The sequence below is a fragment of the Crotalus tigris genome, unplaced genomic scaffold (genome assembly GCF_016545835.1).
Source record: "Crotalus tigris isolate CLP2741 ecotype Arizona unplaced genomic scaffold, ASM1654583v1 scf7180000017881.257975618366:2651188, whole genome shotgun sequence".
Classification (NCBI taxonomy): Eukaryota; Metazoa; Chordata; class Lepidosauria; order Squamata; family Viperidae; genus Crotalus; species Crotalus tigris.
The window spans coordinates 1787256-1906732 of NW_024096698.1; the positions used below are offsets into that span (position 1 = coordinate 1787256).

Consider the following 119477-nt stretch of genomic DNA (forward strand, 5'->3'; position numbering starts at 1 on the left):
AATAAATGTAAATTAACAATAAAATAATAATTTCCTCCATTATGAGCTGCTCAGGGATTGTTAATGTTGAATTTTTTCCTGAAAAGTATTTAGTGGACTTGGAAGAAGCAAGATGGAAACAGCATCAATGCATTTGAAGTTTGGCATAACCAAAATGAAAATATCAGGGATTGCCAAAGACATAAACAAATGGATCATTGAACAAATCAACCCAGAATTCACACTCAAGGCACAAATGGTTAAGCTCAAATGATCTTACTTTGGACTCATTTTCTGAAAAAATTAGTTCTCTGGAGAAGGTTCTAGTGCTGTGGCTGGTGAATGGAATGAAAAGAGGATGACCATCGCCAAGAAAAATGGATAACCAGTTACAGTGGTGATGGATCCACCATTGAAAGATCTGAAAGGCCAGGTTAAGACCAGATTGTCATGGAGAAAAATCTACCTATGTGGTCAGTAAGAATTGATACTGACTTGATGGAACATAATCAAGTATGTCTTTAGTAAGATATACAAATGTTGGAAATATTGCCCTTTATATTGTAGGATATATTAGATTCTAAATCTAGATAAATTAAACAATATAAGGCCCATTTTGTTAAGGTCATCCTAACTGGGTAATCCTTTCTCCTTTAAGATATGATATTTTCTCAAGAGGACATATATAATGGTAATATATCAATAATACCTGAAAAACTATTTGCAAAGGAACATGATTTTCTAAGAAGTTGGAGGGAAGAAAATATGAACATCAGTGACAAGAGATGTTGGGTTCCTAGTGTTTTCACAACCATCCTACTCTCACCATCATTTATTTAAAAAATAATGTGTTCTAACATGTGTTCTGTATCCAAGGAGGATTGTAAGTACTTATATTGTCAATGCAATGAAGATTCTGCTTCACACACCTTGGGTTCAAAGAAGTGCTGATTGCAAATTCTGGAGCTGTAATCTAACACCACCTCAGGAAACTTAATTCTATTGGAACTTTATGTCTCAAATCTTAACCACATTTTTTCCAGCCCAACACTTTGCAACTTCTAATACCAAATAATATAACAAAATTAAACATGAGAATTTTCTACATTCAACACTTGTGCTGTAAATGATACTATAACAGCTGCTATTTAGCATTAACTCATTGTTAATTCTTATGGATTATATATAGATATTCTACAGGCTGAGTTGTCCCTTTAAGTTTTTGCTGGATGCTTCTTCACTTTTCATTCATCTTTCCCAGCATTATGGACTTCTCCAGGCAGCTGGGTCTACACATGTATCCAAAATATTATAGTTTGAGACTGTTCATTTGTGCTTCAAGTGACAACTCCAGATTGACTTGATTTATGATAAGTTTGTTTGTTATCTGGTATTCTCAGGATTCACCTCCATCTCTGAGGTTCAAGGCATCGGTATGCTTTCTATTCCACTTCTTTAAAGTCCAACTTTTACATTTGTGGAGTAACACAAAGAAAACTATTGACTGCACAATTCTAATCTTTGTACAATACATATAAACACATCACAGCATCTGAATATCTTCTCCAAGACCTTCACTGCCACCATATCAAGTATTAGTCTGCAGTGAATTTCTTGACTGCTTGTTCTTTTATTATTGATATGTGATCTTCAAAGGCAAAAGCAATCCATCATTTCAATGTCTTCATTGTCAATTCTAAGACTGGTTGCTGAGCCCATTGTGATTAATTTGATCATCCTTATATTTAACTGTAGCCCCAATTTTCACTGTACTCCATGATTTTCATTATTAGAGCTTGCAATTGATTTGCATTTTGACTATCACAATCCCGATAAAGATTATTGATGCTTTTTTCTCCAAATATAAAACTACACACATCTTCCATTCGAGCTTCTCTCAATATATATTCTGCATATAGATTGAATAAATAAGAGAATATACAGCCTTACTTCATTCTTTTGCCAATCGAGCACCAATCTACTTCACCCTTTTCTGCTCCTATGTACAGATTTTTTATGAGTACAATAAGATGTTCTGAGATTCCTACTTTACTAAGGATATTCCACAGCTTGACATGGTTAACACAATTGAAATCCTTCCCATAGTGAGTGAAGCATATATGAATGTCTTTGGCTTTCTCAATTACTCAGTGTACATCAAGAAAAATGTCTCTTGTTCCTCAGTTTTATTCAGCTTGAACATTCCCTTTTCCATGCAGAACTCTAATCTGTGTTAGATCATCTTTAATATTATTTCACAAGCATGCAAAATTAAGGATATTGTACAATACTCTGCACACTCTGTTAAGTCTTTTTTCTTTGGTATTGGTATGTACACTTGCTTCTTCCAGTTTGTTGGCCATTCTTCAGCTTTGCTGGCACAATTTAGTTAGCACCTTTACAGATTCCTACTGTACGGTATTTTGGTATATTCTTTTCATCTTTATTAATGTATTACCACTTCTAGTTTCTTCTCTTTTTTTGTTTGTTGTATTTTTTTTCTTCTGGTCTCTTTTCACATTGACCCTTAATAACATCTTTGATTCCATTCCATGTTGTTCTGGTTCTCTATCAATGAGGCACAGGACTTCCCAGAGATTCTTGAAGGTCCTCCTTGAAAAATGGTAAGATTATACTCACTCTCTTATCATGGAAACTGGTTGATTTCATTCTTCCACTTCATCTTGGTGTAGAACTTCATATTTGATCTATTCCATGCACAACCCCTGATTACATCTTCATTGTTATAACTGAGATCTTCCAGCTCTTTGTACCAATAATATAGGCAATTTGGTTTCTGTACGCTCCATCCAGTGATGTCCATATGCTATTGCATTGCCTACACATTATGTTAGCATCTTCCCACCTTTTCTTCCTTGTGGGAGAAACATTGTCTTGTTATATTTGTTCTGGATAAGCTTAAATGGAGACAAATGTTGCTACTCTGGTAATCTTCAAGCATTTTCCACCGTATTATCATTAGACAATCTCAACTCTGTGTTAGCATTTATAATTGTGGGAGAACAAAAGGTCAGAGTGAAGTGTTAGTGGCTCTGTTATTAATAATTTACATGGATAGTAATTATAATTACATTGTTCTGTAGAGTGGGAACCATGTTTTAGTCTGTGGTGCAGCTTCACAAAGATTTATTTTGGCAAGAGAAGGAGAAGCAGTAAATGATTCCAACAAAATGATCAACAGCTCATTCTAGAGGTCTTCAAATTTTTGCCCTTCTGAACTTCTCTTCCTGAAGATGAGAATATGAAAGATTCCACTATTTTTAACTATTTGAACAGTAATATCAACCTTTAATGGTCTTTTTTGAAAATAGGGAATCAACAACAACAAGAGCATTAACCCTATTCAGCTCTTATACTAGTTTTAAAAGATATGACTGTTCTGCACATATGGACACCCTTGTACACACGTACAGGTTATAAACATTGGAAAAGCTAACATATAAATAAGCTGAGTTTGTATATATTCAGCAATATATTTATATATATATAATGATTGTTTTAAAATAAATTTATACAGTTATGGAGTTGAGTTTCAGGTTTTGAGTTCTGGATTCTACATGATGTCTTTGTAAGCATTTTTACAAACTTATTTATGTAAAGATATTTAGAGATAACCTTGGGAAACATACAAAAGAGCCTTTAAGGAAGGACTTGCAAAAAAGATTACACAATCCAGAATTGAAGCAAGCATGAGAAAGACTCTCAGAATAATCCTGCCTTTGTTTAATATAAAATAGAACATAGAGAAGCCTGGATAGGCGTTCAAGATTGACTTTTCTGGAGAACTTGTGGTATGTTTCTTCACCAAGAATATCTCAAAGGGCTGGTATCCTCAAAGCTTGTAGCTGAAAAATTCTAGAACTTATATTTCATCATGATTTCATTTGGGAAAAATAAAGTAGAATAAAATGAATTACTTTAAATCATAATTCCCTAACATTTATTATTGCCTCAAAGAATTCTGGAATGATAGCAAAGATAAAAGATAAGTATGCCAGGTAGAAGGTTTGACTCCTAGACTCTCTTTTAAAAATGCTGAGATGTGGAGAAGGTGATACTAATCAGATTAGCCCAGAAATTGCCAACTTTTTCAGGCTAGTGAATTCATGTTACATTTGGAGAACATGTTATGAACTTTCACACAAAAATCATTGCTGTGGAGGGAGCTTAGAAGATGTTTCCTAACATCCAGAGTTATTTGTGTCCCTTGGGAGAAGAATTGTCACATATCCAAACCAAAAGCTGTACTGCAACTACCCATTATTTTTATTAGGAAAAAAATTTGGGGACTTTTTTGTGCCCTGAAGACATTTTTGGATACCAAGAGGAAAGTACTTTACTGATACTTTACTTTGCTTCTTTTTAATTAAAAACACTGAAAACTTTTTTGTAAGGCAGAAGGACACCAAGAAATTCCGAAGACACTATGGACAATGCAGCTAATAGTTATGGTGTGATATATAAAAGATCAGCAGCAAGATGCCTCTGAGTATTTATGGTGGGAAGACAAGAAGAGATGGATGGCCTCCATGTCCTACCTGTATAGTCTGCAGTGTCATGTAACCTACTGTGAAGATATGGAATATTAGATGAGCCTTTGATCTGTTCTGGGTCTCTGTGTAAAGGACTTCTATAGAAAGACTAAACAAGTTGATATCTCTGGGCTGTTATATTCTCATGGAGAACCTTATTGCTCACAAGATTATCTGCTTAATTTTTTTTTTCAATCTAAAGAAGAGCTAATATCACCAAAAAGCAACATCTTGAGTATCACAATTATTTATAAAGATGCCTACGGGCCATATACAAGCCCAGTTCCCAGGTTTAAAATATAACAATTACAAAAAAGTTGCTGAATACAACTTAGCACTTTGATTGGGTATGGTTAGGCTTGGTGTCAATGATAAAGAAAGTGATCGGATATAGCCTTACCAGTTTGCTTTCTGTTAATAGCCACATCCTCCATGGTAGCCATTATGTGAAGGTGTCTTTACATATTCTTAAAACTCCCAGGGTGCCTGCTAACCATTGTCTAATCTTAAGAACCTAAGGTCATTAGCAGTGTCCTGCTGGCCCAATCTAGTCCATCAGTCTGTTCTTTACAATGGCCAGCCAAGTGCACAAGTAAGCCCGCTAGTCTCTCAGCAGATGCCTATGTGGGCAGTCACACTGCCTTCAAGCTAATAGCCATTGATGCCAATGACTCCCAATTGGATCATTTTTTTTTTTTTTGAAGCCAGCAGAGTTGGTGGCCATCTCCACATCTCATGATAGCAAACTCTGACATTTTTCTGTCCTATCAGTTGTTCATCTGTTTCTCCAACTCCTTGTTTCCAAAACATTGAGACTGCAATTCTCACAAAGTTTACATCACCAGTTAAGTTTAATTAATAATTATGATGTGCCATTCAGTCTTTATTCAGACTGCCATGGTTTTAATGATTTAAAACTTCAGTGTTTTGAGATTTAATTGATGTTTTAATCTATGTATACATAATGAGTTCTATAATGTTGATTTTTTTTTCAGTTTTTGTCAAGGTCTTTTGGTGAAGGTGTTGCCTGAGAGGCAGTATATACACCTTGAAATGAATGAATAAAGCTAACTCTGTTCTATCTGTTTTTGCTTCCCCACTATCACCTTGTCAGTGCAATACAAGAATAAAAAATCAACCAGTTTTAAAAGCTGTACTGAGCAGCACTGAAGTGCAGCCAAATAAATATTTTCCTTCTTTTGTCCCCATTTAAAATATCTCTCTCTCTCTCTCTCTCTCTCTCTCTCTCTGTGTGTGTGTGTGTGTGTGTGTGTGTGTTTGTGTGTGTGTCTGTCACACATACACACAAATACTTATATTGCATGCTAAGATTTTTTTTTTTTAAGCCATTCTTGTTTCTTTCCAACTCTGAATGAATGCAAACATTATCTGGAGCTCACTGAAGCTTAGCCTAATAAAGCAATTACGACAACATCTTAATGAAATGGCTCTCTAATTAGCATGCCATGCTCTTGTTGACTCATAAGAAGCAACATGTTCAATGACTGAAGAAGAATCCAGGCAAAATAGAAACAATGACAGTCATCAGATTTGGGGAACAGTAGATGATGAGCAGGCATGTGTTCATGGACCATTGATAAGAGCTCAAGCTCCTCAAATTGAATGTAATTTCTGCACTCAGCACAGTGGCTGAAACTCCTGATTTCTAGCAATTGGAAATAATTTTCTGCAACTCCAACTGTAAGGTCATCCGAGAGATCAAGAGCATGTTTACACCTATTTCTTATTTACACCATTACATTGGAAGGAAATGTGTTGTCTTTAAAAATGAAGAACACTGGGTTTGCAAACTTCCTTTTCTAATCACTTTTGAAAAGTGTTAAGTTCTTTTCAGCTAGCAGGAACTTTTGGGTCAAGTCTGAAAATATCTGCCGGTTTCCTTCTGCAGTCTAAACCAGTGGTGGCGAACCTATGGCACGTGTGCCAGAGGTGGCACTCAGAGCCCTCTCTGTGGGCATGCGCACCGTCACCCCAGCCCCACCTCCCCCTGTGGCCCCCTCCTCACCAGCAGCCCCCTTGAGGAGACTCGCCCCTGGGTGCAGCCTGACAGAGCAGGGCAGCAGGGACAAGACTCCACCCTCATGCCCCATAATGTGCAGATGATGCTGCGGGGTGTGGGCGGAGGGTGTGGCAGTCATGGTACTGCAGGACCACCTGGGCAATCTGTGGTAGGCCATGGAGGTGGTGCATGGCCCTGTGGGTGGGTAGGGCAGGGGGCGGGTGGGGGCAGAGCAGGCAGGAGATGGAGTGGGGGTAATGAGCGGTTTTTAGGCACTTGGTCTCTAAAAGATTCGCCATCACTGATCTAAGCTATCTTGCATCTATCTGGTGCCTAGTCTATGGCTCCTCCTCTTCCTCCTGCTCTCAAGAACATTCTTACAGACCATTACAGTCCCTATAAGCATGCAAGCCTAGCTAGAATCCCTCCAGGAGGAAAGAAGGCAGAAATAAATTATTCAGAATCCCTTTACAATATGTTCATATGATCAAGCAGATGCTGTAAATACTTGTATTTGGATTCATATATTGAACAAAGACTAGACACAGTAACTGGAATGTTCTTTAACAAATAGATAATTACAGGCATAGATAGACAACCCAGTGATCCTCCAAATAGTATTGAACTCCCATCATTCCTCATTACTGAACATGCTAATTAGAGTAGCTGGGAACTGAAGTTCAGCAACATCCAGTGGGCCAAAGGTTATCCACAAATGAAGGTAAATATACATGTCCCAGGATAATGTTGCAGCATCCAATCTGGGTCGGTCATCGGGACCAGAGGTTTAGTCTTCCAAGCTTCCAAACTTGTGCTGGACCCCATCCTCAGGGAACCTCTCTCTAATGGTCTCAAAGGTTGTTGTCATTTTGAAAAGGCAACTGGACTGATTTTTTGAGGAAGAAAAACAAGATGTTTTACTTCCCATCCAGGAAGCTTCACCAGTTATACTGGATGGTGGGGGAAATGGAAGGACAGGTACTGACAGTTGAAACTAGATGGTGGGGGGGGGGAATGGAAGGATAGATTATGATATGATGGTGGTGATGGGAATGGAAGGATTGCACTTCTTTGCAGTCATCTGGTCATAACATTTAGCACTCCCTGAGGCTAATTGGCATTTTATCAGTGTCCTCAGGGTCACCTGAATCAATAGCATGGAATCTTCTTAGAACAGCCTGAAGGACTGCATTGTATACAGGGGATAGATAGTGTGTTATTCCTCCCCCTCTGTTGAAAGAAGGGTGATCTAGCATAGATGGATTCTTTTATTCCTCTTTCAAACCATTGGTCCTCTCTCTCCAAAAGGTGGATTTTGCTGTTCTCAAAAGAGTGACCTTGTCTTTCAAATGCAGATGGACCGCTGAATCTTGTCCTAATGGATTAGATCTCCTATGTTGTGTCATGCACTTATGAATGGATGGGAAATGAAACATTTTTTTTCTTCTTCCTCAAAAAAAAAACAGTCCAGTTGCCTTTTCAAAAAAAAAAAAACCCCACACCTTTGAGACATTTATGACCTGGATGACTGTGAATACCAACACTTCTACTTGCAGCATTTAGTGGATCATGATGTACCTAAAGCTACCTGGCTACTGGTATATTTGAGCTGTTCATATTAGCTGTCTGTCCCTATTCATTTGTGCTTGGACCTTGGATCTGACATCTAGTCTTAGTCTCACCACTTCCTACTGTTCTTAAACTTGTGGTCTTTAATCCAAACTTTATATTACATAACTCTTCCACCCATTTACCCCCCACTTCCCCCCCACACCCTTATTTTTGATGTTGACAGTGTGCAATGACATTGTGAGGATGGACAATCTGCAGTTAGAGATTTAACACTGAAGGTTAAATTTACCATAGAAGTTTACAAATGGTACTATTAGGAAAGATTGTCACAAGAAGATTAATATGGAATAGGTTAAGAAGATTAATATGGAATATTCCTGTCCAGCTTCAAACTAGTAAAACCCATTAAGATGAAATCTGTACCATCATGTCAAACTGACATGGCTTGTTCTTATATCTATCCAGGGAAACTGAGTTATCTTCTTCACAAGGAAATCAATGCTGGCTAAGACTGGGCTTTGTTTCATGCTAAGCAAAATGAATGACAGCCTGCAGCTAGATTTACACGTGATTGGGGTTCAAATGCGTTGGTGAAGTGAAGTTCTTGATATTATGGAAGCCAGGTTGAAGTACCCCAAGGAAAAATCCTTGCCAAATAGCTTAGACATTGTTTTAGATCAATACAGTGCAATTCTCTCTCTCTCTCTCTCTCTCTCTCTCTCTCTCTCTCTCTCTCTCTCTCTCTCTCTCTCTCTCTCTCTATCTCTCTATCTCTCTCTGTGTGTGTGTGTGTGTGTGTGTGTTTGTGTGTGTATATACTTACAATTGTACTGTATTGATCTAAAACAATGTCCATCCAAGCTATTCAAAATTGTTACAGAACTTTAATGTCAAACTCAAACTCAGAGAGACCAAGAATTGAATCAGATGTGTGCTGTTTTCAACTTGCTACTTACATTGTGCTACTCAACATGTGCTGTCCATCCCGCCTACTTACAGTTAGAAAACAGATAAGAGCAGGAGGTGATAAATAAACTATCCGAAATCAAAAGACAGGAGATTGTCCAAATCGAGCAAGGGAAAAACAAGAGCTAAAATATATGAGGGAAAACAGGACATAAGCCGTACATCAGGGTAGTAAATGCCATCAGACTGGTGTTGCAAGAGCCAAGGCAACAGGATTATCACAAACAAGGATTTATGCGGGCTGAATTTCAGAAATCTGATCAAGGTTTTGAAACATATTTACAACTCACCCTTCTCATGACCCTCCTCCATTTGAGTTCGTTCTATTTCAGATCATTTCAGTGAGTTTCATTACAGATAATGAACCACTTATCACCACAACTGAGCCCAAATTTTTCCCTTGCTAAGCAAGGCAGTTGTTAAGTGAGTTGCGCTCCATTTTATGACCTTTTTGCCACATTTGTTAAGCAAATCACTGCAGTTGTTGAATGAATCGTTAGGCAAACCTGGCTTGCCCCATTGACTTTGCTTATCAGAATCTGACTGGGAAGTTTACAAATGGCGATCACATGACCCTGGAACATTGCAACTGTCATAAGTACATGCCAGTTGCCAAGCGCCCAAATTTTGATCACCTAATCATGGCAATACTGCCGTAAGTGTGAAAACTGTTCATAAGTCTCAGTAACATGGTAACTTTGAATGATCACTATAAGAATGGTTGTAAATCAAGGACTGGCCTGTTTTGCCTTTTTCCCCTTCTAAGATGGATTTTTCAAGCTTTGCTTTTGGCTGTCAACATACCTACATCTTTGTTCTTGTGGATTCAGAGGCATTCCAAATTCTTCCAGCTTCGATTAAAGGAAAAACTGGCCAGAATAATCTTGATGAGTTGTTCTTTCATTAAATAGTGATCTGTCTTCAGCTTCCTCCTCTGATTCACAGTAAGCCGACTATGCCACTCTTTGTGCAGAGGCAAAAACATCTCTGATTTTCCCCCTGCCATCACAAGCCACTTAGATCTTCTTCTTTAGAAAGCAAGTCTTCTTGGGTTGCCCGAGATGAGGGCTACAGCACGTTTAACAGTGCCAAAAAAAGAGAAAATATTCCACGTTTTGTAAGGACACAACCCTCAGCCTCTAAAAAGAACCGCTATGTGAAAGATGCTGTTTGCAGACTTCCATCTTTTGTTAAAATAGAGGCTATAAAATAATGCTATTATATGAAACACACATTGGTCCTTCATTTTTAGCAACAGGGGAGGAGGAACCTGAAGAATTTCAGGAAAATTTAAATCCTAGCCTGTGCCACTAATTTAGCTCCAGTGCATCTGCTACCGTACTTACCTTCATTATGAATGCTGAGTTGATATATTTTGCATTGTTGTCAAACCCCGCTCACATTTATCTCAATTTTTAAAATACTGCCATGCCATATCCAATTTCTTTCACATTAGCCCGTTAGCATAGAATTATCTGCTCCACTGTTACTTTGAAAATATATAAAACAGCAGATCTTTTTCAGAATCATTATGGCTGCCTGCTCTTATACAAATACTGGCTGTGGCTACAGCAAGTTAGAAATTACAATTATGAATTGTGGACTAAGAAATTCACTGCTCCTAGGATGTGAGGATGCTCTCTTGTTTAGGCTAATTCTAGTGAACCCTGAGCCAGAAATCCAAAGGCAGTACAAACATTTTAGAGATCTCAAAGATTAAGAACTATTTTGGTGTATTAATTAAGGTCCTGGATTAGAAAAGGGAGATTGGGAGTCCTGCTTAAGGTATGGATGTCAGCTAAATAAGTTCAAGCCACTCTCTCTTAGAACTTATACACTGTAGTTGTTGTCCTGGGAAAAGTAAGAGGAGGGATACAGCAAATCCTCAACTTATGACTATAATTTCTCATTAAGCAATGCAGTCATTATGAGGCATCACATAACCAGACTCAATTTTAGCCTTTTTTGCTATGGTCATTAAGAAAATCACATATGGTCATTAAGGGAGACATCACATGATCATAATTTGCAACCTCCTACTGGCTTCCCCATTGACTTGCCAGCTGGGAAGGTGACAAAGGGAGATTATGTGATGCTGCAATTGTTGTAACCACGAGCCAGTTGCATCCAGATTGTGACCACATGAATGTGGGGACACTAGGGTGGTTGTATATGTGAGAACAGGTTGTACTTTATTTTTAAGATGTCATCCTAACTTCACTAAACTAGTGTCCCAGAGTCTTGGTAGTCTAAAATGACAGATGACAGATTCTACTGGAACCCATATAACCTAAAGTTATTTTGAGAGGTTGATTTGCCTTCCCACACACCCACCATCTAAAAAGAACCAGCATCTGAACAAATGCACTGTTAAAAATGTAATTTCCTTCTAGCTGCTACAGGAAATTCACATCAAGTTTTTCCTGTCCAGATGGCAGAAACCCCAAACATGGGAGAAATCCATATGTTAGTTTGAAGCTCTGACTGTTGTTGCCAAAGTCGGTAATGATAATATTTTGGCAGTTGAAAAACAGACAGAGCTAAATTTTCTTCTTCTTGTGTATATGCACACCTTTAAGGGTGTGCACTGTTCAAAAGAATATATTTTAACAGGAGAAACAACTCCTAAAAAAATCAATGATCTTATTTTTTTGGTTTTAATGTTCAATATTGTCCCCAAATCAGCATTAAATAATGCATGGCCCTTTGTAATAGCAAATTATCTAAATGGTAATAACATGATGTTTCTTACAGGCTTAGAAAGCAGAGATTTTGTTGCTGTTTGGGTAGACTTTGTATTCAAACAGCAATAGAGGGCACTAATGGAGTAAGGATATTTTAATCATCTGTTGTTATTTACCATTTAAGACCAGCTGTTAGCCAACTGAACATTAAACGAATCTGGTTAAATCCAGCAAGAAAGCTTGCCCAGCCAGAAGCCTTTGTAACAGCTTTCTGCTTTCACTTAGATTAAGGGGGAACCATGCTGCCAGCTTCTGTTCTAAGGATTATGTTATTCTCATCACAATCATCCTGTGCAAGCCATGATCATGTCACTTCATCATACCATCATGGCCTAAACTACGTAATTGCAAATATCAAATTGTGTGTAATGTGAGTCATTTGCATTCAACTCCCCTCTACAAAGGCGATGGATGGTTAAGGAGTTCATATATAAATAAAATAAATAAACAATCAATTTTGGCCTTAACTATTAGGATCAAGTGCAGTACTGTAGTAACACTCAATTCTGGGCTCCTTTGTGAAGAAAAGCATGTGATAAAAATAAATAACCTCATATTGTCACATCACAACAAAACTTAACGTAGGTCAGTCAAAGAAATGGAAAACATAATCCAGCTAAGGATATATATGAGAAGGAATATATTCAAATCATTGTGAGTCTCCAGTAAGGGGCTTATTCATTTGTTATTTATTGAGCAATAAGAGAAGTCATCCCTCTCACACAGTGAAGGTGCGTGACTCTGCTTGTTGCCATTGATTTTCACTGTAGTTTCACTTAGATGAAGGATTTCCATGCCTGTGCAAAAACCCTGCCATAGATGGTGATGGGGGGATTTTGATTGGCCCATTATTCTCTCTTCTTAGATGGCAAAATTCCGTTTATGGACATCGTTGTGAAAAACTCTTCCACCTTGCATCTGTGTGCATAGCTGGTAAAGACAACCTTATGTAGAATGCTGTGACTAGACCAGAGGAGATAGTTATCCTTATCTATTTGTCTGTCTGTCTGTCTGTCTGTCTGCCTGCCTGCCTGCATGCATATCTATCTATCTATCTATCTATCTATCTATCTATCTATCTATCTATCTATCTATCTATCTATCTATCAAGATTCTTTATCAAATTGAAGCTCTGGTACATCCATAACATTAATAAGAAGCCCCTTTCAGCTTTAGGAAGAAAGTATCGGTATGACATGCTTCAGACACTCACAAGAGAAAATAATATTTTGCATTGTTTGCATCTACACATTAAAGAATATTTCTATTTTGGCCAATCATTATGATGCTTTGGACTGAAAACGTGTTTCTTTCCAGCATCTACAATTTAAAAATTATATCCAAGAAGTAAAAAATAATTTCTGATTTGGGGAAAACATTAGCAGCAGCTTAAAGAAGATGGCCTATAGAGGTGGGAAGGGAAAACAGCTGGAGAACAAAACAGAAAAGTTTTCCATTCAAAAGTATTATTGTAATTGGTCGCAATCAGCCAGATGTTTAGACTAGACTTGGCATTTTTTATCCACCAACTGAATCCTTCCCAAGTATCTGGAATAGGCAGAAGTTATTCAATGGTGATAAAGGTATTATCACAGGATGTAAACTGTTTCAAATAAAGCTGTTTTTTTGCAGTTGACTGATGGTGCTTTTGTCAATGCTGATGGTGTTCAAGTGATGCTCCAGATATTTTGGGACTGCGCCCAAAACACTTATTATTATTCTCTGTTCACAAGAATGTGAAGTCACAGCTGCCAATTCTTTAAGTGATGTTGGCTTTCGTATACATCAAGTAATTCCCAGGAACCTAGGATGTTGTAAAGAATTTGCATAGCATATGTGCAGATCCAATCAGTGTGATCTTTTGCAAGATCTTTGTGATCTTCTCCAATTCTTCTATTATTCCCCGGTTTTGTCGTCTCAGTTATCTTACTTTCTGGTGTGTTATGGGCCAAGACTTGATCAGTTTGTATTCAGAAATCCCACACTATTTTAATCTGCTCATGGTCAACTAGCATTACAACTGCCATTATTACTATCAATACTACAAGACAAACTCGGCAGTCTTAAATATGACACATCTACATCATTGCCTGCAATTAAATGCACAGTAATTAAGAGACGTTTTCTAAAAATAAATTATTCTTCCCCAAAAAACCCCACCTCACAAGTTTGCAATTAATTATGGTAAATTGCTGTTGTCAGTTAATAACAAAAAACCCTCCTATTGTTTGAATAGTTCTTCAGTGATTTCCTTGGTTATATTTCGTATCCAGTGATCTGAGAGTTCTCATCTTAATTGGCTGTCAAGACTTAAGGAAAGAAATCAAGCTGGCTGCTGTAGTAACTATTGGGAGCATCCTGTAATAGCAGCCTCCTGCATTAATAAAATATTCTTATTTTTAAGTTATTAAACAAGAAATATAAAAATGCATCTCATCCCATTACTGAAATAGCTTCTTCTCTTTGGTTTTCCTGGCTTTACATATCATCCTAACCCTTTATTTGTTTAACCATAGTCTGATAAACCCTAACTGGCTGGGATCACACAACACTCTAAAGCCATAAATGATGGTTTTCAAGCCTAGCACTGAGCCCAAATCAACTATGTTATAGTTTGGGGCAAGGTGTAAAGAAATCAATGTGATTGTGTCCAACATAAATGATTTCATGGAGAAAAGTAAGCTATATACTTGGAAGCTTATGTTCAAACACTAAGAACAATTATCTCAGAACAGCTATGCTGGAATAAATGAAAATATTGTTTTCATTTATTATTCTGTATATTAAAGTATAATATAAATTATATGATACTTAATGTAATAAGTATATTACATATTGCATATTACATAACATTACATTACATTATATTATTATATTATATTATTATACTAGAGTCAACCAGATATTTTTGCATGAATATATCCAAAAGAGAAGATCCCTGCCTTGCTGTTGCTCATCAGCAAAGAGCTATACATAGCATATTAAAATATCCATATGACAACCAGTTTGATGTAGTGATTAAGACAATAGACTAGAAGCTGGGTGGTCATGACTTTTCATCCCACCTTAGGCACAAAGCCAGCTGGGTGACTTTGGGTCACTTCCTCTCTCTCAGCCACAAGAAGGCAATGAGAAAACTGCATCTGAATATCCTGTCAAGAAAACTGCATAGACTTGCCAACTTGATTGACTTGATAGCACAAAGACTAAGTCTTTTTTTTCATATTCCCTTTAAATCAGGAATACAAAATGCAAAACAAGGATATTAGGTAGAAGCTATACTAGGAAAAGGGTTATTTAGTCATGGGCAACCTGAGAGGTTATGAAAATGAATGGATGTGTTTCTCTTCTAAAAAAAACAAAACCAATTTATATCTCTTTCCTTGTCACCATTAACTGAGTCCTAACCAGTGCTTTTTTTCTATATAAAAAAAAAGGTGCCGGAACTCACACATGTCATACAAGCCGCCTTGCCTACCTACAAGTTTCCATCCAAAAAAGGTGCCAGAATTCCATTCTGGGCATTCTATGACAAAAAAAGCCCTGGTCCTAACCATATTACAGTGTTTTGCCTGCAGTGAATGACAGGGATCACTGTTCTCAAGCAAACAATGGTCTTCCTGGATATCTCTCTGGACCACCCACAAATGAGATTTGCTTTATATCCACAATCTGGATAGCAGACTGATATGGTAAAAAAATGCTAAATATCTATATCTAAATGGCCAGTAGGTTGATAGATGAAGAAAGCCAATCCTTGCAAAATTGAATTCTGATATCTATTCCCTCAGCAGTTATTAGAGTCATCTTCTTTTATTACTAAACAATGTATGTATGCTGGCCATTTTATGAGTCCTCCCTGCTTATCTTTCCTCACCTTCTAGGAGTTCAGCAGAAGGTATCAATGTAAGCAAAATGGCTTCCTTATGAGTGGTCCTTGGTGCTCTGAGCTTGGTTGTTTTCTTGGACTGCAAGGCGTTCAAGCCAGTCAGTCCTAGAAGAGATCAACCCCAACTGCTCTTTAGAAGGCCAGATCCTGAAGTTGAAACTCACTTTGTCCACCTAATGAGAAGGAAGGACTCACTGGAGAAGGACCTAATGCTGGGAAAGATTGAGGGCAATAGAAGAAGGGGACGACAGAGAATAAGATGGCTGGATGGAGTCAGTGAAGCAGTAGGTGTGAACTTAAATGGACTCCAGAAGACGGTAGAGCACAGGAAGACCTGGAGGAATGTTGTCCATGGGGTCGCAATTGGTCGGACACGACTTCGCACTTAACAACAACAACAAAAACAAAAACAACAACAACAAGGTATCAGTGCTAGAAGCACCGATGTTGTTACTTAGTTTGGGTAATTAAATGTCTGCAAGAAAACAACCAAGCTCAGGAGGCACCAAGGACCCCTCATTTCAACCCTGAGCTACAAATATTCTCCTTCATTGGTGGCTTCCTTCTTTCCTTTTCTTCTTCCTCCTCCTCCTTCTTCCCTTTTCAAAAGCTGAACAAATGCTGCCTCAGGCCAATACAGCAACAGCTGTTAATTTTATTCTAAAAGCCATTTGCTTCAAATGTTTCAGCTTGAATTTAGTTTCTGGGGCAGACAGGCAGAAGGACACATTTTCTATGTGAGCATCTGCCAGCAGAACCAGAACCATTTCATGCATTCTGAGCAGGTGAGAGATGGAAATTAACTTATAAGGCATCTGTCTCTCTTTTTCCCCATGATGGATCCCCTGCTCATTATAATAGACGCAGCCGCTCTTCATCAGGCAGCTCTTCCATTGTGTTCATATGCACACAGTGTTTGTGTGACCATGTTTACATTGCATGGAAGGACTGGAGATTCAGATTTTGAGCATTAAATATCAAAATGTTTTTTGGCTATCTCTGTGTGTGGGTGTGTGCGTGCATGTGTGCCTCTGAGTCAGACTTGTCTCCTGGTGACTGCCTGGACAAGTCCCTGTAGTTCTTTTGGTAAGATTTTGGAAATGGTTTTCTATTATCTATTTCCTAGGGCTAAGAGAGAGTGACTTCTCCAAGCAGTGTCTAAGAACCGGACACAGTTGAATGGAAATACTAAATACTAAATACTAATACTAAATACTAATACTAAATACTAATACTAACTAAAATAAATGGATGGAACTTTTCAATCTTGGGAATTCCGCAATTACTTTCCTTTCAAACAAATACATGTGTGTTTGTGTGTGTATGTGTGTGTGTGTGTGTGATCGACCAACTGGGCAAAATTTCATCATAGAGATAAGCAGACTCCATCCATTGATCATATTGTGTTGCCTTATAGAGTATGTTAGAAGTGCATACTACTTTTCTGTCTCTTGAGTTAACACAATGGACCATAGAGTGACACATCTACAGAAACAAGGACCTATAAGAGCCGTGGTGGTGCAGTGGTTAGAATGCATTATTGCAGGCTAATTCTGCTGAATCTCACTGGCTCAAGGTTGACTCAGACTTCCATCTTTCTGAGGTCAGTAAAATGAGGACCCAGATTGTTGGGGGCAATGTGCTGACTCTGTAAACCATTTAGAGAGGGCTATAAAGCACTATGAAGTGATATATAAGTGTAAGTGCTATTGCTATTGCTACATTTTGGTACAAAACAATAGAAATTATTATCAGAAATGATTGCCTCCCTAAATAAACACAAAGATACTGGCACACACACAGAGAGAGATGTACACTGTTTTTCCCATGTCTGCTTCCAGTTGGGAACAAAACAGCCCTAGGAATAGTAATTTTGAGTGAAAAGTAAATTTGATTAGAATAATGTAGCAATTCCACACATGCTGAATCACAGACAAAGTCTTTTGACATACGTCTAGACAGTAGGGCATCTCCAGTTTTAAAGCTGTTCTGTTGGAGGCTGGGGAAAACTTGTTTAAGATCAGTGTGAAGCATATGTCTAAGCTGCACTATTTCTTACCACAGTAAGCTAAAAGGGAAGAAAAATAACTTTTTTTCTTTGATGATTGAGATTATTCCTCTACTGTTATCCATAATTTAGGGTCTTCCATTAATAAATGTAATTTATTATTAACTTATCTATTCACAGCAAAAAAAATGCCCCAGACCCCTGGCTTAGTGAATTAAAATCTAAAGCAAAATTGGCAGCCCATGAGCAACAAAATGCCCATCAGTGTCTCCACATCACCTTTTTAAAGATGTTCTTTAAATAATTGATCAATGAAATAAAATGCTAAAGACATATGGGAAAAAAGGTAATGAATTTACCTGCCCCAGAAAAAGAATTTTTAAAAAAACTGGGATAAGAAAGGTCCGCTGGATTAAGAAGCCAAATGGTATGGAATAATTTTGTGAATTTGCTTTTCAGTTAAAGGCTATTTTCTGACTGGCCACACTCACCAAAGCCACCATTTTGTGAGGCAGTTCATGCTAGCCTATGCTGTCCAGAATCCAAGCATGCTTACCAGCCCAGAAAGGGTATCTATCTTGAGTTAAAACTAGTAAGAATGGTTAACAGAGGGATAGAGAGGGCAAAAAGCAGCAGCAGAAAGAAGGGAGTGACTATAGCTTGGATTCAGCTGAAAATGAAGATACAGGAAATGCACTGGAAAAGTGTGTACAAAATAGGCTTGAGCAGAAAGTTGGATTCTAACTGAGAAAGTAAAGTACCGGTAAAATATAAAGGTAACCTTGGACCAATATCTCAGAAGATCAATGGAAAGAAAAAATGGATGAACTGCTTTTTCCAAGAAAGAGATTTGGGGGATAATGGAATTTGAAGAATGAAAATAGAATAGAATAGAGCTGGAAGGGACCTTGTTCAAGCAGGAGAACCTATACCATTTCAGACAAGGTCATAGATCAGATTCACCTAAGAAGCTGGAGCTAAGGAGACAGGAAAAAGATTTTTTCAAGAAATACTGTATTAAATAACCATTGTCACCAGGTTTAATTTCACTAAAGTCCACTGCAGGGTATTCTTTCAAATTATTGTCAGATCTGATTTGTTCCTTCCTTAGTAGTCATTCACCAAGGAGGAAGAAATGGAATTGGGAGATATTGAGTAGCCAAAGGTAGAGGAAGAGAAGAAGTGCAGATAAGACAGAAGGAAAGAATAGGAAAAATAATTAAAATAAGCATATGAAAGCTCAAATGGTTTCTTTATGCTCTTCTTTTTAGGCCTCTTAAGTATGACAGTCTGTGTGACTTCTGAATAATCACTGGTGTATTAATTGCTAAAGATGAAAAGACTTCTAGGATAAAGGCAAGATTTGCTTAATGAGAGCTAGTTTAGTGTGGCGATTAAGGCAGTAGTCTAGAAAACCGGGAAACCATGAATTCTAGTCCCACCTTAGGCACAAAGTCATCTGGGTGACCTTGGGCAAGTTGTTCTCTCTTAGCCCTAGGAAGAAGGTCATGGCAAACTACTTCAGAAAAATTGCCAAGAAAAATGCAGGGACCAGTCCAGGAGTTAAGAGTGATATGATGACATATACAGAGATAGCAACCATAAAGATATGTTTGGCTACCCAACCAAAGAAACAGCACTATGGATGTATTTTTTTTCCTTTTTTTGTTCCCTCTTCCTTCCTTCCTCAGGAGAAACAGCTTTGGCTGGGGAAGGCTTGCTACTCAGATAAAAGATTGCAGGTTTTCCACACACAGACCTTTTATTTTTTCACCTGCTTATTTTTCACAAAAGAGAAGTAGTTCCTCCTCCAGTTCCTTCATTAGTGTAAAATCCACTATTACTTATGTATGTCTTATGTTATTTACAGTACCTATAATCTTAGAAAATTAACAGCATAATAGTGATCATCATCCACTTCAGATTGGACCACTGCAATACATTCTCCATGGAGCTGCCCTTGAAGTATATCCATTTTAACTGGCTCAGAATGCAGCAGTGCTGATAGTTAAAGAGAAAGAGAGGGCAAAAGAGGAAAACATAGCAACTCAAATATTTGGAAGCTTGTCAGACTCATATATTTCTTTGCAGAAGCAAGTCCTGACCATTTTAAAATTTCAGTCCAACAGCATCACATCTAAGCTTTTGGATTTTGCAAACTCCTGGTTGAAAACTTCTTATTACATGCTTCCTTGCCAGCATGATGAGACTTGAGAAGCTAAATTCTAAATTCAGTTGATGGTGCAGAAAACACAGCTTCAAGATTGTTCTTCCAGTTTGACGTTTGCATCTCAGCTAGTTGTCAGCACTGACAATTAGAGAGAAAACATTGCCCAAGTTGTATATTGATGCCATTTGACATAAAAACTGCTAAGAAACTGTATACTTCAACCAACACATCTATCCATCCCTTTTTAAGCAATAGATTCCATTTTGCAAACTGCTCTGGGCTATGGAAACATAAGAGGAGAGGTTTGTTGCATTCCATTCATTGCAATGCATAGCATTTTTCAGTAACGTTGGGTCCACACACAAATATCTCAGGCCTTCATATATTAGTTTAAGTTTTCTGAAGCAGTGGCATCAGAAATAAACTCTAAAGAGGCAAAATGAATTTTGCAGGTTCAAACATCAAGCATGTTTGAACCACACCCAAATCTGCTGAATACCCTATAAGGTTGAAGCCACCTCCATTAATCAGCAAAGCTATTTTTTTTAGTATCAGCTGAACTCTTTAAATGGAAAAGGCAAAAAAAAGAAAAAGAAATTTATCTCACACATTATCTTTACTAAAAAAAAATCCACAACGTTGATCATCAACAGAGACAGTTTTAGAAGGATATTAAGTGAATTTGTGGAGAAGAGGGCTCCAGTTTATGACAATTAGTTTTGATTTCTGTGTATCATCTCTTGGTAGTTTGCTGTTAATATCGGTGCCTAAGCAACATCAGTCTATTGCTATTATATATTATAACTCATGTCCTGAGCAAGATTACTACTTTTGGAGATAACCTGCAGTTGGTACAAAATATGATAGCTAGATTTCTAACAGGTCAGCTTTGTCAAGCAAATATAACATCTATTCTGAAGTCATTCTTCTGGTTGCCAGTACAGTAGATTCTGCCCCAAATCAAAATCTTGGTAATTTATTTATTTATTTATTTATGAGACTTATATACCGCTTTTAGTGCAAGCACTCTCTAAGCGGTGTACACCAGTAAGCAATGTATATATATATTTACATTGCCCCCAACAATCTGGGTCCTCATTTTACCTACCCCGGAAGGATGGAAGGCTGAGTCAACCTTGAGCCGGTGAGATTTGAACCGCTGACCTGCTGAACACAGTCAGCTAAAGTGGCCTGCAGTACTGCACCCTAACTGTTGCGCCACCTCGGTAATCACTTTTAAAGTCCTTTATGATGCAGGACCAGGATTGATCAGACAATGCCTTGCTGAAATCAGATCTGCCCATCTAAAGGGATCATTTAGAGAGGATCTTTGGTAAGAAGTTCCCTTTCCTTGAAAAGTTCATGAGAATTAGCTAGGCAATGGTACTTACGTTGTAGTTCTATTGTATGGAATACTCTCCTCCTGGAAATATTGTTGTTGTTAATTGCGAAGTCGTGTCCGACCCATCGCGACCCCATGGACAACGTTCCTCCAGGTCTTCCTGTCCTCTACCATCTTCTGGAGTCCATTTAAGTTCACACCTACTGCTTCAGTGACTCCATCCAGCCATCTCATTCTCTGTCGTCCCCTTCTTCTATTGCCCTCAATCTTTCCCAGCATTAGGCCTTCTCCAGTGAGTCCTTCCTTCTCATTAGGTGGCCAAAGTATTTGAGTTTCAACTTCAGGATCTGGCCTTCTAAAGAGCAGTCGGGGTTGATCTCTTCTAGGACTGACCGTTTGAACGCCTTGCAGTCCAAGGGACTCGCAGGAGTCTTCTCCAGCACCATAGTTCAAAGGCCTCAATTCTTTTGCGCTCAGCCTTTCTTATGGTCCAACTTTCACAGCCATACATTGCAACTGGGAAAACCATGGCCTGGACTATACGTACTTTTGTTGGCAGGGTGATGTCTCTGCTTTTTAGAATGCTGTCTAGATTTGCCATAGCTTTCCTCCCCAGGAGCAAGCGTCTTTTAATTTCTTGGCTGCAGTCCCCATCTGAGGTGATCTTGGAGCCCAGAAAAATAAAATCTGTCACTACCTCCATTTCTTCCCCATCTATTTGCCAGGAATTGAGAGGGCCGGATGCCATGATTTTGGTTTTCTTAATGTTGAGTTTCAAGCCAACTTTTGCACTCTCCTTCTTCACCCGCATCAAGAGGCTCTTTAGTTCCTCTTCACTTTCTGCCATTAGAGTGGTATCATCTGCATATCTTAGGTTGTTGATATTTCTCCCGGCAATCTTAATTCCAACTTTTGTTTCATCTAGCCCTGCCTTTCTCATGATGTGCTCTGCATATAAGTTAAATAGGCAGGGCGACAGTATATAGCCTTGCCGGACTCCAAAGAAAGGCAATGCCAAAGAATGTTCAAACTATCGCACCATTGCACTCATTTCACATGCTAATAAAGTTATGCTTAAAATCCTACAAGCTAGACTCCAGCAGTATGTGGATTGAGAACTACCAGAAGTACAGGCAGGATTTCGAAGAGGCAGAGGAACTAGAGATCAAATTGCCAACATACGCTGGATCATGGAGAAAGCTAGGGAGTTCCAGAAAAACATCTACTTCTGCTTCATTGACTATGCAAAAGCCTTTGATTGTGTGGATCACAACAAATTGTGGCAAGTTCTTAAAGAGATGGGAGTACCAGACCATCTCATTTGTTTCTTGAGAAACCTATATGCGGGTCAAGAAGCAACAGTGAGAACCGAACACGGAACCACTGATTGGTTCAAAATTGGAAAAGGAGCCTGGAAATATAGATGACCTCTATTGTGCAAGTATTTTGAAAACAAACTAAAGTAGCATTGTTCCAGCAGGCATTAGGTTACTTGAATAGTGCCTTAGATACACTGGAGTTGTTTTTTTTTTAATATATTGATTTGTATTATGCATATATCTCTTTCTACTCTGTAGTACCCAGCCAAAGGTCCATTTGTATTGGAACAGGCTGTATATATTATAAAATAAGAAATAAAAAATATGCCCTGCTTGGACTCAGTTTTGTGCTGTTGTTACTATCTAGCTCTGTTTCCTCCCAAATACTAACCACAAAAGAAAATGAGCAAGAACACAATTATCTTATCTACAAGACTTTATTTCAATTGTTGATGGGGACTGAGGCCAGCTTTACAAAAAGAGGAATGTTGATAAACAAGCCAACCTATACAATGAAAAAAAGGCCATTTGTAAATATTCCTATTGATATCTTTCCCCAAACTCATATTCTGATGATTATTATTCAAAACCAAAGGGTTTTGCTGCTTATGTCTCTATAACTCATGACCTTGTCAACTTCTGCATTCTAAACCTAGAGATATGTAATCAATAACTGCCCTGGAAACTAAAGTGATATTGATTTGTGTTTTTAATGAGCCTGACTGCTATAATAGATCTGTTTAACAACTACGTATTCTAGATTTTATGAACTCTTTAAATATACCATGGTTATACTGTTATATAATAAAATAGGGCACTAGCAGGGCAGAGTAAACTGCCTCTTGAATAAATGACAATATATAATTAAAGCTTAGGTAGGAATTTATGGATCCTGCTGTGTGAATGACTGATGATCTATAGCTGATTTAGATTTGTTAGGCTTGCTTTTTTTATGCAAGGTGGTAAATTTTGACAAGAGGAGCAAGGAAGAGGATATTCAGATTAGTCAAAATGCCATCATTGATGAAAACTTAATCATGAAATCATAGGGCTTGAAGGAACCATGGAGGTCTTCTAGTCCAGCCCTCTGCCCAAGAGATTTTATACCATCCTGGACAAACGACTGTCCAATCTTTTCTTGAAAACCTCCAGCGATGGAGCATCCACAACTCTGGGAGGCAAGCTGTTCCATTGATTAATTGTTCTCACTTTTAGGAAAATTATCTTTAGCTCCATATTGGACCTATCTTTAATGAGCTTCCGCTCATTGCTTCTTGTCCTGTCCTCAGGTGCTTTGGAGAATAACTCAGTTCCAGACAGCCCCTCAAATACAGGAAGACAGCTATCATGTCAGCCTGAATCCTTTTCTTGGTTAGGCTCCACACATCTAGTTCCCTTAACCATTCACCATATAATTTAGCCTCTAGAAGCCTTAGCATCTTTGTTTCTCTTCTCTGCACTTAGGGACTCGTCTTCTTTTTTTTATCGGGGCAACCAAAACTGGATGCAATATTCCAAATGTGGCCTCTCTAGCACAGTACAAAGTGGTACTAACAATTCTTGTGACCTTGATGCTATCCCTCTGTTGATGCAGCTTAGGATTGCATTTTTGGGGGGGGGCAGGTGCAGCACACTGCTGGTTCATATTTAAGTGGTAGCCCACTAGGACACCTGGATCCCTCTTAAAGATACTATTTTGGTATTTCTTTTACTGTTATTTTTTAATTATTTTTATCATTGCTGTTATTACTACTGAATATTTTTCTGTGTTGTATTGTCACCAGCTTTGAAACTAAAATTTTGGAGGAGCAATTGGAATGTTCCTAATACAAACCCTAGCTTTTTATATCTTGCTTCTCTTCCACTCTATATACAGACTGAAACACCTATACTGTTTCTGTAGACAAGGGATACACAGCCACATAGATCACTAAATGAGTAAAATTCATAATATATGTATATCACTACATTTGTGCTGCTCAGTTTGACTTCAGTTGCCTCTTTTTCTTATGCACAACCTAAAATTGATCTCCAGAGTTGCTAATATCAAGTTAGTTATCTCTCATTAGTTCTGCTCTCTTCCAAGACAGACTGCCTGCTTTTTCACAGTGTAGCCATTGTATCCTTATCCCAAAAGACCTAGAGGCACCCACTGCTGCTACAATGGCAATACTTTAGACTTAATCTAACCTGGAGACCTCCTTGCTATAGTACCTGTTGTCCCAAAGGTGCTTTTCTAAAAGGCAACTGGACTTTGTTTTTTTTCTTTGAAAACATTTCACCTTTCACTCAAAATGTTTTTCAGTTCTGAAGTTTCTTGGATGAGAAGTGAAACACTTTCAAAGAAAAAACCAAGAAACTCCAGTTGCCTTTTGGAAAAGCATCTTTGGGACAACCATGTTCTGGATGATTGAGAATCTCCATAAACAAATAGCACCTGTCTCATGTTTGAATTGTCCTGCTTGTTCCCCCTCATTCTTGCAGCCATTTGTGGCATTCTGGTTTGATCCAATTCCATATATATTTGTGTAGACAGGAGTTCCTGTGGAACAACACATTTATCTTCCTATTTTAATTCTGTGAGTAATTCACTCTTTTCCTTTTACACAAGTATATGACACTCTCAACCACTGTGTCTCTTCAGCTCACTAAGATTCCATGGATGGGGGAAATATGAAATCACGAGTTCTAACAACGTATCATTTTAAGAAAAATGTGAAGCATTTCTGAAGGGCAAACCAACAGAGAGACTTGTAACTATAAAAAAAAGTTTATACAAGTCTAGTAAAATTTCTAAGCAATGTTCAAACAGGTTTCCATAGCATAACATTTTTTTTTCCTGAAGAGAAATTCAAACAGATGCACACATTTCTCATTTGGCAAGATAGGGGAAAGATTGAAAGAAGCTTAATAGATTTGGACAAAATAGATTATTTTTCCCTCAGAAGTCTTTTTTTCCTATAAAAGTCCACAGAACAGAGATGTTCTACTAGATGGAAGAAGAGCCAGAAAGTCTGAAAAGTGAGAAAGCAGAGCACCTGTTATATGAAAAATGCAGAACAGAATAACAGAGTTGGAAGGGACCTTGGAGGTCCTCTAGTCCAATCATCTGCTCAAGCATTTGTACCATTTCAGACAAATGGCTGTCCAGTCTCTTCTTAAAAGCCTACAGCTTCTGGAGTTCCATTTTATTGTTCTCTAAACAATTTAATGCTTACTAAACAAGGAACCAAAGCATCTGGAGATACAGCAAAAAAGTAATAGTTTATTGCCCTGTGCAATCCTATAGTGTTGTCTGTAGGAATGATAGAAGAATGCTGTAGAGTCCTGAAATTTACAGAGTTAAATTATATAACCTTTCAAAAGGATGCCATGAATTACAAAGGTAATGTAAATTACTATACAACCCTCACACCAGGAATGCTACATCAGATAACCTCATTATGGAGGCCATTCTGATGTCGTCTTTCTCCATACTCCTTTGTGATAAGCAACATAAACATGTGTTCTGTATTATGTTCATCATGTGACTCCTTTTACCCTTAAATGAAAAGACAACAGCCTCTTCTCCTTTTACTGTTGTTGCCTATGAATTCAACATCTTTTATAATACTTAATTTTCTTAGTAAGGAAATAAAACAAATACACCAAAATTTTCCAAATTATTTTTTTAATTTCAGTATACCCCAGAGCAAAAAAAAAAAAAACACAAAGGGGTTTTTGGATTGGCAGGCAGCTAAATTTTGCATAGATATCCAAATTAATGGCCCAAATGAAAGCTCAAGAGGCTATATGCCCTCAAAGGAGTGGCTTTAAGAAAGAAACTTTTTGGGACCTAAGCAAAAAAAAAAAAAAAAGTGCTACCTTGTATATTGTTTCCTCCATGAAAAGAGAGATAGCCTGAGGAACAATGCCTCTGTGCTTCCTCCTACAGGCCAAAAGGAAAGTTGTTACTACTCACTGCTTATCTACTTAAAGAAAACCCATTCTGCTTTGACAAACCCATATATTTCCTCTCCAGCCATCCCCTTTTCAAAATTAGGTGGTAACCAACATCATGCAATGTTGTGTTGACATGATCATTCATTAAATGTTATAGCAGTATTTCCATAACACTTTTTGTAAGTTAGAGAAGTAAACTAGGCTCCTACCATGGACAAGAGGTTGGACACTGGAAGATCTCCAAGGTCCTTTCCAACATTATTATTCCATTCTATGTTCTATTGTCCTTAATCATTTCCTTCAAAGAAAAGGCAACGTTGAATTTGGTTCCATAATCACAAAGAAAATCCAATTTTACCCCAACCATGCTTGCCTCTGTTCTATCAAGCTAACATCTCTAATTTAGAGACAGTCTTGCAAGCCACTCTATAATTGTCTGCATCCCATCCAATTAGAATGCATATGCAGTGTTCTGACATACCCTCAGGATGCAGCATATTTTCTCCACAGTTTAATCAACCTGGTTCTATGAGAGCGGGAAATCTCACATATGATTTGTCCATATGTTGCTGAGCCCAGCTGAGCTCTTAACCTCTAGAAAACCTTGACAATGCTGTGGTTCAGCCTGCAATGTGTTTGTGATTGCTCTTTGGGAATCACTGCCATCACTGATGAACATATCCATAATCCACTAGTTGCTTTTTTTTAAAATTTGGAACCGAAAGGCTTAGTTTCTTCCAAAGATGCCAGAGCATTCCTCCTTTTCTTCCCCTTATATATCACAAAAGTAGGGGAGGATGGGTTGAAACTGAGAAAATCATCATTACTAAATGCAGTAACCATAAAAATGATAGCAACTAGTATATTTAAGAATTCCACAAATTGCTGAACACTTTGCTTGCTATTCATCCCTGGAAACTACAGATCACTAGAAGTACTATTTGGTGCAGTATTTTTGTCATAATAAAGGTTTTCTGAACACAGTATCTTTGCAAATAGGTGTTCAGGTGTCTTGCCATGAGCTCTCTTGGGTCAACAAATATTCATCAACTTACATCAGTGGTGTCCAAGTTTGGCAATTTTAAGACTTGTGGACTTCAACTCCCAGAATTCCCCAGTCAGCCATGATTTCTGGGAGTTGAAGTCCACAAGTCTTAAAGTTGCCAAGCTTGGATACCACTGGCCTAAATAATCTAAAATCCATTGGTTTGCCAGGAATACCAAGATCTGCAGTCTTCTCTCAGAAGTCTCTTATTTTGGGTCTCTCACTTAGTCTTTCTCCTCATCAACACAACAATAACCCCCCTTTCCTGGGAAAATATGTTATTTCTCTACCCTCAAGATCCACAAAATGTCTGACTAAGTGTCTCTTTGACAGGGTAGCAGAATCATTAGGAGACTGCTGAATCCATATACAGACCTCAGAAACACAGCACATCTTGTATCTTTTGTTGTTTGTCACTTAACAATTATTTGTTAATATTGAATTGAAGAATATGCCCACATTTTCAATTTGATGGGAACTATTGTACTGTCAAATGCCTACTATATAAATAGCCTCTTTATTCCAGCCAAAAGCAAAATTCAGTAGAACTCACTGAAGACATTTGAAAACCATTATTGTTTGAAAACCATCGTTATTATTATCCTTAAACTTATACATGAGCTTTCTACTTATAGAAGCATTCAAGACCATAAATAGTTTACCCAGAGTATTAACCATGGTTTTTTTCAATTAAACAAATCACCTGATTTATATGATACACATAACTATTTAACTAATTAGATTGGCTGGAATCATAATCTACATATTAGTGAAAATATGGTTGATTAGTTTATGGTGCAATATCTTGTGCCACCTTACAGTAATCTGCAAAAATCATAAACACCACTAAGTGATAGCAAAGAGATACAGAAAATTTGCCATTCATATTTGGAAGCCCTAATAATAATGGAGTCACAAAAACAGCCAATGTGTATACATACCCAGAATGCTGTCTTCATTTTCTTCAGTTTTATAACAATAGATAATAAGATGATGACGATGGTGATGGTGATGGTGATGATCCCTACCTTTGACTTCCCAAAAAGTATGTTATTCTGGCTAGGAAAATTAAAGCATCTGGTTTTGCCAAGATGGGTATCACTAAAAATAAATAGGTTGATCTTGGCAGTAAATTCATTCTGACTGCAACTCATTGTTACCGTTTCTATTAATAAGCTTACAGCTTGAATATTACTTCTGTCAAGAACCATAATAATTGTTTTAAAACATAAAGTATGGGTTGGCATGTTTAATTGTTCAGCACTTTTAAATTGTTTAGCACTTTTAAAATCCACTTTTTGAAATGTATACTAGATTTTAATTTGTAGATGAGCATGCATTCTTATAGGATTCAGGTTAACCTAAGATAATAATTTGTGATGTTTTACTTAATTTAATAACATACAATAATGCTTTTTATTGCACTTTGTAATATATTACAGATAGTCCTTGACTTACAACCATTTGTTTAGTGACCATTTGAAGTTGCAATGGCACTAAAAAGTATTTCATGACTGGTTTTCACATTTAAAACCATTGCATCATCCCCGTGGGCTCATGATCAAAATTTGGGCACTTGGCAACTGGTATGTATTTATGACCACTGCACTGTCATGTGATCATGTGATCACCATTTGTAACTTTTCCAACTGGCTTCTGACAAGCAAAGTCAATGGGGGAAGCCAGATTCGTCTAACAACCACAGGATTCACTTAACAACTGTGGCAAAAAGGTTGTAAAATGGAATGTAATTCACTTAGCAGCTGTCTTGCTTAGCAGTGGAAAGTTTGGGCTCAACTGTGGTCGTAAATGGAGGACTACCTGTAAAGGCAAGTGAAAGGGGGACCAGAATACCTTAGAAATTTTAGGTGTAGGCAGCCTCTTATAGTTTTCAAGGGTTGAAAATTTGGAAGAAGTATTGCTAGTTAAGAAACCTTGGGCTTAGAGAAGAATGGCCATGCAGAACAAGAAACAGCAGCTACTTTGGAATTTCCCCCCAAAGTTGCAGAAAATTCAGGCCATAGTTGTAATGGGCTGTGAGAATAACCTTGGGAGACAGGAGGAGGACCACAGGCTAGACAACAGTCAGACAAAACAATCTCAACCCACAGAAGGAAAGGGCATGGAGAAAGTATCTCAGAAGAACCCCTGCCTAGTTCTCTGAAAAGTAAAGTTGGGGGAAGTGGTAAGTGCTTTGACACTTGTAAGATTCTGTTACTATAAGCTTAGCATAAAGGTAGCATTAGTATTCATGGTTTTGGTTTCTTGTCTGGACTTCCTCAAAGGGCTGACAATAGCATAGAATCAGTTAATTAGCAAATACAATAAATAAAAAAAATGATTACTGGGGCAGAAACTATGACATCATCTTGGTTTGGTAAGAATATATGGATTGAAATCTTGAGTGTTGACACCATGACATGACATGGTTGACCCAACTCTCAAGTAATAAGATAAGTAAAAGCTAGATAAAGTGCTTAGAAAGCCATCTTTTTAACCCAAATATTGTGCTGATGCAGAACTGTATTTCACAAAAGATTGTCTCAGGTTGGTCCAAGTAAAAGTGGAATAACCTCAAAGTGTGGTTAATTAATCAAGCAGTCTAGTAATGTTATCTGACTGATATATTGTTATCATCTGGGATTGGGTGATTCCCAGGGGAGGATAGTAAAATACTAGCCTCATTTCAATCTCCATTTAAACAGATTGGACAGAGTGAGTTGCACACTGAATTAACACCTTTAAATGCATCCCTGTTATAAGACAGGTGTCTCCAACGCCTGGTCCATGGACCGGTAACAGGCTGCGGCATGCCAGCAACTGGTCTGCACAAACAAGCAAAGCCCCATCTGTGGGATGCAGGCAGCACACAAAACCACGCACTCTCCAGTCCACAGAAAAAACCTTTCTCCACAGACCCGTCCCTGGTGTCCAAAAGATTGGGAACCTCTGTTATAAGGAATAATTCAGCTGAAATCAGATGTGCCTCAGTTGAATTTGAAGCTCAGAATTACAATGTGTGTTCTGCTTCACTCAATTTATCTAGTTTCTTCGAAGCTGGGTGTATAGACTCCCCATTGATTCCATTTGTAGCAGAATTGCTAAAGATAGTAAAATATGAAATCAGTGATTCACTTACCAGATGTCATTTTGGATTATGTTATAAGATAAATGAAACACCCAGTCCCTCCCACTTAAGAAAGAAATAATTATATTACAATCATTATGTTAAGGCAAAAAGAAAAAGAAAAAAAAAAGAAAAAATCCAATTTCCTAAACTAAAAACTACAGTAATATTTATATCAACATATTGCATGTCAACAGGAGTTAAAATGAAATCATCTATCTTCCTAACAACATAATCAGAAAATGCCAGAAAACCATTCTTGTTTGTTAAATGACCAGTTTCCCATTGTTGTTCCTGGGTCATATATGGAATTTGTCAATCCTGTAATGAATAATAAATATATTAGAGAAAAATGATAGGGCTTCATAATTCACAGCTAGTGAGGTGCTCCAGGTAGTTCTCATTTAGCAATTGCCTCATTTAGCGACCATTCACAGTTATAAGGGTGATGAAGAATCAGCTTTGCAATGAATCCTCACATTTACAATCTTCACTGATCTATAAGGCAAAGGCAAAATGAATTAAAATCATAAGCACAGTCATATTTCATTTGCAACTTTGCTTAACAACCAAATTCCCAGATCTAACTGTGGTCAATAAATGAGGACTGCCTGTAGTTCTTTCTTCTGAAACAGATATAACCCCAGATTTCCACCAGGTTTAAAGGGAGCCTTTTTAAAAAGTTAATTGTGAACTCTACTTCTAATGTTTTTATCCCATTTATCCAGGAATCAAAATCTTAGCCCTACCCTTCTTAATCAGTGATTCCAGGACTTTTTCATTATCAGACTCATGGCCTGAAAAGTTTGAAAAACCTGGTCTAGAGCAAGATTCTCCTATGGAGTGTCCTATACCTGCCTTCTTGGGAAACAGTTGCATACCAGGAAACATCTGCCCTGTCAAAAATGCCCATTTATCAAAAAGCAAACTAATAGAGTCATTTCTTACTCCACTCTACAGTTCTGGTGCTTTTTATTAACTCAGTTTATCTTTGTCTTTTTTTCTGAGCAGGTGATGCAAACTCAAGAAGAACCTACATCCACTTATCCAAACATTTTGGGAAATAAAAAGAATCCTGGAAGATTGGCTCTGCAGCATACTAACATTACTTTTAAAAAATGCTCTAAAATAAAAAAACACAAAGTATATTCCAGAGTGTGGTGGGAATCAAAGGAGATTCTTAGGTACAGTGGTAGCTAGACATGTTATTCAGGTTAAGAATAACTGTTGCAGGGAGGGTTTTTGGGAGGGGTGTGGGGTGGGGGGGTTTTTTTTATATGTATTGTTTAATTTTTTTTTTCTTTTGTATATGTTGTTTTTTGTTCTGTATTGTTCTTGTTTTTTTTTGTAAAATTTATAAAACTTTTAATAAAAAAAAAAAAAAAAAAAGAATAACTGTTGCAGAACAGGAAACGAATCCATGTACTGCATCATTTTGTGTAACACAAAATAGATGAGTTTGTGAACCTGACAAGACTAAAATGGAGAATTATGGCCTTTTTTCATGATCACTTCCCAGTAAATGATATTTAAGACCTGCTATATGTGATTGAGAAGGTAATATAGATAGTATAGGAGCCTTCCCATCACAGTCATAACACATCACTGTCATAAAAGTTGATTAGTCATGTGACTGCAGGGGGGGATGACTGTTAAAACTTTGAATCTAGGTCATAAGTATCCGCAGGTAGGTCTGTTAGAATTTTGAATAGGCTCTAAGCAATAGAATAGAATAGAATAGAATAGAATAGAATAGTCCTTATTGTCACTGTGTATATCACAACGAAATTAAGTGCTGTTCCCAGTGCACACTACACACAAGTAAATACCACAAGTAAAAATATACATATACATGCATCCTTCACATTCTATTCACCATTGCACTGCCCTTAACATTGCGCTTCAGTGTTGCACTATATAGTAATATTTAATATGGTTACAGCTCTGGGATAAAAACTGTTTTTCAATCTATTTGTCTTTCTTTGTTTTTATTATCCTGTACCATCTGTCATATGGTAATAGTTCAAAAAAAAATAATGTCCAGGATGAGATGAATCTTTGAAAATGTTTTGAGCTTTCCTAAGACATTGGGAACTGTACAGTTCATCCAGGGGGGGGAGGAGAGAGCAGCCAATAATCTTCTGGGCAATGGTAATGCCCTCTGGAGTGCTTTCTTATCTGCTACTGTGCAGTTGGCAAACCACACTCAAATGCAATTGGTTAAGAACTACCAGTAATCAGCCATCAAAATTAGTAATCATTGATAGTCTGATCCTCCAACTATCTTTTGGAATAGTCCAAATTTTATTTTTTAATCATCCAGGTTCTAGAAAGATATGGTAATGCCACGTGCAGCCTTCAGACTCATTTTAGATGATGTGATCAATGCAGATTTCTGTTAAATTCAATCTGCATTCCTAGTACTCTTTGTAACCTCTGGAATCAGCCATTATATGCCTTGAACACCAATTGCTAGGAAGCAATAGTAATAGTAATTATTCTCATGCTCGTGTTTGAAGTTTTGCCAGTTTGGTCTAGTGGTTAAGACTAAAAAGCCAGAGATTGCGAGTGCTAATCCTGCGTTAGCCGTGAAAGCAAGCTGAGGAACCTTGGGCCAGTCACTTTCTATAATCCTAACTCACCTCACAGGGTTATTGTTGTGGGGAAAATAGGAGGAGGAAGGTGTGTTGGATATGTTCGTCACTTTGAGTTATTTGTAAAAATAATTAAGGGTGGGATACAAATAATAAATAAATAAATGAATAAATATCTTTGGCTAGCCATGAAACAATGTAGGCTTAGATGAAACATTGGTCTGATTCAAGATATTCCTTATCCTTTATGTTCAAATAATATGCCTACCTTTCCAGTTTAGATTACCTCCCCTAGGAAAGTCTCAACACAGCCATAGGAACCAATAGTTTTCTAAGAAATTGATAGAGCAAAATATAAAGATAAAGGGAGAACATATAAAAGTCCTCCTATTTTTTCCCCTTCTGCTTTATTTTTTCCTTCTTCTTTTTGATTGGTAGCTTTAAAAAATGAAAGCAAGATACACATTTAAGGAGGGAGCAATTCTTTTTGTTTGGTTTATCTAGCCCAATATAACATTTACTCTGTTCCACCTTGAAATTTTCAACCCTAGAATACTTCTGATTCCTGGCTTTTTATAAAGCAGCATTTTAGCACTGAAAACAAACAAACAAACAAACACTACTTTATCAAGATAAGGTCTCTGCCTCCAATCATGAAGGAAGCAATTTCTGACAAAGAGTCAGGAAAATGTATGAAGATTTTAAAATTTCTTTTTTCAACTAATGTTTTTCTTGGGTTGGGGAAAAGCCATTGAGCTCATTGATGGGACTAAACTTTTCAATGCTTTGAAGAGATCATGTACCTTTGTCAATGGAACATTGTTAAAGATTCAGCCTAGACTTGCTTCAAAAAATGTTTAAAAATATAATTCATATAAACAAATATATAGAAGGGACCTCAAAAGTCATCCAATTTCCTTCTAATGTTGTCTATTCTGCTCTCACACAATTTATACTATGTTCTTTGCTGTATGAATTGGCTAGTTCTTTTTGTCCTACTGAAGCAACAGGAAGTAATTTATTTTGTTCTCCATTCTTATACCAACTCTTCAAATACTTGAAGATGGCCTATCACATCTTAATCTTTTCACCAAGCCAATCCTAACATGTTTTCAACCTTTTCTTATAATAGCTGAGATCTGGTTTCTTCAATTGGCTTAGTAGCGAGAAATTGCTAGAAATTGGAAAGGAGAAAGAAAAGAAGTGGGAGATAACTTTTATTGATTGGTGGTTAACAGACTAGAAAATGTCTCTTTCATTCCTTTTAAATTGAGAAATATCCCTGCCTACCATGTAAATAGACTTTAAAACTGGTTAATTATCCCTGTCAACTGCCAATTTGAAATTTTGAAATTGTTTAACTGACGGACATAATGATAATTCTTCCTACTCCCTTTTAATTCAAAGGTATACATTTGAATCCAAAGAAAAAAACTACCCATGATACAATTGCGACAGCCTTTGAAGAAGTATTAAGGGAAATAAATAAGGCACTATTTTTTCCAAAAAGATGGGATCTATAAGAAAAATATATAGCCCACTTAATAAGCCTTGATTATGAGGGGCAATGATTGCTTCTTGACTCAGATAAAGGCATATGTATTTGGTAAACTCAGGCTATTCCTTATTTAACATCAACACCAATAGATTTTCAAGATTATCAATGATGAAGAAAATAGTAAAAGTGGGATGCTTGCTTTCTGCCCTTCCCCCATTACCCAGCTTTGATATTAGAGAGGAACAATCATTCACTCTAGAGTGAAATGTAATGTTTCATCTATGTAGTTCTCAACTTAACTTCAAAAACCCCTTCAACCAACCAGATAGGATTCCAACCACAGCTGTCTGTCCTGACCTATAACACAGAAAATGTGGAACAGAGGTAGAGAAAAAAGTGTCAAAAAGAAAGATACTTTGAAAGGTAAGGTGACAGAAAAACAACCGGAAATTTCATGAAAGCGAGACAGAGACAGTGAGAAAGATCCAATGGCCTCACCCACATTGGACTACTGCTTGCTTAAGCCCCATTCATAGGATCCCCACCCATATGAGACAAACAACCACATGGAAAGCAACATCCTAATAAAAAAACTACTAAGAAGAAAGTCAAACTCCCACCAAGCTATTGTATATAAACAGAGAGAAAACCATATACCGCAATAGCCCTGATAATATTACCTAGTCAGGTAACAAAATGTCTACAGGCAAACAACCAAGCTAAAAGAGCACTAAGCAATCCACACTACAATAATCCAGGTGTTTCGGGCAATGACCAGGAAGTAGCACAAAAATACAGGAAAAAAAATCAGCTTTTTGTTGCCATCAAATGGTTGTCTGGATTTTTATAACCCAGAAGTGACATGTCCACCAAATCATCATTAACATGCACTCTCCTACAGATTATGTCTATAGAAAAATGTAATCTTTGGAAACAAGAAACAATAGTTATTCTTTCTTAGATGCTCAAGAGAGGCCTTCTTCCATTCTTACATCTAAAACTTCAAGATGCTGGTACTGTCCAGCAGACAATCCTTATGAATCCTACAGCCCGGGATCTAGAAAATTCCTTTTACCATACCAGGGCATGATTGTGTTTCTAGTGTTCTGTTCTGCATTGCTTTAATTCATAGTCCTTCTTGTGACAGGGTTCAATTTTTATCGCACACTATCTGTTTGTGATAAAGAGAGGCTTTAACAGTTAATGAATTGCAACAAATCTCCTTAAAGTTTTTGGCATTTTCCCTAATGGTACCCAATTTCTCATAGATTCAATACAAAATAGGTACAAAAGGGAAACACAAAGGAGAGATTTTAAAAAAAAGTCAAATAGTTCCATGGTTTTCATCTCAACTTTTTGACACACCTCCCACAGAGACCTTTGTATAAGAACCAGATTTCCACAATAAGTTAAGTATACTGGCAAATTTAGTCCAATTTAAAGCAGCTGTACCTATGTGAATATTCCTGAATAAGGGAATAATTGGATTTCCAAAATAGCAGATGAGAGTTAACACTGTTTCTCAACAGCTGCTCTGATTTTGTTCCTCACCCTATTGTTTTCTACTTTGTTTCAATACATATCTCCATGTTGCACTCCCAATTCCCCTCCCCACCCCATATAGAGTTAATAAAATGACCTCCCACTCATAGAACTGACCATGGAAGAAATGAATCAGTTAATCAGGAAAAAAAGCATGACACTGAAAAATCAATGCATTTTGTTGCTTTCATGGAAATGGTAGGGAAAACTACAGTATGCTTGAAGACCTCAAGTTGTAATATATTTTAATATATTACCAAAAAGAAAAAAAGAGAAGAACAATCATAAATCTTTGAGTCAAAGGTGATTAGTTTATAATCTGCTCAGAGCTCAGCTTTTAGTTTTCATTCAGTTTGATAAAAGAGCTTGTGTACTTGAGATTCCTTTCAAAGAAGAAGAGAATGTTAGATAAATGGGTGCAATGCACGATTCTAATTCTTTATTTATGAAGTCTCTGTATATGTACATGTGTGTAAATGTCCTGTCTCTCATTGTCTAGTCATCTCTTCAGTGGGCAGCAGCATTTTGAGTATCTGATGCCTCAGTTAAACATCTAGAAAAGAGGACATGAGGGATCTTCAAACAGTAGGGTAATACTATGTTTGCTTAGTGAAAGTCTTCTCTTTGAGAAATTGATTAGAGAACTTGTAGAGAACTTTGAAAGGTCATTTGTACCCCGGTCTAATAGGAACTGATGAAACTAGTGCTTTGCTACTTGAAAGAAGTGTTTCCCTGATATCCATAATTTATGTTGTTATAATTCTAACAACAACAGAATAGCAGAATTGAAAGCAACCTTGGAGGTCTTCTACTCTAACCCTCTGATCCTATACCACTCCAGACAAATGGCTGTCTAATCTCTTCTTAAAAATCTCCAGTGATGGAGCATCCACAGCCTCTGAAGGCAAGTTGTTTCACCAATTAATTGTTCTCACCATTAGGAAATTTCATCTTAATTCTAGTTTGGATCTCTGTTTGATAAGATTTCTTCCATTACTTCTTGTCCTGTTTTCAGGTACTTTGGAGAATAGCCTCCAATTTACTGTATATATGAACTTTATCCTTGTATGGTGATTATATTGGTATCCATGAGAACCTTGCAAAGTTTGACAATACCCTAGAAAAGGTCCTCCTGTGATGTTCCCACCACTGCTGCTTCTTGCACCTACTTGAACTGATATCACCAAGTTCACCTCTACGAATACTTCCTTCTCTTTCTTTTCACTTGCTCTTATAGTGTGTTATTATTCATGCCAACTTCCATTTGATGCCCACTAAGGCTAACAATATTTTCTTTATTTTTAAATTAATTTCATTTTTTTTTAAAAAAAATGGGAGCTTATCCATGAAACATTATTATTCACAATACAGTAATATTTCATGCATATCCTTAGAAAAGGAAAATAGCAGCTGGTTGCTGAGAAAGAAAGAACAAACTAGATAGTGAGAATTAATGGGCAGTAGATGGTTTACTAGAGAGCAAATTCTCTAGTTTGCCTTCTGGCCTATGAGTGGCTGGATATGACAAACACGTCAGCCATCTTGTATTGGGCAAATCTCCCTCTGCTAGGCATTTTCTGAGGGTACCCATAATATAATCTCATTATTTACAATTTACATACAATTTACAATATTCTTTGAGTATTTTTCCATAGAAAAGCAGTTTATAAGTCTTCAAAATAAATAATAACATATTTAATACACATTACAAGGTTTGTACAACAAAAAATAGTCCTTACTACTAAAGATATTTTCCACTGTATCTGCATCTTTTATTGAGCCTGTAATTTCTTTTCAATTCTATTGATGTTTGAACAAAGAGGAGAGGAGAGGAGAGGAGAGGAGTTTTATTTAAATTACACAATTACAGAATTGACTAATGTGTTCCTTGCCACAATTTGCTTAAGGATGCAAATAATGTAATCCTGCATTTTTACACAGAAGTAAAAAAAGAAATGTACTTTCTTTTCGCAAAGAAGTGAAGCTGTGATGCGGTATTGCTTTTAAAGTTATAGGCTTTCTCCTTTACATTATTTGTCTTATTTTAGATCATAAATAGGATCTCATAATGACAGCAATAAAATTTCAGATATGCTGCTTGGGAGCAGATAACACTGTTCTATATTGGTTGAAGGACGCATGCAAGACTGTCATTAAGATGGTAACCAGATGTTCTGATTTCCTGGGGGAATATACAAGATCTTTTGATGATACATTTTGTGACATTTGACTTTATCTTTGATTCCCCTGCCAAACTTTTCTTAATGCCAGGAATGCTTTTGTTTCCAAAGGTTATCACTACTTGGTAAAATCCTCCAGCCTAGAAATAAAATAAGTGGCAACTTTTATTTATTCCTAGGGTATGGATAATGAACTCTGACTTCTAATTTCTCACAAAAATTATATCACATTACAAACATCCTATAGCTATAAACTAAATATAGCTATAAATATACAAAAAATGCTTCATATTTATTTTTGCATAGTTGTCACCCACTTTCTGTCAAGTAATGTGGCACCTAAATCAATGTACAAAATCTCAGCAAAAGTAATAATGATTTGTTTGTAGAAACTCCAATGTACTTTGTTTCTACTGGGAAAATGCACAAATTCAAATAAGAGCGCTAAAATACTATAATGCTAGCTGCAACCAAATTCTGTAATTAAATATGTATTGACAGATCATGTCTGTAAGAATATGACTTATGCACATTGGTAAGCCATAAACTGATTTGTTTGTTCTACCAACCATGTTTAGAGCTCACTATGTCTTAGTACAATTCCTAAAACCAGCAATAGCATTAGGTTAAGTCCCACACATTACAGCAAGCAAATTGAAAGTATACTATAACTAAGTCCTGATACAGCCCAAGGGCAGAATAGTTTGAACTGGAGAGAATGGTTTAAATTTCAGTAGTGAAGACAGGGGAAGTAGAATAACATCATTTTCCTTTTCTGACTGAGTTCCTCATTTTATTTTCAGTGGCAGAGCCTATCTGACCTTAGCTAATCATCATTGGTGTTGACTAGGGTCATGGATTGTAGGTAACCAAAGCATGTCAAGACTGTAGGTTAGACTGGGAATGGAAATCGATGAAAATGACAGAAAATAATGGAAGCCACTTCTAGATCATGTCAAGTCAGTGGCATGGGGGTGTCCATATAAGTCATTATAAGTTAAGCTCAACTAAGACATTACTTCTTATCTTCTATTGTGATGATTATAAGAAATTATGAAAGCTACATTGGCATAAATACGCTGCCAGATTCAAGATATATATAAAAGGATAAGGTGGGATTCAGATCTTCCCTGATTTTTACATGGTATGCTTCAATTTGGTCTTTTCCAAAGACAAGCCTTTGACATCAGAGAATGAAGGGGTATGATGATAGCAATGTTCTCAAAAATGAAAGGCATGTCTGGGTGAACCTAAGACCAGGTTGTACTACTTTATTTCACGATCCCAATTCCTTGAACTGTCAAACCCCTCTTTTCAAAGCAGCGAGATATTTACACTGTCCCCAAACTCTGAAGGACGTTACTTTTTGCCTGCTTGCAATGTTCTCCCTCAGTCTTGGAGGGATGATGTAAAATAATTCCATGTGAGGTGAATGTGCCCCTATCTAAATTATAGCTCATGTTCTTCTAGACCAGGGGTGTTAAACTGGCAGCCCGCAGGCCAGATGCATCATGTACAGGCCACACCCACCCCAGCTCTGCAAAGGCAAAAAACATTGCAATACGTCTTGATACGTCTCATGCACCTTCTATAAGGACTCAAGGACCCATCTCATAACACCTCACCTGATAAAATATTGTACCCTGAAAACACTGATCTCTTTTATGAATAATTGTTGTTATCAGATCAGTCCAATATAGTCTCTTTGAATGTAGCTAAATTTTGTTATACTGTCTGCAATATTAGGCAGATTTTGACTATCCACTGACAATCCGCTATCAATTGCTATATATTATCTTATTTTATTTCATTTTTAATGTTTCTTATTTGTAAAGCTGGTCTGTGTCCATAATAAAAAATACTACTACTTTTATGGTCCCAACCATTATGCATGATTTAGAAACAATGATTTATAGATTAGCATTTTTTAAAAAAAAAATCCAGATAAAAGGAAACATCTGGGAGAAAACTCTGAAAACAGAAAATCCATAAATAATACAAATTAATAACATACGGAGGAGAAGACAGAGAATTGGAAACCACACAGTTGCAGATTGTCACTAGAATTCAATAAATGATTTTTTGTAGAATAAGAAGATTCCAGTTGTCATTGCTGTATAGACATTTTAATGAGGAAAGTGAGGAGGAAAAAAAGTTCTTTACTATTCAAGAAACAGAGTTTTGGTAGAATTCATATCTCTAAAACTGTGGTCTGATAATCTATGGAATTTATAGAATCAACTGAGGTAGATAAAGGGAGATAAGAAATTCTACAACTTTTCAGCATATAATTTTGGGAATCAAATAAACTTAATATTTTTTGTACCTATTACATTGTTTCATTTCCTTCATATTAATACAATAATTCTTATATTTTCTTCTCTAAATGTCCCCATGAAGAAAGATTCTGCAAGTCACTAAGGCATTTCATCTAAAGCTACATTCTTGTACACATATCTGCTCAAAATTACATTCCTTTAAGCTCTGAAAGGTTTATTCTCAGATCAATGAAGTTAGGATTTCCACTTTACAGATATGAAACATGGCCTACAGTTAAACTGTAACTTTCCAGCTTGTAATTTAGAATATTATTTTGCATCCTTATCTCTTTGAACAGGCCTTAACAGGATTTCAAAATGACCGCCTTATTTCTTTCTCCTTGCCAATTATCTTTCATCCAGGCTAAGCCATCATTGGTTGTGCTGCTAATGTGACTGTCAAAAATCAGACACTGTTTAGGTGAGAAATTCTTAAAAACTGTAACATTATAGTATACCCCAGAGTACAGGTAGTACTTATGACCACAGTTGTGATCAGTCTTTCCACTGCTAAGCGAGGGAGTGAATCGTACCCAATTATATGACTTTTTTGCCACAGTTGTTAAGTGAATCACTGCTGTTATTAAGTGAATCATACAGTCGTTAAGCAAATTTGGTTCTCCCATTGACTTTGCTTGTTGGAAGCTGATTGGGAAAGTCACAAATGGCAATTACAAGACTCCAGGATGCTGCAACCATCATAAATATATGCCAGGGGCTAAGTGCCCAGATTTTGATCCCATGTCTGTGTGGATGCTGAGACAGTCATAAGTGCAAGGAACAGTTAGTTGTAAGTCACTTTTTGGGGAACCACAGCAACTTGAAACAGTCACTAAATGAATGGTTATAAGTTGAAGTCTACCTGTAAGGGGGAAGGAAGGAAGGAAGCAGAGTTATCCTTACGGTGCCACCTTAAATGTGTACCTTAGGTCTCAAGCAATTTGCTCATCTTTAATTTAAATAACCTTCCGATATTTATAAGAACTTATCTTTCTTCATTCAATGTATTAGCATTCTTTGATTTAAGCTGTCTTGGCAAAATGCACTTTTTTCTACCTATGTTTTTTTTTCCCTTTAGCACTGTGTTCCAGCATATCTTTTTCTAAAGGAGATTAGTTTATTAAGTGACTGAAGATCCTTTTAGTTTGATTTGAGTTTTGTCATTGTTGTTAATATTCTTCTCTCCAAGAATAAAAAAAATCCTGGTTGGAGAAAAATGCATTTCTGCTGGATGTTTCTGTTCTTCACTAAAGTCCTTGTTCAGAAATGGGTATTGAATGTATTAGCTTTTATGGTGATGAGCCGTGTGTGTATGTGTGTTTGTGTATTATTTTATTATTGTGTGTTGGTTTAGACCAAGTTTCGTGAAGCATGAAAAAAACCTTTAAATTCAAAAGGGAAGCAAATAAAGTCTACCAGGCAGCCCAGCCCAAACTAAGCAAGCTTTTTGCAGTTCTTTCAGGGGTGAATTAAGTCTGTGAGTCAATTGCTTTCATCAAGAGCAATGGCCTGAAAGGTGCTTATTTTTAAATTATTCCTTGCCTTTAGGTTTGTTGAATTTCAGTTCTGTACTCAACTCAGTGTGCAGCTGATGATAATGATGAATCATGAGACTATCTTTTAAGGAGGTCAAGATATTCTTTGTTCACTTTGGTTCATAAAGACGATAATGCAAATTCTAAGAAGATGAGAAAACTGCCTGGCTGTTTTTATGTCCTCTACTTCAGCTTTGTCACATCCTCAGCTACTGTAGCTAACTCTACAAAACCTGTCTTCTTTGATATTATGTTCTGGGCCACTGAACCAAAGCCTCATGATAAATTACTGCTCGGTGGCTTTTTGACTTCAATCTTTCCTTGGTAAACAGTTTGCCATTTTATGCTTAATATAAATAAATACATTTCACAAAGATACAGTTGTATCACAAGAAATTGGAGAAGCCGGAGGATTTTTAGGGCCTTCACTGAACATTTTCATCTGAGCGTTTTATAATCCAAAGAGAAATGAGCAAGACTGCCAGGTGGGAGATAGGGACAGTTTGTTCTTTAAAACAAGAAACAAAGTGTGGGAGGAAAAACTGCCAGACTGATTTTCTGACAAATGAACTGCGAAGCTCCTGTGTTGGTTAAATGATTGATGCTGAAATTAATTGCAAGCTGGATTTGTACACAACAATGGACAAAGTGTAGTTGGCTGGTTAGTAGAAGCCTCACCTGTATGGCTAATTCATTGGTTTAGTGTTATGCAAAACCAAGAGATTGGCTTAATTCAGTAAACCATGCCTCAGTTCATCAGGGTTATCTGTAAAATGAACGCATTACTCTGTATAGGCAGTCTTCAACTTACAACCACAATTGAGCCCAACATATCTGTTCCTAAATAAGACATTTGTTAAGTGAGTTTTGCTCCATTTTACAACCTTCCTTGCCACAGTGGTTAAGTGAATTACTACAGGTAGGGCTTTTTTTGTCATAGAATGCCCAGAACGGAGTTCCAGCACCTTTTTTGGATGGAATCTTGTAGGGTAGGCAAGGCGGGTTGTACGATGTGTGTGAGTTCCGGCACCTTTTTTTTTTTTTTAACAAAAAAAGCACTAACTACAGGTGTTAAGTTAGTAACAGAGTTATTAAGTGAATCTGGCTTCTCCATTGACTTTGTTTGTCAGAAGGTCACAAAAGAGGATCACATGACCCTGGGACATTGAAACCATCATAATTATGAGTCAATTGCCAAGCATCTGGATTTTGATCACATGACTGTGGGGATGCTGCAACGGTTGTGTGAAGAATGGCCATAAGTCACTTTTTTCAGTGCATTGTAACTTTGAACAGTCACTAAACAAACCGCTGTAAGTTGAGAAGTACCTGTACTTCCATTTCTGAAAGTTAAGATAACAAGGTGGCCCAGAAAACAACAGCAGAGCTGAAATCCAAGGATAATGCTGTTTTCATTTTCTAACAGTTTTCAAACCGTAATTTAAATGATGTATTTTTCTTCCTTTTTTAAAACAAGGGTAAAACCCCAGTCCTAACCCTGATTGTGCAAGCTGTTCCCAAGGAACACTGTTGTCTCCCAAACAAGCAGAGATTGGTCTTCTGAATTATCCCTCTTCCCTATTAAAAAGTCTTATATAACATTTCAAACTCATTGGGCAGATCAATCTTTCTATTGTTGTATTCCCACAGTGCCCCTATTATTTTCAGGCCTTCTAGGAAATTAAAATCACTGTTTAGCTGTGTTCATCACAAGATATTCAGTAAACTCTATAACGATATTGGTGTATACAAAAAAGCCCTATTAGGTATTCTAGCTAAAATTGAACATCCATGCTTAGAGTTAAATAAGTCCCTCTTTCCAGAAGGACATGTAATGTTGTGAATCCACACAGTGTTACACAACACTGTACAGATAAAACATATTTCTCTGCAGTTTCAGAGCCTTACCTGTCTGTAATATCTAGGAATTGGCAATTTCCATGCTTTATTCCAAAGTTTGTTTTCTTGTTTTCTTTTCATATTCATTGTTTAACAACAGCTTAAGAGTTCAGTCTATAGTTTCTCTGGTTCTCTATCAAAGAGATTTGGGAGGGAGGGAGGGAGGGAGGGAGGGAGGAAGGAAGGAAGGAAAGAAGGAATCTAAGCAAGTAACTAAGTAAGAAAGTATTTTCTCATATTCTTCTTGAAAATGGATATATGCTCAAGATTATGGAAACTGGAATGGCTTTCTTTTCTTCTTTAGTTTAACTTGAAACCTTCACGTGAACAGTTCATGATCTGTTTCCCAGTCAGCACCTGGCAATGTCTTTGATGCTATAACTGAGCATTTCCTTTTAGCAATATTGTAGTTACTGATTTCTATGTACTCTGCCTGGTGACGTTCATAGATACAGATGTCATTTTGGTTGTTTGAACAGAGCATTAGCCATCACTTAAGATATCATCAAATTGGCAGAAAGTGATGAGTCATTTCTGTGCTTCATTTCAATTTCCTAAACTGCACAATCCAACTTTGTTTTCCTCTTGAATGCTTCCAGCTTTGGCATACTAGTCTCCCATCATAAGTAGCACGTCCTGTTGGTATGTTTTATCAATTTCAAATTGAACTTAATCATGAAACAATCGAACATCTCTTCTTCAGCAGTGATTGGAGCATAAACTTGGATGATCTTCATATTAAAGGGTTGTCCACAAAGTCTAATTGATATTATTCTATCATTAATTGCTTGTAACCAATTATTGTTCTTTCTACATCTTCCTGACTATAAAAGCAACAGAGTCCTTTTCTTTTTCAGGGCCTGAGTAATAAAAAGTATGACCTTCTGGCTGAAAGTTTCCAATCCCAGTCCATCTCAATCTGATACCTAAGATGTGAATGTGTGGTAGTTTTATTTTATCTTTCATTGTGTTGAACTTTCCTTTACCCATACTTATTACATTCCGCATTCCTATTGTAATATTTTCTTTGCATATTTTCTTTTACTGTATGGCCAAATCATTAGTTAGACATTCCAATGACTTTAATCTACCCATATTATAAACATCATTAGGAGTCTGATAGATTCAGCATGTTGAGGGCCATCTGAAGTGCCCATCATCCAGCATTATATTGTCAATCATTCTGTTTTCCAGCTATGCATCCATTTTTGGGGGATAGTAAAAATACAGGAATGCCTTACTACAGTATTGCCTTCCTTCACACAGCATGAACTGATGCTTTTCCCATTGTCACTACCGTGACCATCTGCCTCCAGCATCTTCCTATATTGCAGCTGCCATGTAGGTGCCTGCTTGAGCTTTACCCCTTGTGTGGTCCTGCTGTGAATTTATATTCTTGGGATTGTTGTTCTTTGCCCATCAATCCAGGAGCAACCACCCACAACACAATGTGGAGTACAACAGGACTTTGGGGGAAGAGATAATGTTAATGAGTATCTTTCAAAGGCCTACCTAGGTGAAAAATCATTTTTCATTTTTATACTCCAATAGCAATACACTTAGACTTATATACTGCTTCATAGTGCTTTAGAGCACTCTCTAAACTGTTTAGAGAGTCAGCATATTGCTCCCATCAATCTGGGTCCTCATTTTACTGACCTCAGAAGGATGAAAGCTGAGTCAACCTTGAGCTAGACAGGATTAAACTCTTGGCAGTGGGCAGAAATAGCCTGCAGTACTGCATTCTAACCACTGCAGTACCACAGCTCATATACCAAGGTAATTAGAAGTTCCAAAGAACTTGGAACTTAGAAATCTATGCTGAAGTACTGATGCTATATGATCTATCTAAGCATTGATTGACATAATAGCATGTGGATTTTAAAATTGTTATTGTATCTTTAAAAAGGTTGTTGTATTAGATTTTTGCTTACAACTACTTGTTCTCCTAGGTTTGACTTTAAACAAAGCCAAAGACAAACCCCATCAGAAAACACAAACATTACAAACAAAAAATATGATCAGGTCTATAAAGGCTGCCATCCACCCATCCCTTTTAATTGCTCATAAAGGAAAATTAAATGATACATAATAAGATCACTCCCAATTAACCACATTAGAGACAAACAACAGACCTCATTTTGATTATCAATTTTGAAAATCTTATAAAAAGATTAAATTATAATAAAGAGTGCTTTACTGCTATTTATTAACTGCAGTTATTAAAAAGTGTTTCATAAAAGTGGGGTGGGGAGAGAGGGGGAGTTATGGCAGAATGAAACATTGCAGCCCAACTGTCACAAATTGAAGGAGGGAAAGTGTGTATATTATTGCTTTCACTTTGAGTTTTTGGGGAAATCATTTAGATTTGAAACTCTACCGTGGGTTTATTGGACAATGTTTTCCCTGGCTGAGCTCAGTGGCATATGCAGGAAAGAAAGGGGAGGCTCAAAAAATGCAAGATGGCAACTGTGATGCAAGTTGTGTCCCTTTAATCTCTGTATCAATATTGCAGGGATATACCTAAGAGCCTTGCATGGCTATACTGCTTCAATCAATCAGAACAGAGCTGGAAGGAACCTTGGAGGTCTTCTAGTCCAACCCCCATACCCTATACTGTTTCAGACAAGTGGCTGTCCAACCTTCAGTAATGAAGCCCCACAACTTCAGAAGGCAAACTGTTCCACTGTTTAATTGTTCTCACTGTTGGGAAGTTTCTCATTGATTCCAGGTTGCTTCTCTCCTTCTGGTCCTTTGTAAAATAAGTTGACCCCTCTTCTTTGTGGCAGCCCCTCAAATACTGGAAAACTATTATGTCCCCCCTAGTCCTTTTTTTCTCTAGACTAGCCATACCCAATTCCTGCAACCATTCTTCATGTGCTTTAGTCCGCAGGCCTTTAATTGTATTAGTTGCTCCTCCTGCACTTTTTCCAAAGTCTCAACATCTTTTTTGTAATGTGATGAAAACATGATGTGGTATTCCAGGTGTGGTCTCACTAAGGATTTATAAAGCGGTACTAATACTTAGTGTGATTTTGATTCTTATGCCTCTGTTTATATAACCAAGGAAGGTTATACACTTCCTTAGTTTATAAACTTCCTTAGTTGTATAAATGTCCTTGGTTGTACAAACTAAGGAAGTTTATACAACCAAGGAGGTTTATACACTTCCATCATTTACTTTGATAAGGCACCAGTGATTATGCACATCCTATGAAGAACTTTTAGACTCAAGTGCCCCCCCCCAAAAAAGATCAGATTACTTTAATGAATAGTAGAGGAATTATGTATTCAAGTAAGTTTGAGTACTTCTGAGTACTTCTATAAGCATGCAGTACACAGCCCTAATTCTTATCACACATAAGAGGAATGTTGTTAGATCAGGCAAAAGACCATCTTTGGGTTAACATTTTGTTTCTTGCATTGGTCGATTACTTAACTCAGGATGTTTGCAAGCAGAAGATGAATATGTCCAGCCTAGCCATATTATTTTCCTGCAGCTAGTATTTGGAGCCTTGAGCAGTAACTCTTGATAGACCTGTCCTTCAAAAATTTATTTAGTCCCATTTTAAAGCCATCCCATTAATGGCTAGAGTTCCATCTAGGTGCCATAAATTTCACTAGTTATTTATGAAGTGGATGTGAAGAAAAGCATCCTTTGGTCTGCTTTAAATATCCTACCAATCAGTTTCATTAGATGATCCTTGGGACTAATATTTTTGCAGTAGCTTTATCAACCCTGAGCTACATTTCCTACCTTTTGCAATCACATTTCTTTCCCTTTTGTAAGAAAAGCAAGTATTCAGCAGTTCTCCCTTTTCTCAAATCCCCATTATTACTTTCCCATCTTTTCCAGCTTAGAAGGAATTTTTATCTTAACTAAAGAATACTGAGACTGGGTTACTAAATAAAGTGGTTTGCTCACCTGGAAAGGATACCTTGGGATTCCATACCATACAAAGGACATTCAAAAAGAGGAGAAGGTCAAAGAACACGAGGCAGACCAAGAAGAAGATGGAGAGAAAATATCAAAGATATGCTACAACAGCATCAAATAACAATGGTTGAGGTTGCCAGAAGAGCAAAAACCAGAATTTTATATCTCGGAGGAGGAGGAGGAGGAGGAGGAGGAGGAGGAGGAGGAGGAGGAAGAGGAGGAGGAGGGATTATTTCCATTTACCAATATGTTTCCTATTGAAAATGGATCTCATTATTTTAAAATTAGAATATCCTGGGGTAGGGTGAAAAACAAATGGGTACCATTTGGTATAATATTCTACCTTATTTCTACATCTAAGGTTTTTTGCAAATATCTCTTAATTCCTAGGGAATTATGGGGGGAAGTATGGCATGGAAGAACAGGAGATTCCTACTGTGGATGGTCAGTCTTGGATAAATCTTACAGTCCAGCAGTCACAATAAACTCCCTTTTTAACGGCCTTGTATTCTCTTAATTGTGGGTAGATCAGAGCAATTGGATGGAGCTGAGTATTTACTGGCCAGATGCCTTTCCTGATGTCCCACAGAGTTTGAAGTAGATATTTTTCTTTTCTCTCTAGAAGAGAAACATCTAGCAGTCACAATGAAACAAAAAAGAGTACATTGGTAACATAGCAAAACTCCAGATGCTTATAAAACTCCATAAATCTACTGATCTTTAATTATGTACGTTGTCCTAATGTGGTTATGTTTGTACAGTTTTATTGTAGCCTAAGTAAATTCATTAGCTTTATCACTTCGTCCACAGATTGTTATGCAGCTAATGACATGAAGATGGGAATGTAATTAAAACCTTCACTTAGAGCTTTACCAGTGTTACTCTTCATCTTAATGTACTCCTTCTTTTTCAACCACACAGGACACTAATTCTCTCAGAAATGAAAAATGCGTGTGCATTATTCACGCACATATACACACATACACACAAAGTTATAAATTAAGTTTCAGAGTGGGGTATTGAACAGTTAAGACATTCATCAGTAAGACAGCTTTTGAAATCCCCTTTGTTTTATTACAATGTTTGCAAAAATACAAAACTATTTTGTCCGAATATTTTTGTCCAGAATACTAAACAGTGACAAGAATGTCTTGGTTTTTTTTAAAAAAAAAACTTCTCCAGTCTAGCCTACAGCCACCATCCAATTTATAAGTGAAGTCCAACCTTAGTTAGCCCAAGTCACCTGTTGATACAGTCACACAAACTTTCTTTCAGTTGGAGTCAACTCAACCCAAATTTATTATATAACCCTATCTTTAAAAAGTTGCAATGTATGGCTGTGAAAGTTGGACCATAAGAAAGGCTGAGCGCAAAAGAATTGAGGCCTTTGAACTTTGATGCTGGAGAAGACTCCTGTGAGTCCCCTGGACTGCAAGGCGATCAAACCAGTCAGTTCTAGAGGAGATCAACCCTGACTGCTCTTTAGAAGGCCAGATCCTGAAGTTGAAACTCAAATACTTTGGCCACCTAATGAGAAGGAAGGACTCACTGGAGAAGAGCCTAACGCTGGGAAAGATTGAGGGCAATAGAAGAAGGGGACGACAGAGAATGAGATGGTTGGATGGAATCACTGAAGCAGTAGGCGTGAGCTTAAATGGACTCCAGAAGATGGTAGAGGACAGGAAGGCCTGGAGGAACATTGTCCATGGGGTCGCGATGGGTCAGACATGACTTCGCAACTAACAACAACATCTAAAAAAAAAATCTGGCTGCTCTTTGGAATGTCTTAAATAGCCTGCACAGTTTTAATCTTTTATTATACTATGAAAACAGTTTTAAAATTGTGTGATAAAAGCATTTTTAATTCTTGCAGTATGAATATAAAAAGTAATTAATAGATTATTAATCATCCTTTGCATATATTAAATCAGTTTTAAAATATGCTGTTCATAAATCTGTACAGCATTTGTCTGTATTAGAACTTTGCTTAAAACACAACAAAAACAACATCTTTAAGTGTTTTAAGAAATAATTCTGAGGCTAAGTCTATGATCAAGCATGAGACCCAAATAACAAATGGGGGCAACAACCTTGGAAGACTTTCTTACTTCTCATCATTGTCTTTGTGTAACTTTAGAAGTATCTCTTCTGACTTTCTCTATCTGAGTCATATTTATAATCCTGCATTAAAAAGTGAAGAAGACAAATGCTGACAAGATGATAAACAAACTGAAATAACACAATTTGTGGTGCATCATTTGTACATTGTGTCAGCAAACAGATTATCCCCAAAATTACCCTGGGCAAATCTATTATACATTTGTTGTTGGATCATTGATGGAGCAGTGCCATCTGACTAGGTTTTATTTCCACTGTCAATAACCACAAGAAAAAGTGGAGAAAATTGCTGAGATATAAAGGCTCTAAGTTCATTATCTAATGGCATTCAAACATTAATAAATATTTTGGAGCCCTGAGCAATCAATGAATCTGCATCTTTAAATCTGGCTTCAGGGGATTATTTCAAATCAAGAGTCATATTTTTAGAGCAACAGTAGGTAAGTTGATGGCCCTATTTGATGACTCTTTATCTTATTAGATTTACTTAGCATGATCAGTGATCATGGATTAAGGGACTGTAATGCCTTGGGTTGTGGTGGAATTCTTAATACATAGACCTAATAAAAATAACGATAGTAACAATAAGAAGGTTAGCATTGATTAAATTAGGTTGAAATCTATAAAGTGAATTGTGCCTGAGAATCTCTGCGTCTGTAAGAAAAAAAATGATTGAGGAAAAATACTCTATTGTTTCGAGTCATTCTCTCGATTGAAGTAATTTATCCTGAAGGTTAATGTATTCTAAACTAATGCAGAGACTAATAACTGCTTAAAGATATATAAAAAACATTTCTATGGATATGAGGCTAATGTCATAACCTATTTTAATCTGTCTGCAGTGACTTTGGGAGCCGATCTGATGAGATTTGAGAAGACATTTGATGGTGTGATATTCAGAATGACAAAGGCAGGAAAGAAGGGGTGTTTTTCCTGACCCATTCTTTTAATCTTGAATTCTTGCTCCTGTTCATGTAGAAAATGAACATGAAATTCTGCTTGTTTTCATTATGCCTTTTTTATTCCAATAACATATATTAATTCTCAGGAGGCTGAATGTGCTTTCTCTTTAGGAATTTTCAATTACATTTTTCATGTACACTTTATGCATACATGTTTACAGGAGCTCAATCAACAGTCAAAAGTCCTCCAAAGAAAAAACTATTAATCTGGGAGTTTAAATTGAACCTTACAAATCACGAGCATTTTAACCATTGCAGGAACAGATTAATCCTTACTGAAATTGAAGCATAATTTTTGGATGAAATTTGAACCCACATATCCATTTAACTCAGTACTATTTGCTACAACCTTCTCCATCGTAGAATAATCTCTCTATTTAAAATGACCTCCCCATTTAGCATATTGAACTTGGTGATTTAGACTGTTTTTCTATCTCATGCTCAACAGACTAAAATTTCTTTTAATGGTATCTTTGTTTTTTGTTTTTTTCATTGTTGCAAATTGCCAGAATGTTGGTCTTCTCCATTTGTATGTTTTGCTTATGCATCTCTCCTTCACTCTGCCCATGGTGTCCAATAGTTCCTGACCTATTGATGTTTTCATGACATTTTCTTTTGGATTTAATGAAGGCCCAGAATACTGCAAACCTGGAAAATGGATTGTACAACTAAGGCAGGATAATATCCAATATATCTGGACAACTTTATATCTAATAACTGTAAAAACACCATCTAACCACAGAGGTGTCTGCAGCAAGCCAAGATTTTATCAGAATGAAGAAACATATGCTGTGATGTCACAATGAAAGCTCTCCAATATACACCTTGTTTGCAACCTCACAATAGTCCTCTTTTACAACCCTGTAATCCCTTAATTTGGGGTAGAATTGGGACGACTGGATGGAGCTGAGAATTTATTGGCTGGATGCCCTTCCTGATGCCATGTGGAGTTCACAGCAGATATTTGTTTTCTTTGTGCCCTAGGGGAGAAACATGTGCTGTTACTGAGAATTGAACTCTCAACCTTCTGAATGGGAGGCAAGGGTCTTCACCACTAGGCCACCACACAATTCATTCTAGGAACTGAACATGCCAAATTGTTAAATAACCCAAATTGTGCTTAACCCAGTGTTTCTCAACCTTAGCAAGTTTAGGAGAGGTGGACTTCAATCCCAGAAATCCCCAGGCAGTCATGAAGTCTCCCTCGCTTAAACTTGCCAAGATTGAGAAACACAATAACAACTTTATTGTTTTGGGTTCGGATGTCATATTGTGTCATTACCTTTCAGTGGCATTACCTATCTCTTCTTGATTGAACTTGAAAAGCCATGTAGAGCTGCACCTGTTTGGATAGGAGATTACTAAAAAAATCCAACAGTGATACACTATATTTGCCAACACCCACCATCTGCTGTCAGAATGTAATTGTGGAGCCCTAAGGAGATAATGTGAAATCAACTAGTGTTCCTCTTCCATGTCACAGCACTTTGTGTTGTAGTATTTCATTCCTGTAAAACTCCTAATGCCATTGACTACTCCGCAGTCACAAATGTTAGAGCAGTCACAATATCCAGTGGCAGCCTAGAAGCATGAATAACAATTGGCATACTTTTGAATCATAAATGTGTTTTGCTGCAGCTGAGCTGCCAGAGTTCATTTATTTATGTTTCCCCTGACATGTTTCTCATTTATCCATGGTTCTGTTTAAATGGGAAGCAGGAGAATGATTACTATTTATTTTCAATATGTAACACTGGAAATTGCTATTATAACAAGGCGGCTATTCTGTCATATAAAATTAAGCTGCTGGAAAGCCCCAAATTTTGTAATTTATTTGAAAAATGACAGCTTAGAAACCCTCTGAGATATTTTTTTTCCTCCAGCCCTTTCTCAGAAATGTTAGAGAATTCCACCCATTCCAACAAACATATTTAATCCAATATCAAAGGATTCCTATCCTTAGGATGGAGGTGGCCACTGTGGATCAAACCAAACCTTTCAACAGGCATAAAGGAAACAAGGCAGATGGGCTGCATTGAAACTTACTGAACTCTTCAGCAGCACGAACCAATAGCAGAAATTCACTCTGAGTTTCGTTGTTCATTTGCCACTGTTTCATTAACCTGACTAGGTAACTTCATCAGGTGTTAGTGAGGATGAGGTTTGCTCCCTGTTTATATATAGAGGTTTTCTCTGCCAGGGAGGGGTAGCATGATGGCTCAGCAATTAAGATGCTGGGCTTGTCAGCTGATAAGCCAGGAATCCATGTTCAAGATGTCACACGACGGGGTGAGCTCCCATCCTTGCCCAGCTCCTGCCCACCTAACAGTTTGAAAGCATGAAAATGTGAGTAGATAAATAGGTACCCATACAGTGGGAAGGTAACAGTGCTCCATGACATCCTGCTGGCCACATGACTGTGGAAATGTCTTCAGACAGCGCTGATTCAATGGCCTTGAAATGGAGATGAGCACTGGTCCCTATAGTCAGCAACGACTATTGGAGTAAAATCCACAGGGTGCCAAGATATGAATTTCCCTCCCCTGAGCACATAATATTCAAGCACAATTCCCTCCTCCAATTAGCAGTCATAAATCACGTTCTCCAATCAGTTTGAAGGGCAAAGTTTCCCTTCAGTTCTATAGCCCTCGGTTTCTTATCTTAACTAATCCCCATACACATTTTTTATCCTCCCCTCCCAGCATCATCTAATTCAATTCTAAAAGTACTACACAGCTTATACAGAGAGTGGCTGCCTCTTTATATTTTGTCAAAGCAAGAACATCCAATGTTAGCAGCATTGACGTAGGGACTGCTTTCCTGCCAGAGGTGTGTGGTTTTTTTCCCTTGGTAGTTCATTGATTAGGGTATTGTTTTCTGCTTGATTGTTTGTCTGTTTGATTGTTTGTCTCCTTGGTAGAGCATTGGGGCATTAGAACAATAGGATATTGTATCCTGCTTGAAGCGGAACACAATACCCTAATCAATGAACTACCAAGGAGAAAACCGCATCCCCACCAAAACTGGCAGGGTAAACTACTGTATATAAACACAGCGCAAACCCCACATTCACTTTCACTGATGATGTTACTTAGTCAGTAATGAAACCTCTGCAAGAAAACAACCAAGCTCAGAGAGCACAGTTCAGTCCTGAGCCTCATATATTCTCTTCTATTGACAGAAGAAATTCATTCTGTATTGCACAGGGAGATTTTTATTTTTATTTTTTTGGGTATTCCTCTGAAACTATTGAAACTTTTATAACTGAATGCCTCAGAACTTCCAACTTTACCAGTCTGTGGGTTGCAGAATGTTAGGGTGCCATTTAATAGAGCTCTCACATTCATGGCGCACAGCAGACCACCACGAATTTCAGAAGACAGGAAGAGGCACCAAAAGTCCAGAGGTAACAAACAGATCCAAAGAACGCAAACCCACTGGAGATAAGAAATATTTTTATTTGAGGGAGGGGGGAATCCATTAAAATATAGTTCATAATTTCTAAAGGTAAAGGTTTTTCCTGTCCAGTCGTGTCCAACTCCAGGGACTGGTGCTCATCTCCATTTCTTAGCCAAGGGAGACAGCATTGTCCGAAGACATTTCTGTGGCAATGTGGCCAGCATAACTATATGCCAAGATGCATAGAATGCTGTTACCTTCCCACCAAAGTGGTATCTATTTATCTACTCACCTTTACATGCTTTCCTAGGTTGGTAGGAGCTGGGGTAAGTAACGGGAGCTCAACCCATTGCACAGCAGTCATGTCTTGAACCTGGGCTGTCAGTTTTGCACCTGACAAGCTCAGCATCTTTAATCACTAAGCCATCACATCCCCATATCATAACTTCTAATATCAGGCAAATTAGGATGGCATCTTTGCTAAAAAAGCAGTTTCATTTCATTTTGCTTTATTTTTGTTAGCAGATTAGTAGCTTGAAAGTAGCTTGATTAGTTAGCAGATTAGTAGCTTGGTTTTTAAACATACAAACAATATTAAAAGACCAGTAGAAAGTTTTTTTTAAAAAAAATAGCACAAAGTCCCTGACCTTGGCTTCCTCCTTTCCTTCAGTGTGGTCTTCCTCCATACTTGGTGTCTTTCAAATATGTGGGCTTCAACAATTGAGAAATTTGGCAGTTGAAGTCCACACAACTCAAGGACACCAAGGAAAAGCTGTGTAGGAGCATCCAGACTTAAAAAGAAAAAAATATAGGAAGAAATTGCTCTAATAGTTCTCTCAGGTCAACTTAGGTTGTCAGTAGGTACTTTCTTTCTTGACCTCTTCAGTTACAATTTCTAGAGCGATATCTCCTCAGTCTGTTCTTGGTTTAGAACAGGCCAGAGACCCAAAAGGAAAACAGTATGTTTGTTTATTTATATCTGGCCTTAAAAACTATTCCAATCAGACTGACTCTGAGTGGCCTGAAATTTGACAAACCCCTAGTTTCGGCTAAAAACAGATAAATATTTGTTATCAAAATTAAACCTGAAAACCATAAATTGTAATACATAAGCCATGATCTTAACCCTGAAAACCTAGGGGCCAAGTCACTATGCAGAAAAATAGCCCCAACTCTGCTCCTTGAGTTTGATGGAACAACCTGTCAGACCAAAGCCCAAAGATGACACGATGAAATCCAACTGAGTTCTGCTGTTTGCTTACACCTAATAGACAGAATCTTGCCAGACTAAAGCTGAAACTTTCTAACCTAATGGATGCATCCTGAGAGATTCTAAGCTGTGCAACTCTGAACCTGTCCAGGCCCTATTTTATTCCTGTCTTAGTTTGTTTCTTTTCGTTTTTCGTTTTGCCTTTAAGTCAATGTTAACTTTTGGTGATTGCCTGGACTAGTCCCTGAATTTTCTTAGTAAGATTTCAGAAGTGGTTTGCCCTTGCCCGCTTCCTAGAGGTGAGAAAGAAAGACTAGTCCAAGGTCACCCAGCTGGCTTTGTACCTAAGGTGGGACTAGAACTCGCAATATTCCAGTTTCTAGATTGTTGCCCTAACCACAACACCAAACCAGCTCAGGTTTATTTCTTAGAATGGCAGAAATAAATGTTCAGATCAACATAGTTATTATTCTATTTAAACTGGTAACACAGCTACGAGTGTAAGATGATGCAAAGTCCATGGAAATTAGAAATAATTATATTCTTTGCTCAATTTGTTTCTGTGTCTGGAGTTATTTTTAACCTTCTATACTTTAATTGAGTGAATAGCTAAAAGTTTAACTTGTCCCATTTAGCACAGTGAATAATGTGGCTTTTCCGTCCTTGTTTGACATGCAATCATTTCATTTTCTGTCTCCATCAGAAAATATTTGAATAGAATGCCGTGCTGATCATAGAGCCAGCTTCCTTGTACTGTCATATTAAGTCTGGGTCAGTGACCCACAAGAAAAAAAAAAGACCGATTATACTGTCATATGACATTCTAAAAGAGATTCAAGCTACTTCACGTTTCCCTTTAAGGAAGAGGTCTGTGATTCAAATTTCTCCTGGAATCTTTGTTCCTGCCAGAATAAGAGGGGAAAGATTACCACAGGATCCCGAAAGTCTGTCAGAGGTGGCCCTCAATCCCTTCTTATAATAACAATGTCAAAATAGGATTGTTTTGAGTTTCTTTCTGACATTTTCTCCTTTCCCAGGACTGATTTTTTTTCTCTTATTTTGCATTAATTTTTACTGCATACTTTTTTTTTCAAGATTATGTATGCATTCCTCTACAACATCAGCACTTATAGTAATTGTTTTCTTAGTACATGAGTTGCACCTCAAGACATAATGGGGGATGGCTTTCATTTGTTGAAATTTATTTCTATAGTTGGCTATGCCAACCTTCAAAAAATTCCAGGGATCTTGATGCTTCAAGGCAGGGGTTCTCAACCTTGGCAACTTTAAGACTTTTGCTTTGCTGGCTGAGGAATTCTGGGAGTTGAAGTCCATAAGTCTTAAAGTTGCCAAGGTTGAGAACCCCTGCTCCAAGGAGTTTCATTGAAAGGGCACATCAATGAAGTATCTTTTCAATTGCCAGTACTTCAGGGACTAAACCTATCTGGATCTGGAAACTAAGCAGGGCGAGCATTTGGATAGGATATCAGTAGACCATTCCAAATCATGACTGAGATGTTAAATATGTTGATAGAAGGCAAGGAAAAACTTCTTCTGTAATATCTCCAATATGTGGCTGTGTCCATGAAAGCTCCAGACATTGAGTTCATGTCAAAGGAGTTTTACTGGAAGCTCTTTGAGGTTGGCCTATAAAAGCAGCCACTTTCAATACACCCAGCAGTATTTCTGGTGAAGTGAAGGGCTTGGTGGATGCAAAGAAATACAAATTGATGGGAAATGCCATGGCAGTGTGACTGTCTCAAATTGATTGGTACCCAGGCAATTCTATGACTGGAAGGAAAGCTTTGTTGCACAGGTTTGTTAATTGAGTATTTTGGGGGAAAAAACAGAGCTTGAGAATGTATTTATTAATTTAATATGTCGACTTTTAAAGCTGCATACTCATAAGAATTTGATAGTAGCTTTGTCTATAAGGCTACACTTGTTTTAAGTCCAGGAAGAAGATGATGAGTTCCAATTTCTTTTCTTCAAAATCCCATGAAACAGTGATATACAGTAGGTGATATTCCAGTAGCTTTAAACAGCATTTATTCTACAGTTATGAAGGCAATTACATTTGATTTTTTTTTAATGCCATTAATCAGAAGTATCCATTGGGTGAGGTCAAGATGGTGGCCAAAAAAGCCAAGATGGTGACCACAACCATATAGTCAAAGCAACCATATTAACTTTTTTGATCCATCTATGGATGTTTCCCTCATGAACTTGAGATCAATTTTCCATAATTGTTCGGTTACTACAAAAAAAATTGGCTTCCCAGTTGCAAAACAATTAAAATTTTAGATGGACTAAGTTTGTTATGACCTGAATGGTATGAAAGGGAAAAAAATTAAGTATATTATTTTCCCAATAAGGCTTGTGAAAGTATAAGCTTTTCTTAATGTATCCTGTATTTCTTTCAGTAGTTAAAAATAGGAGGATTATAGATACGAATGTTAACTAAAATGTAATCACTAATACAGTTGATAAATCTAAACTGCAGATGAGTAACCTCTGTTTGAATGACTTTTATTTATATGCATTAGAGAATTAGACAGGTTGAAAAGCTTACTGCTACAATAACAGATGACTTAAATCAAGTTTAATCTCTGGAATAACTGTACACTAACATATTTGAACTAGGAGAGCTGTATGAGTTAATCAGAAGTTTAATTAACTAAAGCTTTAGCCAATTAATTCAAAAGTCAATTAATAAACTGAAATAGGATGAGGTGGAGGGTTTTTTTTAACAAAAAAATCCATCTCAGCCCTGATAGCATTGAATAAAAGTCAATGAAAGAAGCAACACTAAAGACTGATTTTTTATATAATCAAGCTAGACCTCAATTAATAAATGAAACTTTATGCACCCTTTCTTTTTTTTATCCTCTAGGACAGGGGTGTCAAACTGCCGGCCCATGGGCTGGACGCACCATCCGGAAGCTGTGCCCACCCCATTGCCAGCAATGGCAAAACTGTCATGATACGTCTCACGACGTCACTTGACATCGCGAATTTGACATGTCTGTTCTAGGAGGTCAATTCTGATTGAAGTTCTGATCATACATTGTAATTCCATCCTGTAGATAAGAAAGTGGAGTCTTGAAACAATGTTAGGAAAAACAGCCAGGATCTTATTGCCAGACCTGGAGGTTGGACAAGCTGGATTAACTGGTATATGGGAAAGCCAGAGATGGAAAGGGCAAGAGCTGCTGATTTGTTGGTTTTAGAAAAGAGAGGTAAGAGAAGCAGTGCTGAGATAACCATTTATGAATGAGAAACTGAGGAGTGAAAGTTGGGTGGGAGATAGTGGTGGGATTCAAATATGTGAACAACTGGTTCTCTGTGTGTGTGCTGCTTCCAGACATCCATTCTAGGCCTGGGCAACAAAAAATTAGCTACTGGTTCTGCCGAAGTGGTGCGAACCGGCTGAATTCCACCACTGGTGGGAGGTGCTCTTTGCTTCTACTGGACCTGGATGAGAGTGGAGTCCACAGGGGAAAGTAGGTGGTAGAAATTAGATGGAGTGGTGAGAGAATAGATGGGTGGCCTGTGTGAAGATAGAAGGGATTAGTAGGGATTAGGGGGCTGGAGATTAAAACATATAAGGAACGGTTGCTGGAAGAGAAGGACTAGGGATGATATGATAGCAGTGTTCCAATATCTAAGGGACTGCCACAAAGAAGAGGAAGTCAACCTATTCTCCAAAGCACATGAGGTAAGACAAGAAGCAATGGATGGAAACCAACCAAGAAGAGAAGCAACCTAGAACTAAGGAGAAATTTCCTGACAGTTAGAACAATTAATCAGTGGAACTACCTGCCTCCAGAAATTGTGAATGCTCCAACACAAGAAGAGACTGGACAGCCATTTGTCTGAAATGATAAAGGGTTTCCTGCCTGAGCAGGGGCTTAGACTAGAAGACCTCCAAGGACCCTTCCAACTCTATTATTATTAGTAGTAGCAGCTGTTGAGGAACTATATCAGAAAACATCTTGAATGAAAGGACAGATTTGAATTGTATCATTGAGAACTCACTGGATGAGAAAGGGAATATCCTTCTCTCTGAAATTCAGGATATTATTGCATTGTGATAAACTCTTTACCTCAAACAAAAATTGCCATTAATGTAGTAAAATGTATGAACCAGAGGTCATGCCAGTTTTCAAGTCCTTTCCCTCAGACCATTTTTTACGCAGCTGAAGGAAACCCACATGTGTCATGTATCTCAGCTCTTATTGCCCATGAGAAATTGTTTCTGTTTCAGCATATTGTGAAACTTGCATTCCAGAATAAAATAATTGAGGGAGTAATGCATATATTAATGAAAAATAATAAAACTAGAAAAAAAAATAAAAAAAACAAATACAGGTAATTTCAATTTACAACAGTTCATTTAGTGACTGCTCAAAATTACAACGGTATTGAAAAATGTGACTTATGATCATTTTCAAACTTATGACCATTGCAGCATCCTTGGTCATTTGATCAAATTTCAAATGCTTGGCAACTGACTCAGGGGTCACATGATCCCCTTTTGCAACCTTTTGACAAGCAAAGTCAATGAGGAAGCCAGATTCACTTAACAACTATGTTACTACGGTAACTTACCAACTGTTAGTATTCACTTAGCATTTGTGTCAAGAAAGGCCATAAACTGGGGCAAAACTCACTTAACAAATATTTCACTTTGCAACAGAAATTTTGGGCTCAATTGTGGTCATAAATAGAGGATTACCTGTATTTTATTATGGGAAAGGTCAAGGTTTAGTTTAACTTCATTGACATACAGACATGTTTTTCTTGGCAATAATACACAGATGATTTACTATTCCCTTTTTTCCAGGAATTTTTTTTAACTTTCAGTCTAGCCTACAGCTGTAGTGAGGCCTGAGGCTTCCCATTTCCAAACTAACCCTGCTTTTCCATATCTAGACAAGGCCAACTAGATGCTCCACTGAAACATGCTATAATGGGGAACAGAGCATCTTGAAAGAATGAATCAATGAAATTGCATGAATGAAATAAATGTATAGGAACTATTACTTGATCCATAGCATTTTCCCTTTTGGTGGACTTGTTTTTCCATGGCATTTATGCTACCGTAATTATCAATCAATCAATAGTGAATTGAGCAGGATATCTATACTGACCGACTTATCATCTTAAATTAAGTAAGTTGAAGACTTTGAAAGTTGGGTGGTAGCGTTACCTTAAAGGAGGTGCAAGGGGAATATTTCATAGATTTATTGCTCCATAAAAATATGGTTATTTGGTTCACTTCCCTGCCTCCCCCCATTGAAAAGCTGACAGGATTATTTTAGAAGGAAGGAAGGAAGGAAGGAAGGAAGGAAGGAAGGAAGGAAGGAAGGAAGGAAGGAAGGAAGGAAGGAAGGAAGGAAGTTCTCTGACAACCAACACAAATTGAATCTCAGATTAGAAAGTATGAAGATTTAATTTTTAGAAAAAGTTGCTTCCCTAATCAAGAGTAAACTGATCAAGAGCACCCAAGCTGTATGCAATTTGCAAGAGGCCCAAATATTGGATGCTTACAGGAAAACAGAAAGGGGAAATGAGAATGATTTAGCGAGTTGCTCTAAAAAATTAATCCACTAGAGAAAAACCACACTCATTTTTAATGACCAATCCAACGATGACTACTAAATTCACCCCATGAATAATGTATTTTATTTTAATAGTTTTTGAAGAAGCCTTGTCTCTCTTTTATTTGTCCATTTGGATGAGTGGTACATTAATGAAGCTGATTATCATTTTCCAATAATAACCTTAAGCAGCCCTCCCTCCATTCAGCACAAAGATACATGCATTTTTTCACCTAATTTGTTCCACCAATTCTATGTTGAATTCAGAATAAGGCTTAGAGAAGAAAGTAACTGGAATGCCATTGAAAATGACAACACTATGTGTTTCATGTACTATGATGTCATACATAACTATTCTCCTAAAGAGCACTGGATATATTGTAGCATATATTTTGGGGGGGAAAAATACAGGGCTTTTTTTCCTATTGCCAACTCCATAGTTGTGGTTCTATAATTGAAAACCTAAATCCTTTTGTGTGTATACAGTAATAGTCATTTCCATCACCAGCCTTTTACAGCAAGTTAGTAAAATTATCGCTGTTTTATAGTTAGGAATTCTAAGTCTAAAAAAGGCTAAACAACCTAAAACAATATCAGGGCTGGGGATCTTCTAGCTTGCCAAATGTTACTATACTACAGTTGCCATCATTTTATGCATGCAGGTGTGTGTAGGGGTGTGTGTGTGTGTGTGTGTATGTGTGTTTTAAATTTCTGAGTCCTCTATGCCATTCTAATGAAAGATTTCTGAGCAGCTTATGTTTTCTTCTCCAGCAAGATGGTTTAATGGCAACAACAGTAGAACAAAATCAATAATATAAAATAATAACAATAAACAATAACTAAAGAAAAACCAGAGACTGCCATCCCTCATCCCTGGCTAGGTTGGTTCAGATTGATGGGATTCGTAGAAAAGCGACAAGTCCTCTCTCCCAAATCTGGTTTTACCCATTAGGTGACATTTCAACCAGTTTCCTGTGATGCTTTGTTTCTAAGAACCACACATTATCTATTGAGTCAATAGACATGCAAATTCAGAGGCAAAAACTTCCATCTGTAAAACTCAAATACAATATATTCCAGCTTTTCCTCAATTTTACAGCTTCCTGTGGTATCTTTTTTTCACTAGGTGCTCATCATCCTGACTGAATGATGAGAATGGAGAACACTCATTCCTATAGTAAAACATGCACATTTCTGTAGCCAAAACAGAAATGGGGTAGTTGAAGGTAGAATGAAATATTTTCCTTATTAGTGCAGTGTTTTGTTGTTATTTCAAATGACATAATCAGGAACCCCATTTGGTAAGTTTCTAATGTTACTTGCTTGTTAGAACAACAGTCAATTTATTCTTACACTAAGATCAGGCAACTGTTAAATGTGCTAAGCCTCAATTTTGTATGGATAGGGTGTCTGTCATCTAGTGGTCTTTCCCTTTTGATATGTTTAACTTCAAAATACGTGTGCTAACACACACAAGCCCTGACAGCACAACTTTTGTCTTGTATTAATCATTACCATAGTCTGAAGCCTGCTTGGTGTCTAACTTTACAAGTATCATGGCACATATTCAGTCAACAAGAAAATGATAAACTTGACTCCCAATCTACCACTGAGATGACCATCCTGAGATAAATATTCTGCAACAAAAATACTAAAGACATTTTTTAAAAAAATACAGTCGAGGCAGAGAAAGGACTGTCAGTTTGGCATTTCTAATTGGAAATGCAAAAGATGTGTTTCTGGCTATTACTATTATTACCTAGAACATTGAGAGCAAAGAAACCAAAGATGATTCTCTCTCTTATTGAATGTCATTAGATAATGTTTTCCCCCAGCTTCTGGAGAAAAAAACGTACATTGCATTTGATGGGATTATGATTTGATATTGATACAAGTCATCTGAGAATTGCTTACCTTCTAAATGGGGAAAAACCTAATTAGCTTTTTGAGATCAGTCAAGATTGAGTAGCTATTATATTGAGGCCTTTGTTACCAGTTACATCTCTCTAGCTTGTTATACACAAGTTGACCTCTCAAGACATATTGTATTTATTTTGGAACATCTCATTCATACTTTCAACTTCATACTTAATCCTTGACTTATGACCACAATTGGAGTTGGAACTTCCATCATTAAGCAATGTGGTCATTAAGAAAGTCACGTCCAATTTTGCTATCTTTTTTGCTGTAGTTGTTAAGCAAATTATATGGTTGTTAAGCAATTCTAGCTTCTCCATTGACTTTGCTTATCGGAAGCCCCCTGTGAAGGTTGTAAATGGTAATAACATGAACCTGAAATGCTGCAATTGTCATAAAGACAGGCCAGTTATCAAGTGCCTGAAATCTGATCTCTTGTCTGCAGGGACTCTGCGACAGTTAAGTGGGAAGATGATCCTAAGTCTGTTTTTCCAGGGCTGCTGCAAATTCAAACAATTCAATGGTCGTAAGTCGAGGATTATCCTTATTACAACCTACAACCATTGAACACTTAGCTTGTCTATGGCTCTGTCTCAAATTCAAAAACATTTTAAGGTCATTCAAACATTGTGTATCTCGTAGCATTATAAAATATGACTTTTGGCACCTTTCTTTAGAAAAGCTTGTGGGTAGAGGATTAAAGTGATTGCTTGTATTTATAAAAGCACCATTCTAGAACATCTAAAGTTCAACTTGGCTGTGAAGTAATACTTTCTCAGCACACATGGTTGCCACATACTCAGCTGTTATTAAAATGCAAGTGATGAAATCTACAGAAGTCAAAGTTGCAAACCTTTGTGTCCATTAAATAGTTTTGCCTTTCCAAAATGCACATCCCTGGCTTCTTCCTATAAAGAAAATATTTAATTGTACTGCTAGGGAACAGAGACTGAATAAACCTAATTCTGAATCAAAGTAGAAATTTTAATTTACAACTAAATGTAATTAAATGTTAACTTTGGAAAGGCCAATATTGAAAATGCTATCTTGTTTCATCACTTCTGACCAGTGTTATGTGCGTGAAGAGGTTAGTAAGCCTAATTTATTGCTGACTGGTTAGCCCAGTATTCCCTAGGCCATTATTGCTAAATGTTGAAAGAAAAGCTCACCGATTATTAACCTCTCACCTCTGCAACTGAGTGAAATCTATCTACATATAGTGGTACCTCGGTTCTCATAGTTAATTGGTTCTGGGAGGTGCAATGAGTACCAAAAATGATGAGTAGTAAGCAAATTTTTCCCATAAGGAATAATGTAGTGAGTCACAAGGCAGCTGGCGCTGACAAATTAGTACTGGGACAAAAATTTTGAGTCAAAATGCGTTGAATACCAAATTTTATGAGTTTCAAAGCAATTGAGTACCAAGGTACCACTATATCTGTAAATGGAATGTAGAAATCCATGTAGACTAACTAGTTTAATTGTTATGGACAAAAAGGAAAGCAGAGGATGATCCTATCGCTCTAACCCAAAACTGTTATTAGCAATTCTTTGCCAAATAAAACTACTTCAGAGCAATAATTTTCTTCTTGAGACTTGGGATTGCCAGTACTGTAGTGCCATCTTTTGGACTGTCCAAGTAACAGCAACTTAATTTGCTAAAAATTAAGAATAGTCTGATTTTAGCAATTTTTAAAATTATTACAGGATTTTCTATGTGTATTATATGTTGGCTTAATACCACTAATACATATGGCAAGTCTTCTAGCCTCAAAGCTGCATTAGACACATATTTTTGGGAACACCAATTATAGCCTTAAGGAAAGCTGATTGGATCCATTTGTAGGTTGTAAAATGTAAAGATGGATCTAATTTAATTCCTTACATCATTTGCACTATAAGTTTGACTTGAAACAGCTTGATTGCTGCCAGAATGAATTTCCCTGATTTCCATAAAATCTTAACTGCAGTGCTTCTCTGTATCTTCAAGGTGGCATAGGTAATTATAGCTTTTAACTTCCTTTTGCTTTGGAAGATACTTACATGTGTTAACTTGTTCAACTATATGATTATTAACTGATCTTCCCTAAAAGTTTTTTTTTAAAAAAAAACAATCAAAATGGGGATTTTACTTTTAACAAAGGAATGCCAATTTTCTTGCTTAAAATTACTCCAAATTTCCTCGAGATTGAGTTAAATGATACTTGAAAATCAACAAACATATAGTTTACATTGCAAGTGTATATTTTTTCTCATGGAAAGAATCTTCTATCAAACTGATTTTTAAGTTTTCTTATTTGTCAAAGATGCATTTTGGGTGATAATTTCTGCTGAATATTAAAACTGGTTTGTAATTTGTGCTTATTCTCAATGAACCCTCTTGCGCTAACCTTTAAAAATGTGTTTTTAAAAAGAATAAGGAAAAGAAACATATTCAACATAGATTGAAAGAACAACTTAGTATTCTGGAATCTGAGTTACAATTAGATCCACAAAAGAAACAGCTGAAAATACAAATGGAATTATTAAAACACAAATTAAATTTACTTGAGACAAATATAATGGCACAACAGATTAAACGATCTAAACAGAATTTCTTTGAAAATGCTAATAAACCAGGGAGATGGCTTGCATATAGATTAAAAAAAGAAAGAGAAAAAAGATTAATAAGTAAGCTAGGGACTCAGAGGGTGAGCTACATTGCCATAATGATTCAATGAAAAAAATTACGAAGGCTTACAATGAGACACTTTATAAGGCGGAGATGGTTTCTAAAGAGGCAATCCAGGCTTACTTAAAAGAAGCAAACCTCCCAAAGGTTCCTGAGAATATGCGCCAAAGGCTAAACGAGAATATATCAATGATGGAGATTACAGAGGCAATAAAAAAGCAAAAGAAAGATAAAACACCAGGACCTGACGGACTTCCTGCAGAATTTTATGTAGCACTACAAGATATTATAACTCCAACTTTGAAAGACTTATGTAATGAAGTCCTCATACAGGTAAAAATATCAGACTCATGGATCTGGGGAAAAGAGTTTTCCATAACAAAAGAAAAAACTTTTTATTATTTTTATTTTTGGTTACTTGGGGGCCCTGGAAAAATCCTTATCATAAAACTTTATTATTATATCTTCTGAGCTGGAGAATAGTGTTTTCCTATGTCTTGGACTTACTTTTTTAAAGGGATAAATCTTTATTGTTTGAAAACAACAACAATTCTATGAGAAGCTGGAAAAGAGACTCCATAGCTCTTTAATTGCTAATCTCATTCTTGATGTCTGGAAGAGACTTTCATAGTTTACTGAGAACATCTTGTGGAGAAATTTAACTGCAACCGTTTCTTGTTGGTGTTACTATTGAAATTGAGAAACCATATTCACAACTCAATTGTAAATTAATACTGGAAAAAAATTATGAAGCTACTGAGGAAATATGCTCCCAAATAAGAGGGAAATTAAATTTAGAAATTCGGATAGCTTTAACAACTAATTGAGTGTGTTAAGTTAGCAAGACGATGTTTTGTGTAATAGTAGGTGTTCTTTTTTTTAGATATGATAATTATTTGAATGAGATTTAAATGCTATTTGAAGTAATAAGAGAGATCTGTGATAAAATCAATGATTTATGAGATTATGAATTAGAATATATCTGGATTAGTATTTTAAAAGGGATACCCGAAGTGATAATACATTTATCTAAATTGGACTATGATAATTGTAAATTAATAAAGCTCAAAACAGGATTAGGATTTATAAATATGTAATGTAGAAATGGATTATGTTAAATAGGTTATATTATTTGAGGGAAATAGAGAGGGAACATTTAATGTACCGTATTTACTTGAGCTATTATATGATTTTGTTTTTGGATGGTTGATCACCTAACCACCACGGTGTTTTTTGAGCGTTCTGTTGTAAAAGTTAAAAAAACAATAAAATTTGTTAAAAAAAAGAAATGGACTTTGGTGAGAATTTTAATAAAGCAATTCAAGCAATTTATAAGAAACAAACAGCAAGAATACTTTTAAATGGAGATTATACAGATGGATTTGAGATTTAAAAAGGCACCAGACAGGGATGTCCACTGTCTCACCTGTTATTTATTCTTACGTTAGAGGTACTGGCAAGAAATATTAGACAAGATACAGAAATTAAAGGTCTGGAGATTAAAGACCAAAAATATAAACTACAGGCCTTTCCGGATGACTTGGTTTTTATTTTAGAGGAGCCATTGGAAATAGCCGATAAACTCTTGCAGAAAATTGAGAAATTTGGAGAAGTGGCTGGACTGAAAATAAATAGGGAAAAGACTAAAGTATTAACAAAAAATCTAATAGATAAACAGAAAATTCAACTTGCTAAAATGACAAACCTTCAAATAGTTAAAAAGTCAAATATTTGGGCATTTATTTAACTGCAAAATATACCACATTAAAAGAAGATAATTATCAGAGATTAATGAAACAAATAAAAATAGACCTGAAAAGGTGGGAAAATCTTCAATTATCACTCCTAGGGAGAATAGCGACAGTTAAGATGAACATTTTACCAAAGCTTAATTTTTTTTATTCCAAACAGTTCCTGTTAAACTTACTAAAAAAATTTTTGATGATCTAAATGCAATGATTCTAAGATTTATATGGCAAAGAAAGAAAGCTAGAATCAAATGTAAATTATTACAAGAATCTAAAGATAGAGGGGCTTTGGACTTCCAGATTGGAGACTTTATTATCAAGCAGCTATTCTGATTTGGCTTAAAGAATGGATTATATTGAGAAATAAAAGATTGATTTATTTAGAGGGACATGATCTTCAACTAGGTTGGCATGCTTTTATATGGTATGAGAAAACTAAAGCACATAAATACTTTCAAAATCATGCCATAAGAAACGTACTACTTTCAGAATGGGAAAAAAATCAGACATAAAATATATACAAAAATACCTGAGTGGCTTTCAGTAATAGAAGCATTTGCTTATCCAAACCTGATTAACTATGATAAACTGGTTAGTTATAAAGATATTTTGGCCAAAGAGGGAAAACTTAAGGACAGGCAAACTCTTCAACAACAAGGTATTGATTTGACATGGTGGTCCTATTTGCAAATTCAAACAAGATATGAAAAAGATATAAAATCAACAGGATTTTATAAAGAACAGACTCCATTAGATAAAATTTTGTTAAAAATAAATGAGAATTTGATTAAGAAACTCTATAAATTACTTTTAAACTGGAAGATGGAAGAAGAACAAGTGAAAGAAACAATGATAGTATGGGCAAAGAACTTTGGATATTCTATCGATTTGTTGGAAGACTGGCAAAAACTTTGGGATAAAAATATTAAGCTTACAAAAGCGGTAGCATATAAAGAAAACTTATATAAGATGTTTTACAGATGGCATGATACCAGTTCGCTTAGCGAAAATGTTTAAAAATGTTTCAGATACTTGCTGGAAATGTAAACAACAGCCAGGCACTTATTATCATGCCTGGTGGATATGCCCTAATGCTAAGAAATACTGGTCTAAGATTCATAGATGGTTGGAAAAGATGATGAAAATACAGATAGAATTTAAACCGGAATTGTTTTTGTTAGGAATATTAAGACATAATTATGGTAAAGAGAATGATTATTTGATACTGCATGTTTTAACAACTGTGAGGATAATATTTGCCCAATTTTGGAAAAATGAGAATCTACCATCTGACCAGGTTATAATTACTAAAATGTTAGAGTGTGCAGAAATGGATAGATTAACATTGGAGATGAAAGAAAAAGATGACTCAGTTTATTTTAAAACTTGGGAAAAATGTTATCAATGGTTAGAGACGCGTTAGAATCTGAAAAGGACTTAATATTTTAGAATAGATGATTGATTTTTAACCGAGTTATAATTTATAGGTTGATAACATCTTTATTTTTAGTGATTTAGTGATTTTTATCCATTAATGTTGATAGTCATGACTTTTTGAGATTTTATTATTCATGTTTATTTAAATAGATGAATTTATTTATTAATTGTTAGCAATATGGCTATAGTTAAGCTTATTTTAAAAATGGTTGAGTATGATATTTACTCATTATTATGATCCGGACGGTAGCTTGTTTGTTAAAATATGTGATTGTACCTATCCTTATTTTATCCTAAATCTCCTATTCCCTTCCCCCCATCTTCTTCCCTTACCATACCCATATTGTTCCTATTTTTTCCTTATGCATATAAACTCAATATTTTTTTTAAATGTGTTTTTTCTAAAATGTACATATAATAGGCATGAAAAGAGAATATTTCTGTGAGCTTTATTACTTTTTTCAGTAAACTTTTAAGCACCCACCTTTAATAACACACCAGAGAATTTGGACAAGTTTGTTTAAACATATAAATAAGAATGTATGTAATTAAATACATGAAATAAAAATGAAATTTAAAGAAAAGTGGGGTTTCTCAAAAAAATTACCATGAAGCAAAAATAATTAATACAAAAACATCCAATACTATTTCTATTCCTATTTAATTATCGTCTGCCTCGAGATTTATATTGTTGCCGAACTTTGCATAAAGCTGGACTTTAAGATCTGATAATACTCTTTGGATGGATTCCACTTGCGCTTCCAAAGTTCCAATTTCTTCCTGTAAGTTTTTCTGGCAAAGAAAAAAAAATGGAAAAATGTTAAGTAAAGATTTCAAGGAAACATTTTCCTTCCAAACATTCATCTATTACAGCAAAATCAACAAAGATTTTGTGTCACCTTAAAGATTAGCATATTTGTTAACAGCTAAAACAACTTTTTTTCCCTTTATTGATTAGACTTCTGATTCAGAAGATCACAAGTTATAGACAGTTCTTAAAAATATGAACCCATCAGACTACCTTATCTGCACATTTAAAAATGTTTCACCCAACTCAAAGATTTTACGTATATTATTATTTTAACCATGGGTGTTTTAATGTTACTCTAGCATGACTGCTTTATCTGGACAACACTATGCATGAATTACTATGTGGACCAGAAAACAACCATTAGAATGGAATATGGAGCATTAATAATTCAAAACTTGAAAAAGTGGTGCACCAAAGTTAAATATTGTCACTCTACATATTCAGCACATATGTTAAACCTATTTTGAGATTGAAAGAAACAGAAGATGGTGTTAACGTTGCCAGGAAAAAAATATATAGATAACGCTGATTATACTATTTTAGTGGCTGGAAAGAACAATCTTTTGTTGAGGTTGAAAAATAAGTGTGCAAAAACCAATCTTATGCTCAGTATCAGAGAACATCATGTTGACGACAAAGATACACATTGCCAAGTCATGATTTTCATAGCTGTGAAAGTTGGCAATCAGAAAGACTGAACAAAAATAACAAATCAATGTCTTTCAACTGTGATGCTGAGAAATTGTTGAGAGCAAGAAAAACTAGTGATTCATTTCTAGATACAATAGAAGAAAGACTACCTGAGAAAATATTTGCCAATTTTCCCCCCATCTTTTCTTGCTGCAATATCTTAAAAGAGCCACAGAAGTAGTACAAGGAACAGAACATACCTTTGCCTCCTCCAACATCTCTTCTGTTTCATCTTGGGGGTGACTAATGAAGACATCTCCAATTTGATACGGTATCAATAATGAATCATTGTCAAGCACCATGATGTCATCACAAGCATCTTGCAGGTTCTGGAGCTGTTTCTGTGTTTAAGAAATCAAGTTATTTTTCTACCGATTTATCCATCATTATGATATGGATTGTAATTCAACTTAGGATAAACTATGATATGTTCATACACAAACACACATGTATGTATGTATGTAATTCTAAACTAGCTGTGACTATCTAAGAAACAGCTTTGGGACAAAATGCAAAAGAGTAGAACCAGCTAGCCCAGGGGTGTCAAACTGCCAGCCCACGGGTCAGATGCATCATAGCAAAACTGCGTCCACCCCATTGCCGGCAATGGCAAAAAAGTCACAATACATCGCAACACGTCACGTGATGTTGCGAGTTTGACACCCCTGAGTTAGCCATACCAGGTATCTTTCAACACTGAAAAAGATAAATTTAAGTGACTAAAATTCAGTGACATGTTTTAATAGCATGTGAACTGTCAATGTGATTCTTCAAGGTGAGTTGATTTAAACTGATTTTGAAACACCCAATCTCATGAATCAATTTGGTAACTTGATTGCTTTTTATTTCCACACATTCATAATAGGTTTGACAAAATCCTTACTTAGATTTAAAATGCTCTCTTAACTACATGGGTGGGTGGGTGGCTCATCCTTAGAAAAAATCTTCAATGTTCAGAGAGATGTAGAATATGACAGCTAGAATACTAAAAGTGTCTCTCTCTCTGTCTTGCAGGGAAAAACTAAAATATGGTTATGTTTAATTTTGTGGAAAAAAAATGAATTACTATCTTGAGATTATAATTAATTACATTTGTATACCATTCAACTCCCAGCAATTCTGAAAACATTTGTGGCCAATTTGACGCCACATCAAACTTTACCCAACATAATTTGCCAAAAGGAAAAATATACGCCAATAATATTATAACCTGGTAGAAGAAATATTTCTGCAGCAAATTTCTTCCCATTCTGCTGAATCAGTAAGAGAAACCTGTGCTTTTACTATTTGTACCATTACCATTTCTCCTAAATACCACTGGCATTCAAATGAAGCATAAGTTTGGATTGTAGCAAACATATTTTTGCCAATTACCTTACAGAAAAATTTATTGAGTTTGATATGATTTGGGAACTGTCTGATTTCAGTTACCTTCTTATCGTCTATTTCTTCTTTTAGTTCTGAAATTCTACTGGTGTTTCTAGCAAACTTGTTGATTTTCTGCTGATCTTCAAAAGTAACATTAACATCTTCTGCTGCCTATACAAAAACAAAAAAAGCTTCTCAAATATATTGCGTGTGAACAATAATCCACTTTTTTCAGTTAAATTAGGTTACCTTATACACACCATTATTTCAGCTTGTCAGAGAATAATCAGGTTATGTTCTAAGGCAGGAAGTGATTACATATTCAATAAGGACAAGATGTTGACAGAATGAAAGTATAACATTGACAGACAAGGTGTAAAGGGAGAGTATAAGGAAAAGTCCTTAGGATATTTGCATACACAATTGTAACCATAGGAAACACCTGAGATCATAAACAAAATAAGTCATAGTGGCCTGATTCACATATAGCATTAAGCTAGGGCATATTTAGTGATGGTTTGCTGACCAAACCAAACTAGTTAAGTCTGCATATAATGCTAAATTCAACGGATGTTTCAGATGACAATAAAAGGCAAGCAAATATCATTATGGCTTAATGTTATCATGCTATAGTTGAACTATATCAATATTTTAAATTGGTGTGGCATGGGGATAGAGGGGACAGGACAAACTAATGAACAAACCGAATTGTATGTCCATAAAAATAGAAAATGCACAATAAATCAACTGCAATAGAAAAATAATCACAGTTCCTTAATCTCACAACACATCGACAGACTCAATTACGTTTTCAAGTGGAAAACAGTCAGCATTCCAGACCAAACTAAATCTAAAAACACTAGGGAATTCCTGGATATTTGGCAGACAAATCGGCCATCAGTAGACACATAGAAATAAAGCATATTTACATGTCGGTCAAAAGAGACAACAAAAAGCTAAGAAGGAAACAAAAAAAGACCAGAACATATCACCTCCAAAAGCAGCATTCAGATAAGCAAGCATTAACATCATACAAACAATTAAGCAAAAAACAATATCCTAATCAAGGAACTCCCAAGGAGAAAACCATACACACCCCATTACTGGAATAGCAAGCTATTGTATATATCAAAGAAAAACCTCCCTTTACTACCACTGATAATGTTAACTAGGCAGGTAAAACAAGCTAGCAACCAAACTCAGAGAGAGCACCAAGAACTCCACAAAATATTCTACTACTCAGAAAAATAAAGCAATCAAATAAAAAGGGCAGAAGAAAAGGATAGAATGGAAGAATAAACCAGTTTTCTCAGCCAATAATTTGGAGCAAAGAAAAGTAATCCCAAGATTAGCATCAAACTCATGCAGTCTAGTAAGACAATCTAATGCATATTTCTTCAACCTAATGCTCTCTTTTGAACTACAAATATTGTTTTATATACTATGCTATCTGGATGGTAAAAAAGTTATGCATTGATTGCCATTTGCTTATTGCACAGCAGTTTGGCTGAACCTGGCCTTGAATACTGATTTAAAAGTTTTATAAAATCATTTCGTTTTACTGAAGAAAAACAGTTTTTCCCAATAAAACTAAGCAAATAACTAAAAAGTTAGTAGGGGAATACATGAAAACTTATATTCCCCTTGTATGCTTTTGATTTTAAAGCATAATTTAACCACCCACCTAGGACAAAGGATTTAGGAGCAAACCAATTCTTAACGAATCTCTGCCTACTCACCTAATGAGCTTATTCAGATTAGGTGAGGAATGACCATCCTGGAGGACATATAGGGTTCCCCTAATCAAACTGCTCAGTCTGAAGAAACTACTTGGATAAGCAGTGAAACTTTTCAAAGCAAAAGAAAATAACTCCAGTTGCCACGATGTAACTCTACCTGGACTGAGAATCATCAACATATTTTTAAAGCAAGATTCTATTCTCTGCCCCTAAAGTCACAGCTGAACATTTAATTATATTATTATTTATAACAAGTTGCAAAGTAAAATGACAACTTATCTCAGCACAACCAAATATCTGGGTTTGATCGTTTATATATTTAAAGGTAATATTTTTGCACAACAATCATAACTTATTCTTAAAACCAGATTAATAAAATACATTCAGCCAACACAGGCTATTTTGAAGTATGTTTAAATCCAAAGCAAGAAACACTAGATAGAAAATACACAAAGTAACACTTTCTAAGCATGCGGTTAACAAAAGGGTAAAGTCTCCTAATCTGAGGTTCTGTTGAAAAAGTGTTGGCGAATGAATTCATCCTAGTAAGTTTATGTTCATATCCTGGAAAGCTTTTTTGGTAGGGAGTAATTCGTAATTGCTTTATTCCCAGTTGTGGGGGTTTTTTTGTTTTTGTTTTATCTTCCAATAGAAGAGAATATTCATATATGTTTCAGCTGTGGAATCCTTGGTGCTCTCTGAGCTTGGTTGTGAACAAGGCTTGTTCTATTTATTTTTTTTATCTTACATTTTTAAAAAAACAATTCAAGGTAATGTACATACCGGATGTCCTATTTTTCCCACAAGAACTTAGAGAAATTGACTGGCCCAAAGTCACTCAACTAGCTTTATTCCTAAGGCAAAACTAGAACTCAGTTTCCCTGTTTCCAGCCCAACATTTGAACCACTACCCCAATGGTTTTCAGTTGTGAGTCACAACAGTGCACAATCGCATCAGTGGCAAAGCTTGCATCCAGCATTGCAAGGAGCTTACTAAGAGCACTGACTAGGTCCCCCAATGCTTGACTTCCAAGCGTCAGCCAAGTGCTACTACTTACTGAGGTGCACATGGGGGAGGAATGCCGTAGCTCACTTAAGTCTACATCATAGAAGACTGTGACATTTGAAAAGGTGGAGACTGCATGCATTCCCAAACTAAGGAAAAATGAAATCTCTTTTCAGTTGAGCTGGCCGTCTTGACATTTCCCAGACTAATTTATTTGTTGGGGACCAGGGAATGGTTTATCGTGCCTTTTTCCTGAAAACTTTTCCATCCACTCAGCCTAGGACTACCTTGTGGTCTCCACTCCCTGTCCCAGATGAGCCTGGTTCAGCCAGCAATCAGAATCACGTGACGCTTCAGATACCGAAGACTTACAACTACCAGCAGCCCCTCAGCTTGAGCTGTACGGCGCCCTCTGCAGGCGCAAAGCAGGATATACAGGATTTACGCCCCAAATGAGGCCCCGCCTCCGCGCTGCCCAATATCGCATCCGTCAAACGCGGAGGGCGCCAGGTTGGGAATAGGGGCTGCTTTACCGGACGCTACGCTCGTTTCAGGATGTTCCAGGGCAAAAACTGGGGTTCCCCCCTTCCCCATAATAGCCCTTTCAACGCGCCTCCATCTCGGGCAGATCACGCCGCTCACGGCCTCCGCCTGTCCGGGCCTAAGGCCTCCCTTCCGGACGCTCTCCGGCCTCCTCCCGCTCCTCAAGTTCCACTGAGGAAAACGCCGGCGAAAGCATCACCGGGAGGGGGGGAGGTAAGCCAGTAGAACAGCCGCCAGTCCACCCGACTTCGCTCTCCTGCCCGCCCCAGCCCGCTCACCGCTTTCTTCATGGTGGCCGCCATGTTGTGGACTAAACCACCAACTCCTTCTCGATGGGGAGGTTTCTCATTTGGCTGAGGCTCTCATTTTTTTGTCCTTCGGGTGTTCGTCGGAGTCGCAGTGAAAGGAAGCGGCTTCAGCGTTCAGTTTGAGGAAAGACGCAACTTCGAAGACGGTGGGCTATCAACTCCCCTCACCTCAGTGAGAGTTGGTATGGCCCAAAAGCAGGATAGAGGAGGAGGACGGACAACAGCGGGAGGTAGAAAATGTTGGTAGGTTGTGATGCTGGCGAGAACCGGCAGATGGCGCAGAGTCCTTGTTAATAATGCGGTAGCTGGCAGAGGAGAAGGGGGGGACTTTTTTATTTTGCAAGCTAGAATAAAGGGAAATTCTTCTTCCAGTCAAGTGCACGCAGCACATCAGCACATCCCTGCAGCTGCCATTTATTTACTTACCTGCTTATTTGATTTTTAGTTCTCCCTTATTGCTTTATTACTTTATTAAGTAACTCAAGGTCAGGGGTCTTCAAACTTGGCTCTTTTATGACTTGTGGACTTCAACTCCCAGAATTCCTCAGCTGAGGAATTCTGGGAGTTGAAGTCCACAAGTCATAAAAGGGCCAAATTTGAAGACTCCTGCTCAAGGTGGTGAACACTCCTTCCTCCTCTTTTTCCCCACAACAGTCTTGTTTGATGGGTTGAAAGAGAGCACCTTGGAATGATTTAATTTGTTTTACCAATAAAGGAGAATGTTTGCAACTCAGGGTTGAAATGGGGAGCCCTAGGTGCTCTCTAAGCTTGGTGGTTTTCTTATAGCCGTTTCATTACCCAACTAGGTAACCTCATCGGTGCTAGGAGTGGGATTTGATCTCAGTTGAGGGAGCAGCTGAATGAGGTTTGCTTTTTCCACTCCTTACTAGTACTGATGATGTTATCTAGTTTGGGTAATGAAATGTCTGCAACAAACAACCAAGCTCAGAGACCACTAAGGACTCCTTAATTTTTTTTATGGCATTTTCTAGTAGGCCAGCATATTTAGACTGCCCAAGTTTGGTAACTTTGGATTTCTGGGTTGTCATCTCTCTCTTTCTCTCCCCTCCCTCTCTTTCTCTCTCTCCCTCTCTTTTGGCTTTCCAGCCTAGGCTGCAACTCAGTTTTCCTCCTAGTCTGTCTCTGGAATGTAACCAGGTGTGATCCTGCTTAGATTTTTCAGATCAGCCATACCTTCAGTTAAGACCATGATCAGATGTTGACCAGTGGCTGAAGTACAGGACATAGCAGTCCCAATGATGGTAGATGTTACTGTGTTGAAAAGTAAGCCATTGTTCCTTAAGATGGCATGGGAGGAAAGTATTATCTCCCCTTTTCTCATATTTTAGTCAGAAAACCTCCAGCTTTCATATATTAAAGGCAAAAGACTCTTTCCTTTGAGACCTAAGTAAAATTTGGCACTTGTCTTGATAAAAATTGATTTATGAGTTGCACATAAGAAAAAAAAACAGTGTTACCTTTTGAGAACATTAGTAAAAAAAAATGCTGTTTTGCAACATGTCCTTTTCACTGATTTTTATTTTCTCCCTAAACTATAGGGGAGAAATCAAGGCAACTTGTGGGAATTATTTTTACATGTGGGAGAGGGCTTTTCCAGTCATTAGGATACAGAGCCTTTGGGAAGGGATAATGCAATGATAAAATAAAATAACACAACTTCTAGTGTCAAGGGTGTTGCACAGATTTGTTTCCTGTATCAGAATGAAATGGTAATAATTTTAAAACTTCCTGGACTTGACACCACTAATTTTGCAAAAGATTTGGAATGATATTTATTTTACGGGATACCTCTATGACTCTTAAGTCCTTGGCTAACATCTGAATCATAGGAGTCAACACCCAGTCAATTAGATTGTGATATCCATTTGAATTGGATAGAATAATCATAATATAAAGTCAAATGGTAAGTTTTCTAAGGGTAACTTCCAAACATATAAGTAGACAGGTGGGATATTAATAACCTCTCAGCGCTTATTGAACTATTAATCACCAGGGGAAAGTAGGGTATAGATAGGTAAGGATGTATTCTGTCTAAAAGTCTGCTAATCTCAGATTACTTCCTTCTGTTTTTCTTCCCAGGTACAAACATGTACAAAGAACATGTTTTGTTGACTTTCCTCTGTAGGATGCAATTAGCTTGATGCTAATGTAGCCTATCCCTATAATATGCATGTGTTTCCTGTAAATGAATCCCTTTTCTCTTATAGTTATACAACTTTCATCATTATTCATTAATCGGGTGAGTTCTTATGCACACATGTACACACACAGAATGCTTCAACCAATCCCAATCTTCTTCTTACTTAGGCCTTCAAAATCCTTAAGAGTTTTTAAACTTGTTTGGTCTGCGTATATTTTAATGAACTGAAATTGAGATTTGGACATTGACATCTATGGGGTCTTCAGGGGACAAAGAGCAAAATGAATATAACAAGTTTTGCCTTACATGTGCTGTCACAATGTACATTTATACACAACAGGAGGAGTTTGCCTCCTGTTGTGATGCATGCTTCCTCATTCTGCTGAAACACTGATTCTATAGATGCTTTTTGAAGGAGAACACATAATTCATCACTATTCTGTTCCTAACGTAGAAGGTAACTTGAGGGACATAAATAATGAGTGCAACAACCTTAATTGGCTAATGCAGTAGTTCCTCAAAAAAAAAACCAATGAGTGCAAATAGAGCTTTTTGCCTTGTGGGCAAATAGGTTTCCCAGAGTGACTGACTATATTCTGTTATTCTTGCCTTTTAAATAATAATAATAATCACAACAACAATAATAGAATAATTCAAACACTATTTAAAGGCTTTCTGTCTGATGTCATACAAGCATATTTTAATTGCTTTCCTCTATATCAGGGGTGTCAAACTCAATATCACATGATGTGTCGCGACGTATCATGACTTTTTTTTCCATTGCCAGCAATGGGGTGAGCGCAGTTTTGCCATGACACATCCGACCCGTGGGCCAGCAGTTTGACACCCCTGATCTTCATTCCCTCATCTCATCCCATGGCCACACCCAATTTACTTTGGGCTCAGAAGCTAAACAGGATGAGAGGTGAAGGGATGGCCTTGGAGGGAAGACCATCAAAAAAATCCCAGGGCTGCATAATTTACATTAAATAAATTGGGAAAATCTGAGAAGTCTGACGTTACCAGTTGCCCCAAAATCTTATAGCTTTATTTTTTTGTGTCCATTACTATTTCTCAATGTAATTTCTTAAATAGCAACTTTTTAATGCAGTAATACAAACCATGTTGAAAGGGAGGAGGAAAAGAAGCACAAATGTTTTATTTAAAAGTGAAGTTATTCTGTAGTAATAATACTTTTCTTTGTTGCTAAAGTGGAGCTGTTAGGTTACTGTTTCTGTTCAGGACACCTGGCTGCAATGAGGTATATGTGAAAGAAATAATTGATTGTGAGAAAACTTTGGCCTAGCATTTCTAGTTAGGCGGCATGTATAAAAATGCAAGGCAGTGACATGAAACAGCAAGCAGTAGTCACCTTCCTCTACTTCTTTTCCATGTCTACATGAATAAAATGCCAAGCCTGGATCATTAAAAGGGAAAGAAGAATTAAACAGAAGAGGGGCCAAGTATGTCCCCTGAATGATTATGAAAACTCATGGGCTCCAGGGGAAGATCTGTAGGGGAACAGCAAACAGCTGGGTGATTGGAGAGCTAGGCCAAGCTGGAGTGTTTATTGGTGGCTTTTGGCCCAAGGATGATGAAATCAGTTACACAACAGCAGCAGATCAGCAATAGCCAAAAGTATGAGCCACTTCTATGAAGAGCCTCTGGATGGCCTAAGCCAGGGGTGGGGAACCTTGGCTCTTTTATGACTTATGGACTTCAACTCCCAGAATTCCTGAGCCAGCCAGGAATTCTGGGAGTTGAAGTCCACAAGTCATAAAAGAGCCAGGGTTCCCCACCCCTGGCCTAAGCTAAGGAACATCATCCTCATTTTTTCCAGATAGTGATTATATTGCAGATGGGCCAAGGATTCTGAGGGCCACACTAAACATGACATCTGTTGAGTGAGTGTGATTATATTGTACATAAATTTATTCTGTATGGATGTTATTATATAACAGAAGCCAAGATCAAGTCCAAGTATCAGTAGCTGCCCTTAAAATGCAACTAAGAGAATGAAAGACAATGTTAGCCTTCTCCAATAGTTTTGTAAAAGCTGTATGTATTGCCATTTTGACTGTAGTTTAAGAAGGACCTTCTAGGCATCATCCCAGCAGCTGGCAACTTTTAGCCAACTTTGTCTCACCTAAGAAAAAATAAACCTAATTAGTACTTGAATGGGACAGTTTCAGAAAATCCTGTAGTTATAGGCTAGAATGGGAAGGTTTTTTTAAAAAAAAATTAGCTTGCAAGGTTATATGATTGTATGGGTGGTTCGGTGGCTCAGCTGCTAAAACTCTGGGTTTGTCAGCTGGAAAGCCGATAGCCCAGGTTCAAGAGCTGAGTGCCACCCAATGGGGTGAGCTCCCGTCCTCACCCAGCTCCTATCAACCTAGCAATTTGAAAGCATGCAAATGCGAGTAGATTAATAGGTACATTTGGGAAGGTAACAGCCGTTCATGACATCATGCTAACCACATAACCATGGAAACATCTTTGGACAGTGCTGGCTCAGTGGCCTTGAAACGGAGATGAGCACCATCCCCTATAGTTAGCAATGACTAGCGGAGTAAAATCCGCAGGGACTTCTTTACTTTAACTTTTTAAATGATTTATATAGCAGTGATGGCAAACCTTTTAGAGACCGAGTGCCCAAACTGCAACCCCATACCCACTTATGTATCATTGGGTGCCGGGTGGGCGTGGCCCATTGGGTGGACGTGGCCCATTGGGTGGACGTGGCTGCAGTGGTAATGGCAGACTGGGTGGGACTAAATAGTTCAATCAATCAATCCCAACTTTGCAAGATCTTTTTTTTTCTGTGAGAAGTTGAAATTGATTGAACCTTTTTTTTTTTGCACACGGCGGCGGAGGCCTAAAGCGAAAAGGTTTAAAAAACTCAGCTGAAGGCCTAGGACTGGGGCGATGGCATTCGTGCCCACAGAGAGGTCTCTGCGTACCATCTGTGGCACGCATGCCATAGGTTCGCCACCATAGGTATATAGTTTTATTGCATTTTTTAAATAATAATAATATAGGAAAACAAGAGATTAATATAAGTACCTCCCAACTAATTAATTTTAATTATAATACCTAAGCAAAAAGAAAATATGCCAAAAAGGGAAAGGCCTAAATAATTAACTACTAAATTCATATGAATTACCTACCGTATTTTCCGGCGTATAAGGCGACCTGGTGTATAAGACGACCCCCGACTTCAACGCCGAGTTGCATGCCTAGAAAGTCATCTTATACGCCAGAAACTACCGTAATTTCTGGCATATAAGACGACTCAGTGTATAAGACGACCCCCGACTTCGGCACCGATTTCAACGCTTTAGAAAGTCGTCTTATACACCGGAAAGTACAGTAAATAGGTCACATTTTCCTATAACAACGATCTATGCCAAAGAGAAACATACTGTGTCACTTTTGATTAATAGAAAACAAATAGCCTTTTCATGAGTAAGTTACACATTTCTTGAATCCAGTTGTTTATATTCAGGATAATGGCCCTTTTCCAGTCACTCTCAGCTATTCCAGAACAAGGCTGGGGCAGACTACATCTGTACCAAGGAAGGTCCTTGGACATGAAGTCACTGAGTTGAAATTGACTTGAAGCTTGAGAGCCATCTCCTCCATAAAGACTCTCTCTGTGTGTTCAACTCATGAACCCAAATATCTTCCTTAAGCTAGCCTTGGATCAACCGTCTTTAGCTTGGACCCCTCCAGATGGGCTGCGATTGGAACTCCCCAAAAACATAGCCAGCCTGTCGCCTGGATATTCTAGGAACTATACTTCCAAATCAAGTGAACAATATCTATTTCATAAAGGCGATGTTGATAATGGTTTGTTGTTTTTTTTAAATTAAGCTTCTGAAAGTATTCAGTTTCCCACTTCAAATTCCCCAGCCTCGGGCCTTTTGACTGCTTCCTCTTCTCAGAAAGGGATTCTGTCAGAGGTCCAGCAATTTTTAGAGATGAATAAGCATTACTATATCTAGATCATTTTTTTGTTGTTGTTTCTTAACCAGGTGGGTGGATGTTGGCAGGGACAGCTGTGCAATTCTTTCACATGCACAGAGAGGATTTGCAATGGTATGCAATATATTGCTGAGTCTTGTTTGGTTTATTTTTCTTCCCTGCCATTTAAAAGTGAAAGCTGTGTCCTTGGAGGACTAGATGAACTCAGGGAACTCAGTGGCCTATACTTGGAAACAGCTTATCACTCCAAAGCTGAATGGCTTTCTTTTTATTTTATTTTATTTTATTTTTATTTTATTTTTTCTTTTCTTTTTTTCCTTTCTTTTTCTTTTGTCCTTCCTTCCTCTCTCTCTATTTCCCCTTCTCCTCTCTTCTCCTCTCCATATAAACTTCCTAATTGGGATGCCATAAAAGATATTTTACCACTTTAAAAGCCCCAGTATAGCTATAAGTCAACATTGGTTTTGTTCATTTCCCCCCCCACACACACACACACACTAAATAAATCGCAAAAATATTCCTGGAATGTCAGTTCAAATATTACACCCTTTGGAAACATTCTGTAAAAAGATGTGTTTGGTTTGCGGTGGTCCCTACATGTGTGCTCAGGTATCACATTTTGTCCTTCGAATCCGGATTCTGTACAACCTAATAAGAAATAAGGTAATGTCTGATGTATGTGCATTTTTGGTGTGTCTTACAAACTCATGTCTACTCCCCCAATAGTAATTAAGAGTTTGTCTCAGTTTCTCCGCAGAGTCACTCTATGGGATGGGGAGATATGGGAAACCTATGACCTCCAAATATTGCCAAACTATAGCTCCTAACAACCTCCCACCAACAATGGTCTGTAATTGGAGATATAGGGAACTATTATTGGAAATTATATTATTCTATAGAAGTAGAATCACTACAGAAAAGAAATCATATCCTAGCAAGTATTTCTTATAGCTTCTAACTGGAGGCTCAGCCACCTAATGAGATAAGCATTGGGCAATAATTTATCTTGGTTATTATATACCTTCTGCCCTTTAAAGCCATTCCAAGAGGGAGAGTCATAACCAGGAAGAAAACAAAAGGAACCAGGAAGATACAAGTCAGAGAGTTTATCCAAAGAGTTTCTTTGGCAGCCTTGCACTTAATCTTTAACATCAGTCCACAAGATTGAATATACTCAACTAGTGCTTAGGGCATTGAGTTCAATGAACTATATGGCCCAAGAAAGTTAAGTGACCTTACAGAGAGATGGGGTGATAGTAGTTCTTTCAGTTTTTGTGTATTTTGTATCTGTGTGTATATGAATGATAGAGAGAGAGGACTTAAGAATCCAAAACCTTTGTTCAAACCCTTTCAAAGTAAGGAAAAGGGGAAATATCTATGGAGATTCTCATCCAGGTCATGGTTGTCCCCTTTTTCAGAAGGCAGCTGGACTTTCTTGTTTTTCTTTGAAGACATTTTGCTTCTCTTCCAAGAAGCTTCTTCAGCTCTGACTGGATGGTGGGGAATGGAAGGCAGCCACTTAGAGGTTTATCTGTGTCCTCAGGGAGTAGGGGAAATGCAAGAAGATGGATGATTACACACTGAATACTTACAAGCCAACATACCTTGGCAGAAAATGTGGAAGTGGATAATGGAAAACCATGATAGCAAAGAGATAAAGATCTGTCACACAGGGGGTGTTTGGTGCTTGAATCCCTGTCCTTTAGGGAACAGAGTAAATCAGTTAGGCTGTTGGAGTATTTTTTGGTAGCTATGAACTCTAATATTCAGTGAAACTTGGTTGGGGTGGAAAACAGCAAATGGAGAGGGGAGAACTCAGTTGGATCTCTAGAAAAGTGGCTTAGTGAAATAAATTAAAGCATTGGCTTTCCTTCAACTATCAGCTATTTTTTAAAATTAAGGCAAGACAAGATGGCTGCTCTCTATTGCTTGGCATGGTTCAACACACAGCCATTTCATGGGCTCAGCTATCAGCTGTCCAATTTTGCTGCTTAAACAAGCTTTCACTCCATCTGACTGCTGGAAAAATCTTTATAAAAACTCAAGCTTGAACCTGCTATATTCCTCCTTCCTTCCCTTTCTTTTGGCATATGTCTGCTTTTTAAAAAGAATTAGAAGTTTTGTCAGAAAAAAGGTGGCTGTTCATTTGCTCTGTCAAATCATGACACTGGATAAAAGCTTTCCATGTTATCCTGTCTTTTGCCAAAAGATATAATATTTAAAGGTGCATGTTTTGGCTTCAGTACTTGGCTTGTCTATTTCATGTATTGGCTTTCTTCTTATATCTCCTTGTTTAGTGCGTTAAACTAGATTAAAGGCCACAGCTTTCATGATATATCTAAAATACGATAATATTTGTTGCATGATCCTTGCTTCCAGCGAACATTCCAGTTTCAATACTTCTGTAATTGAATAATTGGTTCTCTTGGCTGTCCAAAGAATGATGCAATCTCCTTCAGCTCAGAGGCATCAGTCTTTTTCCAGTTGCTCTTATGCCATCTACTCCTCACATTTTTGCATTATTACAGGGAGTATCATTGAAATGACAATTCTAACTTTAATTTTGTTTGTCAAACCCTTGATAGGTTGGTCTAGGCTCTCGGTTCCTTTTTGCCTAGCAGAATTGTATGCATTCTTGTTTAAAGTAGACTCTTCAATTATTGGTTATGCCCATCCCAAATACTGTTGCTGTGTAGATCAGGTCCATTCTTCTATTTGATATCTGAAGCAGTGTTCAGATATTCTGGCAAAGATTTCATTGGACAAATTGTCGTCCTCCTGATTTAGCCCTTGATACTATTGACTACTGAGAAACCACAGCTTTTTGGAATTGGCATATTTTCTCATTTTCTGAAAAAAGATGATGAATCTCATTGTGGTTTCAAGCCAGATTATTATGATACTAACTTCATTTTATGTGTTATACTGTCTAGAATCCTTTTAATCTGATTTGAAGACTTTCCTCTAATGAAGTGGTTCCCAACCTATATGAGATCACTGCTGATTGATAAAGGTATAGCAATAGCACTTAGATTTATAAACCACTTAATAGTGCTTTACAGCTTTCTCTATGCAGTTTACAGAATCAACACATCGCCCCCAACAATCTGGGTCCTCATTTTACCACCTCAGAAGGACGGAAGGCTGAGTCAACCTTGAGCCGGTTAGGATCGAACTGCTGGCAGTTGGCAGAATTAGCCTGCAATACTTCATTCTAACCACTGTGCCACAACGACTCCTAATATAGCCTTAAAACTGGCACCCATATGTGTGTCTGTGTGCATCCTAGATAGCATACATCAATGTGGAGGACAGACAGAAAAAAAAAAACTCGGACGGATCATTCTTGCAAGATGTTCACATATTTGAAATTTCATGAAATTTTGGCCCTGTTATCCAAGGTTTTTCAAGATTTCAGGTGAGAACACCAAATTCTGAGATTTATTAAGTTCCTGAAAAGTTAACATTTAATTTCATTTTATTTAATTCATTGTCTATAAAATTGAGCTCTACCGATACCATTAGGGACTTGTATGTGCCATGGGCTAGCAGGCTATTGGTTCATGTGTTGGTCCTCCAAAGCTTTCAGTGATGACACTGAATCATGTAAAAGAAACATGCAATGTGGTACTTTCATGAGTCTTGAATCTTTGTACTTAGCTGGATTTCAGTGAACGACATGCTGCCTCTGCCAGTTCAGACATACTGCTATTATCGGTTCTTCTCTTCCAAGCAAAGTTCACCTGTTGCCAGGATTGATCCCTGGTGCAAATTACAAACTGAGTGTGACAAGCAGACCTGAACATGAATGCAGAGGTGTTCCATAGATGTGGGTGGAAAGAAACTGGCTGATACTCACCCTCCTCTTATGTAGGCCAATCTTCCATATTCATTTGAGTTAATATTGAAAAACTGAGATCCAGTCACATCTCAGGGACATTTCCCACCATAAATGTTGCCCTGGAGCTCTAAGTTCAGCAGTATCTCTAAAGACAAGCAATTATTACTAACTTATCATCTGTTTTATCACTGGCCTATCTTTCCCAACAGCACAATTATCCAAACAGAACGGCAATCTCAGCCTGTTAAGCTTGTATTATAAAAAAAAAAAAAAATCAGCAAGATAACCTCTGTCACCTTGCTTTATTTAGAGGCCTAAGAGGAGCAGCACATACTCCATTCCACTCTATTATTCAACATTTTCCAGAATGCAGATGACAGCTCTGGATCAGCTGTCTCATCACTTGCTATGTACCACTCAGTAGACGTCAGAAGCTATAGAGAGAAGATCCTCCTCCCACCTTGCCCTCACTATCTTTATTCCTAATTTAACCTCTTGGGAATCCTTCCAATTGAATTCAGTCCCTTGCTCAGTTCCAAAAATGTTTGGCAAGCTGTAGCATTGGTTAAGAAATAAGTCAAAACTAACATGGCATCAATCACAAGAGCCTCAGTTGACAATTTCTACCAGTCCAAATTTTGGCATTGCTTCGCATTTCTTTATGTGACCTCCTTTCTACAAACTCATTCAAGATTATTATCAGCCAGGTTGCTGATAACCCAGCTGAAAGGTTCCAGCTGTTTGTCTTCTCAAAGTCCCCTGCTTCCCGGGTTGAAAGTGTCTGTATCTTTTTAAACTAGACCAGATTTTGTGATCTGACCAGAAAAAAAAACGTAGCTTGGGAACCACATATAATTTGTTCTGTTAATATTTGAATATTGATAGGCTTCCTGAAGACAATTTAGGCTAATTCTGAAAATACAATTTGGGGAATGAGATTTTGCTAAACAGATTTTTTTTTTACCTGTTCTCAGATTTCAGTAACAGTATGAGCCCCCTTTATGGATTACTGCCTTGTCGTGGCGAAGGGGCTTGCGTAACTCAATGAAGCTATAAGCTATGCCGTGCAGGGCCACCCAAGACGGACAGGTTATAGCAGAGAGTTCTGACAAAATGTGATCCACTGGAGAAGGAAATGGCAAACCACTCCAGTATCTTTGCTATGAAAACCCCATGGACAGTACTAAAAGGAAAAAAGATATGACGCTGGAAGATGAGCCCCTCAGGTCGGAAGGTGTCCAATATGCTACTGGGGAAGAGCAGAGGGCTAGTACTAGTAGCGCCAGAAAGAATGAAGCGACTGGGCCAAAGCCGAAAGGACGCTCAGCTGTGGATATATCTGGTGGTGAAAGGAAAGTCCGATGCTGTAAAGATTTTTTCTCCATAGGAACCTGGAATGTAAGATCCATGAATCAAGGCAAGCTAGACGTAGTCAAAAAAGAGATGACAAGACTGAACATCGACATCTTAGGAATCAGCGAACTAAAATGGACAGGAATGGGTGAATTTAACTCAGATGACCATCAGGTATACTACTGTGGGCAAGAATCCCTCAGAAGAAATGGAGTAGCCTTCATAGTCAATAAAAGAATAGGAAAAGCAATACTGGGATACAATCCCCAAAATGACAGAATGATCTCAATTCGAATCCAAGGCAAACCATTCAATATCACAGTAGTCCAAATCTATGCCCCAACCACTGGTGCTGAAGAGGATGAAATTGACCGGTTCTATGAAGCCCTACAGCACCTTATAGAATTAACACCAAAAAATGATGTCCTTATCATCATGGGGGATTGGAATGCTAAGGTAGGAAGCCAAAAGATAACCGGAATAACAGGCAAGTTTGGCCTTGGAGAACAAAATGAAGCAGGGCACAGGCTAATAGAATTTTGTCAAGAGAATACGATGGTCATAACAAACACTCTTTTCCAACAACCCAAGAGACGGCTCTACACATGGACATCACCAGACGGTCAACATAGAAATCAGATTGACTATGTACTCTGCAGCCAAAGATGGAGAAGCTCTATACAGTCAGTAAAAACAAGACCAGGAGCTGACTGTGGCTCAGATCATGAGCTTCTCGTTGCAAAATTTAGGCTTAAATTGAAAAAAGTAGGGAAAAGCACTAGGCCACTCAGGTATGAACTAAATCATATTCCTGATGAATATACAGTAGAGGTGACAAATAGATTTAAGGAACTGGATCTGATAGACAGAATGCCTGAAGAACTATGGATGGAAGTTCGCAACATTGTACAAGAGGTAGCAACTAAAACCATCCCAAAGAAAAAGAAATGCAAGAAAGCAAAATGGCTGTCTCAGGAAGCTTTGCAAATAGCTGAGGAAAGAAGGGAAGCGAAAGGCAAAGGAGAAAGAGAAAGATACACCCAATTGAATGCAGAATTCCAGAGAGTAGCTAGAAGAGATAAGAATGCCTTCTTAAATGAACAGTGCAAAGAAATAGAAGAAAACAACAGAATAGGGAGGACCAGAGATCTCTTCAAGAAAATTGGAGATATGAAGGGAACGTTTCATGCAAAGATGGGCATGATAAAGGACCAAAATGGCAGAGACCTAACAGAGGCAGAAGAGATTAAGAAGAGATGGCAAAACTACACAGAAGAACTATACAAGAATGAGCTTAACTCCCAGATAACCACAATGAGATGGTCATTCCCCAGGTCCTAGAATGTGATGAAATGGGCCTTGAAAATCTGAGCAACAACAAAGCTAGTGGAGGTGACAGTATTCCAGCTGAGCTATTCAAAATCTTAAAAGACGATGCAGTAAAAGTGCTACACTCAATTTGCCAGCAAATTTGGAAAACTCAACAGTGGCCACAGGATTGGAAAAGGTCAGTTTACATTCCAATTCCAAAGAAAGGCAATGCCAAAGAATGTTCAAACTATCGCACCATTGCACTCATTTCACATGCTAGTAAAGTTATGCTTAAAATCCTACAAGCTAGACTCCAGCAGTATGTGGATCGAGAACTACCAGAAGTACAGGCAGGATTTCGAAGAGGCAGAGGAACTAGAGATCAAATTGCCAACATACGCTGGATCATGGAGAAAGCTAGGGAGTTCCAGAAAAACATCTACTTCTGCTTCATTGACTATGCAAAGCCTTTGATTGTGTGGATCACAACAAATTGTGGCAAGTTCTTAAAGAGATGGGAGTACCAGACCATCTCATTTGTCTCTGAGAAACCTATATGCGGGTCAAGAAGCAACAGTGAGAACCAACACGGAACCACTGATTGGTTCAAAATTGGAAAAGGAGTCCGGCAAGGCTGTATACTGTCGCCCTGCCTATTTAACTTATATGCAGAGCACATCATGAGAAAGGCAGGGCTAGATGAATCAAAAGTTGGAATTAAGATTGCCGGGAGAAATATCAACAACCTAAGATATGCAGATGATACCACTCTAATGGCAGAAAGTGAAGAGGAACTAAAGAGCCTCTTGATGCGGGTGAAGAAGGAGAGTGCAAAAGTTGGCTTGAAACTCAACATTAAGAAAACCAAAATCATGGCATCCGGCCCTCTCAATTCCTGGCAAATAGATGGGGAAGAAATGGAGGTAGTGACAGATTTTATTTTTCTGGGCTCCAAGATCACCTCAGATGGAGACTGCAGCCAAGAAATTAAAAGACGCTTGCTCCTGGGGAGGAAAGCTATGGCAAATCTAGACAGCATTCTAAAAAGCAGAGACATCACCCTGCCAACAAAAGTGCGCATAGTCCAGGCCATGATTTTCCCAGTTGCAATGTATGGCTGTGAAAGTTGGACCATAAGAAAGGCTGAGCGCAAAAGAATTGAGGCCTTTGAACTGTGGTGCTGGAGAAGACTCCTGCGAGTCCCTTGGACTGCAAGGCGTTCAAACCGGTCGGTCCTAGAAGAGATCAACCCCGACTGCTCTTTAGAAGGCCAGATCCTGAAGTTGAAACTCAAGTACTTTGGCCACCTAATGAGAAGGAAGGATTCACTGGAGAAGGCCTAATGCTGGGAAAGATTGAGGGCAATAGAAGAAGGGGACGACAGAGAATGAGATGGCTGGATGGAGTCACTGAAGCAGTAGGTGTGAATTTAAATGGACTCCAGAAGATGGTAGAGGACAGGAAGACCTGGAGGAATGTTGTCCATGGGGTCGCGATGGGTCGGACACGACTTCGCAATTAACAACAACATGAGCCCCCTAAGTCCATTTAGTGCTAAGTAAGCAGAAAATTGAGGTTAATGATGTTCATTATTACAATTTAAGAAAATGTACTTTAAAATCAGCAGAAACAGAGATTAGAAATACCTCCCATTGGCTGGGTAATCATGATATCTTTCTTTCTTAACCATATTAAGTATGCATAATTGTATGCATTCATTCTTTACTTCATCAAAGTGCTTTGCATACCTCACAATCTCAACTGGTATACACAAAAATAGAAAAAAGGCTTTTAATGTACATATGGGTAAACATTTCTTCTTGCTATTTTCAAAGGTGCAGAGGGGGGCTCACTGGTAAACCAAAACAAATTGATGGCTTAGTCTTTATTTATTTCACTTTTTTAAATAGATTTCTTAATAGATTTTCAGAACATTATGGATATATTTCTGGACTCTAACAAAACATTTGAAGTGCCTCATGTGATTGATTGTAGGATAATTTTCCCAGGTTTATATTTGGATTGCAGAACACATTGATTCAAAGCACAAATTGCTTATCAGACCAATTTAAAGAGGAGAGGGATTAAGTCCCTCTGTATAGAATTATACAGATTTATGTATACATGTGAGCAGATAACATAGAATTGATTGAGTATAGACAAAGCAAGTATTTGATTGCATAGATACTACATAATGTGCTTAGTGAGTTCAGGGAGACAACTGTAATTATGTGGCAATGGGACAAGACTACAAAGACAATGTTGTTTTGAAAAATAAAATGGCAGCTATTCCATGAATAGTTATTTCTGGAGAATTTCCTTTTTTCTGCTTTTCCCATGCTTTGCTTGCCTCCCAGGATCCTTCTCAGTCTATCAGCATTCAATGGCCTTCTAAATGTGTTATAGCTGAGCTGACCATTTCAGTTTCCTTGGGAAAGGACATTTCAGTTAGGGGCTTTTAGCTTGGCACCCCCTCCTAAAAAAAAGTTTTCTTCAAGATTACCAAACTACTTTAAACAAAGGCATTGGCCAGAGAAAATGATTTTGGCAGTACTATAGTGAGCTATTTCTCGGCCTGGCACAGTTCAAGGCATGGGTATTATGGTCTACGGCAGTGGTTCTCAGCCTTTTTAATGCCGCGACCCCCCAACCGGTCGTAAGTCGAGGACTACCCAGCTGGCCCAGCCCAGGGAAGGTAAGGTACCCTCCGGGCCCCACGCGCGCCAGCAACCCTCCGTGCACCCACCGGCCCCCCACCTCCCACCCCTGGCCCTCTTTTCCTTACATTTTTAGTAGTTGCTCAGCAGGGAGGGGTGGAAACTTCCAGACAGCTCGCCTTCGCTGCAGACAACTTGCAGCACTGTTTCCAGAATGGGACTTTTGGCGGGCTCAGCAGGGCAGAGACAGCCTGGACAATTCCTATTGGCTTTTGAAAGCCAATAGAATTAGACTCTATTCAAGACAGTCTATTCTATTGGCTTTCAAAAGCCAATAGAATAAAAGGGAGTAGCACAGCTAAGGAAAAGGGGAGGAAATGGCGGACTGCATTGTTTGGCGACCCCCGTGAAATGGTCGTTCGACCCCAAATGGGATCACGACCCACAGGTTGAGAACCGCTGGATTACGGAATGGCTTGAAATCCAAACAAAATCTAAAATGGAAGAAAATCTAGCATTTGCAAGAAGCACAAGTTGCACTTATAAAAAACTGTGGAGCTTTACATAAATTGTCTCAACTGGAAGGACTAAAGCAGCGGTTCTCAATGTTTGTGTGATGGCGCAGTGCGCACGCGCGGCGGCGCCCCATGCGCGCCGCACATGCGCGGCGCTGCCCCCATGTGCAGTGCTGACCCCATGCACAGCGCGCATGCACAGCGCCAAGAGGGAAAAATGGCGGATCGCGTTGTTTGGCGACCCCCGTAAAATGGTCGTTCGACCCCAAATGGGGTCGCGACCCATAGGTTGAGAACCGCTGGACTAAAGGAAAGCTGGATGAAAGAGGAGGAATAATTTAGCTTTAACTGGATCTCTGAAAAACCCAGAGATTCTTGGAGATACAGTTAATTCAAGCTAAGTTATTCCTCCTCTTCTATCTAGCTTTCTTTTAGAATAAATTAAAGTAAATACATTCATTCCTCCATTGTTCCGGCTTTAGGAAGGTTATTCTGGAAAGTTCATTTTGCTCTGTTGTGAATGCCAGTTCAGCTAAGAGCATTTCTAAAGTTAATTCTGGAGCTACATGTCAGGCTGACCTTTCAGCATGATTTAAGTTTGCAGAAGATGGAGACCTTGCCTATATTCCTCCAAAACCTAGAAGGAAGGATTGCAAATTGTGTGGTATGATATAATCCGTGCATTCTATATAATCCTAGGTAGCCTTGAGCAGGGCGTTTCAACCTTGTCACCCATTGTACCACTTTTAGGGTATGGCAATATCCAAGTACCACCAGTCGCCTAGCAAGATGTCAAAAACTTGATGACCCCCCCCAAAAAAAACGGGAAAAAGTGATAAAGAACAGGTAATCCTCAACTTAAAATAGTTCACTTAGTGACTGTTCGAAGTTACAATGGCATTGGAAAAAGTGCCCCCCAAGCCACAGCTGAGCAAGACGCCTGCTCACCCGATGGCACTCTTCCTCTGGACTGATGTTTTAATTGTTGTGAACATTTCTGTTGAGGATTGGCAGCGGGGGTGTTTGGTTTTTATTCCCCCCCGTCTGCTGGGTGGTTGCAGCAGGTTTTGGTCACTTCACATGATCCTGGGACACTGTGACCATCATAAATAGGAATCAGTTGCCAAGCATCTGAATGTAAATCACAAGACCCTGGAGATGCTGCAACTTTCCAGCTGATTGGCGCTTCTTCTGGGCTCAGCAAAAGCATCAGGATCAGTGTGGCTTTCCAGCTGATTGGTGCTTCTTCAGGGCTCAGCAGAAGCACCAGGATCAGTGCCGAGCTCCAGCTGGAGCCTGGCACTGATCCTGGCACTTCCACTGAGCCCTGACAGCCCCAAAGAAGTGCCGATCAGTTGGAAAGCGGTGCTGATCCTGGTGCTTCTGCTGAGCCCTGACAGCCCTGCAGCTCCAGCCATCTCTCGCTCAGGCTTGTGCGGTGCTGCCACCGGTTCAGCGCATTCCCTTCCCCCACTACCACTTTTCTAGGATGGTCGCATACCACCTGCCAGGTGCCAATATACCACAGGTGGTACCCGTACCACTGGTTGAAAAACCCTGGGCTTGAGAATCTTTGCATTCTTCCAGTGAATGTCACCTCTTGTTTAGTTCCATGAATCTTGGGTTGAAGAATAGATACTACCAAGGTGTACAAATAATTTTGCATCTTGAAAGACAACTACTTCTTCAATCAGAAACTTCCCTTATATGTTAGATTGCAGTGCTGAATCTTCACCTGTGTGTGCTACAGTGGTGCCAGATTGAGAAAGATTTCGGTTGACTTTAGAGGAAATAAAGATCGACTTGGATGCAAAATTTAGCAGAAATGATTGACTTATTTAAGTTCTCTGGAGATTGAGACATTTATATGCAGGGGTATTGTGATTGATTTTTACAAAGAGTTTTGCCTTGCAAATATACATCAGCTCTACTGCATGTAAGTTAGTAGTTTGAGCCTCTTGTTTATCGATTTTGAAAAAAAAGGCTTTACAACTCCCTGTTGCAATCTTTATCACTGAAATAGGCTTCTGTCTAAGATGTTATATAGTGTGTGAGAGGGAGGGGGGAGAGGACATTGCAAAATACACTCTTTACACATCCTGCTCCTGCTCAGTGGTTTCCCCAGCGCTGCTAATTGCTCCTTAAACTAAAGTCCTTTCTGAGGAAAAACGTTGATCATTTCATTTATTACACCAATAATCACCATTATTCTAAGAGATTCAATAAACAACAGTTCTATAACATATCTTAAAATAGATTATATGGCTGGATCAAAATCAGTTTGAGAGCACCAAGGGTTGACCCATATGTGAGTCTTCACAAATCATAAGGCTGCCATGGTATTAGCCTTCCCTAGTCTGATCTCCTTCAGATAGGTGTGGAACACATGGTAGTTGTAGTCCCACCTCTCTAGCACACCAGGCCAGGTACAACTGCATTCATTCATAATCTTCAACTCATCTATGCAAGAACAGGATCTTTGCAAATCCCTCTTTCCATTTCCCCCCTATATTTCATCTGGTTTTATTCTTAAGTATGTTTAAAATTAAAATAAAGAAAGACAAAGGTAGATATTTTTTTTGAGAGGGGGAGAGGACCTGCAATGAAATGTGGTAATGTGGAATGCTTTCCAGCAAGATTCTGTTTTGGCAGCTCTTTTGCTAAGAATCTTCATTCTGTATCCTGCATTCCAACAGGCATAACAGCTGTATGCATTTGGCTGTCATTGACTCTTACTAAGCTTTCCCCATTAAGACTATTTAAGAGTGGTATGATGCAAATCCTGGGATTTCACCAAGCCTGCTTGTTAGTTCTCTCTTCTGAGTGGGTGGGGATTTTCTTTGCATGTAGTTCTTCAGACCCAAAGGTAGGAAATTGAATGAAAACCTACCCTCCCGTGCATCAGTGTGTATCCCCCTCCCCGTCTCCTCTTCTATGAATCTCTAAATTGGCCATGTCTAATTAGAAGGATGCAAGCACTGAGGTCTCTGATGTCATAAAGCAGTGTTTATTTATTTATTTATGAGACTTATATACCGCTTTAAGTGCAAGCACTCTCTAAGCGGTGTACACCAGTAAGCAATGTGTGTATGTATGTGTGTGTGTATATATATATATATATATATATATATATATATATATATATATATATATATATATATATATATTACATTGTCCCCAACAATCTGGGTCCTCATTTTACCTACCTCGGAAGGATGGAAGGCTGAGTCAACCTTGAGCCGGTGAGATTTGAACTGCTGACCTGCTGAACACAGTCAGCTAAAGTGGCCTGCAGTACTGCACTCTAACTGCTGCGCCACCTCGGCTGGCTGTGGAATTCTGGGAGTTGAAGTCCACATGCCTTAAAATTGTCAAGATTGAAAAACACTGTCATAAAGAGACCTTTAGCTGGAAGAGAGTCAAGACAGAGCAATTATTGATGCCAAGATACAATTAACTGTCTCTGTGGTGACAGGTATTTCTGCTGCATGCATTTTTCAAGCATGATTGCTCTGCATGGTAATTCTCTAATCATGGCTGAAGTAGAACAGTTCAGCAGAGGCTACATGGAATATAAGATGCAAGATGGAATGGTGATTCTGTTATTTGGTCACTTCTACAGATGAAGGTTAGGGACTTCTAGGAACAGGCAAGAGTTTTCTTGTGGCATCATATAGCAGCAGCACTATGTAGTTTGGAAATAATTGTACTTGGGTTTAAAGTAGGTGTATCACATGCATCTACAAATGGTTTGGTTATTTTTTCCCTATGAAGAAGGGGTATAATACTATGCCAGCTTTTCCCTCCCTGGCACCCTCAATTATATAGGTATTGCAAATCTTTCAATACCAGCCAGCTGGGAGAAGGTAGAGACAAAGTAAGGCACGTAGTTAGGGAATTATTCCTGATGAAAAGCAGTTTTGGGGTAGTAGTTAAAGAGATGGCTTAAAAACCTGGAGACCGAGTTCTAGTCCCACCTTAGGCCAACTGGCTGACTTTGGACAGTCAGTCACTCTTAGCCCAACTCACCTCACAGGGTTGCTGTTGTGGGGAAAAATAAGAGAAAAGACCCTTGGGTAGATTGCTGCCTTGAGTTCTCTATGAAAAATAATAAAAGCAGGATTTTAAAAAATCTAGAAAAAAGCAGCTCTATATTAGATGAGGAAATATTTTTCTCTCATTATGTCTTGATTCAATTATTGTTCTATTCACCTATACAAGCTGCAGACACAAGGCAGAACTACCTCCCTTCCAACAAGGAAAAAATCTGAAAAGTCCTCAGTAATGTCCCCTGGAGACCAGGAGGGATACCTCCTGTTACCAATACAGAAAACCTACAAAAATGGAACATTAATTGGATTATGCTCAAGGCTTTGCTCCCTTAAGGCAGGCTTTCTCGTCCTATCAGCCTCCAGATGTGTTGCACTATAGCTTGTACCAGCCATAGCCACCAAAGATATTTCCATGTAATATCTGTTTTAACTTTAACTCTTTCAAATGTTCTTAGCCATACCTGCTGGTTTATTTGACCATTTAGCAATATTCAGAATAATAGAATAACAGAATTGGAAGGGACCTTAGAGGTCTTCTAGTCCAACCCCCTGCTCAAGCAGTAGACCCTATACCATTTCAGACAAGTGTTTGTCCAGTCTCTTTTTAAAAGCTTCCAATGATGGAGCATCCACAACTTCTGAAGGCAACTTCCATTCCATTGGTTGATTGTTCTCACTGTGGAAGTTTCTCCATAGTTCTAGGTTGCTTCTCACCTTAGTTAGTTTCAAACCATTGCTTCTTGTCTTGCCTTCTGGGGCATATTCTAGCGCATATGCATTCAGATCCATATCTATTTGAACATTCTGAAATTAAGCATTGAAAGCAAAACAAAAACAAAGCTTTGGATTTTCCCTTTAGATTCACAGATGCCCTATAATAGCAAGTCTGCAAGCTTGTTCCGGCACGAAAGCAAATGCAAAATCAGTTAAAAATAGCTTGAATGGCTCTGAGTAGTAATTTTCAGAGCTTAGCAAAAAGTCTGGACATGCTTTTAAATGCAAGAAGTTATATTCAGCAAGCATGATTGTCCTGTATAATTGGCGGTTGCCTAGTGAGATTTGAAACTGGCCTGGCTTTTCTAGGGTTACAACAGCATTCTCAGATTTCCTATGCCAGCAGCATTTTTATTTATTTTTTTGCAAAGAGATTTTTATTTCTCTTATTTCCTCAAACCCAATGAAAATAAGTGCTTTGGCCCATTTTAAAGCATCTTACTGGTATTTCTTTACTTGTCAATCAGAAGTCTAGGTTGATTAAAGCAGAAGAAAGCAAAAATATTATTCATCAGCTGATTGTGGAAGGGCAGTCTTCTGATTATCATGAGACGGGGGAAAGATGAATCAATAATTTGTGAGAATAATATCTTGCTTGATGGTGGGCACTGAAGTGAACCAGCAGTGGAAAAGCCAAAATAAACAGGATGCAAAGGTTTTTGATCCCATCTTTCAGTGCAGTGGTTTCCTTTGAAATCACTTTAAAGAGGTTATAGTAAAAGGCTGTCATTGTGGGTGGAATTACAAGATCAGGAAAGAGTTGTTTCTTCCTCAGTGCTGCTTTTCTTGTGTGAATGAATTGGCATGGATATACACATAGCTACTATACCAGGCCTTCAGCAGAAGCTAAAATTCTATACTGGGGTCTCCAAATATGGCAGCTTTAAAACTTGTGGACTTCAACTCCCAGAATTCCCCAGCCAGTATGGGTGGCTGAGGAATTCTAAGAATTGAAGTCCACAATTCTTAAAGCTGCCAGGTTTGGAGATCCCTGTTTTATACCAGGCCCACCATTTTCCCTGGGAATATACATGGGAAACAGCACAACTGGACAGGTATAAACGAAACCAAACAGCCTCTCCCCACTTCTTTCTCAGAATTGATGATTAATATAAGTAGTTCCCATGCAAAAATAATATGTCTTTTACAACTCTGAAATAAATGTGGAAAAGTGTCCCAGTGTAGATCTTTACCATTCATCAGCATACTCTTTCACCTCTTCTCTACAAAAGTAAAGGGAGGGGGGATGTATGATTTGCCTTTCTTACTTTATCCCACAATGAGTTTATGAGGTAACTTAGGGTAAGAAGTAAAGACTGGCCCAAAATGAGCCACTAAGAATTGTGTTACATGGCTATCTGTATCTGATTCCTCCAGGCTAAGCCAAATATCTTAATCTCCAACAGTGCAAACTTTTATTGTAGCTTATCAAATAGGGTGCCTGCTTTTCATATTGCCTGTTCCAAACAAGCAACAGTTAGGTAAATCAAGATGCTGCTATCTATTGACAATTAAAGAAGTGCACACAATTGTAATGTGTGCAATTTGAACTTGATCCTTTTTGTTCTGATACTCTTTGAATGAAGTCAAACAATCTGTTGGGCAACAAACTGATGGATCTAGAAAAGGTACATTTTTATCCTGCAGAAACCCTGTTTTCTTTGAAAACCCTCCAAAATATTATTTGTCCAGCTATCAACTTTCCCTGTATAAAAGTATCCTTAAAGATTATAACATCAAATAAAGGCAGAGCCCTGATTGAATGACAGAATCATTGACTAAGAAAAAGCCCCTAAATCCACCCACCTTGTCAAGTTCAGGAATCCAAATTAAAACATCCATGATCAGTGACGGTCCTAATGAAGATCACCATCAGTTGTGTCTGCATTCAATTTCAGTGATTGCAAGACAACATGCTTGTGTTATCTAATCACACTAATGTTACATCAGACACAAATCTACTAAGTCCAGGGTATTAATGTGATTACAGCATCACACACATATTTTCACCCATACATGCTCACCAGTCTCTCTAGATAAATGTTTCCCACTCTTAAACTGCTCTTAATAATAGACATTATTTTGTCTAGTATTCAGGGGGAATCTGCCCTCCATATCTTAAGCTCTGTGTCCTGCATTCTAGGATGATAGAGAAAAGATTTTGTCCATCTTTTCTGTGATATTCCTTCAGCTATTTAAAAAATGTTATCCCCACAAGTGATACAATGGTTAAGTGGCTCTTGGCAGTAATGTTGGAATCATATTCAGTGTTTCAGCATCCTTTGACCTTGACAATATTAGACACAAAAAGATGTCTAATGAACACCTTTTTTTCCTCCCTTTCTGTGCTTGCTAGAAATAGAGCAAATGTCAGAATAGCTCATTTAAAACTGGTAGAGAACAGCTGGTGGAAATGTTCACTTTTAGCAGTGAAATTGAAGAGAGTGACTTAAAGGTCTCACTAAGCTAAGGAACACCACATCTTTCTTTTGCCTTCCTGCTCTATCAGTACCACACAGCAGACATAAATGCTCCTTTCCTATCCAGTCTTCAAAAAAAGCTTATGAAAAGTGAGTGCTAGTTAAGGAGTGGGTGAGTTCCTTCAAGCTGATAGCATATGTCAAGTACGGCAGCTTGCAATCCAGCAAGATCAGGTTTTGTAGTCGACTTCATTTTCATAGTCAATAATTTCCTAGTTTATTAGGAATTTTGAAAAGCAGAATTATAAGAAATCGGTGGTTTGCCTGAATTTTAAACATTTGTTCCACTATCAAGCAAACATTGGGTCCAGTATGCAATTAATTAATTGCCAGTAATTTTCTGCTTTTCCTTTTTTTCAGCCCATTTTATCTGAACTTTATGACAACAGCTCCTTCAATTTTTTAAGAGAGACGTACATAAACTCTGAATGACTTATATTTACCTAGAATTGAATGTCATCAGGTCCAAATGGCCCATAATCTTCAGACAAGATAAGAGTTTATTTCTCTCCCTCTTGCAGTTTATATTGGCGTCACAACATTATGGCAATCCTGTATGGCATTCCTAATGTTCTTCAGTGATGCCAGTTTGGCCTTTTCTCTCCCAGCCTATGTTTAAACAACCTTGGGTTGCATTCTGGAAATGTTCCTGCTTAATCTGACACTGAGCCATGATGTGTAACCTTTCCTTATCACCATCGTCCTTATAAAGGAGGTGTATTTATGTGACCGGACCAGTTTGTCATTGGTAAATATTAGGGGTGGGGTGAGAAGGAAGGAAAAAGCTTGTAATTTAGAGTGGGAAAGACAAGCCGTTTGGCTATTTGTCAGCCAATCACCATCCTCAAAATATTTCCCATCAACATTAATAGGACAATATCTCTCCCTAGGTCACTGCATCAACAACAGCCTGTCAAACAAAGAATGCCAGTCCCTCGGGATACTATATCCTCACGGTAATGACGGGAATTCGGCTAAAGAGTCCCACATTCCTTAGGAATACAGGCTGCTTTTCTAGCAAACCCAGAAGTTTACAGAGCAATATTCTAGATCAGTTTTCCTCCACCAGATCTGCTAAAATCATATATCCCAGGCAGGCAGCACTCAAAAGCCAGTTGGCTGGGAGTGATGGGAACTGTAGAACAGCACGTCTGCTGTGCATCGGTCCATAAAATCAGATTAAAGAATGCCTTTATTTTCCCTAACCCCAACTCAGAAGAAAGGCAGATTTAACTCGGGATAAGGGCAGGGGAAGCGGGCTGTAGATTATTTGTCCGTCCCTCAGCGTGGACATCCTCTCGCCGGTTAGTTACCGCGTTTGTCTGCGGCTTTCCCGGAACCAAGGAGCGCGCGTTACGCAAGATTAACGAGTAAACGATACGCCGCACCCTTCGTCCCATGTTCTTCTCCCAGCTCTCGCCTCTCCGGCCGGGGGCCGGCTTCCACCTGACTCTGCGAATGACCCCGATTCCAGGCGGAGAAGCCTCTCTCGCAGGAGGCGCCTGACTCGCTGGGTTCCCGGAGGAAAAGGGCTCGCTAAGAACCGGGAGGAAAAGGAGAGCTCGCCGGGGCAGGATGACTCGGCCCTGGGAGGAACGCAGCCAGATGGCCGCGAGTCCCCGAAAGCTTCGTTCGGGCAGCAGGGAGAACGGGAGACCGGCGCTTCCGGCCTGCGAACTCCGAGTCCCGCCGAGGCTTCCCCGGGGGCCGTGGCCTTCCCCCGCCCCACCCAGCGCTCTGCTCTCCTCCCCTGCCTTCCAATTGGCAAGCCCAGCTCTCGGCCCCTAACGCTATATATGCCTCGTTCCGCCCGGCTATGGGACCTGAGCAGAGAGAGCGCAGCATCCTCATCCCGCGGCGCTCCAGACCTTCCCTGCCGTTGTACGAAGGGAGAGAGAGCCCCATCAGACGCCACCGACTGGGGCAAAGTTTCTTTCGGTTTGCCAGGAATCCTGACTGCCAGGGTCTTCCCGGGGCTAGATCGCGGACCTTCTAGGTTCCCTTCCTAGCTCTTCGCCACCTTCCTCCCGCGCCTGGCTTTCCCGGGTACAGCCCTCCTGCAGCTGGAGGTTCGCAGCGTTTGAACCATCCATTCATCCACCCACCCACCCATCCTTCCATCCAGTACCAGAATCATGAGTTCCCCTTTGAAGCGAGCGCCCTTGCTCAGCTCTCTCCTAAAGCTGCGAGGTCCCAGGAGTGCACCTGCTTTGCAGCAGCAGCAACAGGTGCCCACTTCCTCCGTGTGTGCCTTGGAGCCCAAGGCTCAGGTGCCTTCTTGCCCCATGCATGCTCCCCACTCACTTTCTGCTCTGCCCGGTCCCATCAAATGGCCTCTGATGGGCAGCCTCTTAGACATCCTGTGGAAAGGGGGCCTCAAGAAACAGCACCAGACACTGGTGAGTAATCTGTGTTTTCCCCCTTCCAATAGATCCTTCTGCCCAATGCTAGGGTTGGCTGACTGTTGAGGGTCACTTATGGTAAAACCCGTAGTTCTTTGAATGGCAAAAGCAGTTGCTAACCGTCTCTGACCTAAAGGTTTTAGTGGCAAGATTGGGAAATATCTGTAAGGATGCCCCCTGGTAGAGTTTGGAAGGTACTTCAAAGATCTTCTAGTTCAGCATCTCCTATCATTGTGATGGACTGGGCAGATTGTAGAATTCTCAGACTGCATTGGATCAGTCTGATCCAGTCAGTCTTCAGCCAGTGCAGTGAATCAGTCATCGGGGCATCCTTAAACAGGTGACCATTCTTGCATCTTGTTTAAAAGCTCATTAAGGAAGAAGAAGCAACCACTTTTTGAGATAACATGTTCTAACATCATGACACTAGGACGTTCTTAATCAAATGCTTAATATAAGCTCCATCATCACCATTTAAATAGATCTGTTCTGGTCCATCTTTTGTCTGAAGGAGACGCGTCTTACAGAATGCTAGATAGCCATTGTGTGAACTGAAAGTTGTGTGTACTGCACTGTATATTTATTCACCTCTTCTTGCAAGGAAGTCTCGGTGACTGAGTGCTTGGCTGCCCAATTTAACCTCCCCTCCCCTTTCCTTTCCCTTCTCTTCAAGGCTGAATACCACCAGAGGTTTGGCAAAATCTTCCGCATGAAACTTGGGAGTTTTGACTCAGTTCATATAGGTGCACCCTGTCTGCTGGAGTCTCTCTATAGGAAAGAAAGTGCCTATCCACAGCGCCTGGAGATTAAACCCTGGAAAGCCTATCGAGACTACCGTAAAGAGGGATATGGACTGCTTATCCTGTGAGTAAAGATGTGGAAGGACATATTGCCACTTTGTGCTGAAAATGCCCTGTGCTTATGTTGGCTTGAGGTTTTAGTGCAAGGGATGCTAAGAGCAAGTAGTTCAGATTGCTGTTTCATAAATACATTTGAGTCTTTGGTAGTAGTTTCATTATTTATAAATATTAAATGATTGTGGGAGAAAAGTCAATATGCCATTTATATTTATATTTCTTTAGGATGCTTTGTCTTTTGGGACCACATTCAGCTGTTTTATCCTAAAAGCAAGCAAGTTTATCATAGTGATAGTTTAGAGAAGCAAATTGCAGCATTTTCCCAGTTAATTTGGACTTAACCCTCCTGGCAACATTAGAATGGAAAAAGTGCAGCAGGAGAAAGGCAGTTTTAGATCTAATGCACATAAGATAAGACTCAAGCTAGAAGGGAAATGCAGAATGTGAAGAATGCTGTGTAATGGTAATTTAATATCTCAGGAAAAGTAAGAGATCAGCGGCAGCATCTAGTACATCTTCCCAAAAGCTAAACAGGACTCTCAAAGTTTTAGGTGAAATTAAGCAACGGGTGGAAACTAATCAAGGAGAGAAGCAACCTAGAACTAAGGAGAAACTTCCTGACAGTTAGAACAATTAACCAGTGGAACAACCTGCCTCCAGAAGTGGTGAATGCTCCAATACTGGAAGTTTTTAAGAAGAGACTGGACAGCCATTTGTCCGAAATGGTATAGGGTTTCCTGCCTGAGCAGGGGGTTGGACTAGATGACCTCCAAGGTCCCTTCCAACTTTACTACTACTACTACTATTGTTGTTGTTGTTGTTATTGTTAAGTCAGAAAAATATTCCAGAAAAAAGCAGCAGAAAACCACATCCATAAGGTACATTTCCACTTGTGCCCAGGGCTTAAGCTTGATTAAGGGAATTTTTTATCTTTATTTAATGTAAATGATATATTTGGATGCAAAACCATTTCCCCATATTATCAAATTTGATTAATCTGCTTGCTTATCTTCCTTAAAATATTTTAGCATTCACTTATGAAAACTGCCCAGACTTAATATTGTTTTAACATTTCCTCATAACACGCACACACCTTTCATTTTAACCAGGAAATGTTAAAAGGTTTGCAGAGCCTTTATGATCAATATAGTGGATGTACTAAGTTGAGGATTTCTTTTAATCACTTGAATATTTGTTTTTCACAGAGAAGGAAAGGACTGGCAGAGAGTAAGAAGTGCGTTTCAGAAGAAATTAATGAAACCCGTGGAAATTGTAAAGTTGGACACTAAAATCAATGAGGTACTGCAGAAGAATAGGTGTTTAAAATTGCCTCTAAAAGTCTGATCCAGACACAGGTGTAATTTGAAATTTGGAACACTCTTGTTATTATGTGGACTACTTTAAAAGAGGAAGGAAAGAAATTAGAAAATTATCTCTCCAGAAATCACTTACAATTTTTCTTAACTTATACCAGTTGGAAATACAGTCGAAACAACAATTTTGAATGCAGCTCACAGATTTCTCTGCCATGTAGAAATGTAGCACGTCAGGGTACAGTGAAGACTGCAATTTCCTTCTTAGCATGCCAAATTCCTATATACAGGAAGGGGAAGAATTAAAGTAAAGAGCAAATATTCATGTCTAGCCTTCAGTTCCAAATGGTTTAAAAGCACATTACTTAATTTCTGTTTCACTTTACTATTTCACTAGTATCCATCAGATATTAATTATATATTTTTCACCTCTGACTTAGTTAAAGTTAGCAAACGAAAAGATCTTTTCCAGACCTGTGATGCACTGATCAGAACTGTACATGATATTCCAAATGTAGAATTAGCATGCCATAGACTTGAAAGTATTATAATGTTAGTATTTTTAAATTGGATTCACTTCCTAATGACCTTTCATTTTTCTGATGCAGAACACTAAGAGAGCTTTTTCAATCTCTTCCACAGGTCCTAGCTGATTTTATGCATCAGATAGATACACTCTGTAATGAGAACGGAAAAATAGAAGATTTATATTCTGCACTGAACAAATGGTCATTTGAAAGTAAGTTTTTTATTCATCCTGGGGTCATTGCTGCTTTTTCTCTACACTAAAATGTATCCATATAGGCTAGCTTTCCCCAACCTGGAATTCTCAGAATGCCTTAACCAGGATGGCCATGTTGGCTAAGAATTCTGGGATTTTCCATCCCAATAGAACTGAAAGGCATCAGGTAAAGATAAGGTGAAGAGCGAGTTTGGTGTAGTGGTTAAATTGCTGGCCTAAATACCAGGAGATCATAAGTTCAGGTCTCATCTTAGGCATGAAAGTTGACTGGGTGGCTTTGGCTCAATCACTCTCTTTCAGTCCAACCCACCTCATAGGGTTATTGTTATGTTTGCTACCTTGAGTTACTTATAAAATAATAAAGGTAGAATAAAAAATATTATAAATAAATAAACTTTGTCCATGTAGAGAGAAACTCTGGCCAGTTGCTTATTACTGAATGTGTTGTCCTTGAGGCCTCATAAGCAGGTGTTACTAATACTGTGGACATTATATATTAATTGCATCAAAAGGAGGGGATTGGGCATCATTTAAAATTCCCAGAGAGATATGTTAAGGAAAACGTGGTCAAGAAACTGGGACATGCTTTTGTTTTTTTATATGTATACTAGGTATTTGCCTGATGCTATATGGGAAAAGGTTTGGACTTCTGCAGCGAGACGTGGAGGAGGAAAGTTTGAACTTTATCAAGGCTGTAAAAACGGTATGAAAATGCCACACATATGATAGCCAATTGATTTTCTGTAAGATATTAGCAAGTCAGCCATGTCTGCTTCTGTGGGAACAAAGGGACTGCAGTCCAGGGACGCATCTATTTTGCTATTGCACGTCCCAGCCTTTGCAATTATTCAGTTATGCAGTTCCAGCATGGAATTGATTCTGGGATGTATTTTCCAGAAACCTTATGCCTCCTAAACTACACAGAGATGCTGGAGTTAGGTCTTTTCAATAGTTTCCATTGACTGAGGCCCTTAACCTAAATAAATGGAAAAAGCCTTTGATGCTCAATAAGAAAATAAGCTGCAAGGAATAATTCAAGTGTTATAGGATAATGCCTTATAGTAGGCTGGGTCACTGGTTGATTGTCAGTTGCTCTACAGGTTTCAGGGATTTTTTCCCTCCAACTTCTATGAAGATGCCTGGAGGCTCTCCTTGGGTCCTTCACCTTGGAAAGCAAGCATTCAATTTCTGAGTGGTAGCCCTCCAGAAATACTTCAGATTGTTGCCCTCAAACATATAAATTACTATGTTCACACAAAATCCTTAATCAGATAAATGAAAGCCCCTAGGCCTAGTGCAACAATAAAAGCTTAGTTAATTTTAATCTTGTTAATCTGGGAGCAAGGCTTAGTATGTTATGCAAACCCCATTCATTGGATAAGAAATAATTTTATATATACAGAGAGAGAGAGAGAGAGAGAGAGAGAGAAATATCCATAAAAACACGTCTCCTGGGCATATTTATAAAACAGATAAAAAACACGATCACCAGGAGAATATAGGTATAAAAATATACTTTATTAAAAATGCCAAGCTTTCGTTGGGGAGGCTCCCAACATCATCAGGGCTAAGAGGCTTCATTACTTCATTACTGAAACAGTAAGCAATGATGACTTAAATGGGTTTGGCTGACATTTGCACCCGGCTCTTGGACCGTGTCACTGGTCCTGGCCGGTCAATCTGTATTCTAGATGTTTCTTTGTTACTCTCCATGCATTCTCTTGCATCATTCCCCCAAATCACACCTTTTTTTGTTTTATTGTTAACCCTTTCCTCCTCTTTTCTTTCAATGCCATGGGAGGGGAGCTAATGGCATTGAAAGAAAGGAGGAGGAAAGGGTTAACAATAAAACAAAAAAAGGTGTGATTTGGGGGAATGATGCAAGAGAATGCATGGAGAGTAACAAAGAAACATCTAGAATACAGATTGACCGGCCAGGACCAGTGACACGGTCCAAGAGCCGGGTGCAAATGTCAGCCAAACCCATTTAAGTCATCATTGCTTACTGGCTTCTCAGCCCTGATGATGTTGGGAGCCTCCCCAACGAAAGCTTGGCGTTTTTAGTAAAGTATATTTTTATACCTATATTCTCCTGGTGATCGTGTTTTTTATCTGTTTTTTTTTACATACATACATACATACATACATACATACATACATACATACATACATAGATCACGATCACTAGGAGAATCCAAACAGGAAAAAAAAATACTAAATATATATAGTGTGAACTCTGAGAATGGGATAATTCAGGATTCAAGTTAAGATTTTGTGCAATGGACTGAAATGTGTAAGGATTACTATGATCCCAGGTCCACATGGAACAGATTCTACTTGGTATTCTAGTTTAGGGCCCAAATATAGCTCAGTTTATTGAATCTAAGTTAATCCTTTCTCTAAGAGTAAAATATATGTTCTTTTGAACTTTTCCCAGTACTTTAATAATGGTGTTTGTTCTTTTCATTATATACTACAGATGATGAGCACTTTTGGGAAGATGATGGTAACGCCAGTTGAACTCCATAGAAGTCTAAATACAAAAGTTTGGCAAGCTCATACAAATGCATGGGATAATATATTTAAGACAGGTAATTGAAAATTTGTAAGGACACGGAAAATATTTTGTGAAATTTGCATTTGCATCTTAGGTTTAGCAGTGGATTTTGCATCTTGCATCAAGAAACCAGCCTATCTATCTGAACTATTTTGTGGGATAGGTCACATCAATGGTTTTTAAACTTGACAGCCTTCAATTCTCCAGTCAGAATTCTGGGAGTTGAAGTCCACACATCTTAAAAGTTACCAAGTTTGAAAAATACTGGGTTGGATGAAGAGAGAATATAAATTTTTACCAAATCACTAGGCCAGGGGTAGGCAACCTTGGCTCTTTTATGACTCGTGGATTTCAACTCCCAGAATTCCTGAGCCAGCAGACTCAGGAATTCTGGGAGTTGAAGTCCAGGAGTCATAAAAGAGCCAAGATTGCCTACCCCTGCACTAGGCTCTGTCTTCAAAAAACCTTTTATGGGTAGTCCTTGACTTACAATGGTTAGTGATCTTTTGAAGTTACAGCATTGAAGAAAGTGACTTATGACTGTTTTTCACAATTACAACCATTGCGGCATCTTCAGGGTCACATGATCAAATTACAGACTCTTGGCAACAGAACATTGCAGTGTTCTGGAGTCATGTGATCAACCTTCTGATAAGCAGGGTCAGTGGAAAAGCCAAATTCACTTAACAACTGCATTATTAACAACTGCGGTGATTCCCTTAAGAATTATGACAAGAAAGGTCATAAGATGAGGCAAAGTTCACTTAACAAATGTCTCGCTTAGCAACAAAAATTTTGAGCTCAATTATGGTCGTACGATGAGGACTACTGTATCTTAAATCTCCCTAAACCAAGTTCGACAGACTTACCAATATTCTAAAATGGATACTTAACCTTTTTTCTGTTATTAGTTACAGCTGGTATGAATACTGGATTGTATGGCTTAAGTTCACCATGTAATGAGTAAAAATACTAGAATGGATTATTCACTAAGGCAAATGTTTAGTTCTCTCCCACACAGATTTGAACATTATCCTTATATCCTAAGTTTCCTTCAGTGAATTTCAGAGAAATAACCAGGGATTATTATAGTAAAATAGGGATCTGAACCTTATTTTTTCATACTAACAATCTTCATGCTTAAATGAAAAAGGAACCAGCAGCCCTTTTTGTAAAACAGCTTCTTAAAACCTGTGGCTCTCCAGTCCTGTTGGAACTCATTCTCCCAGAATTCCCTGTTTTCAGACTGGCTGGCCAGTAGTCCTGGGTGGGAGATGCAGTCCAAATACATTCAGAAGAAGATAGATTGGGGAAGATCGATCTAATTTATAACATTTCTTGATCTTTTGAATATTTTAATTTCTCATGTGTATGGAAAAGTAGATGTTTGAAGCTTCTACACCATAATATTATTGTTTGATCATCACTTCCTTTTTTCTCCTGCAGTGAAATGCTCCATTGATAGCAGGCTGAAGAAACACTCTGCAAATCCCTCTGAAGATTTCCTCTGTGACATCTACTTTGGGAGCCAGCTTTCTAAGAAAGAACTATATGCAGCTATTACAGAGCTTCAAATTGCTGGGGTTGAAACGGTAAATACTGTTAGCTTCTTTTCATTTGTAAATGAACAATGATTTCGGGTTTCTGATAATCTGCCACACACCACACATCTGCAATAGAATCTTCTGGGATGGAAAAAGTCTGGATATGTTGAACAAGATGTAAAACATAGCAGAATCTTGGAGATGTAGTCAGTTACAAGTATAACTAATTAGGAATTACACAATTACATGAATGTAGCCTTATGCAGATATTCTGCCGGTACAAGTGAGAAGTAATGTAGAGTGCAAACTGGTGCCTGAATCCATTGGAAATATTGTTGCCAGGTTCTAAATTTCAGCATGGCAGAAAGGGGAAAATAAAAAGAGCAATTAATTTCATTTTGATTAAATCAAATTTGGTTTTCATTCTAAACCTCCATTTATTGTTGAATTTTGGAAGAGGGACATTTAAAAGCTGTGGGACGGAGTCTTTGACCCTCCCAAAAGTTGTGCATTCTGATGGGGTTGATGGGACCAACCGTAGCATCATTGGAATCACTGCAATATATAGACCTACCTCAGAAGCAGCTTGCCCAGTTTATTAGAGATGGGGCACATGCAACTGTACATATATTTTGACCCATATTTCACTTTTTGTCTTCTTGTATGCCAACCAACTCCTTGCTACAAAAGCTCTGAACTTGCATTAGGGGAACCAGTTTTTACTTATCCACACTTGAGACTAGAGGATTAGGGCACAATCTTATAATTTTCTGCATTTTATTAAAGATATTCTTACATTAAACATACACAAAGCTTTGTGGATATAAAATTCCACTGAGTGGTTTGTCAAGAACCACATCAGAAGCACTAATGGATGGAACCTGGACAAAAAGTGTAATTTTATTTTCTTCGTTAATTAAAATTAAATAGTTAATGTGAAAACCATCCAATTATACATTTAATAATATTTTTTCGGTTGCATTACAAATTTGTAATTCGGTAACTGAGGCTTTTAGAAGCTCCTGTGGCCTCAGGACTTCAGATTATCCATCACCTGTTTCCATTAATCCCCAAATTGTAGGGTCACAGATGTTTCTCTAAATTGTGAAGCCTGATGTTTTTAAGTGTCCTCGCATTCATAAGAGCAAGTTCAGGTTTTTTAACCTACCAAAGTTGCCTATAAAACAAAATCAAATTTTTTAGCACGATGTGTTTAGGTTTCTTTTGCTAGTATTATAATTCAGAGTGACTTCTGTTGCTTTTTTTAGACTGCCAACAGTTTACTTTGGGCTCTATACAACATCTCCTGCAAGCCAGATGTCCAGGCAAAACTGTTTGAGGAGATACAGAATGTGGTTTCACCTGGAGAAGATCCAAATTGTGAACACCTGAAAAAAATGCCTTATTTGAAGGCATGCCTGAAAGAGTCAATGAGGTAAACTGATTCACAAACCTAAGAATAAAATTATTCTTTTCCCTTGAATTGGCAGCTGTAGAGCAAAAGATTCAAATAACTATTGATAGCTCAAAGGAAGGCCGATGTAAGATGGATACCTGAATAGAACAGGCTGAAATTCCACCTAGGCCACCTTTTTCTCCTTGTTTGAGGACAAAGAGCATGGTGTAGTGGTATGTGGAGAAGACCTTGGGAGACAGGGGAAAGAGATGCTACCTAGGGAACAGTCAGATAAGAGAGCATAGCCCACAGATGGATAATAGACAACACAAAAGGCTCAGAAGGGACCCTTCCTAAGGTTGGCATACTTACTTTAAAGTTCATTCCCAGGCTCTAAAATATGTAGCAATTTTGTTGGAAGGGTCTTCTATGCTGTGAAGAGTGAGAAACAAAAAGAATTTTGAAACGTTCACGCCAAACTTTTCTAAAATAAGGATGTTAACACAACAACCTTAACCAGCTTATTCATGATGCTCTGAGCAACAGGTTTAGAAAGTCACTTGGGTTACCTCTGGATGTTTTATATAGTTCAGCTGATAAGGTGTGTACCACTTGATAGATAGGTTTGACACCCACCCACCCCCTAAAAATAAAGTGTACTTATCCCATTTTACTGTAGGTTAACACCTTCTGTGCCGTTTACTACACGAACCCTTGACAAAGAAACAGTCCTTGGGAATTATGCTCTTCCAAAAGGGGTAAGTGACTTCCACCACGTACTGTAATTTATTTTGATTAAATGGTTGAATGTATAACTTCTTTTTTTTTGCTGCCAACAACAGCATTGATGCAAAATGTGATTGGCCTTATATCTTATCACACTTGCCGGCATGTCAATGGTTGGGAGTCAAAAGCTTGATCATCTTTGTGTCATGATATATGCCAGGCATAGTGTTGAAATTGCTTTTAAATCTCAAATCTCTTAGATATACAGGAACTGACTCAAAGCTAACTCAAAAAATATCACTTTACACCTCCTTATAGCACTTTCTCACATGATTTCTTTCCATTATGAGCTGGGAATAGACACAAAGTGTAATGTAAGATCTATATTGAGTTTAACATCGATTAAGCAAAAGAAGAAAAAACCCTTATCTCTCTCACTCCCCAAAATGCAGAAAAAATCATCCTTATTCTATTGATATTCACCCATCTTTTATCCATTTCGGCCTTTACTCACACCCAAAAAATATATAGCTTTTCTTGATCAGATAACAGCAATTTTCTCTGCTATGGACTTATTTACTGGATTTATTAGGCCACCTTATCTCAAGTACATGATTCTGGGTGGCTAACAATATGAAAAATAAGTACAACCAAGAGAAAATTAGAAAAACATCACTCAGCATAATCCAAAAATGGGCTCCATCACACACTTGTGGTCCTCAGACTCAAATATATTACTAAGAGGCCACTGAGCAAACTGTAGATCATATTTATTTTAAATTCTGCTCAGCCAGCATTCATTGTATCATTGTGGGGGGTGGTATTTGGGAAAATTGAATAATTACAGCTGCCTTGATATCCATGTTGCTTTATAGTCTCTATTTTAATACAACTTCCTTAAGCAACTTATTCAAGAGGTTATCAATAACATTCTACCTGGTTAGAGTTAACTTGATGAAGATAATGCTTTTTTTCCTTATGCAAGCTAAGTTTGTTTGATTAGATTCAAAGTATTGAGTAAATTCAGAAAATAAGTCAATTCAGTAAGCAGATTATTGTCCTGTGTGAACATGATCAGTATATATAAGCAGACATTTAACCAGTGCAGCTCCTCCCTTAGTGATCTGCTCAGTAAAATAATAAAACATGTTTTCACATCATTGCCCTTCCTAAATGTTTTATCTTAAATTATAAGGCCCGACCCTGATTTCTTAGAGGTATGGAAATCTCTGTTTTCTGTAACATTACTTAACATGTTTGAAATCTGATCCTGATCCTAAAAATGACTCCAAGTCAAGTTAAATCTCATTTAACTTGTCTTTAAAGAGGGGAGACAACCCTGTATTTTTCTCCCTAAGCTTGCCATTTCTCCAAAGAACTAAAATCCTGCCTGTTTTAATTCACTGAAAATATATCTTCATTGCAAGAAGTTTTGAAAATTCTGGTCATAATTTTATCTCTTGTTGTTGACTAAGATCTTTCCTTTGGATTGTGATACACATTTACTTTGGGTTCAGCATCAATATTTTGTTATAGGCAACTGCCTTGAGTCTTCCCCCCCCCCAAGCAAAATATGTCCATGCTCCACTCATTTGACATTTTTCTCACTGCTTCGTAAATACACTTTGTGTATTTGTGTTTGTATTTACAGACTGTGTTGATGATTAACACTTACGCTCTGGGATGCAATGAAGAATATTTCAGTAACTGGAGTGAGTTTCAGCCAGAGCGTTGGTTGCAAAAAACCATCCATCCATTTTCTCATGCTCCCTTTGGCATTGGAAAAAGAATGTGTGTTGGGCGCCGACTGGCAGAGCTGCAACTTCAGCTAGCTCTCTGTTGGGTAAGCATTCAGTTACGTTAGATACATATGTCTCCCCCCATTAATCTGCACAAAAGAGTAAGCATTCTGTGGCAGCAAAAATGTTTTCCATTGTAATGGAATGTATGGATGATCTTGGAGAATGAGGGAAAGACATGCTACCTAGAGAACTATTAGAGAAGAGAGGGAAGAACCCACAGTCAGTTAATGGTCTGAAGAAAAAAAAACTTAAGAAAGGCCTGCCTCAATTGATCAGACTGTTAAAAGTGATGGTGGGAAGTTTGTACTTTCAGACTTGCAAGAGTCTGTTCAACTAGCCTTACAATACTGTAGAATTAACTCTTCTAATTGTGTTTCTTATCTGGTTTACCTGGAAGACTGACATCCATATATGTTACCTATACCTACATACCTTCTCCACTGCAATTTTGCTAATCCCCGATGGTATTTAGCTTGAGAGACAGAGATCTGAGAGCCTAAGGCTTTTTTTTTTTCAAAGCAGAGAATATAGCAGCTTTGCATGTAGCATAGCAATGCTTGAGCTTAATGTTTTTCTTCAGGCATGGCCACAAGGAAAGATATATGTATGCTTCTGCTTTGGTTTTGCATTCTTCATAATTCTCCACATCAACTGAATCCAACTTGCGTATGAATCTTAAAGTGTATTAGAAGAAACAAGCACAGATTACAAAATTGGCTCGTTTTCACAGCTCAAGATTTAAAGGTAGAACTAAGCTGTGATTAATTTTTCAATGGGTGAAGAAACTCTCAGTTTCCCTCCTTGCCATCACCCTGGAGGAAGAGCCTGGAAGAGCAGCGAATGCAAGCTTTTTGTTTCATTAAGCTAAATTATTAAAATATTAGTGGAAATTTATTACCATCTTTAATACATCAACACTGATTTTTTTAAAAAGTTATAGAACAGCTTACAGTTGTTCTTAAACGAAGTGTGGGGCCCAGGATCTCCCGAGAAACAATCTGGGCAAAGTTTTTCTGGGCAAGCCCTACTGCAGTGTTTCCCAAACTTGACAATTTTAAGGCATGTGGACTTCAACTCCCAGAATTCCACAGCCAGCGTTGCTGGCTGTGGAATTCTGGGAGTTGAAGTCCTCATGCCTTAAAATTGTCAAGTTTGGGAAACACTGCCCTACTGAAAGAATCAAAAGGGTACATTGGAGCAACTTTTCCCTTTGTACTGGAGGGCGAATTGTCTTTTTAACAAGATGAACTTCCAATTTTTTATTAAATTCAGGAGGAGGACTCTCTTTCCAACAGAGGCTGGGTGGTCATCTATCAGAGGTGCTATAGTGATCCTGCACTCAACAAAGGACTGGATCAGAAGATCCTTTCCAATTTTAGGGTTCGGTGATTTTGTGTTGGAGAAGTGACCAAATGATAAACAAAGCATTGCTACAATCCTTCCTACCTAAAATATTGCTTATTTCTCTTACTGAAAGGGGTGAACTTTTCAAAGTCTTCTGAACTTTTTACTGTATCATATTTTCCTGCTAATACTGCCTCTGGGGGGGTTAAACTTTGACAGAGACGCTATATTTTACTTAACTGACAGGTTCCCCAACTCAGAATATGTCTTGATTACAGGTTGGGGAGGCTCTAATGAACATTTTCCCCTTTGTATTACAGCTTATACGGAAGTATCAGATTGTAGCTACTGACGACAAGCCAGTAGAAGCTCTTCACTTAGGAATCCTCATCCCCAACCGAGAACTTCCCATTGCATTCAAACGACGATAAGGTAAAAATTAATGTTCCATTATGGAGTTAATTATATGTTTAAGGTGATCTTTAAAAGTCAAAAAGAGAGAAACTTCAGGGATAAAATGAGGATGACTGGCAACTCTTAAGAGTAATTCTACTTTTATGCTTTTGAAATTTCTAACCCTCATGATTGCAGATGGATGGTGAAAGAAAAGAAAGGAGGAAAGCAATGCAATTTGTCAGCATCCTACATTTTGAAAGCATATACAAACATAAACATTTGGGCCATGATAGATATTCATTTTGTCAAGTACAGAATCCATCTTCAGGTGCAATAATTGACTAATTAAAAGATTTAAATTACTTAAATCTGATATATGGACTGAAGATTCCTTGTGGAAATACACATAAGAATGAAATAAGTAGGACATTTTAAAGTCTTATTCTGCTCAGTTATTTTTTTCAATTTGCCTGCTAAGGCCTTTCATAAATATATATTTGTAAACAAAAGTACTAGTATAACTGTTTCTCTTTTCTTCCTGAACTGAAGAATTTATTAAGTTGTCTCTTTGTTTTCCCATAGATTCAACTGGAGAAACAGCTGACATTTTTGGTAGACAGCATTCTTGAATTTTGGATTCCTAGATCCTGCTAGAGTCTAACTATATTTTGAGCGATGTGTGTTAACAGCAAGGGCAGAATAGCAGGAATCCAAAGCTAGCTTGAAGGCAAATCAGTCAAGCTATGTTGAGCACACCTAAGCAGTCACTTCATATTATTGTAAAAGCTATACCTGTTCCAAAGGTATACAGTAGAAGAATGGCAGAATTACAAACTTGGCAGATGAGAGTAATTCTTTTCACCTAATCTTGGGATGAAAGAAAAGTCCATTCTTCTTCATCTGCTGCTGTGAAAAGTACAGTTCTCGACCCATGCTGTTAATGTTTGTAGGAAAACAATAATCACAAACTGATAGAATAAAACTCTGAGTTTACTCTTAACCTCAGGATGGAAGTGCTGGAGGAGAAGTTTTGTTTCGCCTCTCCCCAAGTCCTAATGGAATTTTAAATGAAGACCTTTGTCTGCAAGAGGGTGAACATGATTTGCAAAGAGACGGAAAGTATTCTATGGCATGGACTGTGTTAGATATCCATAAAGGGAAGAATGACAATAATAGAAGTACTACCCTTTCAGCATTAGAGGAGGAGAGTTGTGTTAATCTATGGTGACAAGAAATCTGGAATGAATGCAGGGTTTGTAGAAATGCTAAAGGGCTGCATTTGCAAAACAAACTATGTCTGGTTTTCTCTGATGTTTCATTGTTACAACTACTGGCCCCTTTAGCAAACTCAGCAACTATGTATGGCGAAATATCATACATACACACACACACACACACACACACACACACACACTCACACAGAGGCTTTCAGGCAGACAGAACAATGAGTCATATTACAGAATGCAGACCACCCAAATCGTTATGAGCCCTTCAAGGTGATGCATACTTTGGAGAACAGAACAAATAACTTATGCTTGGACACAATGAACTGTGCACTTGATGACTCCCTATATGAGGTGAATAAGATCATACCAGCAGGCCAGTACAATTTTATTTCTCATCAAATCAAATCCAGCTCCTAAATTATTTGTAACAGTCTAACGAGGTCCTGTAACTTTTTACTTTGGCTAACTGAAGAATTGAGGCCCTCATTAGATAAATCAATGCAACTTCCTCAAATGGCCAGTATTGTGGGGAGCAATAGCTTTTCCCTTGTCTCCAATGTAGACACTCCCCACAAGCTTTCCTCCACTTTTAAGCTATCTGACAGCTTTCATGTATGGAGGGTAACAGAGGGAGATAGGTTGCTATGTTTTCCTTTGCCACAACCAGCAATATGTCTTGGACTTGCCAGATATGATCTTGATCTTTTAACTGCCTTTAAAACAAGAGTAAACAAATTCTTCGGTACAATGTTGTAAAGTTCCTGGCAGGTTCTCCATCTCTGAACTGAGAGCAACAAGTTGTGATTCATTCTGCATCCGACTTTCGCCTCTGTGAGCTGCCACTGTTGGAAATAGGATGCTGCTCTGATTAGACACTTAATCCACTTAAGTTTCCAAATTCACACTGATATGTCACAATTTATCCAGATTAGAACATCAGCCTTACAGAATTCCATAGAATATAAGGATTATAGTTCCCAGGTATTTTCTTGTATTCCTTTTGATAAAGTTTCCTTCTTATTTGTTTTTACGTGTTTTTAATTGTATTTGTTTTTTTTTAAAAAAGTAAATGTGTTTTTAAGACCTCTATATTTTGAAGAGTTGTCATAGCTTATTTTTTTGTTTTGTTTTTTTAACACAAATTTTAACATCCATTTCATCACTGATATTCTGAGAATTTTGTAATAAAAAGAATTTGTGGATATGATTTTTTTATTTGCATTGAACATAATCCGTGTTGAATATCTTCTTCAAGATTAGTACACTTTATAAAGATTTTTAATAGAAATTGCTTGTAGTTGTGATACTTTTGTATCACAAATGGCTTTGCACTGAATACAAAGTTTGTCTAGAATTACGATGTTGCGATTTCTTTAAAAATAATTTCCCTTAAACATCTTTCACAAATCCAAATCTCATTTGAAAAATCAAACAGTCGGCATAACACAAATACAACCCCCCCAAAAAATTAAAACTGTTTTTCCATTTCATATAATTGAACTGATAATTAACTAACTAATAAATATCTAACTATTTCCAAATCAGAATTGGAATAAGAGTTAATATTCTGGCTGAAAAGAAAGAAGAAGTATTCCTAGAATGTGGATTGATGTCACTGAAAACTGGACATCAAGAGCAGTAACTCTATAACTTTATAACTTAGTCTAACTCATAAACACATCTGTCAGATATGCTGAAGTAATCCTCAATTTATAACCACACTTAGAACCAGAATTTTATGACTGTTTTTGCCATGATTGTTGTGCAAATCATTGCAGTTTTGAAGTAATTCCCACAGTCGTTAAGTGAATCCATTGACTTTGTCAGAAGCTGGCTGGGAAAGTCACAAACAACAATCTCATGGCCTGGGACGCTGCAACGTCTTAAATTCATGCTGGTCATCAAGCATCCAAATTTTGATCACACGCTCTGGGGTTGCTGTGACAATCATACAGTAAGTGCAAGGACTGGTTGTAAATCACCTTTTGTAATGCTATTGTAATTTTGAATGGTCGCTAAATGAATGGCTGTAAGTCGAAGATGGCCTGTCCAGTTTGATATGCTTCTCTGTGGAAGAGCAGTTCACTTTCCAGAGTCAGGTTATGGTTTTCCCATATATTTCGTCCCTGAAATATTACACGCTGAATGTGGATCCTTACCAATAAATATATTCTTCTTTCATCTACTAGCCAATTCATGTATAAGTCATAGTGTCTCAAGGGTAGCTAAACAAAAATGGTTTGCCCCATGATCCCCTGTTGAGTTGATAGGCAAACCTAGTCTCGAACGTGTGCAAAGCTAGCACTATCAGTAGGATTTTAAATTAGAGAGGAATAAGATAAGTGTTTAATACAACATTAATGTGAGCTGAGGCTAGGGAAGACTTCAAAAATACTGTAAAGCTTATTCAGATGTATTTACAATCAAAGAAAAATATTGTTTTTTTAATGCTTTATCCTAGTTAACTATCAGGAGGTCATGACAAAATAATTCAAGGAGAGAAGCAACCTAGAATTAAGGGGAAAATTCCTAACAGAGCAATCAAACAATAGAATAGCTTGCCTTCAGAAGTTTTGGGTGCTCCGTCACTGGAGACTTAAAAAGAGACTGGACAACCATTTGTCTGAAATGGTACAGGGTCTCCTGCTTGAGTAGGGGTTTGGACTAGAAGACCTCCAAGGTCCCTTCCAACTCTATTATTCTATGTTCTACAAGGACATCTTTTTTTTTTCTTTCCCATGTGGCCAGATTATGAAGGTGTCATCTACGTATCTGAGCCAGAGTTTGGGTTTGTGATCCGAAACGTAGATGACACCTTCATAATCTGGCCACATGGGAAAGAAAAACTGGACAACTTCCTCACACACCTCAACAGCCTACACCCCAAAATATAGTTCACCATGGAAACAGAAGTTTTATAAAACGTTAAAAGTTTAAATATAAAACATTTAAAAGTTTTTTAAAAAGCAGACCTAGCTTTCGTTGGCTCCTGCCAACATCATCAGGGTGCAAATAAATCAATGGGAGAGACATTTATAAACAAGCCAGCGCCTGCGCTCGACTTCTGGACCATGTAACAGGTCCCAATCGGCCAATCGCTGCACCTGTGTCAATTGCTACACAATTATTCAGTTTGTCCTCATTCCCCCCCATCTACATGTGTACTAGCTTTCATTTTCCCACCTCTCTGCATCTGTGACTCAAGAGGGCATACGGTCTTTCTACAATCCAGTGTGTGATCATCATCACCAAGTTGCTTCCCCTCCCTCCTCTCCCTTGAAACCTTCTGCACAGATGGATCTCTTCCCCCCTCCACCCTTTCGACATCCATCACCATCATGTTCCTGCTCTCTATTCCAAGATCCTATTACAAACATCCTGCATGCACTCGCACTATCTGACCTCCCTTCACACTCGGTCTTTCTAACCACCACCCTGCTGTAATCCTTGACAGCATCAATCTCCTTCTTTCTTGTAATAGTTCCTATTCCATTTGGGGAACCAGTCTGTGATTCCTGCCGTCCGCTAAGTGGGGTGGCAGATACTCTCTGGGGTGATCGTTTCAGCGCCCGATCTAATTGGCATCTAATAGTCACCCCCTCTTCTTTCGTCGCTCGAAACGCTGCTGTCCGGGGATGTATGATTGTTCCTGAGGCAGGGAGCTTACAAGCTCTCTCCTCCCATGCAACTGCAGGGGGCGTGGCTTTCCTCAAACGCAGTGAATAGGGAGGCGGGTTGAACCCACATGTTGTCGTCCTTCTGTCTTATGGCAATTCTGCTGCTCTATATGGGTATATATATATCTTCAGTGTTATCTTTATTTTAGATGTCAAAAGGGTCTCTCTCTCTTTCTCTCTCTCTCTCCCTCCCTCCCTCCCTCTCCCTCTCTCTGCCCTTGGTCTGCCACTCCTCTTTCCCCACTCAGTGTGTGTGTGTGTGTGTGTGTGTGTGTGTGAGAGAGAGAGAGAGAGAGAGAGAGAGAGAGAGAGACGGAGAGGCACTTATAACAATAATAATAATAATTCCTCTCCCTCTCTTTCCTCTCTGTTTCTTTCCCTCTTTTTCTCTTTCCCCTCTCCCTCTCTCTTTCTCTTTCCTCTCCCTCCCTCCTTCTTTCTCCAGGTGAGGAGAGAGAGAGAGAGAGAGAGAGAGAGAGAGAGAAAGAGAGAGAGAGAACAAAAGGCAGAGGGCACCAAAGGGGCGGGGAGGGGGGCAGCAGGCAGCAGAAGACCACCTGTTGCTGCTGGAGACATCCAGCTCCACTGCCCACCAGGCCTGCAGGCTGTCCCACGTGCCGCTGGCGTCCCTGGGCTCAAGTCAGGGCCACGGGGCATC

General features: G+C 38.0%; 2 protein-coding genes across 7 annotated transcripts; one reads left to right on the forward strand and one right to left on the reverse strand.

The window, feature by feature from the left end:
- Positions 1–69679: 69679 nt before the first annotated feature.
- Positions 69680–75817, reverse strand: PFDN4 (prefoldin subunit 4). 3 transcript variants are annotated; one of them, XM_039343933.1, is made up of 4 exons: positions 75680–75817; positions 72177–72284; positions 70946–71086; positions 69680–70036 (listed from the first exon to the last, which is right to left on the reverse strand). In XM_039343933.1, exons 1-4 carry the CDS (start codon positions 75701–75703, stop codon positions 69905–69907), a joined length of 405 nt encoding a protein of 134 aa, XP_039199867.1. In that variant the 5' UTR covers positions 75704–75817; the 3' UTR covers positions 69680–69904. The 3 variants fall into 3 exon arrangements, with proteins under 3 accessions (XP_039199867.1, XP_039199868.1, XP_039199869.1); XM_039343934.1 differs by lacking the exon at positions 75680–75817 and adding an exon at positions 75472–75622; XM_039343935.1 differs by lacking the exon at positions 75680–75817 and adding an exon at positions 72374–72485.
- Positions 75818–75833: 16 nt separating this feature from the next.
- Positions 75834–116344, forward strand: LOC120308207 (1,25-dihydroxyvitamin D(3) 24-hydroxylase, mitochondrial). Of its 4 annotated transcripts, none has more exons than XM_039343930.1 (12): positions 75834–75952; positions 101913–102103; positions 103302–103395; positions 104052–104148; positions 104763–104854; positions 106631–106742; positions 108155–108300; positions 109521–109687; positions 110328–110406; positions 112026–112217; positions 113841–113952; positions 114499–116344. In XM_039343930.1, the coding sequence occupies exons 1-11, from the start codon at positions 75947–75949 to the stop codon at positions 113949–113951; spliced, it is 1287 nt and encodes a 428-aa protein (XP_039199864.1). In that variant the 5' UTR covers positions 75834–75946; the 3' UTR covers position 113952; positions 114499–116344. The 4 variants fall into 4 exon arrangements, with proteins under 4 accessions (XP_039199864.1, XP_039199865.1, XP_039199866.1 ...); XM_039343931.1 differs by lacking the exon at positions 75834–75952 and adding an exon at positions 89900–89917; XM_039343932.1 differs by lacking the exon at positions 75834–75952 and adding an exon at positions 99776–99793.
- The last annotated feature ends 3133 nt before the right edge of the window (positions 116345–119477 follow it).

What these genes read in the sequence shown, in the direction of transcription:
- PFDN4 (XM_039343933.1), bottom strand. Translation starts at nt 75,703, where the DNA reads ATGGCGGCCACCATGAAGAAAGCG. An exon ending in AAGAAATAGACGATAAGAAG is followed by an intron (nt 71,087 to 72,176) that starts GTAACTGAAATC and finishes TCTTAAACACAG; the next exon opens with AAACAGCTCCAGAACCTGCA. An exon ending in AGATGTTGGAGGAGGCAAAG is followed by an intron (nt 70,037 to 70,945) that starts GTATGTTCTGTT and finishes TTTCTTTGCCAG; the next exon opens with AAAAACTTACAGGAAGAAAT.
- LOC120308207 (XM_039343929.1), top strand. Translation starts at nt 100,973, where the DNA reads ATGAGTTCCCCTTTGAAGCGAGCGCCCTTGCTCAGCTCTCTCCTAAAG. An exon ending in GGATATGGACTGCTTATCCT is followed by an intron (nt 102,104 to 103,301) that starts GTGAGTAAAGAT and finishes TGTTTTTCACAG; the next exon opens with AGAAGGAAAGGACTGGCAGA. An exon ending in GAACAAATGGTCATTTGAAA is followed by an intron (nt 104,149 to 104,762) that starts GTAAGTTTTTTA and finishes TATGTATACTAG; the next exon opens with GTATTTGCCTGATGCTATAT.